This window comes from Camponotus floridanus, unplaced genomic scaffold (assembly GCF_003227725.1).
Source record: "Camponotus floridanus strain SB8 unplaced genomic scaffold, Cflo_v7.5 scaffold20, whole genome shotgun sequence".
In the NCBI taxonomy this organism is placed as follows: domain Eukaryota; kingdom Metazoa; phylum Arthropoda; class Insecta; order Hymenoptera; family Formicidae; genus Camponotus; species Camponotus floridanus.
The window spans coordinates 985,081-1,106,976 of record NW_020229326.1 but is presented as its reverse complement, the minus strand read 5'-3'; the positions used below and the strand labels follow the sequence as shown (position 1 = coordinate 1,106,976).

The 121,896-nt window shown below is 31.7% G+C and overlaps 13 protein-coding genes and 2 long non-coding RNA genes across 22 annotated transcripts in view; 8 read left to right on the top strand and 7 right to left on the bottom strand.

Moving 5' to 3' along the window:
• Nucleotides 1-9,990: 9,990 nt before the first annotated feature.
• LOC105255289 (peptidoglycan-recognition protein SC2) lies at nucleotides 9,991-13,040 on the top strand. Its single transcript, XM_011264485.3, has 3 exons — nucleotides 9,991-10,276; nucleotides 11,913-12,239; nucleotides 12,584-13,040. The coding sequence occupies exons 1-3, from the start codon at nucleotides 10,159-10,161 to the stop codon at nucleotides 12,838-12,840; spliced, it is 702 nt and encodes a 233-aa protein (XP_011262787.1). The 5' UTR covers nucleotides 9,991-10,158; the 3' UTR covers nucleotides 12,841-13,040.
• Nucleotides 13,041-15,846: 2,806 nt separating this feature from the next.
• Nucleotides 15,847-18,488, top strand: LOC105255293 (peptidoglycan-recognition protein SC2). 2 transcript variants are annotated; one of them, XM_011264499.3, is made up of 5 exons: nucleotides 15,847-16,064; nucleotides 16,994-17,149; nucleotides 17,640-17,815; nucleotides 18,047-18,209; nucleotides 18,273-18,488. In XM_011264499.3, the coding sequence occupies exons 1-5, from the start codon at nucleotides 15,977-15,979 to the stop codon at nucleotides 18,458-18,460; spliced, it is 771 nt and encodes a 256-aa protein (XP_011262801.1). In that variant the 5' UTR covers nucleotides 15,847-15,976; the 3' UTR covers nucleotides 18,461-18,488. The 2 variants fall into 2 exon arrangements, with proteins under 2 accessions (XP_011262801.1, XP_011262811.1); XM_011264509.3 differs by lacking the exon at nucleotides 16,994-17,149 and having other exon boundaries at nucleotides 15,857-16,064; nucleotides 18,273-18,484.
• Nucleotides 18,489-18,677: 189 nt separating this feature from the next.
• Nucleotides 18,678-19,929, bottom strand: LOC105255255. The gene is made up of 4 exons (XM_011264431.3): nucleotides 19,605-19,929; nucleotides 19,282-19,424; nucleotides 19,056-19,181; nucleotides 18,678-18,862 (listed from the first exon to the last, which is right to left on the bottom strand). Exons 1-4 carry the CDS (start codon nucleotides 19,654-19,656, stop codon nucleotides 18,731-18,733), a joined length of 453 nt encoding a protein of 150 aa, XP_011262733.1. The 5' UTR covers nucleotides 19,657-19,929; the 3' UTR covers nucleotides 18,678-18,730.
• A 1,638-nt stretch (nucleotides 19,930-21,567) lies between these two features.
• Nucleotides 21,568-38,937, top strand: LOC105255266. 3 transcript variants are annotated; one of them, XM_025408256.1, is made up of 22 exons: nucleotides 21,568-22,104; nucleotides 23,772-23,932; nucleotides 24,082-24,291; nucleotides 24,930-25,131; nucleotides 27,935-28,095; nucleotides 28,235-28,366; nucleotides 28,459-28,638; nucleotides 28,730-28,966; nucleotides 29,217-29,732; nucleotides 30,165-30,377; nucleotides 30,446-30,609; nucleotides 30,939-31,086; nucleotides 31,471-31,585; nucleotides 32,906-34,246; nucleotides 36,554-36,613; nucleotides 36,688-36,809; nucleotides 36,912-37,052; nucleotides 37,186-37,390; nucleotides 37,476-37,624; nucleotides 37,715-37,930; nucleotides 38,147-38,248; nucleotides 38,324-38,937. In XM_025408256.1, exons 2-22 carry the CDS (start codon nucleotides 23,780-23,782, stop codon nucleotides 38,405-38,407), a joined length of 4,851 nt encoding a protein of 1,616 aa, XP_025264041.1. In that variant the 5' UTR covers nucleotides 21,568-22,104; nucleotides 23,772-23,779; the 3' UTR covers nucleotides 38,408-38,937. The 3 variants fall into 3 exon arrangements, with proteins under 3 accessions (XP_025264041.1, XP_025264040.1, XP_019884266.2); XM_025408255.1 differs by lacking the exon at nucleotides 32,906-34,246 and adding an exon at nucleotides 31,912-31,944 and having other exon boundaries at nucleotides 21,574-22,104; nucleotides 29,259-29,732; XM_020028707.2 differs by lacking the exon at nucleotides 32,906-34,246 and having other exon boundaries at nucleotides 21,574-22,104.
• Nucleotides 38,938-38,984: 47 nt separating this feature from the next.
• On the bottom strand, nucleotides 38,985-40,752 carry LOC105255242. The gene is made up of 4 exons (XM_011264411.3): nucleotides 40,333-40,752; nucleotides 39,898-40,260; nucleotides 39,517-39,820; nucleotides 38,985-39,402 (listed from the first exon to the last, which is right to left on the bottom strand). The coding sequence occupies exons 1-4, from the start codon at nucleotides 40,465-40,467 to the stop codon at nucleotides 39,146-39,148; spliced, it is 1,059 nt and encodes a 352-aa protein (XP_011262713.1). The 5' UTR covers nucleotides 40,468-40,752; the 3' UTR covers nucleotides 38,985-39,145.
• Nucleotides 40,753-43,080: 2,328 nt separating this feature from the next.
• On the top strand, nucleotides 43,081-45,142 carry LOC105255234. The gene is made up of 3 exons (XM_011264399.3): nucleotides 43,081-43,423; nucleotides 43,776-44,144; nucleotides 44,482-45,142. Exons 1-3 carry the CDS (start codon nucleotides 43,144-43,146, stop codon nucleotides 45,048-45,050), a joined length of 1,218 nt encoding a protein of 405 aa, XP_011262701.1. The 5' UTR covers nucleotides 43,081-43,143; the 3' UTR covers nucleotides 45,051-45,142.
• Nucleotides 45,143-46,891: 1,749 nt separating this feature from the next.
• Nucleotides 46,892-47,908, top strand: LOC105255226. Its single transcript, XM_011264386.3, has 2 exons — nucleotides 46,892-47,316; nucleotides 47,672-47,908. Exons 1-2 carry the CDS (start codon nucleotides 47,028-47,030, stop codon nucleotides 47,794-47,796), a joined length of 414 nt encoding a protein of 137 aa, XP_011262688.1. The 5' UTR covers nucleotides 46,892-47,027; the 3' UTR covers nucleotides 47,797-47,908.
• A 2,507-nt stretch (nucleotides 47,909-50,415) lies between these two features.
• LOC105255199 (transcription factor CP2-like protein 1) lies at nucleotides 50,416-69,887 on the bottom strand. Of its 4 annotated transcripts, none has more exons than XM_020028686.2 (12): nucleotides 68,949-69,887; nucleotides 68,431-68,659; nucleotides 65,795-65,939; nucleotides 63,148-63,228; nucleotides 61,470-61,673; nucleotides 60,923-61,067; nucleotides 60,109-60,345; nucleotides 59,636-59,884; nucleotides 58,437-58,513; nucleotides 51,553-51,802; nucleotides 50,645-51,095; nucleotides 50,416-50,562 (listed from the first exon to the last, which is right to left on the bottom strand). In XM_020028686.2, exons 1-12 carry the CDS (start codon nucleotides 69,084-69,086, stop codon nucleotides 50,513-50,515), a joined length of 2,256 nt encoding a protein of 751 aa, XP_019884245.2. In that variant the 5' UTR covers nucleotides 69,087-69,887; the 3' UTR covers nucleotides 50,416-50,512. The 4 variants fall into 4 exon arrangements, with proteins under 4 accessions (XP_019884245.2, XP_019884249.2, XP_019884250.2 ...); XM_020028690.2 differs by having other exon boundaries at nucleotides 60,109-60,321; XM_020028691.2 differs by having other exon boundaries at nucleotides 68,988-69,887.
• LOC105255193 lies at nucleotides 63,247-64,537 on the top strand. The gene is made up of 3 exons (XR_889510.3): nucleotides 63,247-63,291; nucleotides 63,638-63,892; nucleotides 64,479-64,537. It is a non-coding gene; the product is annotated as an uncharacterized LOC105255193 (long non-coding RNA).
• On the top strand, nucleotides 68,976-76,425 carry LOC109610285. Its single transcript, XR_003122748.1, has 4 exons — nucleotides 68,976-69,115; nucleotides 74,244-74,295; nucleotides 75,858-76,193; nucleotides 76,268-76,425. It is a non-coding gene; the product is annotated as an uncharacterized LOC109610285 (long non-coding RNA).
• Nucleotides 74,305-80,006, bottom strand: LOC105255222 (probable inactive tRNA-specific adenosine deaminase-like protein 3). The gene is made up of 2 exons (XM_020028698.2): nucleotides 79,757-80,006; nucleotides 74,305-77,059 (listed from the first exon to the last, which is right to left on the bottom strand). Exon 2 carries the CDS (start codon nucleotides 77,052-77,054, stop codon nucleotides 75,798-75,800), a length of 1,257 nt encoding a protein of 418 aa, XP_019884257.1. The 5' UTR covers nucleotides 77,055-77,059; nucleotides 79,757-80,006; the 3' UTR covers nucleotides 74,305-75,797.
• A 2,373-nt stretch (nucleotides 80,007-82,379) lies between these two features.
• On the bottom strand, nucleotides 82,380-94,194 carry LOC105255337 (receptor-type tyrosine-protein phosphatase delta). The gene is made up of 32 exons (XM_025408292.1): nucleotides 93,778-94,194; nucleotides 93,359-93,514; nucleotides 92,980-93,254; nucleotides 92,564-92,756; nucleotides 92,120-92,467; nucleotides 91,846-91,986; nucleotides 91,567-91,722; nucleotides 91,309-91,455; nucleotides 91,088-91,212; nucleotides 90,783-90,960; nucleotides 90,179-90,246; nucleotides 89,896-90,091; nucleotides 89,615-89,730; nucleotides 89,097-89,292; nucleotides 88,345-88,656; nucleotides 88,001-88,266; nucleotides 87,811-87,886; nucleotides 86,949-87,496; nucleotides 86,462-86,718; nucleotides 85,983-86,274; nucleotides 85,671-85,758; nucleotides 85,518-85,594; nucleotides 85,211-85,345; nucleotides 84,869-85,009; nucleotides 84,610-84,807; nucleotides 84,276-84,472; nucleotides 84,084-84,190; nucleotides 83,675-83,889; nucleotides 83,264-83,392; nucleotides 83,033-83,187; nucleotides 82,646-82,781; nucleotides 82,380-82,487 (listed from the first exon to the last, which is right to left on the bottom strand). The coding sequence occupies exons 1-32, from the start codon at nucleotides 94,022-94,024 to the stop codon at nucleotides 82,413-82,415; spliced, it is 5,946 nt and encodes a 1,981-aa protein (XP_025264077.1). The 5' UTR covers nucleotides 94,025-94,194; the 3' UTR covers nucleotides 82,380-82,412.
• Nucleotides 94,195-97,729: 3,535 nt separating this feature from the next.
• Nucleotides 97,730-107,838, bottom strand: LOC112637790. The gene is made up of 21 exons (XM_025408315.1): nucleotides 107,502-107,838; nucleotides 105,553-105,721; nucleotides 105,217-105,372; nucleotides 104,832-105,103; nucleotides 104,432-104,630; nucleotides 103,993-104,337; nucleotides 103,715-103,858; nucleotides 103,353-103,508; nucleotides 103,093-103,242; nucleotides 102,870-102,994; nucleotides 102,553-102,742; nucleotides 102,109-102,176; nucleotides 101,815-102,010; nucleotides 101,549-101,664; nucleotides 101,093-101,288; nucleotides 100,282-100,605; nucleotides 99,952-100,208; nucleotides 99,756-99,831; nucleotides 98,905-99,452; nucleotides 98,415-98,665; nucleotides 97,730-98,198 (listed from the first exon to the last, which is right to left on the bottom strand). Exons 2-21 carry the CDS (start codon nucleotides 105,719-105,721, stop codon nucleotides 97,898-97,900), a joined length of 4,239 nt encoding a protein of 1,412 aa, XP_025264100.1. The 5' UTR covers nucleotides 107,502-107,838; the 3' UTR covers nucleotides 97,730-97,897.
• Nucleotides 107,839-111,738: 3,900 nt separating this feature from the next.
• On the bottom strand, nucleotides 111,739-115,291 carry LOC105255185. Its single transcript, XM_011264316.3, has 6 exons — nucleotides 115,068-115,291; nucleotides 113,833-114,657; nucleotides 113,164-113,409; nucleotides 112,600-112,973; nucleotides 112,373-112,527; nucleotides 111,739-112,180 (listed from the first exon to the last, which is right to left on the bottom strand). Exons 2-6 carry the CDS (start codon nucleotides 114,452-114,454, stop codon nucleotides 111,874-111,876), a joined length of 1,704 nt encoding a protein of 567 aa, XP_011262618.1. The 5' UTR covers nucleotides 114,455-114,657; nucleotides 115,068-115,291; the 3' UTR covers nucleotides 111,739-111,873.
• A 4,845-nt stretch (nucleotides 115,292-120,136) lies between these two features.
• Nucleotides 120,137-121,896, top strand: part of LOC105255174 (hypothetical protein) — a 3,552-nt gene continuing 1,792 nt past the window's right edge. For both annotated transcript variants that reach the window (XM_011264306.3, XM_025408322.1), the window contains exon 1: nucleotides 120,137-120,330. The gene's annotated coding sequence lies outside the window, so the exon portion shown is untranslated. The remainder of the gene's footprint in view (nucleotides 120,331-121,896) is intronic.

Here is a 121,896-nt window from a genome sequence, read left to right as displayed (position 1 = left end):
TAAACACGATTACGATTAGTATCGGAACATAATTTGCTATAAATATTAACAAAATTAATTAAATAAAAATTAATTAACGACATGAAACTGTATCGCAACGATAAATCTTTATCGAATCGTAATCATTCATTATTGTGATTAAGAATTGAAACAGAAAATACATAAAACAGGATAAAAGAATTAATTATGTTATGATATCCATCACTGATGCTTATAATATTTCTTTAACAATACTAGAATTAACTATATTTCGACTAATGCTTTAAATTTTCTCAATCCTTATTAATTAAACATTATACAATTTAATCGAGAATCGAATAAATGATAGGATTCCAAGATATTAAATAATCACTTCGATAATTGCGATTTTTACAGACAATAATTATTATTTTAATACTTAGAGTCACAAATATATTTCATCCGTGTCACTTTATCGTTCTTGACAATCTAAATATAATTTGGATTGTTGAGAGAACACGAAGTAAAACAATCGAATTATACATGCAAATAATTAGCATAACGAAAAGCTCCGTGATAAATTGTTTAATCAATAACGAATTTTAATGAATAAATTAAAATATTTGTATAATTTAATATTCCACGTTAATGTATATTTTATAATATATAAAATATTCAGCAGCGAATTATCGAACACGGCGTTCGACTTTAGCAATATAAATTATAAACAGTAGCGGTCTATACGTTACCGCTTTGTCATTATTCGCACGGTGCCTCTGGAGTAATAAAGTAGTGGTGAGAAACGTTTCATATACTTTAATTTTTTTACTAAACACGATTATGATTAGTATCGGAACATAATTTGTTATAAATATTAACTAAATTAATTAATTAAAAATTAATTAACGACATGAAACTGTATCGCAACAATAAATCTTTATCGAATCGTAATCATTCATTACTGCGATTAAGAATTGAAACAGGGAATACATGAAACAGGATAAAAGAATTAATTATGTTATGATATCCATCACTGATGCTTATAATATTTCTTTAACAATACTAGAATTAATTACTAGAATTATATTTCGACCAATGCTTTAAATTTTCTCAATCCTTATTAACTAAACAATATACAATTTAATCGAAAATCGATTAAATGATAGGAATCCAAGATATTAAATAATCACTTCGATAATTGCGATCTTTACAGACAATAATTATTATTTTAATACTTAGAGTCACAAATATATTTCATCCGTGTCACTTTATCGTTCTTGACAATCTAAATATAATTTTGATTGTTGAGAGAACACGAAGTAAAACAATCGAATTATACATGCAAATAATTAGCATAACAAAAAGCTCCGTGATAAATTGTTTAATCAATAACGAATTTTAATGAATAAATTAAAATATTTGTATAATTTAATATTCCACGTTAATGTATATTTTATAATATATAAAATATTCAGCAGCGAATTATCGAACACGGCATTCGACTTTAGCAATATAAATTATAAACAGTAGCGCTCTATACATTACCGCTTTGTCATTATTCGCACGGTGCCTCTGGAGTAATAAAGTAGTGGTGAGAAACGTTTCATATACTTTAATTTTTTTACTAAACACGATTACGATTAGTATCGGAACATAATTTGCTATAAATATTAACAAAATTAATTAATTAAAAATTAATTAACGACATGAAACTGTATTGCAACAATAAATCTTTATCGAATCGTAATTATTCATTATTGCGATTAAGAATTGAAACAGGGAATACATAAAATAGGATAAAAGAATTAATTATGTTATGATATCCATCACTGATGCTTATAATATTTCTTTAACAATATTAAAATTAACTATATTTCGACCAATACTTTAAAAATTCTCCTTGTTAATTAAATCCTTATTAATTAAACAAGTTATGTATCACAACATGTAATTATTTTAATCTTTTAATCTTACGATACATTAATACGTTTGATATATGAAATACATTAATATGTTAAAATATTTCAACATTGAATTAACAACATTATAGTATCCGATATAAACAGTACCGCCTTAATGATTTTGTTTTATGGTCTTATTATGCAAATTTAAATTTATATACCATATCACAAAATATATATTAAATTATATATATTATATTATATATAAAAGAAGTTATATATAATATAACCCTCCCATGGGGTACACCTTGTCGTGGTGGGAGGGCTTAGTACTTGGATGGTGCCTTGAGATTTGTTTTAAATTTTTCAATTTACGATAAATCTTATGGTGCCTGAAAGGGAAGCTAAGTACCCTTTCGCGTCGTCGGTGCCATCAACGTGCCGCGGACGGCAAGCGTTTCGTTACCGCGTTTTCGCGTTGTAGTATTCTCGCGTCGTCGCGTTTTCGCGGAAATTTTGGACTTTTTCATATAAAATCTCAATTTCATTTATTGTCACGAGTCTCTACTTCCGATGCCAACTAACTGGGATGTTTCGAGTTTGCACACGTTGTTATGCAACGTACACTCGCGCTTCGTGCTTCGTACTTCGTCAAATGATTCGGCCCGAATTAGTTAGAACTCGATCGATTGCACGGAATGGTCGTCAATGGGTCCCTTCTCTTTGCTCGTCTACCTTACAGCCACACGCACTGCGTGTGTTAACCCTGTCGAGGAGTCGAGTGGATTCCCCTAAGCATGATTTTCGCTCGGTAAAAGGGGTTGCCTCCCCATTTTTTAAATTGCTGAATGTTAGCATTTAAAAAATGTGGGTATCCTCTTCTTTTGCCGTCTACCAGCCAGGTGTAGCCATATCCTGCATTGCGGGAAACTTCGTGTTCCGGGCGAAGCACCTGAAATCATGCTTAGCGGGTCCAGGTTCGATACGAGATAGGATAATTATGCGCGAAAAAGAGCTGGTGAACTTTATTTTCCTCTATTCCTCAATCGTTTCGTCTTCTTTCCGGTTCGGGCCTAATCTTTGCTCGTTGTATCTTTGCACTCCCGACCTGTTGGCTCAAAGTTAAGTCTCGTAAATGAAATGAGATTTTCGCTCGTACCGAAACCGGGAGTGTCGTTGAACGTATATATATATTAAATATATACATCGCGCGACCAAATTTTTAATCCGAATACCGAATTAGTGCGGGAGTGCCGTTTAGTATCGCGCGTAAAATAACGAAAATAGCGATATAAAAATATCGCTCGTGAGTGCGGGAGTGCCGTTGAAAGTATCGCGCGTCAACAACATGAGAGGAGGAGGAGGCCTGGGAGAGGCATCTTGCATTGGCGGAGCAACCTGATGGTGAATATTTATTATTTGTATATCAATTGTTATAAATCGTACGCATAATAATTCGATCTTATTATTTAAATGAATTAAAGAGAAAATTAGAGAGAAAGATTTTTATAAAAGTTATATAAAACTTTTTAAAAAACTTTCTTGAAAAACAGTTTTAAAATTTTATAAAATTTTTCCACACGTGTTTATCTCTGCTTATTATTTTACACATCGGATATAAAATTCCGCGCGATAAAAATTTTTTGAAATATTGATTGCATTTTGTGAACATTATTATAAATGAATTATATATTTGTATGTTACAGACAACTAGCTTCGATAACAACAACTCCGCTGTTGCGCATCAGTGTCGGTGAGTGAGAAAAACTTTTATTTAACTTTAAGGTAACGGATTCGTAGAGATTGTAGATGTAGATTGTAGATTGTAGATTGTAGATTGTAGATTGTAGATTGTGAATTGTAGAGTAAGTCCGTTGCCTTAAAATGGATGAGCTAGGATAGATTAAATTAAATCACTTTTAATAAATTCTTTCGAAATGCTTTGCATCTCTTGTGAAAATATATTGAAGTATTAATTTAAAAAAGAGAATCAAGAAAAGAAAATTTTTTTTGTAAAGACTTGACTAGTTCATTAAATCAAGAGCACGCATTAATAATTTTAACAATTTTATCAATTTTTGATACTACTTTATTCTTATAACGCGCACTTATTTTATTCTAATTTCTTATATCATAGCTCATCCATTGTAGAATTTGTTTGTAGATATTGTTTTTAAATTTTACTTTAACTTAAAATAAAGCCAAATGATTAATTAATTAAATAATTTGTAATATCATAAAAGTTATACACACACATGAATTTTATATTTTATTAGAAAATATAGTATATAGAAATTTGTAGTAATTTGGCTTTATTTGAGTTAAAATAAAATTATATTCAAATATTTAACAAACGATCGTAAAATCGAGCGATCGTTACGATGAGCGTGAAATATTTACGCTCATTTGCCGGTAATTAATCGGCAAAAGAAGGAGTGTTTGTCTCCTGTTTCGATCTCTGATTGAGAGATCGAGCGAGAAAGTGGCCAGGATCAACGAAAAGTAAGTTCAACTGGCCTGAAGAAAAGCTTTACGTACAATAGTACGTAATGTCGGACATTTATTCACGCGGTTAGGGCATGCGGTTAGAGAATGTAATTAGGGCACGTAATTAAAATATACGTGATTAGAGATAGGCTTTCCTCGAATAATTTCACTTAATCGAGAAATAGGATTGTTAGGGCTATTTGGTGATCATTAGGTTTTTCCTTTCAAATTCCTTTCTATTATGTCATGCTATTAGGTCATCATTAGGTATTCCTTTCTATTATGCCATGCTATTAGGTGATCATAAGGTTTTTTTCCTTTCAATTTTCCTTTCAAAAAGTAGAGGATTGTTAGTACTATTATGTGATTAATTTAGCTGATTTTATATTATGTATCTTTTAAGGAATCAGGAAATGTAGGTTTAAATAATATTAGGGAAAACAAATTAATAAATATTTCAATAATTATATTATTAATATTAAGAATTTTTAAGGGATCAATATTTTTTGAGTGTTTTTTATAGGCATTTTATTTATATAAGGATGAAAATTAAATTGTTAACACTCAATAATTTGTATAGTAATACGAATTTTTTTGCAAAATTTTACGTACTTATGTAATACGAAATTTATGTACTTTTATGTAATACGAAATTTTATATGAAAAATTTAAAATATAAATTTATATATTAAGCTATTTTTTAGTAATATGAATAATAAATTTCATATATTTATGAATTTATAAGTTATTTTTAAATATAGAAATTGAAAGATTTAAAATAGAATTAAGAATGAGTAGATATTAAAAAATGAATAGAATTTATAGAAAAAGATTTATTATTAAAATTCCAAAAAAAATTTTGATTTAAATAATATTTATAAATAATAACTTTTCGAAAATTTATATATTCATTTATTTATATATTTATGGTTTTAATTTAAATAATAATTTTTACAAAATTTATATATTTATATATTTATATATACATGTAAGGTTTTAGTTTAAATAATAATTTTTATATAAAATTTATATGTTTATTTTCTTATATATAGATGTTTGTGTATTTATGTATTTAAAATTTTAATTTAAATAATAATTTTTATAAAATTTATATATTTATATATATTTTGAGATATATATAATTTCATTAATTGTATTTCATTAATTTTATTTATATAAATTTATCTAAACAGCTTATATTATTAAAGTTTAATATCGAAGATATTAAGAAAATTATTTTTTTCAGATATTTGTGAATATATATTGAATGTATATAATATTGAATATGAATATTATGAACATATAATAGGATAGTAGTTTGTTAGGGTTACTCCATATAATGCTCCTTATGCACATGGTTCCGGGGACTTGCGCGTTGGAAGACTAAGGAAAGGCGCGTGGGGTTTTTAGTTGGTAGTCCCTGCCGTTAAAATGGCGGCGGGGAGAGCCCAACACTACCCCGACGGGACCGCTAAATAGCTAAATAGCGGTCCCGTCGGGGTGTGCATAAGGAGCATTTTCCCCACGTAAAAAAAAAAAAAAAAAATTGTTAAATTATGTTGTATTACATTTCAAATTATATTATATTTTAATAATGAATTTCAACAATGAATAACATAATATCCGACATAAACAATACCGTGCTAATGATTTTGTTTTACGGTCTTGTTATGCAAATTTAAATTTATATACTATATTGCAAAATAAATGCTGCAATTGTATATATTATATTATATATAAAATTATATATAATATAACCCTCCCATGGGGTACACCTTGTCGCGGTGAGAGGGCTTAGTTCTTGGATGGTGTCTTGAGATTTATCTTAAATTTTTTTATTTATGAGAAATCTTAAAGTGCTTGAAAGGGAAGCTAAGTACCCTTTCACGTCGTCGGTGCCGTTAACGTGCCGCGGACGGCTGCGCTTCGTAACCGCGTTTTCGCGTTATCGCGTTTTCGCGTTTTCAAAATCCCAATTTCGTTTTTGTCAACGAGTCTCTCCTTCCGACGCCAACTAACTGGGATGTTTCATCGAGTCGTTGCTTTGCGACGTATTCGCGCCTTGTGCAACGTGGCACTTGGTGATGCCGGCCGCGCAGAACGTATGTCCAGTACAAAATGTACATGGGCGCGCGGGTTCGAGCTTCGCACTCGATCGGCTTAGTGATGAACACGCTCTGCTTCGTCAATTGATTTGGCCCGAATCGGTTAGAACTCGATCGATTGTTCGAAATGGTCGTCAATGGGTCCCTTCTCTTTGCTCGTCTACTCTACAGCCACACGCCTAGCGTGTGTTAACCCTGTCGAGGAGTCGAGTGGATTCCCCTAGGCGCGATTTTCGCTCGGTAAAAGGGGTTGCCTCCCCATTTTCTAAATTGCTGAATGTTAGCTTTTAAAAAATGTGGGTATCCTCTTCTTTTACCGTCTATCAGCCTTGTGTACTGCGCTAGTGATATAGCATCCGTGCGGGTCACTTGAAATCGTGCTTAGAGGGTCCAGGTTCGATACGAGATAGGATAATTATGCGCGAAAAAGAGCTGGTGAACTTTATTTTCCTCTATTCCGTCAATCGTTTCGTCTTCTTTCCGGTTCGGGCCTAATCTTTGCTCGTTGTATCGTTGCATTCTCCACCTGTTGGCTCGAAATTGATTCTCGCGAAATGAAATGGGATTTTCGCTCGTACCGAAACCGGGAGTGTCGGACAAAGTATATATATATTAAATATATACATCGCGCGACAAAATTTTTAATCGTACCAAATTACTCTGAAAGCGATACTCCCTTTGTGGACATTAAAAACGTGGACATGTATTACAAAGCCAAAGTCCACGAATGTTTTCAAAGGGTAACATATCGATTTAGGATATCTGGTTTATACCGATGATAAACTAGTAACCTATTAAACTTTTTAAATTTAAATTTGCTTGAAAATCCTGACATCTAGTAGACAGTTGTACAATTACTGGCATCCACAAATTGCAGGAGGAATATTATGTAATTTTAGAAATTGCACAATAGTGCAGAATTCTATCTCTTTCTTTCTCCTAGTTCTTTTTTCTCTCTCTGTCTCTCTTTCTCCTATAAGAAACAACAAATTTGAGAATATATAGATATTGTTCTATTACAAAAAAGTGAGTATTGCGACTAATATCAAATATTAAATTAATTATCAAATTAATTAAGTAATCAAATGTAATATTATATAGTATATAATGTAATATTTTTAAATTAAAAAAAGTTTAATCTTAAATAGAAGACTGGCGGAAATTTTCTAATTATCAATTATTGTTTACATTGAATTTGTGTTTATCTTTTATTGATCAACAGAAATTTATTCTGTTGCGATAATAATACATTTGCACAATAATGCATTCAAGGTCGACTTATTGTGTTAAATCATCACACGAGTAACCTATTATTTTCCATTATTTTTTTGTAACATAGTGGATTTTATTCATAATTTTTTAGAATAGCGCGCTTATCATTATTTTATATATGTATATAATCTGATAAGTTTCCAAATAATAACTATTATTAATCGCAGAACTTTTTGTTGATTCAATCATTTCTTATAATATTAATTTCCACAATAATTTTGTTGCTTATAATTTATAATTACGAGGAAAAATAATAAATTTTTCAATTTTGTTCCATTTGTATTAAATTAAGTAACATTCCAATTTATTCTATTCAAACTATCGGTTTTATTCATTTTTAGAGTAAGAATAAAAATTATATTTATATTCACCGTTTTTAAAAGGCTTAATACGTATATTGCGACTTGCTAACGTTTATTTCATTAATCGATATTATATCTTATCGTTCAAGCAGTTATTACAATTAATCACAAAAAATAAATTTTTCATAATTGATTTCCAGTAATCAGTTAATGGCAATTGTAAGTTTTCACAGTTCTTTAAATCGTTCGTTACTTTTCATTGATTATGACAGCACTGCCATTGTCCGCGCCTACGTTAATGACTGGCGATTTTATCACATTTATTTAAAACGATTATTTCTACTCCGTTTTTTTCTTTCCCTCTTTTTTCTTCAGTCATTATTGTATTTCGCGTAATCACCTTATGGCCATTTCCGGGATAATTATCATCAAAATCATACGTATGTTTTGTGCATTCGTAAATCCTTATGTGAGCTCTGTAATAATGAATATTAAAATTTAACAGATTTATACGTGATGGGAATTATTGATGTAGGAAGCAGAATCGCTATTTTGATGGAAGCAGCCCATCATGGCATAAAAGATACGCCAATGATGACAGATTACAGGAAATAATTAGTCGATTAATTATGACAGCGCACTATGATGAGCAAATAAAAGTGTTTGTCGCTACTCAGCGATTTTGAATGAGCCCTTATCTTGGAATTTCTGCAAAACGCGAGTATTAATTCACATTCATCCTCGTTATTTATTGACTTTTATTATTCTAAACACAGAAAGAGAACAAAGAATTTTGCAATTTTTAATTCATAATTTTGCTTTGTCATATAGTTTAATGGAATAGCTATCATGCATCAATAGAGAAACGCGATATATTTATTTATTCGTTATTATAATATTTTTATTTTTGCTTTTAATAATTTCGAGTTATATATTTTTATAAAAAATACGTAAAATTTTATATATATAAATACGAATTGTACTGTTCAATGTATCCTCTCTTCAGGAGACATGCATATTATTATTTATTGTATCTTAAATCAACATATACGCACAGCAAACGCGTACATGTCATATAAAAGTAATTATTAATCAATATTATTCACATAACATTTATTTAAAAATAAAATGTAATTATCTTAGTAAATTTCGCTCTTATTAAACATTATTAAAAATTCATCAGAAATTTTTCAATAGCTTATCGAAGCGACAAGAAAATTAATGAAAGACTAATTTGTGATAAATATAATTTTATGTGTAATTATTGTCATCATTGATTTTATGTAATTCTTAGATACTATCGTTTATCAGAAATATCTGTTCTAACTTGATAAGGCGTGTGAATCAAATGTAATAATTCACCTGGAAAACGACGTAATAAATATTACTAATAGAAAAACACATAATTAATAAGATAGATTGAATTGAAACTTTCTTGTAATTTTCTTTTCTCTCATTATGGCATACAAATGATAAATGTGAAATTAATGCGTTTAACATGCGAATAATTACAGGCACAAATCTAAGATAAGTAAAAAACTACTTTGTTATTTTTAGATAACAAATTATTTCTTCTTATTTTATATTTATATTTCTCTTTATTATTTTCCATTTATTTTAAGATATAAAAATTCGTAACAAATATGTTAATCATGTATTTATTTTGTAAATATATATATATATATATATATATATATATATATAAACTCTTATAATTAATATTATTAATATATATAAACTCTTCTTTTAAGTATGCTTATATTTTTTCTAACATAATCATTTTCACAGTCAAATATAATTTATTATCATGTTATGTTATTTATTTCAGTGATCTTATCAATCTCGCTACACCTTATCACGCGTTTGATTTTTTTATCGAACGATTCCGCACCCTTTTGCATTTCAATTGTAATCAGATAAAAATTTTCATCTCTGTCGTAGTCATCGTCAGTTGTTGCGATGAACGCATTTGAAGAGGGGACATGGAGTTAAGGGACTACGAAACGGATTGATTCAACGATTTGTCCGAGGGACTTCCCGGCTGCCGTTCAGTTTTTTGTTTAAAAGCGGACGCAGTTATACGATGCCTACCCAGTTTCACGTTTGACACGCGCTGTAACGGTGTCAATTATCATGAAGTCATCCTCCTACCTTGTCGGATCATTCGTACTATACATCTTGGTGCTCGAACACAAAATCCTTCCTATACCTGCCATTGACATTGACAGCATGAATTTCGTGAATGCAATCGGTAAGTCACTCGAAAAATCGAATATTTTACATAGAAAGATACAGCAAATTTTCTAAATTGTTTTCTTCATTGAATAAAACTGCGTCACTATTATTGATAGTAATTATCTGTGAAAGACCATGATTTACGAGAAATGATATGATATGCATACGAACTTTACTTTATTTTCAGTAAATTATCTCGATTGTAAAAGCTTTTTAATATTGTTACTCTTGATATTTGCTTTTTAAGTATTCAGTAATATTAATAGTTCCAATTGTGCGTTTTTCATTCGCAAATATAAATGTCAACATCTTATTATTTTACATTTCTTTCGGTTTGATAATGAATCTACTGTACTTGCATTTTTTATATAATGTAATAACTTATTATATAAGAAATAATAACTAGTAATAAGTATATAATAAGTATAACTACTAATAAGTATATAATAAGTATATAATAAGTTATTATATAATAATAAGTATAATTAATATATAATAAGTTATTATATAAGTTATTATATTATAAGTTATATAATAATATATAAAATAATATTATAAAATGCTACAAATCACTAAACATCCGTGCCAAATTCTTATTCTGTCATTGGCGAGTTCAAAGAGATTTGTGATCTTTGGAATACTCATTAGTGCGCACGTTAACTATGAATCATTCGCATACAAAATATTTAGTCGCCAAAATAAATACATATTTAAATTCCGTATTTAAATACGAGAGATATAACAAATGTGTGATGTCACAGATTCGCAACTTTTTGTATCTACATTTGCAATTGTTCAACTGATCTCAAGACTAGCGTGTCCAACTTTTTAATCTTTCATTATGGCGATTTAAACAAAATTAAGATAAATCGGTGATTTAAATATAACGCTAACATGAGACGTAATAAATTTATACGATTTCGTAAATATTAATAACATAATAATCGATTATGCTCGAAAATTCGAAAACAATTTCTATGTTAACAGAAAATCGTATATTTTTATGCGCGAACTAAAAAATATATTCTTATTATCTTTTATTTTTATTAATAAATTTATATTTTTGTAAAAATATGTTCTATTGTAAATTATCCACATCATGTCAACAAGTTAATCAAGCATATCGAGAAAAAGTAATACAGTTTGAGGTAAAACGTGCGAGGCATAATAGCGAGCAATTACACGCATTCCTCGTGACAAGCGCAGTTCGATAATTGCTTATGTCCGTATGCTTCCTGCAAAAGTTTCCACACTTGCAGGAATGCAAAGTGCTTGAGCCAAAATTATTTTATGAGTGGAGGATCCGCAAGTCGGCAATCTAACGTTGTATCTTTATGAACAATATTCTGTGCGATGTGGAAGTACATTTGCAATTGCGCAACTAATTGTTGAAAATGTGTTTACTAACTTGTTAACTGACTCATAAGTTTCAATTGAAACATTGAGATCTGCAATGTATTATTATATATTTCATGAAGGCACTTTTTTGAGATTAGCGCGAAGTAATTCTTTGTCACTTATTAGCAGAAATTTATAAATTGCATATCAATTTACACGTAAATTTTCTGATATCACTCTTTTAAACACATTTAATCTCTGAGTAAACTTGGGAATATATTATTGAGAATGATGGATTATTTTTGGCTATTCAGAGTGTCCGAGAATCGTCAGCCGAAGCGAATGGAAGGCCAGGAAGCGCCTCGATTTTCAAATTCTGTCGGTTACACCGACGCCGTATGTGGTGATCCATCATGGCGGTATATCTAAATACTGTCGTGACCAGGAGACATGCTCTGCGATCGTTAGATCTTACCAGGACCTTCACATGGACGATCGAGGCTGGTGGGATATCGGCTATAATTTCCTCATTGGTGAAGATGGCAACGCTTACGAGGGACGTGGTTGGGATTATGTGGGCGCCCATGCACCTGGCTATAATACCCAGAGCATCGGCATATGCATCTTAGGAGACTTCAGCGGTATTTAATACATTGCTGTAATATTATTGAGTTTGTAGAATTATCGAGCATAGAATAATAATTTTTCATCGAGAAAATATTAATGATTATCAGAAAAAATAAATCGATCATTATAATTCAAGTTTCTCTCGTAAAAAACAATTAAATTAAAAAATTATTACATTATATGGATCAAGGATAAATTATTTAGATACGTTTTCAAAATAATTGTCAAAATGTTTTCAAAATAATTTTACCAGAATAATCTTTTCTGTATAAAATCAAGTATGAAATATTATTTCATAAAGAACGCATTTGCGTTGATAAAAATTTAATTTGACGCACATATAAAAATGATTTCGCAGACTTTCTCCCGAATCTGGCCGCCTTGAAGACGCTAAACGAGCTGATAGCTTGCGGGATTTCACTTGGTAAAATAAGCGATAAGTACAATGTGCTTGGTCATCGACAGGCGCGGAACACGGAGTGCCCTGGCCAAAGCCTTTACGAGTACGTAACTACTCTTCCTCGTTGGACCGCGAATCCGATACCCATTCGTTTGGCCATGACATTGCAAAAAAACGACATCGAGAAGAACAGCACATCGAATGAAGAGAACTGAAAAATAAAAACAGCATATCGCTTTATAATGAAATTTCTGGACGTCAAATAGGTCAAAGGTCAAAGGTCGAGATCATACTGAATCCTATAAGCCAATATAAAATGAAGATTTGATGTAATAAGACTATAAATGCAATAGTACAAATTACATCATTTCCATTAAAATAAGGTAAAAATCTTATAATTTATTTTACGTCAATTTTCTATATATTTGTTTTTTTATAAAAATATTAAAAAATGCGACAAATTCTCAGGTAATTATATTGTTAGTAATTTTAATTGTCTATGTTTTAAAGATATGGAGTTGAAAAAAAAAAATTCCAAATTCCGCTCTCTAATGCTTGTTTTTAATGTGACAGCATCTTGACACACTAGATAACCACACTAGATAACCATTGCTACCTCTTTTCCTTGTTATTACTATGAAACATTCTCGATCATTTCGTAAAAAGAACAATTTCTTCGCAAAAAGATTCTCTCAGTGTATAAAGCATTCTTGTGTTACACATTTCCCGTATAATTTATATCTAATAATATTTAAGATCAATGGTATGAGATCAATTTCAAAAGTACAGTGTTTTATATTCATATATATATATATATATATATATATATATATATATATATATATATGTGTGTAAAGAATTTTATTAAATCCGTTATACGCCAGACTTTTCTAAAGAAATTGCAGATATTAATTTATATATACATATATATATATATATATATATATATATATATGCGTGCGTGTATGTGTACAGTTTTAAACATATTATCAAAAATATCAACAAATATCCAGAAATTAAATGGATGATTAATAAAGTAAATATTTTTTACGCAAGTTTGATGAACAAGATCTCTTGCCTCGATTCGCGTGCGAGCCATATCTTTATATTTATTATAATAGTTATTTTCCCTAAAGTCATGGCCTTCGGAAATTTAATTAACGACGATGTTAATTTGAATATTATAGCACTACACACGCGCGCGCGCGATTGTCTATGAGGAAACTAATTTCGTACACGTTACTCAAATAAAATTTTTTCATACATCTGGGCTATAATAAAAACGGCATGTAAATTTGATGGACATTGATTAAATCTATATTATGTTGCAATATAAATAACAGAATATATATTATCGGTATGTATTCTGTCATTTATATTTTGATATGATATAGATAAAGATAAAAATTTTTCGATTTATATAATAACAAAAATTACACCAAAAATTGCATTTTTCAAAAACTATATTCAATTACATACACACACACACATATACATAATACATATATATATATATATATATATATATATATATATAAAACTTATTGCGGTCTTATTTGCGGTCTTATTTGCGGTCTCTTTCGGTCACTTTAGTGCAAGAAAAACGAGCGATTTACATATCCTCGAGTAAATCTAATTTATTAATAAATCATTAAAATAAATTATTCCCCGAGAATGCTCATTATAAGAACATCGTTTTATTCTTTGAATACGTGAAATCGATAAGATAATCGTATTGCGTATATCGCAGCTGTATATTACTATACAGTATTTTTCGTGTAAAGTTCAGAGAGATCAGAGGAGATAATGGTTAGTTTGGTAAATTTTTAAGCGCGTTTTATCGTATTTTATTTTGTTGTGTTGATCAGAACTTTGATTAAAATAAAAGCAAATCAAAACGTTATTACATTTGTCGATATTGATTTTGTATTCTTATTATAGTAATAGATCAGTATTAGTGCGACTGGATCATTAATGTTTCTTAGAAAAGTCTGTTCCTCTTAAAAAATACAAGTAAATAGGTAGACATTTTGTTCCTTATATTTCCACATTTTATAAGTATGTAATTTTCACATTTATTTACGCATAAATGTGAAAATATAATAAATATAATTTTAATTTAAGTCTTTAATATTTTAAAATATATAACTTTAATATGTAAGTCATCAATATATCAATAAGTCATTAATATATCAATAAGTCATATTGTCTCTCTTATATTTAAAAAAATAGAGAAGAATAAAAATATTTTTTCTACTTTATATGTTTGCGCTTGTATGTTAGTGATTTATTTTATCTACATTATTTGTATAAACAATGAAATAAATATATATATATATATATATATATTTTACAAATTATTTCCACTTATAATAATAAGTTAAATACTTTAAATAATTATATATACATCTATAACTACTTATACTTTAAATAATTATATCATACATCTATATAGATACATATCATAATTAAATTTTTTGCAATCAATCTTGATCATATTTATTGTTAAGTGCATTTAGAATTATAAATATTATAATAAAAATATAAAATATCGTATTTTTTCTTCTCTTCTGCCAATATGCAAATTTATAGAATTATACAATATTATAGAATTTACAATTTTACAATATTATAGAATTTTCTTAACACTGATTGCCATGCGAATTATGAAGAAAACTTCGTCAGGACATGTACGCAGTTACGTGAAGCATCTAACAAGAATGAAATAAGACTCACGTGTGATATCGGATCTTTTGCTGACCTGATATCGCTTCTGCTAATAGAAGTATGTAAATATCACATATCGAAATGATGAGGGACAGTCAGTCAGAAATCAGTAGTCGAGAACGAAGGATCTAAAAAAAACAGTTAGAGATTATATTTATATAATCTCTAAAATAACTTATATCTACATATTAATTTTAATATTATTTAAAAAAATATACTCGCACAGTAGTAATCAGTACTATAATTGTTAAAATTACTATTGATTATTATTTCAAATATCTTAGATAATTTGTAGTTAGGTATATACCTATATAGTTAGGTATATACCTATAACTGTCATTCTTATACGGGTGACGTGGCCTATTGACAACTTTTCGTGTCACTCGAATTCGGCTGACGTGACAATCAAAGTGTATCTTCTTTGTAACTCGTCGAATGAATCATTAGTTTGAAAAAACCGGTTGATAAAATATGATTAATGTGCATTTACATATATATATACATATGTATATATGTATTTATCAATTACACAGTCAGAGATCAGAGTGCTAGAAAATAATATTTTTAATTAAGAAGATATATGAAACTATCATATCTGTGACAGTTTCATTTGTTCTGTTCATCATGTCGCAAGTTAAAATGTACATCGTGACGACGACAACGTTGATTTTCACGATCTACTTAACAATCGTCGCTCAGGAAACTACCACTGGTAATTCTCATTCAATATATTATTTATGCGAGCCGTAAATCCTGCTTTATATTCAAAAAAACATTGAAATTTTTAGAGACATCTTTCGCATTTCACATATAAAAAATTCAACATATAAAAAATTGTCGTTGAAAGAGAATATTTTGCATGGATATGATAGAATTTTTATTTTCCATTTTAACGACAATTAATATAAAATCTTATATGTTAGTTCAAATGTAATTTTTCGAGATATCGAGCTAACGCGTCATAAATCTCTGAGATATTTTCGATGTACAAGGTTATCATAATAATGTTGTGCAGTATTGATAAATGAGTTTTTTTCCATTTTAACTTGTCATTTTCTTCATCGATTAAACTATCATTATTTCTCATGGGCACCACGCTAATTGTTGTTGACTGATTGATTAATAATGTAATAGCTATGATAAATGTTATGTTAAATCTATTTGCATGAAATAGAATAGAAATGTGTTAATCGATAAGAATTAATGGGAAGTTATTATAAAAATGTAAGCATCTTGCGCAACTAGAAAAATAATGACAAAAAATAATGCTTGCGTGAGTGAAATGATTATTTGCACTTTACATAAATTCTTCTTCAAGCCACATAATTACAAAAGAAAATAATTCGTAATAAATGTTTTACTCCTCTCTATTTTTGTAAAATTTTCTTATATTCACATATTTTTTCTTATCTTATTTCTTATATCTATATATTACATATGAGTCATATATTTCTTAATTATCTTACAATTACATATGAATCATATATTCTAATAATTATGAGGGTAGATTGAAATATTTCTGACCTGACCAAGAAAGATCAAGATTTCAACTAAATTTCAATACTTGTCCAATAGATGGTAGTGGAAGAAACACAGAGTTAAGCTTGATATTATTCTAGTGATTGGCTTGTTTGTTGACAGTTAAAAGTGACAATTTATCAATGGAGAATTTGGAGTATCGGGCAGTGACAAAATTTCTTCATTTGAAAGGGAAAACTCCTGCGGAAATCCAAGCTGAATTAAAATCAGTGTATGGAGATGCTGCTCCTTCATTTACAATCGTGAAAGCTTGGGTTGGTAAGTTCAAATGGGTAGAACGAACATTTTCGACGAGGAACGCTCTGGACGATCAAAAACCACAACAACGGATAAAATAATCGATTATGTTCAAATCGTGATAGACAATTTTTCTTGTTTCCAAATTTAAAAAAAATGCTATCTGGGAAAAAATTTCCGTCGAATGCTGAAGTGATAAGTGCAGTTTAGTGTCTATTTTTAGACAAAAGTTATTATATTGAGGGAATGAAAGGTCTAGAAAAATATTGGACCAAATGTATTGAATTGAAGGGAGATTATATTGAGAAATAAATTTCATTTTAATGATAAAATATTTTTTTCTTCGTCAGATCGGGAATTTTTCAATCTACCTTCGTATTAGTATCAATTCTAACAAATAAGCTAGACAAGTTGCTAACCGAATAATATAATGTATTTTTTGTATATTGTAAGGTACAATCTTTAATTTTCATTAGCAATTTACTAATATTTAATATTGTTTTCTTTTCAGATAGTTTTGTAGATGATCTACATATTATTACTAGGGAGGAATGGGGCGCCAGAGCACCGAAATCACCAGCTGACAATCTCTCAATAAAACCCGCGCCTTACGTGATCATTCATCATTCGACTGGTTCTAGTTGCAATACCAAAGTTGCGTGCCAGTTGAAAATGAAAGGAATACAGGTAATTAATTTCAGAGAAAAAAGAACCATTTCTAAATAGCAAGTCTTTTAATCTTTAATTTTTCACTATATATAATTGATTAGACTTAATACAATTGAGCAATAATTTAGATCAAGACTAATGTATCTTCTGTTAATAGGACAAATCTTATATCTTGTCTTTTTATTTCGCATATTTTAATAAATAATAAATCTGATGTACTTCCTAGTAATTCGAATCTTTCGTTTCAAGAACTATCATATGGACAATAAAAATTGGTTCGATATTGGCTATAATTTCATGGTCGGAGAAGACGGAAACATTTACGAAGGCCGCGGCTGGGGCAAAAAGGGTGCTCATTCTATACCTTTCAACAACAAGAGCATTGGAATATGTATCATTGGAGACTACCGCTGTAAGTGATATTGGAGAACTTGTTATTTTAATGTATAATATATGTACTATTTTTATTTGTTAGCTCGAACACCACACGTAGCTGCGGTAGAAGCAATAAGTAAACTGATCGCTTATGGAGTGGATAATAATGAAATAAAAAGTGATTACAAGCTTCTTGGACATCGACAAACCTGGTCAACTAACTGTCCTGGAGATGATCTTTACGCAATGATACAATCATGGCCTCATTGGACAAAAAAGGCCAAATAAATAACAATTAATAAAATAAATAAATTACAATTTCGTGATTTGTTAGGATAGATATATAATTTAGACTTTCTGTCTAATATTTATAATATTCCGATTCGTTAGCGTTAGATTTTAATATTATAATATTAAATGTAATATTATAATATATAATATTATTTCGCTAGTTAAAATATGATTTAATTCAATGCAGAGAAAAAGCACATATTCTATTATAAAATAATTTAATAATAATTAGATTAATAAAGATATATAATTTTAGTCCATTGATTATTATACATAAACAGAAACGACATCATTGACATAAGTATCATAAGTATCTTCTTCAGTCCTGACACAAATTTCCAATCTCGAGAAATCATTTGCAATGTCAATATTGTCTTCAGAATCAACTTGATCTCTTATCTGCAAGACACACATATAGAATAAATATAGAATAAATAAATAAATTTTTGTAAACTTTTAAATATGTGTAAATTAACAAAAATAAAAAAAAATAAATAACATTAAATTAAGTAACATTAAATTAAATAAAAATCTCGTCGAGAATTTAAAATTCTTTTGTTAAAAATGTAACAAATATAATAATTTTACATACCTGTAAGGAAATTTGTTTCCCGAAACGTTCGTTCAGCTTTTCTATACATATTTTTGTTCCATATGGAATACCGGATTTCAAATTACCAGCGACAGTGACATAACGAGTGCGGCCATCAAGGTAATCCTAAAACGAATTTGCATTAATATATAATACGTATAACACTAATGAATATTTAACAAATTTTTTTATATATAACACGCTATGTCTATCGCAAATCACAAACCTGAAGAGTCTTCAACATTTTTCCTCGATCATCCAGATGATTGCGCTTGTCATTCGTTCCGAACACGGGGTAATATGCGGAAAGAGACACGTTATGGAAAGCATGTCCTACACATTTCAAGTCTGTCCTGTTCAAGTTCCTGTCTAAAGTGTCAAATGATTAAACATTAATTAATTTCATCAAAGTTAGAATTTTAAAATGATTTAGAAATTTTAATTAAAATTTTAAAATTATTTTAAATTATTTTAATAAAAAATAGGTTAAAAAAGAGTTTTTTAACAATATAATAAATCATTAAAAGTAAACCTATTGTACACTCTTACCGGTAGCTAAAACCATGGAGAATAGAAAAAGCGTGAAAATCGGCGCGAACATTTTTAATCTTTGCGATTTTGAAACAAGCAAATGGTACAACTCGCGACAACTTTATGACAATGATTGTTGAACGGTCAGTTGCTCTTTTTAAAGCTGAGCTACTCTTGCACAATGACAATCGGAATTTGCTAACGTTAAAAATTTACTCGATCCCACCTGAATATCCTCAAGTAAATAAAAGTAATCAAAACCATCATATGCAGCAAATTATATGTGTCCTATTAAATTGATCGTTGCGCGTGATCGATCACATATGTAGAAAAAAATTGCTATCATTATAAAGTTTCTTTACGCAAAGCATTATGTAATATGGACATAGATCTGTCCTAAATTTCAGCGAAATCGATTATTTAACGATAATATTTGCGCTACATATAGATTACCATTACATTCGAAATCGTAAAATTATTCAACCTATAATACCTATTATTTTATTGAATCTTTTATGAATTTTTTAAATGTTTCATAAAATTATAATTATACAGATCGATGTTTCTGTTTATTCGCGAAAATATCCGGAACAATAATTATTCAATTATATCTCCAAAAATCAATCATTAACAAGTTTTTGATTATCATTTCCACATGGCGGCATTATGGCGCTAAAGCTGCACACTTTCCAACTATATCTCTCATAAATAATATAGAACTTGGGTGAATAGGACACGTGGAAAACTATACATCGTCAGTCTTACGAAGTTGTTCATACCTTTCAAACGTTCGTTCCTATTCCAAATAGAAAAACGGTTTAATACGATGAATCAGGACAACACTTCCGATGCAGTAGCGAATCAGATAAAGTATCATTGATTGTCAACAAATCGAAAGAATCAACATGGGAATTTTTATTAAATGAGTTGACATATTTACCTACACGATAAAAACGATTTTAATAATATCTTATAAAAATTCTTCATTAAACCCGTGGAGCTACGCTCAAAAAGGTGATTATCATAGTTTTAAGTTGCACATAGATATACAAGTAATATTTGCTTTATTTTCGCAACTTTAAAAATTAAATTAATTATTCACAGATTTTTTATTTTAAAATTTATTCAATATAAATTTAGAAACTGTATATATAGTTCACTAATTCATTTTAATAAATAAACTTTATCTTGTTTTGCTACAAAAATCTTGGTTGAAGAGCATATTTCAAGATAATATACAAATACTCATAAATTGCATGGTCGATATGTCATTGCACTGTACCCACTAACATCGATTTAAAGCATTATGATGCGAGTAAATAAATAAGAGAAACAAAGAAAAAAAAATGAGAAGACTAGGAAACATTGCAAATTAAAGGGATAAAATAAATGTATGATAATCGATAATCAGTTTCTTAGTCACGTTCTTATATCGAGGTTAGCGCTGATTAAAGAGAGATAAGAATTATCCATTGAAAAGTTTCCCTTCGGCAGAATATTCGAGATTATTTTAACTGAATGATTTATTCGATTAATAAAAAGCATGTATTTTAATTCGATAAATTCATTCCCTTGTTATCAAATACAATTAATTACTGAATTAATAAATAATAAACAATATGTAACACACAATATCTAAATATGAACAATATATATAAATAAACAACGTTTTTATAATATAAATTATTTAGCTGTACATAATTACATATTGACACGCATTTCCACGAAAAAAATATTTCAATTTTCATTTACTCTTGACCTTGTTGTTCACTTTAATAATGCCAGCGTATGTCATTTATATAATGAAATCGCTTTACTTGATGAGTTTATCGCGTAAGGTGTGCGCCTATAATGTATCAACCATTCTTTTCTAATAGCAGTAACTATTTATTTATTTTTATATGAATTTTTTAGACAATATAATTTTTACATTTAATTAATTTAGAAAAAATGCAATAATAAATTGATTTTCGAAAAACAAAAAAAAAAGAGAGGTCATTGAAAGGCTTCATTTCGTCAGATAAATAACTAATAACTTTCTAGTTACACCTATCTCGGGTCTAATTTACCATAACAACTATGACACACGGTTATTGACACAGCCAAGGAGAGAAACACGCAGCGTGCATTGTTTATTCTACTTTATAAGTCGATCGAACGCAACGCTATATCCGCATAAAAGAATGAAATTCTGTCGGAAGAAATTACTCTGAGCTGCAAACATGAATTCTTGATCGATCCTAATTTCTTATTTATTCTAGACGTAACTCCCACATAAGGAATTTTCTTTCGCGGGAATCGTCCCGGGGAACCGGCCGGTGTTTGTGGCGTCGCGACGCCAAACGTCGGCTTCATTCGACGCGCGACGCTTTCTCGTGTCGCACGTGCGTCGCGAAGCCCCTTTCTGTGTGCGTGTGTGTGTGTGTGCCATATTCGTAGGTGTGTATTGCTTGATTCACGGACTGATTAATCGATATACAAAATGATGGTAGAGGCAGAGCGAGTCAGAGCCAATCAGGTACTATTCTTTCATCCTTCAAGATTTATACGCACACTTTTCCGCTCCACTTTTTAATCTTCATTCGCTCAGGAATGAGAGATGTGTCTCCATTTTTTACATGTAAATGTCAGAAAGTTTCAACATTGTTGAGAATCTAATACGTCGAACTTCTCTTTTGTCTCAATTGCTCACATTCTGTTTCAATCAAACATAACGATTTTTTGGTTGGAGAAAGCTGGCTTTTTTTATTGCTCGCTTAAAATAGTGATAGTAGATTTTGTATAAAATTATATATATATATATATATATATATATATATATATATATATAATTGTACATACATATATATAATTGTACATACATATATATAATTGTAAAATCTCGCATTAAGACTGCTTTCGTAACGTTTGCAATTTAAATCTGAATAATGACATATTGACAACTTTTCTCTACTTATGTATCCGTTTAAATTTAAAAAGTAAATGCAGATAGTTCAAGGAGGCAATCTTGTCATATGTAAAATTATTTTCTTATGTAAATATCTGACATTCATATCGTTGAAAGTTACGTATGAAATCTACAAAGTGTGAAACACATTATTTATCTATATATTTTATTAATATAAAATTTGTAATTGTAATACGTTTTCGATAATATAATAAAAATATAAATATGCATAATGTATTAATATGTATGTGTGTGTATGATGCAACTAGAATAATACAGAAAATGTTAAGAGAAATGAAAATTTTTACTTATAATGTATTTATCAGAATACGTATTCATCTTTATGGAGTAACAATTTTTTATAAAGATATATATTAAGATAATTATTAAAGTAAAGTATTTAATTAAAGGATATTCAATAATAGATAATAAATGTACGCGTCTGTGCATAAATCACATAAATCATGTTATTACATATATTTGCATTCTCTTGAATTCCACACACGTAATAGAGAAGCAGGGAATTCACCGATCGTAAGAGGAAAAATCAGAGTGTTCCATTACTTACATTCGCATCGTTTAAGTAAATAGCAAAACATTAATGAGATAGAGATGTAATACCAATTAAAATCTACATAATCGTCATTAGTCAGCACAAATGATTAAATGGTCATTTAATATATAAAGTCCTGTAATAGACTGTGGCGTCTTTTTATCACTACTGCAACATAATTCTTGAAACCACATCATAATGTGGCTAATATGTTTATCGTGAAATGTAATTCGCATAATTAAATTTCAATAATCGAGAAACCTGATTGAAAATTTTTTGAAACTACATATATTAATATCTTCTAACCGCAATATCGGAATATCTCTCTATGTGAGCTTCCGACAAATATTAAGTTTCGCGTGTCATGAATATCGTTATTACATTCTGAGCCGACAATCATCCGTAACATTATGGATATGCGATCGAAAATACCATTTGAAAATGCCGTCAGAACATGCGAATCAATAACAAAGAGGAACCGGTAATTGTCTGTAAAATCTACCTATGGATGCATATTGAAGAAATTCTTATGTAATTTTCATTATCAATAGCGAATGCAATCACGCGTTCCGTAAACAGAATAAATTGTCTCGAAGAAAAATTGCTTATATTTTTACAAATTGTGATTACACATTACGATTAACATATATTCGGTTTAAAAATTTTGATATCGTTTTCATTGCAGAGGCTCAAATGAATTCTTCGGCCATAAAAAATTGGTTGCAGCGGGGCGAACTTGAAAAAGTGGAAAATATCGTATTGGAGGGTCGAGGCACGCGTTTATTAGGTGAACATTCACCGGATCTTAAAACTCGTGTCTTCCTGAAGGGACTCCCGAACTATTTGGTAAGCAAATTACAGAGGCTATAAAAAATTCTGCCTGTCTAAGAAATCATTTTCAATTTGACAAGGTTTTCTTTTAACCGAACCTCCTCTTTTAACGAATATCACCGATAAAAATTAATGCTTAACATTTATGTTTCGATTTATTCTAGACGAAGATCTATCAAATACACGATACCGTCGCACGCGGCTCGTTAGCTGAAACGCAGAAGATCATATCCGAAGAGCCAAAGAAGAAACTGGCGATTGCCAAGGATTCTTGCGGCACGCCCTTGATACACAAAGCAGTCTATCACGATCAACCCGACATCGTTGCCTGGCTCGTAGAAAATTATCCTATTACGCCGCAGCAGAGAGATAGAGTACGTCTCTTTCTTTTAAAATCGCTATTTGTTGAAGAATATACATATTGCGAGAAATTTAATCGTCACACCCTAGGGACGAACAATTGCGAAGTTGATGTCGAAGTACCTTCGACATTTACTTCGAGGTATTAAATGATGGAAAACTATTTTACGTAGCGATACGATTAGTTGACCTTTCTCAGTTTGCTCTTTATTTAAAAAATAATGTCTTTCTAATTATTTTTTTTACATAGATCTTAATGAGCATGAGTTTCGATCGACTATCCTTTATAATTCACGACACCTCGCGAGGCCCATTTTCGCGACGGAATTGTGCCACAAAGTAAACGTTTGTCGATTTTCTCGAAAAGAAAGCCCCTGAATAATCGACTAGTTTCCTTCTAGTTTGCTTTTAGCGTTTATTATGACCCCGCATCGCGTGACACGGGTAATAACGAAGTGTAAACCACCTGTTCTTCCCTCGCAATCCTCAGTCTTATGCTGGAAAATATACCCGGGACAAAAAGCGCGATTCTAAGCCTGCATATTAACCCCAATACTTTTGCTCTTTGTACTCATCACATAAATATTGCATAATTTAAATTCAATTATAATTAAACAGTCATATCCTATGCATATTTTTTACTATATACTAGGAAGGAAAAACAGCTTTACACTATTGCTGCGCGTGTAAAGATCCCGATTCGATCTGGGATCTTCTTATAGAAGGTGGATGCGACGCTAGCATTTGCGACAAGAAAGGAAACCCAGCCGCTTATTACTTGAAACATCCCACGGAGATTGAATTGCCCGAAGTGGAAGTAATGTCACGACGAAGAAAAAGTAGCGGAAGGGATTGTGAGTATAAATATCCGCTTTTTAAAAGATAATAATATGAGAAACCTGTCAGCACATTATTTGTAAAAAAAATTTATTAATAATTATATTTTTTTCCGTGATCTGTATGATATGCATCATCTTTTCTCTTTTCTGAAAAAGAAACGGAGTGTACTTTTTTCAAAGTAGCTTGTATTGTTTGGTTTTTATATTGCACATCCATTTATGTTTTTTATATTAAACATTGTGTAGATATAATTAGTATTAAAAAATGTCTAAATATTACATATCTTGCTCTGACTTGCAAGTGAGTCATTAAAACAATTTCGAGAAAATATCAGATAATCTTAAGACGAAGTACTATACATGTAGCGATTTCGTCTGTTTCCTATATTCACGAGTATATTCTTCGCCTTAGATACCTCACGTATTCATTTCTAATGACCGCGAAAAATCGATAGTATATAAATTCGTAAGGCAAGGCTAACTGCGACGTTCGATACGACGACACGATCGAAACGGGGATTACCGCGTGCGCGTCCATCCAGTAAATTACATAGCGCACTTAAACGTGAAAGAGGAAAGTGTATCATGTCGCAAACAAAAATATGCGAAATATTTTATATACTCGTTCGTAATGGCTCTTTTAAATATTAATAATTGGGACACTTGTTCTAAGAAATAAAATAAATTATAATAAATTGCAAAAAGAAGAGATAGTTACGTGAAAAGAAATGAGAACTTTTTCTTCTTCGCGCACGTAAATAGGTCGAGAATCGACTCATCGTCAATGAGTAAGAAAGGCCGATTTTAAAAAATGATAAGAACTCGTCCTCATTCTTCGACATGCTAGCTTAAAGCTTGTAGCAAAATCAATTTCCAATAAACATTCCAATAGTCTATTCCTCGTATATTTTATTCGATTACAGAAAGAAGAAATTTACTAAATTGTTCGCGCTATTGAATAGATTATTTAATCATCAGTTAATGTTTTACTCGTATATAATATATAATTTAATAAACATTATATTATCCTTCTTTTTGTTTGTTTTAGAATAAACATCGTATTAAAATTACTTGCATTAAATAATGATACCTGAATAATGAATTTTTCCGAAGAATTAATCCGAAAAATGAATTTTTATTGTATTTTTGTACAGTTGCTCGTTAAATCTTTGACAAAATCTCGCGTGATCGTAGCATCTATGCGAACGCGATCGTGGCCATAATTTATTGGAAACATCGCTGCTACGTGGCAGGTAAAGAGTTGTAAACAATATTGGCCGCGTATCACAGGTTTTCTTTACCAAGTAACACAATGTCTATATGCCAATATCTATATACCTTGTAGACAATTCGCAACTCGATATCAGTAATATGACACATAGACCTCACTCCTTCGCTTTGTCTTTTAGAAAATTTATCAATTTGGATTGCGCACGCTATCCGTGCGTGTATTCTAGACGATATAAAATATTAAGTAAAACATGTGCATGTGACACTATTATTGAAGACGTACACATCGAACATATGAATTGAATGCGGTGAAATTTATTTTTAACGATGAGAATCCTTGACACAGCTGTTCAGATTCTACATTTACAATGCAGTATTTAATAAATTTTTTCGCACTTATAAATTATGTAAAATATTTTTAATATGTATAAGAGAGATATCTATATTCAGATTTTGTTAAAAAATTCTCTGAAAATTTCTTAATTCAAGTAGTTTTATTTATAATTTTAGATAAAAAAATATTTTAAAGATTTGATGAATTTTCTAAAATGAGATTTTTTATTATATGCATTTTTTAATGCTTTTTATTCATACAAATGTAAAGCTATTTAATTTAAAGTTTCTGGATTTGCAAACTGAATAAAAACTGAATAACTTTCGTAAACTAAATATTTTTTACTTGCATAACATTTTTATCTTTTTACCACTAAAAATTATAATAAAGAATATATATATATATATATATATATATATATATATATACATATTTCATATATTCAATATATTTTAAATACATATAATGTAATAATTCACATTGATTTATCAGTTGATTGTCGATTGCTTACAATTTAAGAGCAAAATTATCAAAGAGAGAATTTTTTAAGATATTTTCTAAATAATCCTAATAAATTTCCATAAAAATTCTCTGATTTTTCTTGGTACAATAAAATTCTTATATGAAGTCATAGATATCATAAATATTTTGAGATTTTCATGTTATATTTATAATAAATAAATCTGTTGAGAATGTTGAGTCTTTAAAAAGATTTTTATATTCCTATATATTTTGACGGAATTTCTTTGTTATAAAAATATATATAGCGCTCTCTAACAAAATTGTGCTAACATTTATTGAACTATAGACTTCTCATGTCGAGTATTTTAAATATTTAATATCTTTAATAACAGCGATTCAAGGATTCGTGCTTATAAGTACATACTTAGTGAGTGTGTCAATGTTTAAATGATAATCGTAAAAAAACGATTGAATCACATTCTATATACTATTATGTTTTGCAACAATTATACGATAAACAAAAACCAATTTACGATTTATTTGTGAAATTATTCCCAAAAATTGTCAAAAAAGAGCAATAAATCAATTATATGCAATTGTCTAATATTTTATTATTTTATAATATTTAATTATTTCATTATCTCTCTTTCGAAAGATATTTTTAATAGTATCAGTTTTATTAACATAACAAAAATAAATTTTGTCACGTATAAATTTTTTAACACGAAAAAAATTATGTTTTAAAATATTGTTTGAATATTCGTTCGACGTATAACGTTTTTCGTGCTCCAGGTCTGGATTTCAAGCCTTCCAATATCAGGATATGGATACACAATAGAGACATCGGAAAATTGCAGCAAATGCTATGGGAGGGACATGGATCCAAACTTCGATGCGAAACCAGCAACAATCCTCGGATAAGAAAATTTCTAGAGGCCACACCCTTTATCATGGTATATTATCAGAATTAGTATGACAAAAAATTATTTCTCGCTTGTATACTTAGTTATTTATAAAACTATAAAGATATCAATATATACCTGTTATCTGATTCAAGAATTATCGAATAAAATTTCTGCAACTTCCTTATAGGGCACAATAAAAGATATCCATACAACAGTCGTTAACAATGATTTGGAAGGTTTTAAGCAAAAATTGGAAGAACCTGTTTCACCTATTGTTTTGTGCGGCAAGGATAGCAACGGTTTAAATGTCCTACATAAGGTATAAATCTGAAGACAACTGCTCGATAAATCTTTTTTTAACTTATTAAAAAGCAAAAGTGATTCAAATCGTTCTTGTTTTTTTTTCGAAAGGCCGCTGGTTTGGGATACACGGATATTGCGCGTGAAATTCTCGAGAGAAATCGTGAAACGGTAGCCGCTCAGGATAACGAGGGAAAAACAGCATTGCATTATGCAGCTGCACTTAAAGACGATGGCGCCATGTACGATCTTCTGACCGAACATGGAGCTGACGAGAGTAAATTAGATAACGTGAGTGATTATCTACAAATAAAAAAAAAATAATCGTCAACAAAATCAAATCTTGATATAATTATATTTTATCCATTTTGTTATAAATCAGAGACAAAAGGCGCCTGCATTCTACAAAAATCGCCCTTCAGACGTAGACTTGTCAAATTTATCGGTGATACCAGATGCACCTCGAGTCTCTGCTACTTATCCGAAAAGTTGGGATTGGAAAATCCTGGAGTTAGGACGGGCCGCTATGCGGGGAATGAAAAAGGTAGTTAGCAGTAATGACGTTGACAGTGCTTTCGGTAGCGCTGAATCCACAACGAAGGATGGCTCGAGTGAGGAGGTATATTTGCTATTAATTTTTTTTAATTACACAATTTTTTTTAATCGCACAATATTCTGCTTGTTTAAGCTTGCTGACAATATCGATTTTTTGTATGATATATGTTTCTATTGATTAGTAATTACTTAGTGCACTCGCGTAGCCGGACATAGAAATCCCGGTCAAAATGTAGCATTGCATCCGGAATGAGTAGAATGGTAGAGATTTTTTTTCTTGGTTAGAAGGGGGGAGTCCCAATTCGCAATTTCAGATCTACGATATGAAGGATTATATGGGAGATTTGGTGGAACAGATTAAGAGAGCCGATGACGAGCAGCAGGAGGAGGAGGTCGAGGCCGAGACTCCGAATGGAGACGAGGAAGAAGCGCAGAATGAAAATGAGGCGAATGAAGAAGAGGAAGCTGCGAATGAGGATGAGGAAGCCGCGAATGAGGATGAGGAAGCCGCGAATGAGGATGAGGAAGCCGCGAATGAGGATGAGGAAGCCGCGAATGAGGATGAGGAAGAAGCGAACGAAGAAGAGCAACAGAATACGGAAGAGGAAACAAAAGACGAAGAGAAGGCATCTTCGGACGATGACGTAGTAATCGGACCTGTCGCGGAATCAAAAAACGAGGAGGACGGGCCTGAGGCCGCCGTTAATGAGGACGGGATCGACGAGGAATCCCCGAAGATCGAAGAAATCGCCGTCAGCGAAGAAACCATGGTTGAGCATGAAGATAGAAACGAACCCAGCACCGGCGATTCCGGCGTCGATGAAGAGCAGGTATTGTCTTAATCGTTTTGTCATAATCACCGCACTGTTCCTTGTATAATACAAAGAAGAAGCCGGGATTTCTCCATCTATGTCCGCTTGAAATTGTTATGTATTAACTCTGTATACAAGTAATACATTTTTTGAACTGCACATAATAATAATATACATATCCTTTAAATTAAAAAAAAATATACTTCTTAATAAACTGGGAAAAACATATTTAACAGTTCTTTAGATAGAAATCAATTCGGCTCGTTATCAAACAGACCTTTTTTTTCTTCTTTATGGATATTCGATATGCATACATAACGTACGCGTAGGCGCGGCACGAGACAGACAATCGATTTGCATGTAAAATTCCCACATGCGATTAATATCTCCTATTGATCCACCAGCCTACGAACTTAGTCGCGCGCATGATTGTGTACCTAAATATGACAGCAGGTCATTGTTGGTGAACACGAGGAGGCTGCCGAGGTAGAGCTAAATGAGGGTAGCATGGCCCACGATTTGGAAGTGGACAACCTGATGGGGGACGGTAACATGGAACAATTGGCGGCTTTGGTTCTTAACGGCGAAGGCCGACGATTGGTTGGACGGCAGTCCGGAAATCCGGAACTCCAGGCATTCATTGACAACGTGCCAGCTTACATGGTACGTTATCCTTATAGATTAAGAAAAAATATGTATAATGTATAACATATGTCATTCCTTAATATTAGGGAAAAATTCATGCCGTACACATGGCAGCGCGAGAGGGAAATCTTCGTGATTTGCAAAGCGCGCTGGATCGGCGCAAATTCGCGGTGGCGCGAAACGAATCGTCACCTCACGGTGCAACGCCATTGCACGCTGCAGTTGTATTTGGCAATACTGCTGTCATCAGGTACCTGACATATTTTTATATACAATATATTTAATTCATATATTTAACATATTTTTTCTATTCACGCCACGTTTCTCCATTCTCTCGTTTTCTTACGACACTTTGAAGAATTAATTTCATCAGTTCAATAAAACAAAGCGAGAATTTAAGTCCTTATATATAATATACCGACCATTTAATTATTACCAACCAATCGCCAATCGTCAATGTCAGTTCACTATTCATCCCGACTCATGCCATGATAGTTTCTTATTATGAATGATAAGCTATAAACCTTGCAGTCTCTCAATCCACGTCACATTAGATTGAATATTTTATACCTGATTCAGATACCTGGCGGGAAGGTTTCCAGAAACCGCCAATGCAATCGATCTCGACGGACGTACTCCGTTGCATTACGCCGCGACGCTTGCGGATAACGGCCATTACTACAATCTCTTGCTTCATCTGGGCGCCAATCCTTTAATAGAAGACAACGTGAGTTCTTATTATTAGTTCTTATTAGACGATTTTCATTATTATTTCGCATGATTTTCGTTAAGTAAGTAAATTTTTCAACAAGAGAAAAATTTCGAATCTTATAGTTAAGATAGCAAATTAATTTTTCTGTGAGAAAAAATTTCTAATTTTAACGAAAAAATAGTTATTTTTATCCTAATGAGGAATTATACTAAAATTATTTAATAATAATTTTAATATTAAAAAAATTATGTTAAAATTATTTAATAATAATTTTAATATTAAAGAGAATTATAAATACATATTATATTTTAATAAATAATAGTGAATTATTAGATTTTAATAAATACTCACAAATCTATTATTGCAAGCGAAATAAAACATTATTTTTTTATCGTGTAGTTCGGACATAAAGCGGATTATTACAAGCAAAATCAAAGCGACCTATCGCACAAACAACTTCTTCGCGATTTCGGGGCCAGCGAAAGGCTCGCCGACGAAATGTTGACGGATAAAGGTATTTGTTTAATCGAGGTATTTTAATAGTGAGTACTAATTGGTAACAGTTGTAAAAATAGTCGCGCGCGGCAAACTATCCGGGCACTTCTCCTCGCGACGTCATCCTTCGTGTATTGTGATTGAGAATCGTTCCGATTTAAGTCGGAATCTTTGTAAAAATCTCTGACAACGTCGCACTTATTGTTAGCACAAGAGTACGTTATGTGTCGCGATTTCGTGAAGTATCCATTGATTGTCTCTCCTCCGCACACGAAACTTTAATTCTCGATTATCTTAATAATGTCCAGTTTCGTTCATGATAGATATACTTATACTTTTTTTTAGATAAGCGCAATCAAAACGTCTCTCAAATATCGCGTAAGAATCAAATCGAAATACTTGAGCGCACAAGTGTTTCTTCTTTTACTGACTTTCTGATTTTGTGGAATGATTTTATTTGCTTCGATTATTTTTATAATCGCACGTAATCAATTCGACACTTAACATTTCAGCGAGTTGATCGAGCTAATACTATCAATTCATTAATCGAGCTAATACTATCATTCATTAATTATCCATTATTTTTTTATTGATTAATATTTTTTATATTTAAGTTCTATATATACATATAATTAATGTATTTATTGGTAAAAAGTTTTATGATTTTTTATGATAAAACATCGATTATAAGTCAGTTTTAAATTGCATCGCATATTAATCTCATAAAGTTCTCGAGATTAAAAAATATTTATTCTTCACAAAACTAAATATTTTTCAGTAGATACACGCAAAGGATTACTACATTATTTATAAGATATATAATAGGATAGATCAAGAAATAAAGGATATTACATCTTTTATTTATCACTCATGCACAAATTGAACTTATTGTGTTAAAACAAAAGCTAATGATTACTTTTTAATATAATTTTCGAAAGTGCCGGATTTTTTTATCGAAAGGAAAAAAACTTGTATCAAGGTGAAGCAAGTGCATTAATATTCTCGAAAATTACATTGAAAAATAGTTATTAGCTTCTATTTTAACACAATAAGTCCAATTTATGCATAAGTTATAAATAAAAATCACAATAAAAGCAGGGAACTTCCCTTATTTTTTGGGCCATCCTAAAACAGCAAAGCAGTTTTATAGCTCTGAGTCAGTTTTATACCCGTCTTTAAGCGGAATATTTCATCTAAAATTCGACTTTTCGATAATCATCATTAATCATTGAACCGTGAAATTTGCTTACTCGCTCTTTCGCGTCAATCCACATCCTCAACGTCGCGATCCGGCTGTTCTTTCAATTACCACTGCTGCCGATTCGGTCGAGATCTACAGTTCCCGGAGGTGATATCTACTCAGCCCGACGTGACGTGAGCGAGCCCGAGATCCTGACTACCCTAGAGCGATGTTTCCGATTGTTGGCGGGCAACCGGCGATCGTCGATACCGAAGACGTCGTCGACACCATCGAACGCCGGTACACTAGTCGCTCGTTGCTTGAAACGGCCCGTATTCGATTTGATCAAGCACCGTGTGACTCGCATGGACCACAATCTCTTTGACGTGATCTGGCCCGCCCTGAAAAGGTACGGTACCGTCACGGGCAATGACAGTAAGACCAACAGCGCCCGCTCCAATCTCAGCAATGCTGCGGATGAGGATGCAGGTTACGGTGTTGTGGCACCCGACTTCGAGAGTTACGTCGTCTTCACGGAGTTCTTCGATCCCTTCATCCGGGAGTTGCACTGCGTCACCGCGAGCGGCGATCTACTCGATCATCCGTCACCGCGTTTCTTCAACACCGAGGACGAGGGAAGCGTGGAGATCCTGCCAGATGAATCGATCGTCACTGCTATTACACAGTACGATCTAGATCCAACTTGTAAATTCATCCAAGCCGGTATTTTAGAGTGCACCCGAAATCTGGCCGACTACAGTTTGCCATTGACATTAACAGTCAATCAACTGGAAGAGGTTGAGAGGGAGATCACTAATCAGCTGATGAGCCCGGAGATCACCGATCTGATGGCGGAAGGCAGCAGCGAGGACGAGGCCGGCACATATTTCACACTCAACGAGATTCTTGATCAGCCTAGTCGAATACGAACACAGTTGGCGGCAGCTGGTTTGCTGTTACCAATTACGGAGTACGAGCTGAACGACGACCGGCGTCTTCATGGCAAGCATTGGCCCTACGGACGTGGCGTGTATGTCACCACAGCTGGCGATCTCGCCGCGTGGGTGAATGTTCAGGATCATCTGAGGATCGTCTGTCGCACCAGTGAGAACCGACCAGGCCTGGTAGGCCGCGCTTATGTCAGAGTGGCTAAGCTGATGATGATATTCGACCAGAGACTAAACTTCAAGCGAGATCAGAAGCTTGGTTTCCTGACTGCGCGTCCGCACGCTCTCGGCAATACTCTTAGGTTCTGCCTGATCGTCCGGCTCCCAGAACTCTCGAAGACGTCCGACAATCTGCGGCACTTATGCGTGGTGCGCGGTCTATGTGTACGCGACACCATAAAGAGAGATATGGTGAGGATGAGCAATCAACAGTCGCTGGCGATCACTGAGCTGCAGACCCTTCAAGACTTCTCCAGAGCGGTGCATAATATCATCACGTTGGAAAAAGAATTGTCGATGAACAACTCGATGAAGATCGCCAATCTCATCACTGGCATATTCCGCAAGCGAGCAAACGCGTCGAGGAATGTCAAAACAAATCGACAATAGAGAAATCAATAACGATTACGAGAGACAATAAAACATTAGATTTTAAATTCTTGAAGACGATCCGGAATTACATTATTCTTTTTTCCATATTTCGCAAACGAAGACAAACTGAAAAAAAAAAGAAAATAAAATGAGAATTATCAGCAATGACAATTACGCATTTTCTATGTGTATGTAAAATGCGGAATGTATTTTAAATGATTCAGATTAAAAAATCATCAATCTATCCTGGGAAATTTTATATCCTGGGAAGAACTCTGTTTGCATATTTGCAGATATTTAAAACAAGCAAAATAACCAATCATCATTTATCGAAGATTTTTATTTTACGCGCACAACCTGATTCTTATATTTAAACAGTAATTTCTCTTGTCGATTGTCTTCAAGAAACTGTCCTTTCTTTTCTCTTAAGTCTTTTTATAAATAGCATTTACGCTTATTCATGGAAATTTCCTGTGATAATTAGCCAACATTTGACAGTCAATTACTCTTCATAGACTGAAATTTTTAAATAATTTAGGCTATAATGAGCGAGAGGGAGAGAGAGAAAGAGAAAGAGAGAAATGCATTGGAAAGATATGTGAACATTATTTTGTTTTCTCTCGTGCAAACTCAGCGTCTCTCTTATGAATTACGCTAAATCATATTCGTAGTCGCTCTATTAATCGGATTAACTGGCGACGAGAATACAGGATTGCTGATTAGGTTAGTAGACAATCAGCATTATTGGTATATACACGACATCATTGTCGCACAAAATCTCACAATTGTGCATTGTTTTTGTTTAAAAATTCGGCAAATTATTTAAAATTATATTTGTAATATGATATCTATATTTTTATAAATAACGATTTTACATGAATTTTTTTCGAGGTAAAATATAACAAAATAAAATACAACATACAAATAAAAAATGTTATCTATGAACACACATATACATATACATATACACATACAAAGGATTCCCATATATTTTAAGAAATCGTAAGCATATTTTACAATTATTAAGAGTTATCAGAATTTATTAAGAATTAGAAACTATATTTTATTTTATTTTTTATATTTATAAATATGTTTTTTATTATATAAATATATTTATGTATTCTAAGCATGTACGTGCTATTTTCATGTAAAATCGAAAACATTGGAATTTTTCGATGCGATACTGATGGCACAACAAGCTTCAAAAATATTGAAGTTTTTTCAAAAGCTTTTCTTATATGTAATGCACGAGTCGATGTTTACACAAAACAAAAATGATGAAGCACATGTCTTTCCAATGTTACTATTCGTTTTAAAATAAAACTCGTTTATCCGTCTTTTATCCCTTACTTATTGCATTTTATTGTAGGTTCTCAATGTGAACTTGTTAATTCAAAAAATGAATCAAGAGGCGTCTAAGTGTCATTATATTTTATATATATATATATGTAAATAAAGCTATATATTTTTGTAAATAATATATTCTCTACTGTATAATATTATAATATAATATTAATAAAAGAATATTTATAAATATTTATAAAATATTTATAAAATACAAAAACTTAATTCAACGGTAAAAAAAGATTTTTAACGATTTACATTCATAAGAATTGACATTTAAACGTCTGTTGCGTGACAATCGTAATTATTTATCATGTTACATAGATAATCACATAAATAATGCACTTTTTTCAGACAATCAATCGTGTTTGTTGTTCAATTATGTCTGTCTCTGCTTGTTTATTTTAAATTTTGAACTTGTATAATAAGCAAAGCTAAATTGCGTGTTCTGTCACGTGTTGTTGAGTGATTATGCACAAGCGTTTCTTGAGACACTTTTTGCAAGACTGAAAAGCATTATTGCACACAAATAATTCTTAGATCATAGAAGATGTTTAAAATAGAAAAGAATACATACATATACATATATATATATGTATGTATGTAAGAAACTTTACTTAAAATTTTATTAAAATTTAATTGAAATTTTCAAAAAAATTAAAATTTAAATAAAATAAAATAAAGTAAAATTTGATTAAAATTTACAAAAATCTCGTGTTGTCTACACAAAGTAGCAATAATTATTTTCAGTTAATAGTTTGCGGTTGTTAACATTGAAAATAATGTGCATGCTATAAATTTACATAATAAAATTATTTTGTGAACATTTTTATTATTAACTGAAATGTTTAATTCTTAAGATAAAATTATGCGCAATAATGCTTTCATTATTAATCCACAATAATTTAAAGGATTTATTTTGCAGATGATAATGAAGCCGAAATTCCGATATTTCGGACAGAAGAAGGACGTTATCTAGCATCATGTAAGTATGGCAAATTGTGTTGTATTTATCATATTATTATAGAATTCGTTGTAACGAAATCAATTATTCTCCAGCATTGGGTGATCCATTAATTAAAGGATTAACGGAAGTTGCTAACGCGCGCCCAAAAGACCCGGTCACATATCTTGCGACTTACTTGTACAACTTTGCTAGCAAGAACAAAACCAACGAACAGGTATATGTCTGATTGAAACAATAGACAAATTGAATACTAAAATACTAAAATATAGCTCTAGAGAAGAGTTTTATTTATTATTTTTTATTATTCTGACTTTAGGAATCCGATGTTCTCATTATACCTGATCGTGAAGAAGAAAATTTGGAAAATATTGAGAATGAAAATTTTGATGAAGACGCCGGTTATCCCCGAAGTCCAGCTTCAGACATACCCGAGTCCACGTTCAGCAATCCTAACAGAGTACGTGAATAAAAATATACATTTTAACATGAATATTTCTTAGACAAAAACTTACGATTTAATTTTTGCTGAGTTCTTGCAACAAGTACAATTACTTCGCATAAGAAATAAAAGTGAAAACAATATTTTTCAGGATGAACATGGACAAAGCATGATTCATTTCGCAGCGATTCGTTCCTATTCAAAGGACGGTCTATATCACCTACTACTGGAAACGCAAGTTAACATTGGTTTTAGAGACGAACTATATCGGACAGCTAGAGATATTGCTGAACAGGCAAACATTCGAGAGAACGTTGAAGAGATTGATCACTACGTTGTTTATCTAGCGGCGAGAGGTAAAAAAAATTCAAAATGTACTAACGATAAGCTATCTTCAAGTAGAAAATAATAGGAGAATCACAAACTATATTTGATACGCAGGTGAAACTGAAAAATTGGTTGAACTTTTACTGGAGGGCTACGATCATATTTTGGATGCAGAGGATGAAGAAGTAAACATTATCGACGTTGCTGCACAAAGAGAACACGAAGCTACGGTGCAGTTTTTACAATCGATTCCTAATTACGTGGTAAGTTAGCGCGAATAAATCTATAAGATGAACTATTATTTGCTTTTTTTTTAATTACGGCTTAACTGTAATATCTCATGTGTTTGACAGAACCAACGTGAGGAGGTACATGCTGCAATTCGAGCCAACGATGTGGATCGTGTGAAAGAGCTTTTGAACAAAAATAACGGAGGTGGAAAATTGTTGGCTGTCGGAAAGAATTCGTTCGGTCGATGTGCACTCCATATCGCTGTACTTTGGGAAAATGAAGAGATCGTTAAATTTATCGCAAGAACGTATCCGGAAACATTACGTATTGGCGATAATGTATGAATCGTTTAAAAGGATGTATATGAATTAGGATGATAAAATAAAATTAGTTTAATTCCGTGAGTTATGATAAAAAAAAAGTTAAGAAAATGAATCATTTAATCATAAGATATAGATTATTTAAAAGTGATTAACGAAATACTTTAAGATTAAAAAAAAGAAAAAATCCACTGCACTTTAGTAACGCATAAAAAAATATCTTTTTTTTTTCAGTTGGAAAGAACAGCTCTTCATTACGCAATGGGAGTACCATCCGTGGAAGTCTTGAGTAATATATTAATTACGGCTGGCGCGAAACGCACCGTCAAAGATTTGGTAAGTCATTTTTACCGAACATGCTTTCCACACACATACACAAAAGATACAGAGCTAATTTTTTTTAACTTTTAGAAATCTCGACAACCTTCGTATTACTTCATGAATAAATCTGATATCGAACGACTTCAAGAAGAAGAAAAATCTATGATCATGTAAATCGTACGATGCTGAATACCTGCACAGATTTCGCAATTATACGATTACACTTTAATACATTCACGCATTCCATTGTGAATATTGAATGTTGAGAAACTAGAGCCGATGAGAGACAAATTCGCAAAAAAATCCGAAATCTCTCTTTATGTTGCGTATATTTTTATCTATAACAATATTATTATGTCGATTGTTTTTGATGGATTATAAAATAAGTATACAAATGTGTCAAAGAATCTTAAAGCTCTTTATGTTCTTTTAGGATAGATATTTAATGTTTTATTTTTGTATATAGTATACTAGACAAGAGAAATATTTTACGAAAATATTTTGTCATTCAATTAACTCTTATCGGCTCTGAGAAAAGTTTGTATTTTCGCATGTTATATTGTATCATTGAAAGTATATCGAATCATAAATTATGTCAAATGTTGAGACAGTTTAGTGCCTTATAAATAAATGTAATGAGACTGCAATGTATGTAACATCATTATTTCATTGAATTACAGCAGAATATAATGTATTGACATGTACATCGTAGAAAAAAATATAAATAAATAATAACCTTAGTGGAAATTTTACAAATTCAGAATTTAAAAACAATATCTAATGCTTTTGAAAGGAAAATCCAGGATTGTTGGCCATTCTGCTATTTATTATAGTTTAATTCAATGCTTAATAATCTTAAATTAAATTGTGCTTGTTCGACATACCTAAGATAAATTGAGATCAAAAAAAAATTTAACGTTCCGATATGAAATTCCTAGCGTTGGTCTCAGTGGCATTATTTTGCCGCGTGATCATAAGGTACTCCTCGGTGATTTCTTCGGGTTGAATCTTATTAAAATACGTCTCCCGATCCTTGTATACATAATACGTATCATCAAAGTTAAAATGCAATCCCAACGCTATATTTAATGCAGAAGTGTCGTACGCGTGACAGCCAGAGTATCGATACTGCGGCTTTTTATTGAATCTACAACCCGCCGATTGTGCACCTACAAAAATTCAGTTAAGAAATTTAACATTCAGAGAATCAATTAAAAAATTGATAATCTGAGAAATATAGAAATTATAGAATTATTATAAATGCATAAATAAAAAATATTTACCAATAGGGGAAATACAATCTCTCGTCAATGCACACTGGACCCAAGGCAGCATTACACTTTCCCTAATGTCTTTAAAATTACTAATTACTAAGTATGATGCTCTAATCAATGGGAGAAAGAAAAAACTCTCAGCAGAAGCATGAAAGTATTCATACATCTTTGGATGCGTTAGGGAACTAATGGCATGCCTTGTAGGCCAAGTTAAGATTCCAGATTTTGGACAAAGATATTTTGAAATGTCTGAAGAATTCAGACGCACATTTGAGTCCATATAGATTATACTACCTAGCGTATTTAAAGCTGTCTGTGATACAAAAACATGATTTAATCAATATGACTTTTTTGATAAACTATAAGGGTGTTATAGAGGTTATTACTCACTTGAATAACTAAAGGTCTATAAACATGCAGTGTGTCATCTTCGACATGAGCAGGAAATGGGCTTAGATCAAAGTGAATCACATTACATCTCGTAGAGTTACAAGCAAGTCTAATACTTTGTAAGGATTCTTCATTCAAACCAACACTATAAATCACAATACTATTATTTGGCAAAAAATGGCTGATGTTTCTAACAAAGCCATGAATATATTGCTCGTTTCCAGGCCTTACGAGTGACACAACAGTCACATTCTGAGGCTTGAGACTGATTGGTGTAGTGCTTGTCTGACCATCCAGACCAAGCAACGCAAGATACTTGGAATCTGTCACCAGACGTTTTTCTTCAACGTCTTTCAAATTTTCCTTAAAAATGATATCTTGTAATTAATACGATGAAAATAGATAAATGGTTTCTCTGTCAAACAATATATTTACCTGGAAGTTCCGCAATTGTTTGTGAGTCTCCGTCACTAGAGTCTGAATGGAAGGTCGTTGATTGCTGAAAGCAATGAAAACGATGCTGCTTCCTGCTATGCAGATCAGCAACAGTAGCAGGCCTTTGATACGCATCGCTCATCGTTTAACGAGATTTGTGGGCAATCGGAGACAATAATACCGATTACGTTATGTCAAGAACGTCCTCTTTTAGGTTAGACTTTTCTCGCACCGTCATAATATGTCACGTTGCAAGACTGTGAAAACTCATATCTGATGCATTAACTAATGCGTTCTATCAGCTTAATGTTTACAGAAGTAAAGATTAGATCAATGCGCTTGATAATTACTTTCCGTGACTTTGGCAAACGTTCTTTCCCTCAGAGAGAAGAATGAAAAATGATGAAAGCAGAGAGAAGACTGAGAGATGTCATGGCTCGTTTTCAGCTGATCCCTGGAAGCAATGCTCCCTCTGTGGACATTAAAAACATGAACATGAACTACAAAGCCAAGTCTACGAATGTTCTCAGAGGGTAACATATATGTCTCTCTGATAATATAAATAATATAAATAAAAATATAAATAATTTAATTAATAATAATTTATTATAAAAAGACATTAGTATGTTCTCTCTTTTCACACTATTATTTATTTATTTATTTATCTTCTTTTTCTTTTCAACATCATTTATTTATTTATTTATTTAGCTCGCTATAAGTCAATCTTTTAAAATGCAAAACTAAATATTATAGAATTTGACTTCGGAAAGGCGCGGTAAAAGAATCGAATAAATTCAAATAATTAGCTCCGTGATAAATTGTTTAATAAATAATCAATTTTAATCAATAAATTAAAATACTTCCATTACTTAATATTTCATGTTAATGTATATTTTATAACTCATACAGCACAGATAGATCCTGAGTATGTACTCAGTATATCGCAAACGTAGATAAACGTAGATTGTATATATGGAACATTCCATCGGTGGATGGAATCATAATGTATACAGGGTATTCGTCAATTTTCGACCTTAACAAAATAAAGAAGTAGACTGGCTCAAATTAAGAAGGAATGACCTGTATTGTTTTGGGATTGTCGCAATAATTAACGAAATAATAAAGAAGATCGGCCAATCTGCGTAAGTAGCGCGCGGATGGTGGTTTGCGATATATCGCAATACCGCGCCGAAAAATGACCCGTCCTTTTAGTGGCGAGAAAATGATGCGCTATCATTTCCACACCACCTTGCGGTAGATAGCATGGTGCGCATTTTTTATAGTGGTTTCCCCCATAGGTCTATTCCACTCTCAATTTGAAAATTATTCAAAATGCCATTACTATACGCTGAATATATCGTAAATGTAAAAAATTAATGGTGACAGTACCTTTACAAAAATTGATCCGTGATTGAAAATCCCTCGATAAAATGTATTGCACACGTTGATAATGATAAGATGATAAAATGCTTCAAGAATCCTTTCTTCATCTCGTACACGAAGGCGCACTGCTGGATCGGTTATCCCGATATTATGCACGATACCCAGTTTCACATAATTATTGCACAACACGTAAAATTGTACGGCCACTTGGTTTTCGTGCACGCCCGAGAAATAATTTCATGTAAATTGCGGCCGCACGATATGTATTTTCTCCCGCTAGTTCGTATGCCACAATCATATTTGTATATTCCTGCAAAGTACACTTCATTTTCTCTGTTAATTTACTACGCAAACACAAGATTTTTATTAAAACATATTAGCTCTCACACGCTGTTACCAGACTGCATACGTCAGCAGCACGCAATTACAGCTGAGCGGACATGTGTTTATATATATAAATATTTGACGAATTAATCGAACGAATGCATTCCGATTTATCTTTTCGTTTGGTATATATAAATATTTAATTCACTATTCGACTGATTCCATTTCGACTCGCATTTTATTCGATATATATAAATATTTAATTAATTAATCGAACGATTGCATTCCGATTCATCTTTTCGTTCGATATATATAAGTATTTAATCAATTAATCGAACGATTACATTCTGGTTCATTTTTTCGTTCAGTATATATAAATATTTGACGAATTAATCGAACGATTGCATTCGGCTTGCCATTTTACTCGCCGCGTTACAGTGAATATCGCGCGAGAGAGGCAGGCAACATGCGTGGCGTCGTGCACGATTTCGACTGTCCGCGCGCAGACGAAAAACGGCCAATTTATATCTCGACTTCCGGACGCAATAGCGACTTCGTTCTTTTTGCATAAAATTCAACACCATTTCGCGGCTCTACCGTTTAAATTTCGTCCCGATCGCCCGAGGAGCGGCTGACTTATAGTGAATATCCGAAATCTACTTTTTGGACTCACAGTTAAGTGTAATATTTATATATATCGAATAAAAAAGCGAGTCGGAACGAAATCAATCGAATAGTGAATTAAATATTTATATATACCAAACGAAAAGATGAATCGAAATGCATTCGTTCGATTAATATTTATATATATAATATTTAGATATATAAATATTTAACGAATAAATATTAGTAAAGTAAAGACATTTCTTAAATATCAATATATTTAAAGTATGATCTTAGATTTTATTTTTTAAAATATATATTATGTTTTATCTTGAATATACACACATATATCGTTGATTCATATCGTTGTTATACACTTTTTTTTGCAAGTTGCGCATTTGCCGCGAATTTGGAGAAGACATTATAGTAGACTTTGTATACATACAAGTGTGAAAAGTGAGGGAAAGACTGAGGGAAAGATTTCCGAAAGGTTACTCATTCATGTTTACGCTTAAACACCGACTGGATCTCCAATTCTACGCACTTATTGGAGATAGTATTAAGTGTGAAAAATATAAATTTCAAACGACGAGAGCGAATAACAATATGTCTAGTTCATCTGATCGAGAATATCATACTGTTACCAGAGATGGTATATTCGCAAGTACGCCAATCGATGATGTACCCGCAAGAAATTATACTATATCTTTATCTCAAATCGGCACGGCTTCTTCCTTAAGCGGAGACAGGATCGAAGACGGATTACAGTCGCAGAGAGCAAGTAAGGATTTATTACGTAGGCGTAATTATATTTTTATAAATTCTTCTCATTATGAACAAATTCTATTTTTCCATAAAAAATTAACGAAATCTTTAATTGATTGAACTTTTTAATATTACTGTTATAATGACAAATTATATAGTCAGAAATATGATTTATATCTTTGTTGAAATTAGAAAAAATGTAATATATAATTAAAATAATAATGTAATATAAATAAAAATGAAAAAAATAAAAATGTAATATATAAAGTTAGTTCATAAAAATATAAAATTCGCGAATCATATTAAAGTAAAAATTATATTAGGAAATATTTATAAGTCGCATAACTAACTTAATTTTAATGTGACAGGGAAAAGAATAAAAAAAAGAAAGAAAAATAAGGGAATACCAAACAAAAGAAGGCCTATTCAATTAAATGACACTGAACAAATAACGACTACCGAATGGAGTACTCAATCGGAAGAGGAAGTTTCAAGAGAAGACATCCTGGAGGAAGAGGACGATGCTTGTATAAATTTATTTGATGATCCGTGTACGCCGGAGAAAATTCGGGATGCACCAATCATGTGTCAATCTCCTTTGCGCTACTCATCGATTTTACGTTCGAGTAGAAGATTTCTCTATGACATCGAACAACATGATAAATTGCTACCGGCAAATATATCATCCAAAATACCAGAGGATCCAGAGGAAATGAACAAAAATGAAATAAAACTCAGTATATATTTTGAATAAAGTATAAGATTTCTTAGAATATAATTGAATATAATTGAATAGAATATAATTGAATATAATAACTGAGATTTTTTAATAATCATATTCAATAAGTATTTTTTCTCAAATTTTAATTTGATGTTTTCTCGATAACGCCTCTTATTCAATATTCTTATTTTAATTTTTTCGTTGCTCAGATTATTTGTTTTACTTTTATGTGATATGTTTTACGAACGTATTTTACTTATAATCAATTAATAATTAGGTTAAATGTAATTATATCTTTCTTTTGTGATAACATTTTTTGCAAATTTATTCATTGAGATATATTACAATTTTAGATCGTCTGAACAACGCGAAAACATATAAAAGTCCTAAGGAAAAACAATCGCAAAATTTATTAGGAATTTATTGGAATGCTACATATTCTCCACCTTGCTTCTCAATGAGTGATTTGCTTTGGCAGGAGTTTGTCAACAAAAATCACAAAGAAATGCCTGAATATTTAGCATCGTGCTCCGCACAAGTAATATACAAACAGTCGGATTTTCTGCACAAACATCCTGATATTCCTCCAAAGTTTGAAAGCCCTCCACATTTACCAGGATCGGTTTGCATTCGAGGATACTCGACCAGAGAAACAAAAAAATGGATAACAAATGTAACATATTATCCGAAAGAAGAAACTAAAGTACGTCAAACGAAGACTCGCAAGAGAAATAAGAAAAAACAGAAAAAAAGAACAGTAACGTTGAAATCTATGAATACACTAAATGAAACAACAACCGTCTACGACGTAGATGATGAGATGGATGTCGAATTCGAAACTGGCGGTCGAGATGGTAAACGAATGTCCTTTTCTGAATTTTGTCAGAAACGCAAACTCGACAATGTTAGAGATAGTTTTTGAAAAATTGTCTTCTGTATCTTGTTATTCGTAAACATAGTGAGAATATTTTCATATATATAATGAAATAAAACACGCAAACGCATCGTTTACATGTAGCCTCGCTACATTTATATATTTGGTATTTATTTAGAATGTATATTTAAATTTTTTTTGTATAAATCTATAATTAAACATTATTAGTATTTCCCAATTATGTTAAAGATTTATTTGATAAATCTAATAAAACTTTTTTCCATGCATATTTTTATGCATGTCAGATGCAATCAAATTTTGTTGATATGCCAATATATTCATAATATAAAGATACATTTAATTATATACTTTGACATGTAATAATTCACTTCTTCGTACCAGTTTATAAAAAATATATTATTACATAATTACTATGTGATATATTACTAATTATTATTTATTGTAATTAATTATTTTTGTATATATTTCTACATGTAATATTAATATTAATTGAGCAATATTATTTAAGATGATCACACAAAATCCTTTTGATTCTGTATTTAAATGAATATAATTTACGATACAAAATATGTAAACAACAAATTATATGACTGCGAAAGAAGTATAAGTATAAAGAAGTTATATTATCCTTTGATTTTGGTTTAATACATTTTTCTTTTAAGCACACAGTCAACATCATAAAATTGTATTGATTTTAATTTCCTTGCAATATTAACATACATATATATTCTAATTATCTTCTAGTTATCTTTCAAATCTCAAAATCTTCTAAAATATTCTATAAAATCTTTTTTGAGGACCACTTCGCTAATGTGTGTATATATACAGAAAATTTCTAATATTTTTATTTTTAAAATGAAAGTTTATTTTTGCTAATTATATATTACATTATCTTCACATAGGTAAGAAATTAATCTTTATGAAAATGATGAAAATGAACGATTTAAAAATATTAATGCATTTTAAAATATTGATTGAATTAATATTTTAAAAATATATTGTAAAAGAAAAAGATATTTTATATAAAATATATTTGTTACATATTTAATCACTTTTTAGCACACGAAAAGTACTAATTAAAACAAAATTCTTATCTAAAATTATAATTTATTATAAAATTAATATTTAGCATTACAATAAATTATTTGTTATATTTGTATTATTTTAAATACTTTATTCTACATAAAAACTTTTTTTCTGACTGTTGCGAAAATATTTAAATTAAAACATTAATAAGTATATATTGATAAACTTACAAAATTTATAATTTATTTAGCTGGAGCGAACTTATTCTCTTTCTCTTTTTTTATTATTTCTGTATTTTTTATACTGTTTTAAAAATTCTTTCAATAAATATCAAAATTCTTTAAAATATTAATTTAAATATTATGAAATTGCTTGTTATTATATCGCGCGACAAGTAAAATTTTGATACATTTTGACATGTTGATCATATAATTAAATAAATTCGCAAGAAATGGTATTAAATTTGGTAAAGTTATATTTAACCACTCATTTAACCAAGAGCATACTGTTTGTTCAGTTTCTCCAATACAATCGCGGCGCCAGGAGGAGATTGCTCTTTCGATTCGCCAAGCGTAATTGCCTGTCGAAAAGATGGTATTATTTTTGCCGATTTACATTTGCACTCCTGTTCGGTAAATATTGAATTAATAACAATTACCATGTCCTTGATAGCTCACTTTTATACAGATCGGCATTCAATGTTAATCAATCTGACGACGCTGATGATACAAAAAGTACAATATCGTTTTGTAAATTTGAAAGGCAATAATATTTTTTTTCTGTCGAGTGGGCACAAACGATGATTCGCTAAGCGAGATCGCTCCATCAATAGAACTCGCATCATACCTCGCCATAGATACGTTATCTAATCGAGTCCACTCGACCGTTGAATCTGATCCTTATTCCATCAGTCTAACTTTGCACTTGTACGGGCTTTATTCTTTAGTATTGGAATTTTCTCGTTTCGTTGCATCCAATATGGAAGATATGGAAGAAGCCGGTATGGAAGAAGTACATATACAGTTCAAGGATGACACCATACGGGAGAACGTGCAAAAGAAGTTATTGAACTTAATCAACAAGTACAAAGAGCTGAACGACGAGGATAAGGAGAAGTTCCAAAAGCAGGCCGTTGACACGTTGACGAAGACGCTGCAAAAAGTACCTGAAACAATACCTCAGAAAGCGATTTCTCCCTCATGGCTCGTGTTATGTCAAGCTTACTTTCCATTCATTTTGGCGACATCGTGCGTGACATTTCTGCTCGGTACGATATCTTCTGGAAATGACTTTATAAATATTTAATAATAATGCGATATTTATGACGTTATATTAATAATAGATATACATATAACTTTTTTCTAGTAATATAACATACCGAGAATATAAAATAAAATCTATCACACTATCGACTGCATAATTATATTATATATACATAATTATATTATATTCAATATCTTTTCGGATTATTGTCCCATCTTCTACTGACTCTTCGGAAAAATTTTTCCATAATAGAAATTTTATTAGACATTATTTATTTTTTTTTCAAATGCTTATTTTTCTTGCAATGATTTAATTGTAATGTAATTATAATTTAATTGTAATTATTTCCTGTTTCATAGTTATGGGTGTCCGCGGAGTGTATCGCTGTATATGGAAACAAAAACAGCGTTATATACAGAAGAAAAAACTCAAACAACAAAAAGCGGAAGCGAAATTACAAAGTGCGAAGAAAAAGGAGGAGTAGACAATATAAGATACAATTAATCTTATATTTTGGAGAAGAAATTTGTTGACGAAATTGAAGCAGGTTCTTAATGAATTCAAGATGCATATAATGTTCATCATACACATATTTAATATATGTGTTGTAATATTCTATATATATATATATATTTTTTTTTTTATTAAATATTATAGTATATCATTAAATGTTCATATTTCAGCATATAATAATACATAAAAATAAGATATATATTGCAATGTATATATATAAAAATTATATATATATTATAAAATGTACGATTTATATATGATATATATCCATTATACATCATTCCATTATACACATTCCATAATTTTATTTTATAATAGTACTGATTGATAAAGAGATCCAAATACTTTTTTTATAGCTTATTTTAATTCTTAATTATGTATCGTAAATTTTTTGATATGATAGTAAATTAATCGTAATTAAAGTAACATGGAACATAGTGCAAAAAATATTAAGGATTGCCATCAAAAAACATTTATTACATCAAAACATTAATGATAACAGATTCGAAATTTTAAATTTAATATATAAAAAATGGCATTATAAGTAATTAAATATTTACTTATATATAATAAACAATTGCGTATCAACAACAACATTCGTAGTATCCCCCATGTTTAAACCCATTTTTTATATATTTAATTTATCACATCATTTCTCGTTGACTTATGAAGTATACAACAATTAACATATTGGAGAGAGAGAAAAAGATATATTTCTGTTTCTCAGAATATCAACACGTAAATATTACAAACTATAATAGAAAAAATAAACATATGTAATCAAATAATACAGATAACTTTTTATTCTTAATTATATTTATGGTACAATATAATTAAATTTTTCATAATTGACATACATATTAACTTAACCTAACATATTAAACGATTAGATTTGTAGTGAGCATTCCTAACGATTACAAGTGCAATTCTTAGCAGTAAAAATTATATTACTTGTTAGATAACTTTAATAATTATTTAATCTACTTTTCATCAAGTATTTTTCATACTTGTGTAAATACATGTAAATTATGTTATTATTCCATTTTCTATATGAAAATATATAATTACCTTTCCCAATACATTCTTAATGCATTATTTAACAGGCAACAACAATTCTATAATAAATTGCATTGATATTTGCATATAAAATTAATTATTGCAAAATATAGTAATTACTTTAAACATCATATATTTTATAAAATTTTCAAAAATGTCATATAATCTCACAAATATTAATATAAAAGAATCATCTTTTCCCTTACTGTAATATTCGCATTATATAAGAAAATATGAGAAAATATTTTTCTTTCACTATAATTCTCTATATCTATTTGTTATTGTAAACACTTATTGAATAAATACGTGTTTATCGGCACATTAATTAAGGCACTGGAAAATTGTTTCTCTTAAGCATATTTTATAATATAAATCATTTTTCTTTGATGGTTATTATTAATTTTTTATAATAATATATAACATTATTTTCTTCTATGTTAATAACAATCTTAGAACAATTTATAGAAACAACAAAATTACTACAAATATCTATACTTAAAAACAAATTATTAAATCAATGAATATATAATCGTAGTATAATAACTATATACAATATTAAGATTTTACATTTATTTTTAGTATATCGAATATTTTCATAAATTGTATTAAGAATAATGATACACACAATCTTTCGTATTTTTAATCTTTCTTTGTCCTTTCGTTTCTTACTCAATTCTGGTAGATATATGCATATAAGTATGTGCATTAAATACTTTTTTCAACTTGACCGTCAATCCTATGTGGCCTAGAAATCGAAATCAATGCTCGACGTCTTTGCATTCGTCCGAAAGATATAATTTATGTACTCATAATAATTATAATCTCAGAATATTCAGTACAACCTACGATTGCACAAAGTCTTCATACTTATGTCTACCTCTCGCTATCGTTGAAGTAATACGCGTCTAAGATATGTAATTATATAATAAATGAAATAATACATCATTCTTTAAAGAAAAAAATTCATAATTTCTTAAAGAAAGTATAAAGTACGATATCTTATAATTTTCTTTTTTATTTAAAAATTTGAAATTAAGAGTTACCCAAAATTATCGAATATATTTGAATTCAGCACGATTCATGTATAATCATCGTGATCGAACACCCGAAAGATCGAGTACACTGCATTTTAAATATATAACAGCAATATTACAATAGCAGTAATCATTATTAATACATGTTTACTTAAAAAGAGGGATTAGAATAAATTTTCATATATGTCTCAATTATGTTATAAATATAGCTTGATATTCAAATAGACATCAAAATAATTAATAAAATCGAGATAAAATACATATAATATCATAATCATTGATAAAATTTGTACACACTTTAAAATACAAATAATTTCAAAATACAATTTTCCAAATATATAAGTTACATCCTTTTTTGTAATATTTTAGTTTATATTCTTTTTCGATTATTTGTATTATAAATATACAATATGTACATTACAGAATTTATTTTATATTATATTAGAATTTTAAAACTTCCAAATCTATTATATTCAAATATATTAGATTTTTATCTTTTTACAAGTTATATTTATTTTTTTGCATATGTTTGTCAAATAATATATTTATCTTATTAAAAAGTTTTTACTTATATCTTTATAAAATTTCAAAAATTGTTCAAATAGTTTTCGACTTTATCAGTAATTTATAACGCTCGCTGGCCGGATCTAAAAGAAGCATATATTGTATTAATTCAAAAAATATATTAATTTCAATTGTCAAAATCGTAAATATAAAGTGAGCAGTTACCTTTGATCATTTCGACGAGATACATACTCTCATCCTTCATATTCGCTACCAACTCGTCGGTGACCATCACATGTATACCCTGTGGTCCTAGGAACAATATCGAGTGTAGTCGATCGTGCGATAAGTTTAGAGTGTTGAGCAGTTTATTCGTTAACGCGACGCTCGTGAGATTGTCGAGATAGGTGACTCTCCAGAGCGAGCCATTGCCCTCCAACGAGAAATAGAGGGTGAGCTTCGGAGCTGGCGCTTTGGAGTGCAGCGTGTTGAACAATCGAATACCATCTGCTACTCCGCAGATCTGGATGAGATCTTCCCGGGACAGACGCAGAATGTCAGATGCGGAAAAGCTTGCGAATGTCGACTCGAACGCATTGAATCGACTCGCACGAAGCCAAGCAGTTGTCTGCGTGGCGTTGGCATCCGGTGGTAACTCGGTAAAACACGGGGTGCTCTGTAAGATTTAAGATAAAATGATTACATAATATATAAAGTTAAAGTGACGTGAATAATTTTATTCGATTGTTTTTTCAGCTTCAGATTATGGGAAAATTCAATTGGACAAAATGAAATAAATAAAAAAAATCTCATAAAATATTAAACAATTATACATCAAATAAAATAATAAAATAAATAAATCTACGTGTAATTGTATGATAAATCAATACAAAAAGAAATGGCTTATTTGGGATCAAGAAAATTGCAGATGATATTGCGTGTTTTACCAAATTTTCTTGGTTCCAAACAAGCCTCCCCTTTTTGCATTGATTTCTCATAAAATATTTTCCGTTTCTTTGATTTTTCTTAAATCGCGGCATGAAAACTTAAGAAATAAAACACATGGATTTTCAGCATATTTTGCAGAAGGATCAGCTTATTTTAGAACAATATTTTATAATAAAGATCTTTACTGTTCTCATAGACTCGATTAATTGTTGCGGAGAAGTAGCTTTGTGTGCAGTCAAATTAACATCGGCTTCAATACAAGTTTGATCCGGCAATATGGCCGCAGGCGATGGCAAGGCTGGCGCCGTTCCCACGTTTTCCTTCACGGCATCCGAAGCGGGAACCAACGGTACGATACCGGAATTAGAAACTGAAAGTGCCAATGGTGCCACTACCGGGGAGGAATTGGTGATGGTCGAACGTGTTTGCGGCGAACTTGAAAAAAGAAACAACGTACATTAATATATATTAACATATACATTATTATCTATGATCTATTAATTTATATAATATATAAATATATATATAATTAATCTATTAATTATTATCTATTAATAAATGTCTTAAAAATCTGAAAATATAAAAATTTTGTTATACAAATGTAGACATAAATTCGTCGCGTTCGTTATTTGCGCTGATTAATAATTGTATAATTGTAATTATTTTTTTTCACGTTGATTCTTGGCAAATGACAATTTTTCCCGCACACATAAAAATACATTAGACTCTGTCGCGCGTGAATTCGTTTACTATGGTGTGTTGCAAAATGTTGGCGAGTTGTTAGCTGATTATCTGCCTTATTAATCGTAAAGACGAGACATAAATCGTCGACGGCTGACAGTTATACGTTTAGCTGAATATTTTTATGAAAAAAATACGCAGTACGAGTCGCATCAGACGCGTGTCCCGCAACACATTCAATTTCACTTATAATGAATTCGAAATTGATCTGAAAAATAAAATACAAAAAAATGCTCGAAAAAGAATAAATATTCGACACATTAAGTCTTAAGTTGATGGAAACAATGTGTGGATGGATAATCAATGAACACAACGTGTCCAATATAATGTATACTTATTGCATTTATACTTATTACATTTTAAAACAAGAATGATTCCTGATGATCATTTAAAACGAAGAAATTTACAATCTCGCGATCAAATTTTTATATCTATGCACATGTTAAATATTGCAAATATTTGATATTATCGAACTCGAATAACTTTGATAATTATGACGCGTAATTCTATAAACTTCATATTAGAAAGCACAAATTCTATATAATTTAAAAATTGCAGCAATCATATAAACGTAATTTAAGTGGAATTTTATCAACTTATGAGATAAAGATACAAAATGGTAAATATTGAGAAATTCGTGAAATTTGAAATAAAATTCAATTAATATTTCACGTGTAATATCCTTTTAAAAATCAATATCTTTCTAGCATTTACAAAATTTAAATCCATCAATCAAAATTTCTACTCTTTCGATCGCAACTAAGAGAAATTATTAATATCCTTTTGAAAGAAATCATTACAAAGTGTTCTTACACAGAATGCCCCTTCAAACGAACTACGAGCTTAACTTTCCCGCAGTCGTTGATCCTCTTCACGTCGCGACGTTTCCTTATCTGCAGACTGACTAATCCTCCTCGCATAATATATCCTCTCTTCATCCGCGCATTCAACAGAGCATGGACGAACTTGGCCACGACCTGGACGTGAGGCGGACCACCACTAATGATCACTTCGTGCTCCAGAAACCACATGACGAATTGATCGAGTGGATAGCACGGTCGTCTGATGGACCAGCAACTTCTCAGATCCCAATAATTCCTCGACATGTCGAATGAGTTCGCTTGTTACGATCGAAAGGAATCCTCTATAGCGAGTTCGTTTTCTCCTTGAAAAGATTTGACCTTCTTCCGACTCTTCACGCGCTCATTCATAAACGTACACCTGCACGCTCGAACCTCCGATTGTTCCCCAAGCGTCTTTCCATCCATTCGTGCTCAATGTTATCGAGATGCTCTTCCCGAATCCGTTTGATCGGTTCGATCTATGTGAACTAATCGTCTCGATAACCATCTGTCTTCATCGCGCATGTATTCGAAATTGTGCGAAGTCAGATTATCGTATCTTCGGTAATGCATGCGGTGTTCGCCATTCAATAACTGAACGCCACGCTCGATGATTTTAGGTAATAGAGAGTAGCTCTGGTTCGACCGGCAGATAGGATCAGTTCGAGTCAGTCGGATTGCATCGGTCTGCTGCGAACCGGATACGGCTAGTTGCCTGCGACATTCGTCTGTCGGCGAGCATTCTCGAAATTATGACCTTTGCAAGCGATAAGTCTTTCCTTCTTCAGAATTGAAATCTCAAGAAGTGATCGTTATGTCGCAACTTTTCTTTCTTTCCTCTTCAAAATCGAAATCAAGTGCGATCGAACAAACGCTCGATAATCACTCGCGACCCAATCTCGCGATCAGGAGAATGAAATATCGTCTTGCGTGTATTCAAAGTCCAAAAAACTGATTAATCATTTGCACTTCTTTCTTCGCTGTTGGAAATTGCGTCTTTCGCTTGCTTGTTCGATGCACCTCTATAAAGGAGTGAACTTTGTATCGACGAGTCTACGATGTTTATCCTCTTGAGACGCGTCGGATCTAATTGCAATGCCACATGTGTATCATAAACGTGCACTCTTCTGTCGCCTCGTTCTTGCTGATGCGTAAGATATATCCACTATATTTCTCTATTTCCAGGAAATTCTCTTCTTCGAAATTATAAATCTCTTCCATCCATCGTTACAACGTGAAGACGCGCGTAGAATGTTTCGAGTGTAAAATGAATCCAGTCCTAGAATCAATTTATTTACTCCAGTGCCAGACTTGCACAATTAGTTTCATTGGCCTTCTTCGTGCAATAAGTGATTGTTACAATCAGCTGTAATTTTTCTTCTCAAGGTTAATTCGTGGACTTCACGAATCTAATTAAACTTCAAGCACGAAGCTCAACTTATACTTTTTCTCCAAGAAAATCTCTATTCTATCTAAATCTCTTCTGAACTTCCCTTGTACTTTCTTTCTCAAAATAACATATTGAAGTTGTTTCAATACCTTCCAGTAGTCGGGGAGAGCAGGACATGTCCTGATTACGAGACTCAATTTAACCGCCCTGTCAGCTTTTCGGCGGCAGGGCTGCTCGTCATCTGAGAAAATGATCCTGCCGCGATAGGAGCACGTAAATGGCCAGGATATCACGCGTTATCACGGCGCATAGATCAATCAATGCAATTGAAAGTGCGTGTGACACTTGAATACACTCTGTCAAAAGTAGACTGGCTGCTACGACGGACGAGGGCATTCCTGGTGTTCGGTGCTTGCTCACGATATATTGATCACGTTGTTTAAGAGTCTTCGCGAAGAGCACTATCGTTCGAAGAAGTTCGCTTCGTGCATCACACGTGGTTCTTGTTAAAGTCGCGACCGCGAACTGTCATAAGCTATCTGTTATAAATGACTCCGTCAACGGTTTTATTGCATGATTAATGAATTGATTGCGTTTTTAAATTTTTCTCTCAGTAGGAAGTAGTTATTTGTTTAAGAGGCAGCGCAATATCAGGTCGCCCTCGATGTAATTCGGAGTCGGATACATCAACAGCGCGAGATATAACTGACTCAGACTCAAGAATCAAGCCGACGCGCTGTTCCCCCGATTGATCCGTTTCCTGTCGAAACTCACCTCGCACCGGAATGTACTCGTCGCGTACCGGAATATACCGGACTAAGATTAATTCAGTTATCTTGAATAATAACTCTGGCGTACTCTCTTCCTCTCAGCTGAGTGCACGTTACGCAAATTGTGTTTCAAGATACGAATGCAAGAGTCACGATATATGAAAATCTAGATTTTTCCACTAGGAGCGAGTTCTATTCATTTTTTTCAGCTTTAATTAATCGTCACGAATGTCTTATCTAAGATAAGTAGTTGCTTCTGTAGATTGGAGCACTTTGAAAATATCGCAGACAGAGCAGTAAAAATAATTCGCGAGTAGAACAAGATGACTGAAGAAACCGATCAATAGTTTCTTTGATAGCTTTGCATCTTGCTCCGAAATGTTTCGAGAAGTTGAAGATTACCGGTTCGAAATAATATATCGGATATATCGGTTTTCTTGCCCCCCTTGCAACTGTAAGCTTCAGCTCTTTCTTCCTGAATGATGCTTGGCTTGTTCGCTTCAAGATTGCACGCTTTCACCGAAATATCGATCGGATTTCGATTAATTGCGTGTAACAAATTTTCAACGCCAATCGATAAATGTCGCAAACGGATTACGCGAATAGAATGCCGGTCACCGGTTTACTCATAAAACACACGCGTACGTGTTCAACGGTGGATCGCGTTAGCAGCGGTTGTCATTCGAGAAGACGTTCAACAATGCGACACACTTATATTGGATATCTCAGGACGTGGGTGTGTCCCAATAGATTCACCGGGATAATGAATCGAGACGGGAGCAACGCGGCTACACGCAATGTACGACGTTCTGAATTTATTCGCATGTACCATGCCGCTCTTTCACCATGTCTCTCTCTCTCTAATATTTTCTTTCTCCTTCTCACTTCATGTTAGTTCACCCAACTTCCCCTCCATCGAGAGGTTGATCATCGGGGACGCCGGCTCGCGCCAGTTCGAGCCAGTTTGTCGGCGGCGATGCCCGGCATCTACCTCCGCACCCCTCGCTTCTCCTTTGCCACCACCGACGAGTAAACTCTTACCGAAGTCTAACTACCACTTCCATCATCCTTCACTAGAATGAACCCCACCAGTATCATGCAGAGTGTCTGACAACATCGCAGTTTCTGGTACACCTGTACTAAGAGTACATGTCCTTCTTTTCCCTTTTCCTTTTTTTAGAGTTTCTCTTTTAGATATTTCTTGCTTTAATGAAACGAAAGATAATAAATAATAATAGAAAAACAGATAAGTTTATTATTGTAGATCTTCATTTTTTATAATTACGAGTAAAAACGCAGGAAACAAAAAGAAACTTCGCTATCATAGCTTTTCAATATGTTTTTGCTCTTTCAATTTTCGGTCTTGTAACGAGATAAAGAATCGAAATAAGAAAAGGGGTAGATATATTTCTCTCGATCGACAATTATTCACTCTCCTTATTTGTTTAACTAATATTTTTTCATTTGATATTTTTCAAACATATATTACCAGACAAATAAAAAAATAATAAAAAAATTCGTAATACAAATTTATTTTTATTCATCTCGAAGGCAATAAGTAGAAGAAGAATCGATTTCTCTTTGATTCAAGCAACTTCACGGGACCTGCATTTACATCCAAGTGCGTCGCAATAATCCAAGGTCGTGGCGATTGCTTGGTAGATCGCTCGGTTGCAACAAGCGTGCACATAAATAGTTCGCAAAGGCAAAAACATTTATCAGAAGATACCGACGAATCAAGTATGTCGGAAATGTGTTTTGCTATTTATGTCCTGCAACAGGTATTCGAATACCATGACGCAAGGACTTGTACGATTGCTTATTATGGCGCGAATCGAAAATCGAAATCGAGATAAAAATTAAAAAAGTTACATGGATTGAACTATTGGCAACATCGTGAAATGAGTTATCACCGGAGTAAAAACGAAAAAAGTCAATTGCTCCCGTTTAATTTTGTAATCATACGGTCAGTTACAATTTGTTTTGCACGTCGTTATTTTTGGAGTCTGTCAATCGAGTGACCACGAGTTGTTCACAAAAACGAATGGATTCATACATATTGAATAGGCATCTAGAACTTCCTGTATCCAATATTGTAAATTATTACGAACAAGATTAAATTTCCTCTAATTTAAATTTTGTCTAATTATTATTTGTTTGAAATAAATTGATAAATAATACGGCTCTGTATGTATTTAACAACATGATAATTAAGAAACGAGCAATAAGAGCCTAAAAAACGCGGATGGCAATGCGTAAATTTTTTTTCGAACATTAATTGTTCGCGAAAAAATTTTTTATTTTTTGTTATTATTTATTTTTGGTTTTATTATTTGTTTATTTTTTATTATTTGTTTGGTTCCGCGTCACGTACGGAAGCGAAGTATTAAACCATAGCAATGAAACTGGCGATACAGCAATCTTTTATAAACATTCTTAATTGTTGGGTAAACGATTGTGAATTTTGTAAGTTTTATGACGCACGAATTTCGCGGTGATTAATCTTTTCTTTTTACAAACACCGTTTTATCATACGTTAAATATTTTTATGAAGCAATACTGTCTTTATCTTATACGGAAAATCTCGGGTTAATACGTTATCGTATTATATCTCTCAATTGTAAGTTCCTGATATTAGCAATAATGGAGAAAAAAATAACAAGCTAAAAATAGATATCAATGTTTTGCAAACCCAATACAGGAGACAGGGGCTGTGGAATAGTAATGTAAAAAACAAAAGAATTAAAGAGTGACGTAAAAGCTGTTGACGTAAAAAATGTAATTTTGTGTTAAACTAAAAAAACTAATTATAACAGCAGTACGATTTTCTAATTATCATACCTTTTCAACAATGCCCATATTTAACTCTAGACATTCCACGAATTGTGTATTTTATCATGTATTTTATGCATTCAGCATTTACATCTGCTACACGTCAAACTGTGAATCTTTTATTCATTCATTAAAAATATCTACTTTTAAAAAAATGAAGCACGATTATTGCGTTTATATCCAAATAAAGTAAAATTAATTTGCATGAATCAATAAATTTGTTAAAATCGAACATAATACGATGGAAACGAATATTATTGCGCAAGATGTTATTTTAATATTGCATCTCTGTTCAATCATAATATTAAGTAATTTATAGGCACCGCATCATTTAAAATTTAAAACTACTTTTACGTATGCGGTTTTTTTCCGAGTGTCACAATTTTTCATACCATGTGACATGTGGCATCGATCTTTTTATCTTTTATCTTCGGAATGCAACGACGATTAAAAAAAAAGTATTAGCAAAAGAATGACTGTAATAATCGACTTACATTGCATCTGTGGAGGCGTATGGACTTCCATCGTTTTGCGCCGGCAAGCTAGAGGATGATAAAGACTCCAGAGGGATCTGTAATAAAAAAGAAAAAGTTAAAATTACAAGTTTTTTTCTCAGCTCGTCGAAAACTTCAACAAATTAAGACAAAAATAAAAGGCATACGAGCAATCACGAGATGTTAGGTGTGTTAATGTAAATTTAATATTTATTTATGTGAACGTTTCGGTTCTTTCTTTGAACCATCTTCAACACAATATAAAATTTAAAAATTCTAACTAATGCATCTATTATCGGTCGGTCATTACAGAATTATAAAAACAGTCAAAAAACTCAGTAAAAGCAATAAGTCCATTGCATGGCATTGTTTCAGAAATGTTACATATTAAAAAACAAGATACTACAATTTGCAGACGGATGCTGAGAATTTAAACGAAATATACGTTACAGCTATAGACAAGTTATCAAAAAAACACAATAATAAATAACATACGTTTCTGTGTATATAAGACAATAGCTCGACCTATGCGAAATTAATGTTTGTCAGCCTCGATACTTAAGAACTTTGTTGTAATAAATGTGTCAGTGTTTGCGTTTTTGGTACGTTAAAATTATATATTTTATTTTTTATTTTTTATTATTTTACTGTATCTGTGCTCGATTGATCGAATGTAGTGCTCTATTTAACAATTACTATCAAGGATCTGGACATCATTAACTTTCCTTGCTAAATAACGAGGGACAAGTTTGAAGATGAAGCAACAAACCAAGACCGTAATTAGTTTGAAACTCGAGCTTTGAAGTTATATACACGCATTAGGTTTTTGTAATATTTCAAAAATTGCCATGCAATGGACTTATTGCTTTTACTAAGTTTTTTGACTGTTCTTATAATTCTGTAATGACCGACCGATAATAGATGTATTAGTTAGAATTTTTAAATTTTATATTGTGTTGAAGATGGTGTTCAAAGAAAGAACCGAAACGTTCACATAAATAAATATTAAATTTACATTAACACACCTAACATCTCGTGATTGCTCGTAAATGCCTTTTATTCTTGTCTTAATTTGTAAAAGTTAAAATCTTTCTATAAAAAAACAAAGAGAAAGAGAGAGAGAGTTCTAAGATATATTTCTACAGTGTTTCGGTATTTTTCTATTTGTTCTGAAAAACACGTTCTTCGATAAAACTTACATCGGAGAGGACGGTGCAGTCGTAGCTGGGCTGATATTTGTCCTGTTCGTGAAGAGGACGTCTCAATATCTTGTCCCGATCCTGCTTGTGTTTGCGATCCGCTCCTTTCAATTTAAAGACCTTTACCTGGCACGAGGCGGCATGTAGACGCGGTCCCCTTGGCAACCTGGTCTCCACTTGAATCCGAAAGGGAACGCCTTTTTCCCCACCGTGCTTCTTCGGTGTAAATTCAGTGCTTATACAATTAACCTATGCGCGAATAATCTTCTTTAAATTATCATCATACATTCTGGAGACGAATTCATGAAATAAATTTATTGAATTAAATTTAGAATTTCATTATAATTTTTTTTTAGAATTTCTTTCATTGAATTATATAAGATACATATAATTGTTGTAAAACAAGAAAAATCAATTACGCGTGTTGATGCGAATTATTAAGAATTAAAAAAGGTCTAATTAGATCAGTGTACTTTAATATAAACGCCAACTTCTTTCGTGGGATCCCACATAAATTCTACGCTGTTGTTAGACGGCGACGGTTGACAGACGTCCACCATCCCGTAGCTAAGAGGAACATCCACTTCTAGCAATCTTTCCCCCGGTCTAGCGCGTTGCCAGGCCAGCATCTGTTCCCGTTCTGTATATTGCAGTCGACGCTCGTGGAAGCAGATCCGTATCGTCGACTGGAACAGAAAGGTCGGATATCCCTACAGAGACGTTGTAGCACCGTTTGGGCGACTCACATCTTTCGAACGTCGAGGATACGCCGTGATCTCATGCCGATCGTGTCAGATTATACAACATTTTAATTACCATAATTGTGCGGGTCAGTTTTTTACTTCATTCTCCCAGGAAAGAGTTAGAACTTTTTTTATTTGCATAATTATCAGCAGAATCAAGCATTAACTGGTCGTAATTGGATTCATCTGGTTACTATGTTGTATGATTTATCAGCGTTTCGATGTCAACGAGAGTCAAGCGGTAATTATATCAATGCTTGTAAAAAGTTATATAATAGCTTCCAAAAAAATATTATATAATTATTCTAAATTAATATATTTTTAATGACTAATTTTATAATTCGATCACCAATTGAGATGTATGAATATTATTTCGTCATCTTTTTTCGAAGGAATCAATGAAATTCACCGGATCGACATCAGCATGAGCTCACTCGTTTACCTCATGGGTGGAGGAGTACCAAAGCGTTTTTTAAGATGCCGCTACCCAAACATTAGAAGCGTCCGAATGAGCGTTCCGTATTTTAAATACGTGACCAAATACCTTCAAAATCTTTCCGCGATAAGCAGACAAATCACCCAATTTTTTCAGTTTGATCTCATACGATTGTCCTTGGTTCAGATACGTCAGCGTTTCTTCATTAACTTTAGTGGCGATGCTGGTAGCGGCTGCTAAGACGTACTGGAAACTGAAGGAAAACTTTGCGATATACAACTCCATTTCAATATAATTCATTATATAAAAATCGAACAGTGGTATATTTTCTCTTGCTGTATTGCATGTGGAGAAATTAATAATATGACTATATATTAAAATAATATCACAGACAGATTTTTTTCTTAAACTGAATTTAAGTGGAAGCCTCAAAAGCTCTACTAGCTGCCTCTGTCAAGGATTAAAAGCTACATATATAGTAAAAATTATACATAATTACTTATATAATTATATTATATAATATTATTATTAATTATATTATATAATATTATAATTATAGTATATTATATTATATTAATTATATTAATATTATTGATGAGTTAGAGTTTTGCTACATATTGTTGCTTATCTAATAAATTAACGTTTAAAAGCTCACCGGCAATCCTCATTCAATTCATTTCCCTGCTGGGAAGAAGAAACGTGATTGGTGGTTGAGGTTGGCGGGTACTCCTCGTTGGAAGAGTATAAGAGTTGATGAAGACTGGTTTGGCCATTGTTGTTGCTGTCAGCTTCGACAGAACCGACGTTTCCATTGTTGGGCGGCGCTGTAGTGATCGTTCTTTGCGATACGTGATTTAAACTGTAATAAAATTATAAAGTATGTAAATATTTTGAATCAAAACTATATTGATATCGTATTGAGATCGATCGTCTCCTGTACTAGAAAGGAATATGGAATGTTCCATGGTCAATACTAAAACCACTCACTACAAGTTAAAGAAAAGTGACGGTGAGACATTCAAATCCGCGGGCGTTCTCATTCTGATATTCTCGCTCGTATTCTGATGAAATTTTCGTTTGAATCCCAAATAGGAGTCTACGCGAGCAGTTTTCACTTATCACTTATATATCCCGCGCATGTTACGTAAATCGCTTTGCCACGATCTCAACGTTGCACTCGCAGGAGCGCGATAAATAAAGAATCACCATGACGCGTGTCTATGAGTTCATCTATAATCAGCTATTTTCGATTGTACATTTCCAGAGAGCCTCCAGATATATTTTTTAATTTATTTATATCCGAAGAATAACGAGATCACTGGATCGACCTTTCGATTTCATCGTTCTACATCGATAAATTGCACGCGATTTATACAACGCTGATTCGGCGAGTCTCCCCGCTTTTTCGTTTATTCGAATCGATCTTCCTGTTAGATAGTGATTTTAATTTGGACAATAATATCCCACATGAATCATCGAACAGAATAATGATTCAGATTTATGAGAAATAGTTTTCTTTTTCTTTTTAGAAAAGAAAAAAAATATTTCGTACAAACTTAATGTGTGAAAATCCATTGATTTCAACTGGATACTATTCCGGGATAAAAATTTAAAGTTTAAAAATTGATACACACGTAGAACTAATTTTTTTTTCTTCTTTTCACTTGTGGAACTGTATCACATTATTCCGCCGTTTAATTTTTTTTATGCTTTATAGTGAATCCCAGTTAATCCTGGAAGGGAGATGTCGCACACATAGAACAGGCTATCAATTCTTGATTCACATTTTCGATTGACATATCACGCACGCTGATCGGTTGCTACTTTACGGAGTAAGTACGCGCGCCGCGTGATAAATACTCGTAATAAAGTAAGAAGTTTTACCCAAGTGCGCGAAGGCGACTTATTCTCTCGATAAGCGGGGGCGCAACTATATAGCTTTATCTTTGTAGCAATGTCTTTGCAGGGGAGCCGTTGGCAAATTCCGTTCGGAATATTTTTTATCCCCGTTACCCCTGAGTCACCCCGAGAGATATAAACATTATTATCTTCATATTGTAGTCTATATTATTCTAGCAATATCGTTGAGTTACTGTCATCAAAATAATCGCATTCGCGGACGCTATTCGCACCAATTATTACAAAACAAGCGGTGTGCGCGAGATGTAAAAATGCGTGAAAATTAGGAAATTAATAAAGCGAAAAAAAATTGTAATTATATTGAATTGCGATAATATCGGACATTCCAAATTTTGAATAATTATAATTAATTTCTGCACAGTATCAATAAAGCTCTAAAAGAATGATTTTAATAATCTAAATTTCTGACTTACTTGGTATTATTTTGTTGATTTTCAGGCGATGGCGCCTCCTGCTTAAAGACTGTCAGCGATGGTAAATTGAGGAAGGCATCGCTGAAAGAAGATAATAATTTTTCGATTGTATTAATTTTCCTTTAATCTTATTCGACATAGTAGGTATGAATTATATGCCGTTGTTTAAAAATTATTCGTCAGGAATAATTTCATACATCTATTGTACAAGTTATAACGATCGTTAAGTCGTTCATAAGCGAAATTTGAAAATAATCTTAAAATGGTACTTTTCATGATTATTTAGAATTTCAAGTATCTTAAGAAAATTTCAAAAAATTTAAAGAGATTTTATTTATTTTTTCTTTTCTTTTAAAATTTATTAAATTTATAATATATGATTCTTTTGCGTATAATTCTGTTAAAAAATAGCATATAAAATAAAAACATATTATTTATTAGTTTTTATTTATCTTTTGGTAATAATATAAAGATTAGCAATTAATATCAGCTTAAGTCGCAATACGTCGAATAAAATGGATAAGGAGATACGGAAAAAATAATTTGAGAACCACTACACGGCTGTGAGTCAATAAGGTCAGCAGAAACTGGAATGAACTAGTTTGATATGCAACGAATTTAATCGGTGTGAAAAAAATGCGATAATGTGATGTCAAGAATACCATCAAAATTTATTTACAATTCACTGATATTCACGTGACTGGAGCAGCTGATCGCATAAATTTCGCAAAAGTTCGCAACGCAAGTAAGTACTTTTGATCAACTCTTTGCTTATTAATTTTTCTTATCGTGTGAACGAATTAAATTTTGTTTTTTATTTAACCAAAGAGAAAGAATAAATTAAAAATAATGGAATTTCTGTAAATGCATTACTTACCCACATTTTACATATTGGTGCATTCCTTTATCTATGATTAAAAGATCACTTTGTTTACAAGGGAAGATAAAGTATATATATGGGAAGATAAAGGGAAGATAAAGTATATATATGTACATCCAAATTTAATCACTGATATTTCTTCACTTCCTTAAATATATGATAGTGATGTATGTACAAGAGTTTATCGCTATTTTTATGATTCTCTGTTGAAATGATACTAAAAATGATATGCATTAAAAATTTCCAATTATAATTTGAAAGAGAGAGAGAGAACTACACTAGTTAAATAATTACATATTATATTTCCTTTGAACCTTTGAGTATTATTTCCGACAATTCCATTCGTATATCGATTCGTATGATATTTAACGCCTAGTTCCAAATAATAAGATGATTGATACTGTTACTGACAACTTAATGAACAATACGGCGAATTCTGCGACGATTGTAGGTAATGCGGCTAAAATTCTTAGGAAAAACCGACGTATCGCCCAGAATAAACCGGTTTTGTGTACACATATGAATTGATGCGTCACCTGGTGCTGGTTTCTTACCGGATCGAACAACGCGAAATATGCATCTTCATTCATAGACGGATGTGCACGCCTCTCTTTTTTCGCATGTCGTATTATAAACTTTTGTCATTGTATTATAGATACGATCAGCTAATGCACGCGACTCGACGAGTCAGTTATCTGATCAAGAATTGTAATCGTTATGAATCGCAAAATTTTGTATATCGCATAAATAATAAAGATATTTAACTGCATAAGCTGCAGAATTATTGATGCAAAATATTAATAAGTTCTTGATTATTTGCATCGTGTTAAAGGCGACTTTATCTCGTGTTAGAAAATTTTAATTTTAATTTTCTTATTTATCTTTAAAAAGAACACGTAAGCAGATGGACTTTTGACATTCTTCGTAATATGAATTTATCATACGCATATATATTACTGTGATAAGGTATACGCATGCATGCTCATTTTTGATCGCGTGTCTAATCGTTCTAAAATTATTTGTATAAATATGATATTGATTATAATCGCAATTTTGCTATTTTAAAGTAAAAATAAATAAATATAATTATTTAATCAAAAGTTAATTTATAATTTATACGTTGGATTTATGTGTATACGTGTGTATATGCATCTAAAAATTATTTCTTATTTAATATTTATATTATAAATATTTACTGAAATATTTGCAAAAATTATAAATAATATTTATCAAAATTATTTAGAAAAAAATGAAAGAGTACGAAAAATTTACGAAATTCACCGACTGCGCTCCTTTTTCGTTCACGTTAAAGTGCTTCGCGTATACTTGCGCACGTGCGTATACAGCGATACTCGTGGTCGGGGTAGACCGGTTTGATTTTCTCGTGCGTGTCGCCGGTGAGACGTAATGCCAACAACTGTGGCCAGTTTTAACCGGATTTCTAAATCGACTCACGTTGCTGTTCCGCATACATTTTAATCTCGCTCGTGACAGAAGCCTACGCTACCGACCACAAGCTCAACAAACGTGCGCTATCGGCGGAGAATTAAGTTGATTATGCCGCCGAGGCACCATAAGACAGGTCACCTAGCATCTTGCTATAGATTTCTACTATTTTTTTTACATTTACCTATGATGCATTCTTCGAATAATTATGACTTTTTTCTCGTGCAAGATTGCAATTTTGATCAAAATCAATTGTAATTTTGATCATTTTTATATAAAAGTCGATGACATGTATTTTTCCGGAAATTTTAAACATCTTACCTCACATTAGTATAAGCGACGGCTGTTGCGAGATCAGAAGCTGCGAGAGCGGATAAGGATCCATCGAAATCAGCGGCGAGATGCTCCGCGAGTTCCTCCACTTGCGTAGACCAACCTTGACCAGAACTATTGCTTCCGATAGATCCTGAAAATCGAGTGAACGCAATAAGTTTATTTTTTTCAAAATGTTTTCAAGTTTCTTGTTTCCTTTATTTTAGTGTCGTATGAAAAATAATAAACTGTTATGGAAAAATTTTAGATATTACATGTATTACAATTGTTACTTCTTATTTCCCTTTGTGACTTGTACAAGTATTATAATATCAATAGGCATTTTTATGTATATAATATCGGCTTATATTTAAGAAAAAAAATTTGCAAAAGAGAATAAAATATATACAATTAGCAAAATAAAATATACACAAAGTTTTAGATCGATAGATAAGAAAGAAGTTTTAAATCGTGTGTTGTCTCAGAGCGTACAGAGGATTAATGATCTATTTTTTCCTCATCGTATCGCTTTTTTTCAAGCAACTATACGTGGCTATCAGCGTAAATAACGTGAGACTCTTTTCGCGAGACATCGTACCGCCTTGAATACCGTTGTAACCGATATGAAGCTGATGATGCATCGTGATCGGTCTTATATCTTTCGTTTCTTGAGCGATGTGACGACGCCGATTCTTGGTAGAGACAAGGGGATAACGTCGACTTTGCAACAGCGACACCATGGATCTATCGACATCACACCACTTCATCCTATTTCAGCCGTCGTGAGGATCACACTCGTGCAGGATTACACCACCGAAAACTCTTTGTGTATGCTCCTTCACGAAGTATCGCGAGTATGACGAACTGGTATCAGGCTTCTCTCTCTCTTTCTCCCTTTTTTTTAGAGCAAGCTAATCTGCATGATACATTACGTGTATATTATATGTATATACATATATGTGTGTGTATGTGCGTATTCGAGTTATCAGCCACGTGGGTGAAAAGGCGTCGGATGTAAGAAGATAGAGCGTAGAAGTTTGCCGATCAGTCTTGAGGAGATCTTCAGAGCGACGTCACTCGAAATTGCACGTCGCACCATCGTTGATCTTGAGCGTTAATCAAGGCAAGTACAATGATATCAAACTTTGCGAATATTGTTTTAGCCGGTTTACAGCGTCCTGTATTCTTAAAATGCGAATTTTCCTAAATAATCAAAATTTTGCGCTAATAAAATGGTTATTATTATAAGTTATTATTATAAGTCACAAATACTTGAAAACCGTTATCGCATGAATTGTATAGATCAATTAATATTATGCTTATATTTATAATTTATGCCAGGTAATGGATTTATCTTAAAAATAATTTAATCCCTTAAAAAAATTGAAACTGACTGGAAATATATGTGTAGATGATATACACGTTTTTTATGAGAGATAAAATTTATAACGCATTAGACAATAAAATGAAACTACTCGTGGCTACGACAGTGTATAAGAGGTCGTTTGGTCACGACCTTTAAAAAGATATATCTACGTTAATAGCTACACAATAATGATGATTTTGCGCCATTGCACATTTACAAGCAACATATTTTTACAATATATTTCAATGGAAAATATTTTTTGGGAAGTGAGATTTAAGATTAAATCTAATATCTCCAAATCTATTTTTGTTAAATATTAAAAAAAATATAGTTTTATACTTTTTGCTATCATTATATTAATTTGAAAAATTTTTATAATAAATTTATTTAATTTTATATAATAGATGTAAAATAAATGTAAGATTTAAAAAAAAATTTCTAATCTAAAAAAATTGTATAAAATTATATGAATTTCATTGAATTAATTATCGATTGAAAAAATTTATAATAATTGAATTTGTAATTAGTGATTTATCATAGTTACCGATTTACGTAAAACAATCTTTTGTAGATTTGCTTTTTTTTGAGATATTTTCACTTTTTAAAAACAAGATATTTAGAGACTGCATTTTTCAAGCTCTCTTATTTATTTTTTCTTGTTGACATGTTATAATTATCAAGTCCCGTTAGTTCCCACGAGCAGTTTTTATTTTATAATGGAAACAAAGTATATATATGCGCAAACATTACATCGGCAAATGTGCACAGTTGCCTTAAATTTACATCGTATCGATAAGAATTATTAATTTAAGATGAAATAATTAATTACACGTGAATTATACTGCATGATCCATTTTTTTACTACAATAATATTTGAAAAAATACATCGAGAAAAGTCGTTTGATTGTACTAACAAGATGTATCTGATAGAAGACATTTTGGTTAAACCAAGCAGAATTTCTAGTTATCATGATAAGACTCGATTTTTTATAACTAAAACGTTTAATAGAATTTACTACAAAGATTTGGTTAGTATTTTCTAATTGGATTTATAAAACTTTTTGTTATATTAACTAAACATGGACACAGTGATGCCATTTTTTTGTAAATTTAGTATTATTACCCAGAAAATTTGATAAATTTAACAGGAAGAAAATAATTATATTCATCCTAAAGGAATTCTGATTCGTCCATTTTCCAACATACTGGTTGAATCTACCAGATTTCTAATTAATGCAATCAGATTTTTTCTCAGTTTAGTAACGTGAGAAATACCAACCATCTCTTCTGATATGTTTCTTCTCGAGTTCCACAATACGTTGCAAGGGTTCCGTGGAACAACGTTTCAGATTGTTCTGTTCACAATTCGGAGATGATCCGGTAGACGAGAGTTGTTGCGGCGAACCATCATTCAAATGTATCTGATCATTGCCAGTCGGTGAATTTTTCGGCGAGTTATGTTTATCTTGCCATAGAGAATTTTCCGGACTATGATACCCCATTATAGTCTGTAACACATCATTGGTTCACAATTATATTTTTGAAATCATGCAAAGTAAATCTAAAGCTGATGAAAAAAATTTATTTTTACAGAAACTGAAATTTTATTTTTCGGGAAAATAATTAAAAAGATTAAAAAAATAAAAGAACTTTGATATAAAATTAAAAAGTATGTAAAACAAAATAAATGTTTGAGATATAATTTCAAATATATATGGTATATATGTGAAAAGAAAAAATTTCTAATTTATTGGAATATAATTGATTCATATTTGTTTACAATGACGAGCCACGCACCTGTTGAGAGGCTACGACATCGCACCTGTTTGGACGTACCGGCGACAGTTGGTCGTACGACGGAGACGATGCGTTGGCGAACCACATCGCTCCGTTCAGAGTTTCCGCACCACCGTCCATCATAAGTTGCAGCTCCATTCAACAGCTCTTGTTCTCAGAGCACACGTGTAATTATAGTTAGATTATTCGCCGATTGACGAATCGAAGTATTACCTAGCCTATATTACTGCGGCACTAATAAAGGGCTCGCTTGCGATGAGATTCCCGGGCGAGACGAATATCTACATTAATCTTAGATCTCAGACCTACGAAGAGTATCTTCGAACGCCCTTAAAGAGACTCCGTCGGCGAGAAGCAATTCTTTAGCGAACAAAATTTCTCTCTCGATAAATGAAGGAACGTCACTTCTTAACTTACACTAAAACTTATTACTTTATACGCTTTATATGCGAAAAAAAATTTTACGATTATGTGTGTTTCTCGGCGACGAGTCCATAAGAGGCGAAACGAGTCCACGTCGATCTCAGATCTCAGATCGACGGGCTTCGTCCCGGGATCAGATCGTTTCTCTGGCCGCGAGAAGTATTCATTCCACCGCGATTTGCCCTTCGTTGTAGATCGTCCACCTTGTCAGCACCCTCCCTCGGCCTAGATCTTCGATCTAGCTTGGAAAAACACGATGCATCCGCCGACTGACGGTGGTGCTCAGGGCTTAGATCACCCTCTCTTAGAACATGACGAAGAAGCTGTTGTACAATTTCTTGATGCCGGTGGTCTCGCGCTGCCGGTGCGTTTCCAAGAGTGCGCAGCCTCGCGATCTCAGTGACAAAAAACGCGAAAAGACGACGAACGCGTCCTCGAATATCATCGCCACACCTTGGCTGCAACGCATCTTGTCCTTAGTTGTGTCCTACTGCCGTTCCGCCGGAGAACTGCCTCCTGCGAATATCAAATACTCAATTTCGAGATAAAAGTGATAGTTAATCGATGCTCTGATTATCTTTGCCCCTTTTTCGCGTTTCAAGTGATACGCTAAGATAGTGATTCTCGTATTGCGTTCTGATGAAATTTTAATAGGGATTATTTAATGCATCAACTGCTGTATACGAATCAAATTTAATTATATAAAAATTGTAAAGTACATTAAAACATGTACAATTATTATGAATATATGCAATTATATTAAAAATGTATTTAATCATCTAACAAAAATTAAATATAATAATAAAAAATACTGTCAATCATTAAAAAAATTTTACATAAAAGATTGCAAATATCTAAACAGACGTGTAAAATTCATTTCTTAAAATCACTATCTTGTGCATTTAATTCATTGCATATTATAATCTATGCATTAGTCATTAGATGTTTACTCTTGTTGGACATAATTTTTATATTCTATGCTTAATATCGCTTGAGGTTTTCATAAAAAACTGTTTGTGTAAATGTTTCCAAGAATATTTTAATTCTAAATAATATCTTACATATTGACATCAATTGAATCATTAATAATTATAACCGAAAGGAAAGTATAAGTCTCCGTGATAATCAAATATTTTTGTACAATTTTGCTTTATTATTCATTTCGCGTTCTTAAAAGTTAATGTAAATTACTTAAATAGCTTAAATTTATTAACCAGTCGATATTAATAATCGCATTGATTGTGAATTTCGCGAACTCTCTTCCAAGAATTCTATATATTATATATAAATATTTATATTATATTATACTAACCTTCTTCCACGTTTTGCCGATCGATGCTTTCTCCCTGGTGTCTTCTCACATAAGAACTAAGAAAGGTAAGCTCGAGAGAGGTACCGTCTTCGTCGTTGCGAAGGATGGAAAAAAAGAATGTTAATTCCACAGGTCCAGAAACACTCCTCGGAATACAGACGATGTCTCGATTATCTTTAAGATGCAATTGTGGAAGAAGGAAAGAAATTGTCGAAACTTGGTGTTTCGAAATTTGCACTTTTTCCAATCTTGAAGCCTAGTTAAGAACTGCAAGACTACTAGACTGCAATTAATTTCAAAGTTTTATTCACTGCAAAACGGAGACTTGCAGATGAGAATAATAATTCTTCCGAAGGAGAGATGTCGAAAGATTCCAATCAGGGTCTCCGAAATGCCTGGTTCGATTTGGCGTCACGTATATCTCTTTCTAACGACTATGGCTCACACACTGGATAGTGTCTTGGGTAGCAAAGGCCTTCGCCTGACCGTTATCACCACATTTTCAGAATCCTTCGCTCCATGGTGCCGTCTAAAAAAAGAACCTGATCCAAGAAGAGGTAAATGAGGCCTCTCGGATGACGTCAATGGAGTCTCGAATTCGTCTGCTACGTTTTACAAAATCTTCAGAGCGGTGAAAAGAAATTTGGTTCCTTTCGCAAGGCGAAGGCTCTATTGGCGGGGCAAAAGAGTATTTAATCCTTTCCACGATACTTGCGTTCTTCTCTTTCTCTCTTTTGAATCGTGCCTCCGCCGTTACTATACGAAAAGACACTAGAGTCTTTCGAAGAGCAATAGCCAATAAAAACGAGCCATTCAGTCGTCGAGAGTGTTGGATGTTATCAAAATATTTCTTGCGCAATCTTCAAAGTGATACTGATAACGGGAAAGCACTGTAATCTTCTTACGTTAATGTATGTTAATTTCGTTGTAACTTTGCACTATTGCGAAGATAATTTGTTGATTTTACTGCTTCGGCATCAGATATTTCTTTTCAAGATACGTTTTCCGAATAAATCGATTGATTATTCTCTGATGAGTATTCACTGAAAATCTATTGGCAAGTAATTCTTCGTATTCTGAAGCTTTCGTCAATGATCTTAGCAAAAAGTAAGAGTATTTTCAGGAAGAGAAGAAAGTCTGGTTGACAAGACAGTAGTCGGCGGATTACTTGATGGTTCAGACGTGAATGTTGTAATGTCGGCGGGTGATCCAATCCAATCGTGCATCAAGAAATTAACAGCTTGACCAATGGGCTCCGTTCTCTAGGGTCGACACTCAATTGAAACCACTCAGTGCTGATCAACGCGATTCTTTTATCCTCGAGCTTTTGTGTTGTTGTTTTGCGAGAATCTGTAATCGTCACCTGAGGATCTTAATGTACTAAAGATCCTTCTCGTTGAATCACGAAACAATTAAATGTCTGACTTTATTAACTGCACTTTTGCGCTAGTTGTAATAGCCTCCCAATTTATCTCACAAAGATATTCTCTGTCTCTAATCTCTTATCTTCTGGTCGAAGACCTTGCAAATTTGAGAGGAGCAAATTCAAGTATCTTATTTGTGATGGTTATCAGTTACGACGTCACGTTGATAATCAAAGATGCATGCTTGTCTTAACGTTACTACGACTGATGAGTATTGTACGAATCGCGTACCTCGCTGCGGAGGATGTAAATAAGTCGTCTAGCCACCTATGGAGATCAGAATCTACTTTAGAACGAAACTATTAAACGACGCGGTGCAACGTCAGCTGCAATAATTTGCAAATTGACGTAGTTCGCGGCTGACAACCGACGATGATGACTGCCTGCGTTCTCCCGACACTATCGCGAGAGCGACGAGTCTGTTTGTCGCGCGGATTAATTAGTTTCGAAACTTTATTATCTTTGATATCGTATGGCTTTTCGCGCACCGTGACCTCGAGAGCTCCTCCTTCCACGCGCTCGTATATAAGAAAGAGGATTTCGTTTCTTTTGTAAACGTGTTTCTGCTAATAAACGTCAGCGATGCGATGCTGATGTGTCTATCGTCACCGAAGCCACGTGCCGACTTTTCAAAAATGCCTTTCGGGGACGTTATTTCTCAATTAGAGCTTCTGTTTGGACGCGACCTGTTTATCGAAGAAATTAGGCGTTGTTTGCTGCGCGCATTCTCTCTTGATTTTTTTTTGATTCGCGAGTATTTTCGATTAGCAAATTCTTTTCTGCACCTTGGAAGAAAGTCTGAAACAAACAAAAACGACAGCGATATTCAATGATCACACTATTGAAAATAATAAAGATTGAATAAAAGTATTATTTATTAAGTTTTGTGTACATCAAACTATAAATATATTTGTGTCATAATTCAAGACTTCATTGTTTAAAGTTTTCGTTGTAAGATTATGGTTTATCGTTTCAACGAATGAATCTTCTTCATCAACTATTGGATCAACGAATTATCGTCTTCCTCGTCTCGCAATTTACGGTTCGCGATTTCTCCACCTATCTCACTCTATCCTCGTCTCTTTTCATGAACAATAGAGCAACTCTTCTGCAGGATGGATCAACTGTAGTGTCGCTGATCGATGTCAATCCGCAGGGTCACTGTTGCGTACTTGCTATTCGCTTCGTAGCGAATCGAGTGATTCCTAGAACGCGAATGTACTTCCATATTGACAAAAAAAAACCTTGATCTTATGAGTGTTTTTATGGGAAATGATGAATTCCTTCATCAGGCGAATTATATCGTTCTCACGTATTTTTCACAAAATATTGTCATAAATATTTGTCTTATTTCTATAACTTTATATAAAAATACAATAATGTATTTTTATTTCCCAAATTGATGTCATATTTGAGCATTGTTATAAATTGAGTCACTGCAGCATTTCTTTAAGCTTTGCATTTTACATTTACTTATGGACTTCTTCGAAATCAATGATCTCGATTATCGTTTTGTTCACCCGGATGTGTCCCGAGGAAAACGATGATTTCATAATTGTAATAAACAAGGTTACATATGCAAAGCTTAGTTATTAACATGCAAAAATCCCTGGAAATAATTTATTTAAGTTGATGGATTTGAGTTGTGTGTAACTTTAAAAACTACAAGAAATTGAAAAATTAGCATGAAATTATATCCAGCAAAAACAGCTACAATCTGTTATTCCCCGGTGGAATATTTAGTATAATTTATTATTGTAATATTTTATCACATTATCGTAGTATATTGATCATTGTAATTTTTTATTACTAGTAGTATAAAGAAAATTATTTACTATTTTTACTAAATAATTTTAAAAATTAATTTGCGTTTTTACATAAAAGTGTATCAATAGATATAAATTTGATTGATAAAACTTTAGATGTTGGAAATTAACTAGTATTCATGTTGATTTATGCAAACAGCAAATATATAAAATTAGCATAATCTATACGAACTATTTTTACAAACGCGTCGATAATTTGAAACGCATAATACTATCTATTTGCAAGAATGCGCATACAATGCATTCTGTAATGCTGACGTAATAAGGTCAAACAAATGCTTTCTTAATTAATTATTGTCACTTTTTTTAGAAACCTTTCACAAATGCCGTGTGCTCTCAGATGTCATTAAACCATATTATCGGTACGTATTAAATCGCGCAATATTCCTAAGATAATCGCCGAATTTTATCTCAGCATAAAGTGTATACATTTTATATTAAAGCATTATATTAAATATCTCTTGTAATACGATAGATATTATATGTGTCAAGCGTTTTGACAATATCATCGTCGATCTTCTGGATACCAGCATTTCGATGAGAAATAATTGCAACGAGCGTGTCTAAAAAATTCGTGGCAGAAAAAAAATAATCGGTAAATCAAATTATATATTATTGTCGCAAAAGGACACGATTATTTGCCATTAAATTAAAGAACGCAAAGTGTGAATTAAATTGTATAAAAATCATATTGATGATTTATGATACACGTGGAATCAATTATGCTTTATCGAATAATGAGTCCGACATGTAACATTTTCGGATTCGTTTTGCAATGTGCAAATTTTTTGCGGAAAATAAAATTAAATTTTCTACGAAAGGACAATCCTTATGCAAATCAGTGTGCTGATATTTTAGCCTAAATTAGCTCAATTAATTGATTGGATTTAAAATTATAATATCAAATATTTTCTTTCGCATTATAAACTTTCTTTAGAGAGCTTTGCCGATATAGAATAAAATGAAATAAGAAAACCTCGATCATAGGGCTCAACTCAAGCTCACTTTGAAAACGGAGCATCCGTTTTTGCACGGCAAGATAATAGACTCCGCTATTGCAGGAAAGAGAAACAAAGAAATATATAGAAATGATTTTAACAATCTTTGGAGAATGATGGCACGTCACATTGTATGCTAACAAAATACAAGTGTTAATTCGCCGTGCACATCAAGAAGCGGCAGCAGATGCGGATGCATACGTGCAACGTTAAGACGTCAAGGTCACGTATACGTCTTGAATCGTTATGGTCGAATGCACGTCCGTATACCACGTGTTAAGTCTTTTGCGTCGTCCTGCTTTCGATTGAAATTATAAAACCGGTTGCAACGTGCATGGGTCTCTAAACCACAATCGCGCGACCGATGAATCGAATAGATAATCTTATGCAGATGAATCTCTGAGATAATCTGTTTGTCTAGGAAATGTTTGATCAAAAACATCAAGAGATGATTAAATAACAAACACAACTATCTTTTTGGAATAATTATGGGAATATATTGACAGAGTATTGAATCAGTCAAATCGATAGGTGACAATTGCGCTTACTCTGATTGAAATTGAATTAATTTTTTTATGACTATGAATATATACGCATAATGTGTTACGCAAGGGATAACGCATAATAAAAGTCATTATAATGTCATTTAAATGCAATGGTAAACAATAATTCGTGCGACAAATCGTTAACAAGAACAAGGAATATGCTTGCATGCTTCGCTTCTATTTGTTTTCATTTTTGTTCGGCCTTGCGGCATCAGTATCTTTCAGTTATTTCCGGAGACACTGCCGTGACCAATTGTCCGTGCGACTACACTTAGTACATTATTGTCTTCCACAATAGATTTACATCTAAGTCGTCATCTGTCATTTAAGACTTTTGCGAGCATTGATTTCTTCCACCATTTGCCGGCATTCTCGTTCCAGGATTCCGCTCCAGACTCGGTATCGATGATTCAGACCCGGCACCGTATGCAAAACCGCTCTTGAGCCCAAGACGCCGAGGTTCTGATTGACAGCACCGTAGAAGATCATCGCGACTCTGGAATGCAGCAAAGCCATGGCGCACATGGGGCACGGTTCCATCAGCAGGAATACCCAATAACCCGTGCAGAGATACGGCCCGCACTTCTCTACGTTTCTTCCATATTCTTCTTGCTGCGGATCCTCGACTCTGTCACCGTCGCTCCTCCTTCCCTTTCGTCCGACTTGCGTTTCGAGTGGCATTTGAACCGGGAACGTGAGCGAGGATAGAGATGTCGGGTAACAAAGTGGCGTTTCTTCCTCGTACTTTCTCTTGATCTTTCTTAAGCGATCTTTAAAATTCAAATTTTCAGTCTCGACGTCCGAGTCTACCCTCTCGTCGAGTGTTCCTTCGTCCATTCGCCTCTTCGTGAGATCCTCATCGTTCAAACGCCACGCACCGCCATCGTGAAGTCTGGCAACGAGATCCACCGCCAACATGGCGGCATGCCACATGGGATGCTGATCGACCCTCGCGGCGGATATCGCCAGGATTCTCCCGTCTTCGGGATCGACGACCGCCGCGGCGCCGGTGCAACGCACGTCGCCGACCGCCTCCAGCCTAGCGGCCTCTATTACCAGTGACATGATCCGTTCGATCGCGTGCAGGCAATCGTCGTCGAAGATTGAGCCGTCAATCAGCCTCTCGATAGTCTGGTCGGGATGGAAATTCACCGGCCAGATTTTCGAGGCCTCGCCAGCTTGCAATTTCGTTCTCGGTGCCTTGGCAGGCACCTTCGTCACCTGGAACTTGTCCTCGAAGAGAGAGAGATCGAATCCTCGTTCCTTGAGCTGGTTCTTGAGCTCATCTTCACCGAGAGTAATGTCCTCTTCGCCGTTCGCTCGCGATAATTCGTTCGAGCGAAGCGGGGCTAAAAGCAACTTGCCGTTCGAACAGCGCTTCAGATGAGCGAATCCTGGCAAGACGGCGGATATACTCTGGATTGCGGCGGATGTGTCCTTCCGCTGCTTCAAGATACCCACGTAGACCTCATGCAAAGGAAGCACTTCCGTAAAATCCGAGCCTAGAATCGGTTTCGCTGTCCAGCTTCTAGTCGTGGTTTCCATCTTGCTCGTCTTGACACTCTTCAACGATGCCATTCTTCCTGAAAAGATGCTGTCTTCACTTATCTTTAGAAGATTCCTCAACGATAATGTTTGCGACATTATTTTATTTCACTTATTATTATTTAATTAATATTTATTTTGAAGAAATTTTCTCCCAATATTCTTTTTGTCTAATTGTTTGTAAGTTCATTATTCAAGCTTAGCAAATAATTTCTAATTTAGGTGTCGCACTGATTCTTTTACCTAAATATAAATTAGTCTTATTTATATTATTATTTTTACATTTGGATTATTATTACATTTTGGCAAAATCGATTATATTACAAAATAAAATTTATTTCACGGGAATATAACTTTATGTGAGATTATCAATGTATAGTCATTTTATTTAAAGTCATATTTTATATTCAAGTATAATGGATTTCCTGTCTGAGTAGAATAATGGCAGAGTGGACACAAACATCTCTTGAGCATCTACAATTCATAATAATTAGAATTGCTACATAGCTATAAAATTCTCTCATAGTATTTCTAATGGAAAGAAACAGATTTCATTACAAATCATGACAAGAACAAGGTCGATGATGGGCATTGAAATGCTTCGAAACGTCGAACGATTGCGAGAGCGTTTTAAGGACACTTTCTCATGTCACGGTCGTAAATGTTGGTGAGATTTTAGCAAAGAAAAAGGAAAGATGATCCTCTCGTCGGATAAATCTTAATCGTAATCGAAACCATACTCCGAGACGCATCTTCTACGAGGAGTAAAAGCGATTTTAAATTGCTGTCAACTTGGGCCACGGTCGGATCGATTGTCGGAGTTAGGCGCAATTGTATGATATCGTCGTTCATATGCGAGGACAACACGTTAAGAAGTTCGAAGTTCGAACCAAAGCTTCCTTTCGTTTCGATGCGCAAAGAAAAAATACAAGCATGGAATTTATAATTTCAGCGTTGTTATTTATTGTTATTTATTGATACATGGAATGCATTTTCGTCAATAAAATTTTTTTAATCCTGACAAAAATGCACATCTCGAATTCTAGCAAATATATATTCTATAAAAATGTACGAAATATGATAAATACAATTAAAAGAGATGCAAATATTTCCGAATAAATATCGAGAATCTGCAGTGTTTGCAGTGAATCTCGATATTATTAATATAATTATAAAATTAGAAATTATTATCGACAGAAATAAATCATTTAAATTAATAAGCTTATTATGACATACCATAGAGAAATTATTACGTAAATGTCTTTCGATTGTATAATAACTCCCTATTCCCGTGTGCAGTTCATAGATTGCAGTTGAAAGCCGGTTGAATGCGTCGTGTCACGCGATCATAAATAATATATGACAAATTCTTACGCAAAATCTCAATTTTCCAGGAAAAATGTATACGCGTAAATAATATGTACGTTGCTGAAAGACCTACTTTGCGCGATATATTAGCCGTCTGATAGCTGATATCACGATCATAATGATATATGTATGTATACAAGTTAGGAAATTGTAAAATTTTCCACCGCTGAAATCCGGCAAAAAGTTGCACGGAAAGGAACGTATTTAGTGTCGTTAAACGTGTTAGGATGCGCATTTTTTACTTTTGTTAAAATTTTAATTGAATTAATCTGTTATTTGATAAATCAATATTTATATATTATGTGAAGGGATAAAAAGGAATGTCGCAATGTTTATATTCATCAATGTAAGAAAAGAATGTGATGTTTATCAACAACGTGTATTTTTAAAATGTTTTTTGTTTTTGCATATGAAGAATACTGGAATCTGTTTTAATAAATCTTTACACGACACAACGCGCGCAATACATACAATCGTCTCGTCGCCGGTTTATAATCTAATCTATTCAATGTCTACAAGCATTTCTCGATTATACGGTGTGTTTTCTTACCGTCATATAATGTATATTCAATTAATTTGACATAACGATTAGTATGTTTAAGTCATTTTACAAAATAAAATGCTGACGCACACACGAAAGAGGCATGCGGAAACAATTATTGTTTTTTTTCCGTGATAATTAAAACGCGATAATCGAATCGCAAAAGTTTCATAATTTCTCCACAATTACAGTAAAATGAAACAAAATTAACGGGCACGAGTATTTGATTAAGTTAAAAAAGAGATTATTAGATTATTAGAATGTTAGATTTCGTATTTTCGACATTTTTTTTCTCATAATATTTGAATTGAAACGGCGTCGCGTCGATTCGCAAAATTTTTGCAGATACAGCACGTTCAAATTTGTCTCACCGCGCATCACGTCAGTCAAGATGGCGCCCAATTGCACATTCACGGAGCGTGCTTCTTATATAACACGGAGAGCGAGTAACACAAGCGAACGACGAGGAAAGCATACTCGATGTCTCGGTCGCGTCATCGGACGCGTCGATCATTTGCGCGTCATTCCGACGATCTCTCATATTTTTGTCCCTTTCCCGCGTGAAATCGTCGATCAGTCGAAGCTGGTTCGAACGCGAGCGGGAAATCGCGCGCAGCGACTTCGAGGGATCGAGCGTTACAACATGTCCTCCGCGACCTTGAGTCGCGACGTGTCGCTCGTAACTTGATTTTATTGTCAGCTGGCTGTCAAAGTCGACGATGCCGTCGAACGATGGGAAACGTCCGTCCATCGCGTCCGTGACACGCCGTCGCGACGCCACGTGTTCGCCATGCGCGCGCATGCACTTTATTCATGAAATTCTTACCTGCTGTTGCTGCTCCCGCGGCTGCGACACGAAATCCGTTCTATTTTCTTCCTATTTTTCCTCGGCCCCGATTGTCGAGCGCTCGTTACGAGATGTATCGGAAATCGAATTCTTCGAACGCGTCGGCTTCTCGTTGACAGCAGTAACGTAATGCGCGAATGCACGTGAGAAATGCGCACCGGAGTAATCTGTTTGCGTCGTCGGCGGCTCGCGTCTCTTTGTGGTATGTAGCCTGAGCTGTTTATCAGCGAGGTCCACGATGGCGGCGCCTTCTGCCGGCAAGATGAAAGACTTTGCGAGAGGCAGGGATACCCGATCTCATTGTCGGGTTTGTAAATTTTCGTCTATAAGCGTTTGCGCGCGAACGAGGGAATCCGAACTGATTGTGAGTCGGTCATGGTCATTAAATAAAAAAAATTCGAAGGAGAACCTTAATCGATATGAATATACGAATTTTAACGGGATATCTTTGCAGAAAGAGATAGTACTAGTTTTTAATTTCTTTTTTACTCCCGACTGCTGTCAACTGTAGTTAGATTATTATTATTAATTTTTTAATACACTTGAATAATAATATTCATAGATGTTAATAATAGGTGACAAAACTTTTGATTTGATAATTAAATTTTGTTTAAATTGTAATTTTATATCTATTATAATGATACATATATATAGCTAATATTCTATTATCTATATATGTATGATAAATTTTTGCGAATTTGGAGGATTTTGCACAAATTTTTTATTCTAATAAATATGACAATTTTTTTATGATAGCGGTGCCATATTTTGTTATTATTATTCAAATTGTAAAATTCTGAAATAATTAAATGATAATTAAAAATTTTTACTATAATAATAAGATTTACTTATAATGATAAAATTGATTATTTCGTGAAAGAATGTTTAGAGGACAAAGCTTAATAGAAAAATTTTAATATACATGTTAAAATAAATAAATTTTTTCTTAAATTTATAAATATACCTTGCTCTACTATGAATTTAAAATATTTTTGTTTCTATCTTTATTATAACTTACTTCTACTATTTTCTGTGTATAGTGGGACTTTTGAATGCGTTTGATGATGTTCTAACTTGTGGATCCATATCAAAGTGCTACCATCATTCTCTGAAAGACAAATAAATTTTCTATACCCAGTCGAATTTACTGGTCCAATCAATGTAAATACATGTCTACAAACTTGTAACACTTGATTCACGAGCAAAAACAATATGCTCAGCATTGCTTTCTTCAATAATTAGTAAATGTGTAAGCACTATTTGTAATTCCAATGATCATTAAAAATGAAGTAGACAAAATAATTTAACAGAATATATATATATATATATATATATATATATATATATATATATATACAACTTATTTTATATGATCTTAATAATACGGTTTTTTGCTCCAAGATACTGCGTGATACAAACAGTCCTACGTATGAATTAGATCTGAACAGAGCACCTTTGAACGAATTCGAATATTTTTCTTTGAAGAAGACAGCTTTTATACGTTTATATTTTGCCTTTATACTTTTTGAAAGAGGCAACCCACAAGGCAATCTTTTTTGTTAGAATTTATCTGAGAGGAATCAGAAGGATCTTTCTCTAAAAGGACAAAAGATTTCTAGTGATTTAAAACGTGCATTATATTGAGGTTTTTGATATTACGAAAAAGAAAGGCTTCTTTAAAAACAATTAATATTTTCATTGAAATCTAAATATATTATGATAAAGTATATGTTTCATATTATAAATATTTGTTTAAAAGAATTTTTTAAATCTATCATTGTTTTAATAAAATTAGCTCAGGAAAATAAAAATCCGTCTTATTCATGAAAGTTTTATACTTGCATAGAAGCATTTAGAAAAAAAACATGTGCCTCTTTGTCTTAAGTTACAATATATCTGAAGTTTTTTCAAAATTAGAGTGGGAGTTTCTTTTCTTTGTTAAGTATATAAATGCACAGACACACACACAAACACGTGCGCACGCATATGTGTCTGTAGACTACATAATGATAACTATATTGAAATTTTATTAGATTTATTTTATTAAATATTGTCTATATATTGTTAAATATTACCTAGATTATGGATCAATGCTTCAAACAATAGTTTATAGATTATAATTCTGTTTAATTCAGTGATAGATTTTATAGCATTTGCTAAATTGCGATTAAAATTTGAAGAAATAAGTGTTTCTGTCTATATTAATTTTTACATTGCAATGAACAATGAGCAATGCTAATGCATTTTACAGTATAAAATTAATATATAACAGAAGTAGACAAACAAAAACTAATGAGAATTTACGTATGACATAGCTTATGAGATATTTTTATTTGCACTTGTATGTAATAGTTTTCATTAATAATAAAAGGATATATACGTGATTATAAATAACGCATGCGCAGATAGAAACTTTACGTGTATTATAAATCTATTTTTTTATAATATTTTTTTATTATTTTCTTTATACAGTTACTAACCATCCCTTTTTACAATAGTATTTTATAAATATTTTTAATTACAAAAGTGAATTAATTATTTTCTACATTTGTATGTTTTACATTATAATGTTATATTATTATATATTATAATTTAATACTATTTCATTATTTCACATTGATGATTTATTTCTGTTTTATGAAAAATTCGCGTAAGTTTCGAAATATTCTAAATATGTCACTGCGGCATCGTATAGAAATTCCAGTTGTTCCTAAAAATTAGATTAGAATTGCCGATTTGTTATATGTACCTATATTTTAAAATTTGCTAAAATTTATATATTAAATATATATATGATGAAGGTGACTAATAATACTGTATCGAATAAGTCGTTAATATTTTCCATTTGTTAAGAAATTAATACATTACCAAAGATCGAACAAAGTCTGGTCTCGATCGTCTAACCGCTCGTACCGCCAAACAAACGTCGCATTCCCTTTCAACGGCCATTCGTTCCAGAAGAAAACTTAACGCTAAATAAAGACCGCATCCAGTTACTCCGTCACTGAAAGATTATTATTTTATTTAATAGACGTTTTCTGAAATATTGAAACAAATAAATTTTATATATCATTTAGAAAAATTTTTTACAACTTATCAGTTATTATTGAAACAATTTATTTTTCGAAAATATAAAAGAAAATAATATATGAATAAGAAAAGATATTTTTCATTTTTTAAAGAAAACATGAAACTCTTTGTTGATAATTAATGATGATTTTTTCAAATTATTAATAATAATATTTTAATCTTTACTGGCAAAGCGTGACAGTCGGTCCATCGCCTCTAGCGATTCTTTCCGCAGCTTGCCAAAGTGTCACCATCGTCATTACTGGTGGTGGTGGTTGATCCCTCCCAGATTTCCATTCCGTTAAACATAATATAGTCACATATTGTTCTCTCGAGGGTTTCTATTACAAATTGTCATCACAGTAAATAGATAATGGCCAATGAAAAGCGCTAAGTAAGCTCGTCAAATTGAGTTACCTCCGAATTGTCAACGAGTAGTAATTTCTGTGACGTATAATACTCAAATTCTATGACTTCTTTCGCTGTAATGTTCAAGTATGGCGTTGGTTTAAACTCGCCACTCGCAGGAGCGATCACACAGCATGTCTGAAAATGCAAAAATAGATAATTATATTAATTTATTTTAATTATATTTATGTAGTCATTTATTAATTTATTAATTATTATGATATTATCTTCATATGATTATATTTCAGATAGACTGTCTCAGTTAATTGAGATTTCTATGTAATTAAATAATATAACGAGATTAAAATAAAAAAAATAAATAATAAACGTTGTTAGGACATCTTATAAGATAGATGTACAGTTTATATTTTGCAAATGTATGTCCATTTAATGCATAAAGAGGAGTAATATAATTCGTACAGGATCCTGAAGATCAGGTGGTTGTAACATGAGAATGAGTTCCACTTTAAACTCCGCAATCATTCGCCAGAAATCATTAACCGTCGATGGCATCGGAAGCTGTGTGGCTAGATACTGATTCTGAAGTTTTACTCCGTCTACGTAAACAGCAGATAGATAATCGCTATCTTCGTCTGATGCCGGATATCTTTTCAAATATATTCTGCTGACTTTGTCTGCAAAATAAATATTTTCTTCACAATGTTGGCATTTATAGTTATAAATAGTGTTAATTTATTTAGTTATAATTAGACAAAATCTCATATTGTGTTTCCACGAAGTATTTTAAACTGAATTTACTTATTTAAATTTCAAAAGAGATTCGCGTAAAAATAATTCTTCGCATACTCTATTGGATATGCAAACGAACCTGAAATAAGTTCTGGAAATCTGTTTTTCGCACGGTTTTTCTCTGATAAGGATGGTGGAGAAGTAAATTGTCGCAGAGCTTCGTCCTGCCACGCAATGTTCTGCAACCTGAAAATGATCGAATTTCAAGTTTTAATAATACATTATTAATCAAACAATCCCAATATTAAAGTCGAATCATTAAGAAATGTACCTCTGCTGTTGAACTATTAGTTGTTTCTTCAACTCCTTGATTCGTGCCGGTAACAGATCGTTACATGGTAACGTGGTCGGAATGGAAAGCAAACATTCCACTAATGCCAAATGTGCTAACAGATATTGCTGCTTATTATCCACCATATTAGCTCTTTCACTTCTGATGGATGCCGTTTCAGCAAATACGTCGACCAGCTGGACAATTTCGTTTTCATCGAATTACGATCTTTCGTATAGTTCGCGTATTTAAAGGAACTTTAAACTCGGATTTTATCGATGCAAACAATTATCGAATTAAAATTTCGAGAATATTATCTTTATATTATCTTTACCCCTTCGGCCGCTGCTCGATGGAGACAAATGTCGCATAGAATGATGGTACCGGTTCTTCCAACGCCGGCGCTGCAATGGACCACCACGGATCCATTTCCGGGTGGTGTCGCCAATAATTTCTTCAGATACGTAACTATAGAATGTGTGTACAATGGCACACCGTGATCCGGCCAGGCCGTATAATGTAGGTGTTCTATCTGTTGTTAATATACTTATGTATTTAGTAGAAGTTAATAAAAATTAGAAATAAGAGGATACCTTCCGAGTTTCTTCTCCACAGGTGACTTGAAAAGTTCTGAAGCAATAATCAGCAAAGACATTGTGCTTTGCGTTCAACACAATAACGTCTCCATATTTCTTTTTCTTGCCAATGTCTGGCCAATATTGCTCGCATTTTTTCTGGAAAATTCATGAAAGATAGATTGTTTAATTTAAAAAAACTAGGTAAAATTAAATATTAATTTTTGCTAGTTTTCAGTTTTTCTCAATAGCATATTCACGATATTTATAAGTCTCGTAAATTTTATTTTTAAAGTTTTCGTGTTGTTCAAATTGTATGATAATTTATAACAACTTACAGAATGAATAAAAAGGGCTTACCTTTCCATTTTCGATCACGTTTGCCAACATGCAAATAATAAGAACATTTTCTTGCCAAATCATGCGCCAAAAATCAATAACTGTACTGGGTTTGGGTCCTTGCGTTGCTATATAATGTTTCTTCTGCTTGTAGCCCTATTTTTTGAAGGGAATAGAATAATTATAATTAATAAAATTTTTCTTAATGTTAATAATTAATATTAATATTATATTCTATTTAATAATAAATTAATATTAAAAATACACATACAAATCTAATCTCACAATCTATATCTCCAAGTTAAATATTTACGATTATACGACTTACAGTGATGTAATTAGCATTGATGTAATCAGAGTAATCATCATCTGGAAGTTTCTTCAATATCACCCGCGTTTCGTCATCTGTGAAGCCAGCGCAACGTTTAACTTGTTATCACACAAAAGCAATGCGTACAAAAAGTTGCAATTTTTTACTTACATGCTATAAGATTACCATATCGATTTTTAGATTTATTTTGCGGCAATTTTCCGTAATCCCACGGTCGAGTTTGCCCTCTTGGAAATGTCTTGAAAAAAAAGTACAAAAATTACATATTACGTATATATAAATAAATACTAAGTATATACGAATTCAACGTAGTTATGCGAAATATAAATTTCTATTCCGTAAAATTTTTTGCATTATAAATAATTTGTACCGAATAATACAGATTTAATATCCAAATGTCAAATTCTCAAAGAATGTCCATATTATTTTTATATTAAATTAAAAATAAGAGTGAAAGCTCACCTCGTATTGTTTGTCCAGCAATCCTGACTGTATCGCCTCTCTAACGTAATCCTCGAAATCTTTCACCTTCGTCAATGATGTCGTTTCCTTTTTCATCTCCTCGTCTTTCTTCTCGACAATTAGTGGTATTTCCGGAGTGCTTGGTTGTGATAAGGATTGCCTGCTGGAAGGAGTTGAGAGCTCTTGCTTTGAATTTGATATCACGGACTTGGTTTCGTGTTCATAGTTTTCGACATTCTGCGACAAGATCATTTCGTCTTGTATAGGACGTTTAGTCAATTTCTGCTTCTTCCTAACAAAATTACGTAATTAAAATGTAATAGACATGAAGAAAATCAATTACAAATCGAAATTTGACATGTGAATGTCAGCTACATATATATTCGAAACTTATATTTATCAAAGTTTTTGATAGACATAAATAAATACGTGGCAATTAATATTATTGTTATTATAATGTAAGATAAAATATATACTACCTTTGATATAAATAAAAAGCCGCGCCTACTATGACAAGCAATAATATAATTGGAATGATCCACGCTTCGTGATGCTTCGATGGAATCTCACCAATACGGATCGATTTCGCAAGCATGATAGGCTCTTTAGACGAATTCTTTTCTATTACAATAATCACTATTTCGTATGATTCTTCAGATTTCAATGGACAGTTTCTAGCTCCCCCGTAAATCCGATTGTCACCGACCGTGAATAGTTTTCCAGCGAAATCACTAGTCTAGCACAATTGAAAACAAACATCAAAGATATTGATTCGACTCCAAAGAAACGTAAAACAATAACATTCTAATATTATAATTATGATATATGATAAAAAATTATAAAAAATTGTTCTTAATAGCTGGATTAGATCATTCAATTATCATTTAATTATTATTACATAATTTTTGTATACTTAAACTTTTCATGGGTATAAACTTAATAAATATTATGAATGTGTATACATACAGAAACCTCAGCAGCTTGCCAAGCGATATCATACATTTTTATGTTCGCTCGAGAACGCAAATTCTCAGGTACTTCTGAATGCTGCTCGCAGACATAGGGACCCTTTACTATGATGTGCATCTTACTATCGTGTGTATCATTTCGAACAGGCGGTATGTTTAACGAGATCATGGAATGTAACTTATCGATTATGACATCCAGATTACCGTCGAAACTTATTGTAGAAGGTGTATGCACTTCTTTGTATTTGTCCTTGCTGGTCACATTTGCAACTGTCACAGCTTTAATGTGAATCCGGTATTGCGTTGACGGAAACAAATATAATCGCATACTATAATTACGCATATAATGTGCCACTGGATATTCGTATAAATTGCTATGTAGCGATCGTGTTGCTAGTCTCTCCCTTCTTAGATTGGAGAAAATTTCTTCTATATAAATATAAAAAGTTTGCAGATGACCACCTGTTCTCCAAGGATGATGCCACTTTAGCTCAATTACACTATTATTGTTGATTGTAAAAGTAAAATTTTCAGGTGCGTCTGGTACTGAAAAATATATTAGATAGTAATCCTTCTTGTTAAATTAGAATTTAATTTACAGTATATTCTAATAGAGTTTTAAAAAAATGTCAAACTGTTACTCATTACGTAACACAAGTTGAACAATAAAGAAAATATTAATTTTTTATTAACGCTGTACGATGACTAAACAATTTAATTGTCATTCATAACAAAAATATGATAATTATAATAAGAAAAATTTAGTAATGTTTAATAGTAGAAATTATATAAATTAATTAGTATTAAAATACAAAAGAATTTATAATGCGCACAGATGCTTGTTTTTCCTAAAATCTTACTTGCATTATTGAGCATTTTATTAGTTACGGAAACTGGAGGACTGGGATCAGTAACATTCATATTGTACGCCAGAACCTATAAAAATAAAAATTATTACATATATTATCTCTTATGTCCACTTTTTTATTTTTTTTTCGTTTCTATGAATAAATTATGTTTTCTAAATTTATTAAGCGAAAGATTTCCTACTTGAATTAGTGTCCTACTTGGATTATTTGTAAAAGGTTTTGGTATCATTTGACATATGTAATCGTCCCACAAGTCACAAAATTGATTCAATTGGACTTTCGTAATAGGACAATATTTATTGTTATATTGGTCGCATGATTGAATGCCATAATAATGCAATTTTCCGTTGAGAGGAGGACGTGGTCTCTGCCATCTTAAATGTATCATTGCAGGTGTTTGGCGTGTATCAATCTCGATAACCTCCAGATTAATTACACTAGGCGGAGCTGTTATTTCGATCATGTTGTAATTGTGTAGAGATACATTATCTAATAGTGAGTAAATTGTGTAATATAAAATTTTACCTGTTGGTGGAGTTTCGAATTCATATTCTTGGTAAGCGGAAGCATTTTCCTGGCCCGCATAATCTCTTATTACGTAAATTTGTGCAAGATATCGTTCAGCACCGTGTAATTTTGGTTTTATATTATCTAAATAGAACTTATAATATAAAGTATTCTTAGGTGTATAGATCATATCTTTAACAGCGTCGCTAATTCCGTGTATTTTTATTCTAGCCTTAATTGGTCCAGAAATCATGGTGCAATCTTCAGGTGGACGCCACGATAGTATCCAGTCTTCCACATTTAGCTGACTAAACACTTCCGTTGGTATCTCTGTAAAGTGTTTGACAGTTTATTATTTGTTATCACCTTATACGTACGTATATACTATTCATCTAATACGTAAAATTGAAATTAATAAAAGACATATATAATATTGAAATTAGAAGAGAAGTAGTACATAGAATTCTTACTAAATCTGAAAAACATGCTTTCTATTCTATAATATCTGTTTAATATTTAAAAATAAGAATGTGCGAAAAAATGAACTTGAAAAGTTCAATCTAACAATTAATTATTATTTATTTAATTTATTTAAGGGAAAAAATTTGTAATTGTTGTGCCATTGTCGCTAAATATTTCTAAATTGGAAATTTACCAATCTTATGAGAAAGAGAAACATTATTGGAATAATAAGTAATTGATTAATTATCTCATAGTATTCTATCTTTAATTTTAAAACTGCGATAAAGAATAGTAATGTTCATATACACCAGAAATCTTTGTGTCAAAGCTTTTTTCGGCAGCCATGCTGTTATATCGTGAATTATGAGCTGTGACCTGTACGCTATAAGATGCGTACGAATGTAAATTCGAAATTATAATTGTTGTGTTTTTTGTGATTTTAGTAATTATGTGATTATCTGGTGTAGGTAATTGTAAGTCCTTACAGCCATAATATTCCTTAATCTGTGAACAATAGAAAGTATAATATAAAAATAAATAATACAAAAATGGAAGATAAATAATCAAAAATTGTTAAAAGTCTAATATTACAGTTAAAAAATTGAGATTAAATATGTATATATATATATATATATATATATATTACTTTGATTATTTCAATTTTATTAATTATATTAATTTTATGAGGTTTAAAAAAAAATATTATGCTTTAATGAAGTATAAAATTATTTTAGTTAATATTCGCGCTTTACTATTTTATACAAATATCTTATAAATAAACTTATATATATATATATATATATATATATATATACTTAAATTTTACCTTTAAAGTTACTTCATATTGCACTATTTTTCCATTAGGTTGATCTGGAGGTCTCCAAATCAGATTAAGTGTGTTGGATGAAATCATTATTTTCAGATCTAACACACTAGATGGAACTGTCAATATTTTTAAAAGTTATTTATGTAAATAATGATATTAATTTATTTATTTAAATGCTATTTTGCATAAAACGCAAATATAAATATTGTAGAAATATATTTATATACAAACATACAAAAAATTTCTAACAGTACATTCTTAAAAATCAAACTTATACTCACCCCCTTCAAGTGTGCGAATTTGTTTGGAAAATAGCTCGTTATTTTTATGAAGTATAGTTACATTGAAAAGAGTGTACGATGTCAATTGTGTTAAGTTATAAGAAGAATACTTAAATGATTCATTAAGAATTTGTTCATCAGTATCTATATTTCGGACTATCAAATGATACCAATTAGCCGGACAGGGATATAATTGCTGACATGAAAAAATAGAAAAATTATATTCTTTTCAAAATATACAGTATAAGTTGTAGCAATTTTCAATTGTAAAATATTTACATACGTCAGCATTAATTTGCCAATCAATTATTATGCTGGTTTCTCCGGGTTTCACATCAAAGCTTTTAACCGCTAAACCAATGTAAAACAAAATATTATAGAAGATATACAAGATGAGTAAAAATTTATAAAAAAGTAAAATAATATTTTTATTAAATAAAAACATAAGAAAAATTAACCCTTTAGCATGTATAAATATTCAAAAAACATATACTTATAAACATTTTGACGTTTCTCATAAATTGTTTCTTTATATCAATATATATAAAATTTATCTAGCTCAAATTCAGTAGAATAATATTAATATAATATCTATAAAAATAATAACTTTGATGGTAGCAAATTTAAATTATACTGTATATAACAAAATAAAATATTCTATGAATAATAAAACAAATATTGAAAGAGCTTAAATTAGATAACAATATAAGAAATATAATAATTTTGTTATTAATAAGTTTTAAATATAAATGTAAATATAAATAAATAAGTATGTATATATATATATATATATATATATATATATATATATATATGCGTGTGTGTATAATATGAAAATAGATTGAATATACAATCTAAATAAAAACATCAAATCATATAATACTTACGATTGCAATTTGTCTCAACATTTTGCCAATCACTGTATACAACAGATCCCGCAACATTTAAACAGCAATTAATTTTATAAATAGTACCGGGTACTAAATTTTCAAAATATCCTATTAAATGTGTCGTATTCGGAAATACATTCTCCCATGGTATGAAAACGTAATGTTTCATTTGTCCCTATAAAAGAGATTTTACATTTTAAAAAATTTTTAACAGAAATAAATTTTATTTCACTAAGAACAAACTAAAAAGCGCATCTAACATTTCAACGAATATCGGCGGAATAATATTGAATGATACTTACTTGAAGAGTGCAAGAATATAAAATTGCTATTTTTTCATACTCCTTTTTCCACGTTATAGGAATCATAGTTTGAATACTCGTAGTGCTTGTAGAAGTAACCTCAGGTGCATTTAGCTTGTCTATTTCTGAAGAAATAAAATTACTATTATTGTTATTTTGCAATTAAATAATGATATTAGTTGGATTAATGTAATAAAACAATAGCTTAACAAGATGATTACTTTGTTGACATAAAGGAGGTATGTACAAATTTTTGCATCCATTAAGACACTTTCCAGTTATTGCATTACAAGAAGCTCGTGCGTTGATTTCATTACATGCGCCACATTCTTTCTTGCAGCCATAACCATATGTGTGCGATTCACAAGCTAAAAAATATAATTTATTACGAATTTGTGCAAAAATGTTACAAAAAGTGTAAAACAAAAGTGTAGAAAAAATAAATAGCTTCTTTCGTTAATATGGCAAGGTACACTTACACGTAGAACACCTGCTTCCTAAAAATCCCGGAGGGCATGTGCAACCATCTTTATAACAAATTGCAGTCTCTTTGCAGTTATCGTAATTTTCTAAATCAAGCCCGCAATTAATTAAACATTGTGGTCCAATTTTTCCTTCAGGGCAATCTACATGATCTAAATAGAATATTTCCTTTCTTAAAGTAATTTTTCTAAATATGCCAGTTTAGAGAATTTAATAAAAGAATGTGATATTATTAATTCAAGTTACAGAATATATAATCAACTTTTTTAAATTACCAAATTTTATGTCTGGCTTAGCGTTTGATATAGGTTTTATGACGATATGATCATCATAAAATAATTTTTGACATGTTATATTCGCCCAAAATGTTTCAGGATTTTCGTTTTTATTATATATATTACTCCATCTCAAAGAGTCTAAACACAATTTAATGAATTATATATAGAAAATAATCAATAAAGATTCTTAAAGATATTCATAATTGTTCTACAAATGTGCAAATAAAATATTTAGCGTTAATAGCTTTTAACAAATTTTATAAGAGTTCACCATTTGTGGGGCATCGACGAACATTCGCTATCGCCCATAACGGATTAGAAGTAGGTGTGCTGAGTTTAGAAATCACTTCGAATATTACGTTTTTATAATTGATCGTTGCAAGATTTTTCTGGATTTGAACAAATTGCCACATGGGCAAGCCATGAATTGCCGCCTTTGATGAACCTTTTATAACCATTTTTTCTAACACGGAGTAATTTATGGACTCCCGTAACACTACATGTGCATCGCATTCTGTACATAAACCAATTAACATTTGCACACATATCATTTGATTATCGAGTTGGATGATGGGGCTTGTTAGAATTGCATTTTCTATAGTCGTGTGCAAAAAGTTATCTGAAACACATGTTCACGGATAAATTCTTTTTCTCAATTCTTATTCTATTTGAAATGATTATGATTGATTGAAAAATCTTCAAACTTTGTACCTACATATATGAAATCGAAACAGTATACGTTCATTGCTTCTGATGAACAAGTGATATGTGATATTGGAAAGTTTAGGTTCTTCCTCGTCCTTATACGTCATAATGATATTATCAGTGTTATAAACGGATATATTTCTAGTTATAGAATTCCATGTAATGATAAACGATCGCCATTCAGTTGCCGACAACGGCATATGCTACGCATTGATCATAAATTAGTTTCAAATTAAGATTTTAGTGCAAAACTTTGCAAATTCAAATTGTTCTTAAAATCGTAATATATTGTAAATAAGATGATAATAATAATAAATTTAATTCTTTCTTCAATTTGTTTATTTTAAGAAATAATTTTAATTATGTAATGAGAGAGAAAGTGGCTTTAAGCAATGAAATTATGTATCTCCTGAAATTATGTATCACCTGGAAGGAAACTTGTGTTTTCTTGCAGCTTGGATCTTCGGGCCAGTTGCCAATTAGAGGCACTCCCATCGCGCATTTTCGTATGACGGACCACGTATTGTTCCAACCACCTATTATGATCCAGTAACACAAATCATTATAATAATTCTTACTGTTGCAAAGCAATATATGTGCGTCACTAGATCCACGAATCGAAATAGAAATCTTTGTTGCGATAGTATCTTCAAAATCTATAAATTCATATCTATCTTCCTGGCTTACATATTCTTGAAATTCTGAAAATTTTAAATGCATCTTTCTTAAGTGATCTTAAAACTGCATTCAATATTGTAATACATTCTATAGATATCATAATTATGATTTGTCACATCACTTTTACCTTCCCATCGCTGATCAAATACCGGACCCATAGGTGTTTTGACAGAATTCGTGAAACTCCAATCTTGTTGAGTCCATGATTTTAAACAGTCTTCGTCTGCATTCATTTTGCAATTTATCTCACAATATGGAATCCCTCCATTTAGATTGGAAAATCCTGAAATAGTGTGATTATAATTAGTGCATTGTGCAAATAGTGGAATAAGGCAAAATATTTGCAAGTAAGTATTTTATAAACAAAATATAATAAATAAATATTTCAGTAAGGATGTTAAAATAAATATAATTAAATATAATTTTTTTGCATAATATGAAACAGTAATCCCCGATTTCACCAATCGCGTTTAACTTTAATCTTAGTTTAACTCATTCTTTGTCTCAAAATAAGTACTTATTTTAATTACTTATTTAATAACTTACTACTACGCATATATATATTGTTGTGATATTCCCAGTTTAAATTGCCATTCCACACCAGAGCGCTGCCATCATCTTCTGAGATGCATATTAATTTTCTGAGGGATGAATAAGTTTGAAAATTTTTTTTCGACGATCCGCGAAATACAGTCATTGTTCCGGAAATGTGTAATATTTGATTTGTGAAGAGAAAGAACATTAACGCGTCCATTAACACTTTTCTCATTGTCAACAAATACATAATTATCATTTTTACATCTAATGATCATTAGATGATACACTGTGACAGAGAAATATTATGACAATACGATCATTTTTTTTCATATCTTCATTTTAAGGCCTTTCAATCAAATTATTGCATGTGTGTGAAGCATATTATTCTCGTATTGAGTACATTTGAACGAAATGCCTATAAACAAATTATGATTTTTTATTTGAAAGATGCAAATTGAACTTTAATAATTTGACTTAAATAAACAATTAAATAATAACAAAAATAAATTTCTCTCGAAGCAATTAGTATCTTTTACTGTTCAGACTGCTGAACAACAATGGTTTCAGACGGTGACTGATCGAGGGAACTTGACTTCCTTCTAATGAATCCGCGATAACAAATTCCGTATCTGTTAAATACGGAACGACTGACGCATCAGGAAGTGACGATTTTACAGAATGCCTCTATCATTTTCTGTACAAGATTGAATAAAACATTATTTCATATGAAAATATGAAAAAACGATTAGTAAAATGGGCAAGGTTTACACATAAATATATAATATAATAGCACATGTATGTATATACAAAGTATATTTCCACACTATTTTACAAAACTTTTTGTAAAACAATTTTTACTTTATAAAAATATGTAGCTATATTATCAATCCAAAATCTTAGTACGATTTCAATGTATTAATAATATCAAAACAGCTCAAAAATAACTTTGCAAATAACTTAGTAAGGTTTGTAAATTTTACTTAAATGTAAATATTTAAATTTACATAAAAATTAATGTGAAAACGGTGGTAACTCTTTTACATAAACAACGATAAATAAAATACATATTTCAAATAAGCTAAAACCTCGTATATTCGATCAATTGAAGCGTTAGTATTTGATAGTTTAAGAAAGAGAAGATTAAAAAAAATAATTTATCTTTGGTAAAAATTTTTAATCCTCGAAAGTTTTCACTTTCGTCATGTCTTTCTCCATCTCTTCTTCTCGACAATGAGTGGTGACATTTCCGCAGTACTTGCTTGCGATAAGGATTGCCTGTCGGATGCAGTTGAGAGTTCCCGCTTCGAATTTAATCACGGACTTGGCGTTGTGTTCATAATTTTCGTTATTCTGCAACAAGACTATCTCATCGTGCATAGGCTGTTTAATCGATTTCTATCTCTTCCTGATAAAATTGTATAATCATAATGTAATAAAACGTAATAAACGTAATAACATATTTGTATACTTACATACATATAAATGTACACACATACATATATATATATATATATATATATATATATATATATGTATATATATATATATATGTAATTATTACGAAAACATATATATTAATTTCTATTTACGAATACGTAAATAAAATTATTAAGAATGATTAAGAATCAATATTTCATTGATCACCAGTAAACACTTATTTTTTGTTATCTTTATCTCTTACATAATTAATGATAATTTATATTTTAAATAACCTCAGATTTCGTTGCAAATATTCGATCAATTGATAAGCTAATATTTGACGATTCAAGGAAGGAAAGATTAAAAAAAGTTTCTTTTTGATGTAAATTAAAATTTAATTCTCGAAAGATTTCATTTTTCTTAACGTTGTCGGTTTCTTATCCATTTCTTCGTCTTTCTTTTCATGACAATAAATAGTTGCATTTCCGAAATGTTTGCTTGCGATAAAGATTGTCTGTTGGAAAGAATTGAGAGAACTTGCTTAGAACTTTTATCACGAACTGATAGATTTGATTAGTTTTATTCATAGTACTCGATATTCTATGACAAGACTATTTCATCATGCTAGGCTGTTTAACTGATTTCTGCCTCTTCTTGATAAAATTGAATAATCATAATGTAATAGACGTGAAAAAAATTCTGTACGTACACATGAAAATTTTATTTGTCATCTATATATTTGAAACTTACATTTATCAATTTTTGATAGATTGAGTAAACATGCGATAGCCAGTGACATTAGAATGTATAAGATATACCTTCTATACCCTATATATCTTTTATAAAATATAAATATATACCTTCGATACAAATAACAATCTGTTCCTGTCACGATGACGAATAATATAATTGATATCCACACTTCGTGATCCATACTTCCGTTCAGGTTTCAATGGAAATCTTGCTAAGAACATTTCTCTAATGTACCCGTTCGGAATCGACATTAAACTATAGGTCCCATGTGTGTGTGATAATCTGCACATCATAGGTATATGAAAGAGAGAAATTATCATGTTTGAAATCGAACAAAAAAAATAAGATAAAAACTGAAAATAGGTAGTACTAGATTTTGTTTAATCATTTTGTCTAAAACAGACGTTACTCCATTGACAGCTAGCTTGAAGTAACCCAGGTCCAAGATACCATCATTTAGTATTATAGAATGCTTGTTTGAAATCGAACAAAGAATTGAGGATATATTATATCCTTATGCTGCCAAATTATAGTTGATACAAGTTCTCAACTAATAATTGGATCAAAATCAAATGTTATTATTAATTATTGTAATTTTTTTAATAATCTATTATATTCTCTGAATTATACTATATAATAATATAGTATAAAATTATGTGTTGTTATATAATATAACTAAGCATTATTATATATAATGCCATAAACTGGTAATAAAGTGTTAACAATCAGCAGAGTTTCATCAAATAGATGTATAATAATCAGGGGTCATGGGTAAAGAAAGTGGAAGGAGAAAGGGGAAGATTGAGACGGCTATATCGTAGAACTAAATTTCTGCCTCAGTGGAACTTGAATCAGAGACCCTTCATATGGCAGACAAGTACCCTGCCGCCTCAGTCAAATGCCGCTCCAATGAAACTGTTAATAGATTTACTAAAGAGATCGGCATGAGCGCCTTCATCACTATGCAATATATCATCTCTGAGCGTGCAAATTTTAAATTATTTGATTCGCCTATTGTACAAATATCTTCCATTTGAAAAGTACTATAGTTTTGACTAAGGGTGATTTTAGACTAATTAAGGGAATAGAACTCGATTTCCTTCTAATGTGAATCCGCGATGATAAATTCACAGATAAATATTTATTAAATACAGCTGATGCATCAATAAGTGACGATTTTATAAAATGTCTCTATCATTTTTTGTACTTGATTGAATAAAATAATATTATCAAATGTGAAAAAGAGTATATAAAAATAGATAAATACATACATAATAAAATAGATAATAAAATAGATAAATACATACATAATAGCATATGTATGATACTGTTAAAATGATGTAGTACACTTCCATACAATTTTTTCAAAACTTTTTGTAGAACAATCTTTATTTTATAAAAATGTGTCGCTATATTGTTAATTTAAAATCTTTATATGATTGCAAGACATTATTCATACATCTCAAAAATTGTTTTACATATAGTATAATAATCTTATAAAATTACATTTTATTTATATATAAATATGATAGCTCTGTTAAACTATTCTTATTCAATGTAGGATATATGCACTTGTATCCTTAATTCTTATGTATCCTTAATTCTTTGTATCCTTAATTCTATGTACGTTAGATGGAACATATATTTAAAAATGAGGTAATATTAGAATATGTATTTAAGAAAGATATATGTGTGTGTGTGTGTGTGTGTGTGTGTGTGTGTGTGTGTGTGTGTGTGTGTAATACATGTAAAAATTTATGAGATAAGGATTTGTAAGTTTTATTTAAATGTAAATCTTTGAATTTAAACGGAAGTAATGTGAAAACGGTAGAAATTCTCTTACATAAACAACGATAATTTACATTTCAAATAAACTGAGATCTCGTTGCGTATATTCGATAAATTGAAGAATTAGTATATGATAGTTCAAAGAAGAAAGATTTAAAAAAAAGTTAATTTATTTTTGATAAAAATTAAAATTTATTCCTAGAAAGATTTCACTTTCCTCAACGATATTGTGTTCTCCTCCCTCTCCTCGTCTTCTTTCTCGAAAACGTGGTAGTACTTCCGCAGTGGTTGATTGCGATAAGGATTGCCTATCCGAAGAAGTTGAGGGCTCTTCCTTCGAATTTGATATTACGAATTTGGTTTTGTTTTCATAATTCTCTAAATTATCTTGATATTCTGCGACATCTGCGATATAATGCGACAAAACTATCTCATCGTATATAGACTGTTCATTCGATTTCTGCCTCTTCCTAAAAATTGCATAAGGCAATAAATATAAAGAAAATCTATATTATTATAAATCAAAATTTGATTTGTGTCAACTATTATATATATTGAATTTGATTTGTGGCGTCAACTATTATATATATTTGACACTTATATTATCAGCATTTTTGAGGACGTGAATAAATATATGGCAGCTAGTATTGTTGCCATTAGAAGAGGTAAGATAAAATATATACTACCTTTGATACAAATAAAAAGCTGCTACGATGAGCAATAATATAATTGGAATGATCCACGTTTCGTGATGCTTCGGTGGAACTTCACCAATACGGATCGATTTTGTAAACATGATAGATTCTTTGGACGAATTCTGTTCTGTTAGGATAATCACTATTTCGTACGACTCTTCAAGTTTCAATGGACAGTTTCTAGCAGCGCCGTAAGTCCGATTATCGCCGAGTGTAAATGTCTTACCAGCGAAATCACTAGTCTATCATAATTGAAAGTACACATCAAAAATGTTCGATTGGAAAGAAATGTAAAATTATAACATAATAATATTACATTTATATATAGGTTAATGTAATATCGATAATAAATTATGAAAAATTTTCGTGTTTTCAAACAGCTGGCCTTATTTAATTATGTTTAATTATTTTTTTTATATTTAAATTTTTCACAAGTATAAACTTAATAAACTTAATAAATATTATAAGTGTGTGCACATACCGAAATTTCAGCAGCTTGCCAAGCGATATCGTACATCTTTACGTTCACATGAGAACGCAAATTCTCAGGTACTTCTGAATGCTGCTCGCAGACATAGGGACCCTTTACTATGATGTGCATCTTACTGTCGTGTGTATCATTTCGAACAGACGGTATATTTAACGAGATCATGGAATGTAACTTATCGATTATGACATCCAGATTACCGTCGAAACTTATTGTAGAAGGTGTATGCACTTCTATGTATTCGTCCTTGCTGGTCACATTTGCAACTGTCACAGCTTTAATGTGAATCCGGTATTGCGTTGACGGAAACAAATATAATCGCATACTATAATTACGCATATAATGTGCCACTGGATATTCGTATAAATTGCTATGTAGCGATCGTGTTGCTAGTCTCTGCCTTCTTAGATTGGAGGAAATTTCTTCTATATAAATATAAAAAGTTTGCAGATGACCACCTGTTCTCCAAGGATGATGCCACTTTAGCTCAATTACACTATTATTGTTGATTGTAAAAGTAATATTTTCAGGTGCGTCTGGCTCTGAAAGGTACATTGATAGTCCTTTTTGTTAAATTAGAATTTAATTTACAGTATATTTTATTAGAATTTAAGAAAAATGTCAAACTATTACTCATTACGTAACACAAGTTGAACAATAAAGAAAATATTAAATTTTCGTTAACGACGACTAAACAATGTAATTGCTATTCATAACAAAAATATGATAATTATAATAAGAAAAATTTAGTAATGTTTAATAGTAGAAATTATATAAATTAATTAGTATTAAAATACAAAAGAATTTATAATGCGCACAGATGCTTGTTTTTCCTAAAATCTTACTTGTATTACTAAGCATTTGATTAGTTACGGAAATTGGAGGGCTCGGTTCAGTAACATTCATATTGTACGCCACAACCTATAAAAATACAAATTATTGTATATGTATATCATTTCTTACATGTCCATTTTTTAATTTTCTTTTCGTTTCTATGAATAAATTATGTTTTCTAAATTTATTAAGCAAAAGATTTCTTACTTGAATGTTTGAATTATTTGTAAAAGGTTTTTGTATCATTTGACATATGTAATCGTCCCACAAGTCACAAAATTTATTCAATTGGACTTTCGTAATAGGACAATATTTATTGTTATATTGGTCGCATAATTGAATACCATAATAATGCAATTTTCCGTTGAGAGGAGGACGTGGTCTCTGCCATCTTAAATGTATCATTGCAGGTGTTTGGCGTGTATCAATCTCGATAACCTCCAGATTAATTACACTAGGCGGAGCTGTTATTTCGATCATGTTGTAATTGTGTAGAGATAAATTATCTAATAATAAATAAATTGTGCAATATTTTACCTATTGGTGGAGTTTCGAATTCATATTCTTGATGAGGGGAGTCATTTTCTTGATAAATGAATTTATTGCTCATATTATCTCTTATTACATAAATTTTTACTATATATCGTTCAGCACCGTGTAATTTTGGTTCTATTTGATATAAATCAAAAGAATAATATGAAGTCTCGGTTTTATAGATCATATCTTTAACAGAGTCGCTAATTCCGCGTACTATTATGCTAGCTTTAATTGGTCCTGAAATCGCGGTACAGTCTTTAGGTGGACCCCACATTAGTTTCCAGTCTTGTACCTCTAGGTGGCTAAATACTTCCGTTGGTGTCTCTAAAAAGTAATTGACAGTTTGTTATTTATTGTTATTAATTTATACGTATTAATTTATAAATGTACACTATTTATCTAATACATAATATTGAAATTAATAGAAGACATAATATGTGTATACTGAGTATAATATGTGTATACTAGTAGAGATAACATATAATTCTTAGAATTAGTAATTTGAGAAACATATTTTTTATTCTATGATTTGTTTAACAATTAAATATAAGAATTTGCGTTCTGGAAAGACGAACTGTTAGGAAAGTTCAGTCTAATAATTAATTATTACTTTATTCCATTTATTTAAAAGAAAGAGCTTGTAATTGTTGTGTCATTGCCGCTAAAGATTTCTAAATTGAAAGTTTACCAATCTTATGAGAAAGAAAAAAATGATTGGATCAAAATAATAAATAATTATTAGATTAGATTAACACATGGTATTTTAGCTTTAATTTGAAAACTGCGATAAAAAGTAGTAATGTTCATGTACCAGAACTCTTTGTGTCAAAGCTATTTTCGGCAGCCATGCTGTTATATCGTGAATTATGAGCTGTGACCTGCACGCTATAAGATGCGTACGAATGTAAATCCGGAATTGTAATTGTTGTGTTTTTTGTGATTTTAGTAATTATGTGATTATCTGGCGTAGGTAATTGTAAGTCTTTACAGCCGTAATATTCCTTAATCTGTGAATAATAGAAAGTATAATACAAAAATGAAACATTAAATAATCGAATATTAAAAACTTAATATTACAGTTAGAAAGTTGAGACTAAACATATATGTTACTTTGACAACTTCAACTTTATTAATGTGGTTCTAAAAAACATAATGTGCTCTACTTTAAAGTATAAAATTGCTTTAGTTAATAATAGCCTGTCTAATTAGATAAATATCTTATATGTCAATTTATATGTGTACGTATGTATGTATATTTAATTTTTACCTTTAACTTTATTTCATATCGCACTATTTCTCCATTAGGTTGATCTGGAGATCTCCAATTTAGATTAAGTGTGTTGGATGAAATCATTACTTTGAGATCTAACACACTAGATGGAACTGTGAATATTTTTATAAAGGTTGTTTATATAAATAATGATATTAATTTATAGTGTCATTTCGCATAGTTCGTTAGTATATAGAAGTATATTTGTATACGAATATACGAATTTCTAATTGTACACGTTATTAAAATTGAATCAAACTCACCACTCTCGAGTGTACGAGTTTCCTGAGAAAATACCTTGTCAGTTTTATAAAGTATAGTTACATTGAAAAGAGTGTACGGTGTCAGTTGTGACAAATTATAGGGAAAATATATAACTGATTCGTTAACAATTTGTTCATCAGTGTTTAGATTTCGGACTATCAAGTGATACCAATTAGCTGGACATGGATATAATAGCTAGCATAAAAAAAATAAAAAGATTACATTCTTTTCAAAATATTGTACAATATTTACGGGCAATAATTTATTTTCTGTAGAGTAAAATATTTACGTACGTTAATGTTACTTTGCCAATCGATTATCATGTTGGTTTCTCCAGGCTTCATATCAAAATTTTCAACCGCTAAAAATTGTAACCAATAAAAAGAAATATTATAGATAATATACAATACAAATAAATTTTTACAAAAAACTATAATAATTTTATTAAATAAATACGTGAATAATAAAGGCCTAAAAAATCTAATTCTTTAGCATCAGTGTAATATAAAATTTTACATTTATTTTATATTTAATTATTTATATTTTGATGTTTTTATAAGTCATTTTGTATTAATATATATATAAAATTTATATATATAGACATACATACAAGTATATATGTATTTATATACGTATCCTATGTAATAGAATAAATATTCTATTACATAGGATTCTGTATAAATAACGAAAAAATGTTGAATTTTGTACAATCTAAGGAAACATTAAATGGTACTTACGATTGCAATCCGTCTCAACATTTTGCCAACCACTGAATACAACAGATCCCGCAACATTTAAACAGCAACTAATTTTATAAATAGTACCGGGTGCTAAATTTTCAAAATATCCTATTAAATGTGTCGTATTTGGAAATACCTTCTTCCATGGTTGTTTCCATGGTTTGTGAACGTGATGTTCCATTTGTCTCTATAAAAGAGATTTTACTTTATAAAATATTTTTAATAGAAATAAATTTTATCTCACTAAGAATAGATTAAAAAGCACATCTAACATTTGAACGAATATCGGAGGGATAATATTGAATGATACTTACTTGAAGAGTGCAAGAATATAAAATTGTTATTTTTTCATATTCCTTTTTCCACGTTATAGGAATCATAGTTTGAATACTCGTAGTGCTTGTAGAAGTAACCTCAGGTGCATTTAGCTTGTCTATTTCTGAAGAAATAAAATTACTATTATTGTGTTATTTTGCAATTAAATAATTATATTAGTTGGATTAATGTAATAAAATAATAGCTTAACAAGATGATTACTTTGTTGACATAAAGGCGGTATGTACAAATTTTTGCATCCATTAAGACACATTCCGGTTATTGCATGACATGAAGCTCGTGCGTTGATTGTGTCATTACATGCACCACATTCTTTCTTGCAGCCATAACCATATGTGTGCGATTCACAAGCTAAAAATACAATTTATTATGAATTTGCGTAAGAATGTTGCAAAAAGTGTAAAACAAAAGTGTAGAAAAAGTAAATAGCTTCTTTCGTTAATATGACAAGGTACACTTACACGTAGAACACTTGCTTCCTAAAAATCCTGAAGGACACGTGCAGCCATCTTTATAACAAATTACAGTTTCTTTGCAGTTATTATAGCTTTCTAAATCAAGCCCGCAATTGATCAAACATTGCGGCCCAATTTTTCCTAAAGGACAATCTTCATGATCTAAAAAGAATATTTTCTTCTTTAAAATAATTTTTCTATATACGCCATTTTAAAGAATTTAACAAAAGAATGTGATATTATTAATTCCAATTACAGAATATAAGAATATAATATAATTACAGAATATATAATATAATTTATATAATATATAATATAATTATAATATAATATAATTACAGAATATAATAACTTTTTTAAATAATTACCAAATTTCGTGTCCGGCTTAGAGTTTAATTTAGGTTTTATTACGGTATGATCATCATAAAATAATTTTTGACATGTTATATTCGCCCAAAATGTTTTAGGATTTCCGTCTTTATAATTATGTATATTACTCCATCTCAAAGAATCTAAATGCGAGAATTTAACGAATTATATACAGAAAATAATCAATAAAGATCCTTAAAGATTTTCATAATTGTTCTACAAATGTGCAAATAAAATATTTAGTTAATAGCTTTTAACAAATTTTATAAGAGTTCACCATTTCTGGGGCATCGACGAACATTCGCTATCGCCCATACTGGATTAGAAAAAGGCGTGCTGAGTTTAGGAATCACTTGAAGTATCACGTTTTTACAATTGATCGTTGATAGATTGCTCTGGATTTGAATAAATTGCCACATGGGCAAGCCAAGAATTGCGGCCTTTGAACCTTTTAAAACCACTGTTTCTAGTACTTCGTTACTTGTGGAATCACGTAACAGTATATGTGCATCGCATTCTGTACACAAACCAATCATCATTTGCACACACATCGTTTCATTATCGAGTTGAATGATGGGACTCGTTAGAATTGCATTTTTTATAGTCGTGTGCAAAAAGTTATCTGAAATACATATATTCGCGGATGAATTCCTTTTCTTAATTCTTACTCTATTTGAAATAATTCTGATTGAAAAATCTTTAAACTTTGAACCTACATATATGAAGTCGAAACAGTATATGTTCATTGCTTCTGATGAACAAGTGATAAGTGATGTTGGGAAGTTTAGGTTCTTCCTCGTCTTCATATGTCATTACGTAGATTTGATTATCAATGTCATAAACAGATATACTCCGTCTTACAGAATTCCATTTAATGATAAACGATTGCCACTCAGTCCCTGACAATGGTCTATCCTGCGCATTGATTATCAATTAATTTCAGATTGAGGTACAAATCTTCACAAATTCATGTTCTTTTTAAAATAGTTATACATTGTAAATGTAATGACAATAATCATATATTTAATTCTTATTCGATTTGTGTGTCTTAAGAAGTAATTTTAGTTATGTAATAAAAGAGAAAATGACTTGAAGTGATGAAATTACATATTGTACCTTGTAAAACATTTCTACTGTTTTGCAGTTTAAATCTGTGGCAGGTATATCGCTTACAGGTACTATTGTCGCGCATTTTCGTATGAAATATACCGCGTTCGACCAACCAATTATAATCAAATAGCAGGAATCATAGTAATAATTCTTACTGTCGCAAAGCAATATATGCGCGTCATTAGATGCACGAATCGAAATGGAAAGCTTTGCTGCTGTAATGTTTTCAAGATCTATATAATCATATCTATCTTGAAGGCTTGTAAATTCCCGAAATTCTGAAAATTTTACATGCATCTCTTTTAAAGTGATTTTAAAACTACACTCTCAATATCATATTTCATTCTTTATATCAGAATTATGTATTTGCCAGACTGTTTTGCAGTTTTACCTTCCCAACGCTGATCAAAAACCGGACCCATGGGTGTTTTGACAGAGTTCGTGAGACTCCAATCCTGTTGAATCCATGATTTTAAACAGTCTTCGTCTGCATTCATTTTGCAATTTATCTTGCAATTTGGAATGCCTCCATTTAGAGTAGAAAATTCTTAAATGGGAATATAATTAGTGCATTGTCGTAAATAGTAAAAAGTAAAATGTTTGCAAGTAAGTTTTTTCAAACTAAAAATATAATAAGTATTTCTGTACGCATGTCAAAATGAATAAATTTTTTTGTAGAACATATATAAAACAAAAAAAGATTCATATTTTTATTTTAATAACTTACGCTTATTTTGATGTGTTTGGTTGTAATATTTAAATTGCCATCTTAAATTGTCATTCCATACTAGAGCTCCGCCATCATCTTCTGAGATGCATATTAATTTTTCGGTGTATGGTTGAGAAGTTAATCTTGATCCACGTAATACAGTCATTGTTCCACAAATATGTAGCATCTGATTCGTGAAGAGAAAAAATATCAACGCGTTTATTATGGTTTTTCTCATGGTCAACAAACACATATATATCATTTTTACAGCAACGATCATTAGATAAGACACTGTAGTAAAGAAATATTATGATAATACGATAATTTTTTTTTCATATCTCCATTTTAAAGCTTTACAACCAAATTATTGCGTGCGAATCAAGTTTTGTATATTGAGTATATTTAAGCGAAATGCTTATATAAACTAATCATGAATTTTATTTAAAGAATGCAGATTGTACGTTAACAACTTCACTCAAATAAACAATAAAATAATAACAAAAATAAATTTTTGTCGAAGAAATTTTTATCTTGCACTTTTTAGACAACTAGACAGCGGTAGTTGCAGACGGTAACTGATAGAAAAAAACTCGACTTCTTTCTAATAAACCTGAGATAACAAATTTTGTACCTGTTATATGTCTGTAATATGTCTGGAAGTGATAATTTTACATATATAGCATATCTATATCATTCTCTATATTAGAATTATTAATAAAATATTATGAAATATAATCAAGAATGTCTAATAAAAATAGATAAGGATTTAATAGCACATGATAATATACTAATGATGTAGTATATTTTTGTACAGTTTTTATTTTTTGTAGATAAATTTTTATTCTATAAAATATGTAGTCATATTCCCAATTTAAAATTTTTATATGATTTCAAGACATTATTCGTACAAAAATTGCTTTGAATATAGTATAATAATATGTATAATAGTATGTTAATAAGATTACATTTCATTTATTTTAAAAACATGATATCTCTCATAAACAATTCTTATTCAATGTAAGAACATTTGTGTCATTAATCGTTATATATGTTAGATAAAATAATATATATATATATATATATATATATATATTTTTTTTTAATAAAATATTTAATAAAAGGCGTAATTAAAAACGACCATACTGGCAAATTTTATTAAAGTGAAAAATCACGACGTTTCGACCATGGGTTTTGGTCCTTTTCGAGTGAAAATAATTTAGTTAACTATTCTATCGTGAGAAATAAGGAAATCACCTCATCAAGATTATCATGTCAACGTTTCCATCCACACACTTCGTGGAGTAAATATGTGATAACCAATGATATTCACATTAGAACGTAGAAGATAAAATATATATTACTTTCGATACAAATAGCAAGCCCTGCTACAATGACGAATAATATAATTGGTATGATCACATTTCGTGATTCTTCCGCGAAACCTCAATATGGATCGATTTTGCAAATATGATAGATTCTTTGGACGAACTCTGTTTCTCGACGATTTATTACTATTTCGTATGATTCTTCAGGTTTCAATGGACAGTTTCTAGCACTGCCTACTAATATATACTATGCTTATATTATATAAATTATATATATTATATATATATATATATATATATATACATATATATTATATATATACTATGCTTATATAATATATATTATATTATTATATTATATTTGTTTATTTTTTGATAGAAAAAAGATTTAATTCACTATTAAACTATAATTTTTTAAATTTCTATAGTATAATTAAGAGAATATAATAGATTATTAAAAAAATTTATAGTTTTGTGGTGAATTAAATATTTTTTCTATCGAAAAATAAACAAATATAGTATATATTGTTATATAATATAAGCATTAGTGTAATATAAGCATAGTATATATTAGTATATAATATAATTAAATAATATAATTAATAAGATAAGTATGAGATAGTAGAATAAATATACACTTACGGAGGATTGAGGTAGCTGTATCGTAGAAATTTTCTGCCTTCAGACGAACCCGGGACCTTTCATATGGCAGCAAAGTACCACGCCGTCCCAATGAAACTGTTAATAGATTTATTAAAGAGATAGGCATGAGCGCCTTTATCGCACATAAATAAATAAAATAATGCCGATTAATTAACCACTTGCCCTATAATTTAAGTTTCGACAGCGCGTGCCACAATTAACAGCAAGGTCGGTCACGCGTCGAGCCATTTAATGATTCGGCCGAGCGCTCGAAGTTGCCAATCGCACACATTTCTTCTAATATTTTTAAGAAAATATATTTGAACGTGCGAATGTGGCCAAGAATAACACGTAACTGAGACAGAAGACATCGACAATTAATCACAAGCCTGATTCGTGTTGTTTACGTTTAATCCGACCTACAAATCACGAGCCTGACACGTGTTGATTACGTTTGGCTTGATCGACGTACTACGTTTCTCACCCGTGGTTCTTATATTTGGCCCGATTTCCTTACTACGAGTATCACACGATATTGTAGGCGAAGGAATTAAATAATACTTTTGAAATTATCTATTATAAAGTTAATGTTGCATGATTTTCTAACTAGTCGATATAAACAATGTCAGCGACGGATTAAACATTTTGGCGCCCCTAGGCAGCGTACATTTTGCCGCCCCTAATCCAAGGTATAGTCGCAGTGTCAGATGTAGAACCGGAAAGCAAAAAAAAAAAAAAAAGTACAAAATATGTATCAATTTTCTGTTACCCCTGCATTAGCTGGTGAAAACATAATATATTTTTTAATATTTTCACGACCCCAGACAGAGGCGGCGAAAATTTTCTGTCTTTGAAAATTTGCCGCCCCCTCAAATTTGCCGCCCTAGGCAAATGCCTAGGTTTGCCTCTAGTGTTAATCCGTCGCTGAACAATGTATTCTTTCTTTAATGAAAGACCTGCTTTTTATTATTAATTCTTAATGTATGTAAATAAACGTTTTTAACTAACGGATATATAAGCATGCAAAATATGATACATTTAAATTAAAGTGGTGGAAGTCTATCAGGGTTCTTCGAATATTCGCACGTTCTCTCGCTGTTGAAACATTATTCAGCGTAAAGGCATACGCGATCATGTATATATATTGTTACGCCCGCGGCGAGGACTTCGATTAATATCGAAGACGCGCGCGGAGAGATCGGCCACTCGCGAGTCGCGCGAAATGAATAGACACTTCTAAAAGGAACTCGGAACTCTTTAATGCAAAACACCACAACACAGAATACTACAACGTAATCACAGAACGCTTTAACACAATAACAGCAATCGGCTCGGCTCGATACACAAACGCGTCCGCGCAGCTTGACAGCTGGAACCGAACTCAGATGACAGGCGCTGCTGTCAACAACCTCTTGACAACGCGCTTCTTCTCGTAAATTGGCGCCGTCCCGATGAACACGGACATCAGGGTCGTAACAATATATATAACTATCGAATATTGATACAATAATAAAAGAAGAACCAGTGAGCGACAACACTTTATTTTTCTGTGATCTATCCGATTATAAAATAAAAGGAAGTTCTGTGTATCCGTACAAGGTGTCGAAATAAAGTCGTCGTCTAAATTTTTACGAATTGAAACTTCAATGATATCACGATACACGAGAAATGAACGATTAAGAGTCACTGCGGATGGTAGTGCGTAAATTTTTCTTAAAGATTAATTATTCGCGAAAATTAAAATGTGCACAAGGTATATGCATATGTTTTACATTACATTTTTTTTACATTACATTTTTATTATACATTGTGACAATGGCCTTGTACGACATACGTTTTTCTCTGTCTTACTTTACGTTCACGACTACAACAGACGTAAGCATTCACGTTTAGTTCTCTGCCATCAGCCTAACTCTCTTATAGTATCAACTATAATTTACATTTCAAAGCTCAGATCTAATTGCATATATTCGATCAATTGAAGAACTAGTATGTGACAGTTCAAGGAAGAAAAGTTAGTTTAAAAAAAAAAGTAACTTCTTTTTGATAAAAGTTAGAATTTAATTTTTGAAAGATTTAATTTTTCACGACGATGTCATTTTCTTCATCATCTTTTCGACTTCTTTCTCGACAGTGAATGGGAGCATTTTCGAAGTGTTTGTTTGCTCTAAGGATTGCTTGTCACAAGGAGTTGAGAGCTCCTACTTAGAATTTAATATCACAGGTTTCGTTCAGAGTATTCATTGATATTCAACAGGACTATCTTGACGTATATAGATTGTTTAGTCGATTTCTGCCTCTTCCTGATAAAGTTGAATAATCATAATGTAATAGACGTGAAAAAATTCTGTACTTATACATGAAAATTTTTGATTTACCAGCTATATATTTGAAACTTACATTTATCAATGTTTTTAACGGACTGAGTAATAAACATATCATAACGGACTGACTGAAATAGACATGTGATAATGACATAGATATTAGAATGACATTGATTTTAGAACGTAGAAGATAAAATATATTACTTTCGATACAAATAACAAGCCGCTCCTGCCACGATAACCTAATTGATATGATCCATTTCGTAATACTTCCGTGAAACCTCAATCTTAATCAAAACGTATATTTTTATTTATTAGTTAAAGAATAGATAAAAAAGAATATTTTTGAAAAAGGGCTCTTTGTTTTTTCGCAACGTTCGCTTTTCTTCCTCTTGATTTTATCTACATTTAAACGTTAACATAAATATCGCGAGATCATCAAAACATCTAGTTGTAATTATTTTTTCACGTATTAGCAGAACTATAGGTATAATGAATTTTTGAGTTACCTACAATCAGTTTTATTTTGGGTGCTAAGGCATTCGATCTTATTGGTAAAAATTACGTCATTCGAGTGCTGCTATAGGTAAATTATTTAAATATATATAAGAGAAGTTTATGTACATTGTGTATATTTAATTCTACATAAGACCCAGTTAATTCTACATGCATAAGTGGATTTTTTGGACATAACATAATATGGAATCGATTGGACCTTTATTGGATGTTATTACACCGAATTTGATATGGAGAATGACCGAGTGGAATTTGCTTTGGCGAAAAATTCATCACAAAACATGGAAATTCTCACACTTTATCGTGTTTATCCATGTTCTAAATTTGTATTGTTTTAGATAAGAAAAAAAATTAATATTTATTGTGAAAGCATCTTATATAAGCTTATTGCTAATTAGAATACTAATTTTTGCAATCATTTGCTTTGGCAAAATAAATATTAATTATTTTTTATTAATCTAAATTATTTAAATGTGATAAGAGGAGTGAGCGTATACAACTTTTCGATCTATATATTCGATCAATCGGCCTGGTTTATTTCAAGTTAGCTGTCAACTTCTGTCTTAGACGATATGGTTAAATAAGGCCTCATATCACCAATTTTCAGTTTTTATCTCATTCTTTTTGTTCGATTTTGAACATGGTAATCTCTCTCTTTCATATACCTGTGCATCAGATTATTACACGTATATGGGACCTAGTTTAATGCCGAACGGGTATATTAAAGAGATGTCCTTGGCAAGATTTCTCGATTTGCATTGCCTTCCGAGAGAGAAGCGAGCATATACAATTTTTCAATTCAATCGGGAATCGAATCCAGGGCATTTGGCTTTGTAGACTAGTGGTCTGTCTACTATGTCACACTTCGCTTATTAATTATATTTATATTTTAAATATGACAACTCTCTTAACTTCTTGTTTGATGGAAGAGTACACTTGCGTCGTTAGCTTTTATGTATTAAATAAAATATATTTAATAAAATTAGCTAAAATATTAGAATTAAAAAAACATATATATATATATGTATTAAATAAGGATTTGTAAGTTTTATTTAAATGTAAACCTTAGAATTTAAACAGAAGTCATATTATTTTAATAAGCAATAGTGCTCTCTTATATAAGCGATGATAATTTACATTTTGAATAAGTTCAGATCAATATATTCGATCAATTAAAGAACTGATATTTGACCTTTCAGAGAAGGAAAGAGTAAAAAAAAACAATAATTTATCTTTGATAAAAATCTATAAGAAAATATCATCTTTATATTCGCAGCAATTTTTGCAATTCCTCTTTGAGTATTTTACATATAAATACTTTGTTAGAATCATTTTTTTTTCTTACAAAAATCGATTTTGTTCAATTTAGTATTTATAATACAATTTATAACATGGAATATTACTTCTCAAATATTTTTCACGAGTATTTCTTGGATTTTTTATTTTACGTAATTATATTTTTAAATATCCTTCTAATGAAAGGACAATAATTCTAAGATGAATAAATTATGATAAAAATCATCGACGGTAAGCTAAGGTGAAAATCGTGGTATCCAAGAATGCACTCGTCTGTGACGTCCGAAACTGCATCTCGGCTTCAAAAGAGCCAACAGGGCAAGGCCAGCGCCTAAAACTGACACGCCGCATAAAGCGCCGGCTGTGATGTCGTGGAGTGGTGTGCCGTCCTTCGGAGATTTAGCTGCTAGTAGCAGAAGACCGGCACAGCTTAGTGCCGCCAGCCCAGCTAGACCAAGTCCTGTCCAAGTCTTTCGTAAACTCCTGCATGCACCCGCTAAAGCGCAGCAGGCACCGCAGCCGACTGCGCTATCAAAGTAGTATCTAAAATCAGAGAATGTGATATTTTATTAAATATAAAACTTATGAAACTTATAATACTATTGAAAATATTTATATATTCATAAGTAATGCATTCTTTGAATTGTTCAAGCAAGTTGAGTTTGTTTACGTTGACGCAAGAATTTTACAATTTTTTGTTTGGAGAAATTCTTCCTTTAAAAAATGAAGTCCTACCTTCTTCCTTGCGACGAGGATAGGTAGAGAGCGAGACCACAGGTCAGAAAACCGACTAGTATGAGTAGAATCGGCGCGCTTTTTCTCTCGCCTTTCTCCATACCACTCGCCAAAGTAGTATTCACGTCGCTGTTTGGCGGAGATAACGGTGGTACCTGGAAAAATTACGTTTTTGTTAGACGTTAGAGTGATTTTTCTGTGTCATTATCTGCATCATCATCACTTACAACGGCGGTGCGCGCCATAAACGCGCTCTCAACGCTTTGATAGTTTTTCTGGTCGGCGGGCATCACATGATATCTGGGCGAACCGGACATCATCGGCATGGACTCCAGGCCGTTTTCCGCATAAACGTAGCGAGGCGGCGGTTCATTGTGACTCAGGTTCATTAAATCAACCGGTGCGGTACCCACGTAACGAAGCCGGCCGCAATTATTGGCTGGACAAACATCCTGCTGACGGGATGAGTTCTCCAACAGAGGAAGGCATCTGCGAGCTGACGATTCCTTGTTGGGCGTCGACGTCTGGGGTCCTGTGAGTGAGAAGCCTCGACTCTGAGGCGTACCTTGAGGAGTTGTGCGCGTTGGACTGAAGGTGCGACCTGAAAGAAGCGAAAAAGAGGATGAAAAATAATAATCATAATGTGTAGAAAGATGATAAATAATATCTTTATTATTTATCCAAGTTAGTTTTTTGGTGCACACACATATATATTAATTAATATTTAATTTATGAAATTTTATTTATATTATTGCACGTGCAATTAAAGGGACCAATAATAAATTTCGAACCATTCGGAGATTCGCCAGGTGTGAGTGCCCTTCTCTGCGGCGTGCTGGTTTGATTAAAAGACTGTTGTCTCTTCGGCGACAGTGTCCTCTCTTCGGATCTTGATCTCGGTTTCCTGGGCGTCGATAATATTTCATGCAATTTCTGCGTAGCTAAGTTATTTTTTGGCGACATCGAGAGTTCTTGCATGTTTCTCTCGGGAAGTGCCGGAGGAATTTCTTCTTGCACAGGCACTCTAGTGTAACGACCTGTATAATTATAAATTACAATTAAACATTTCAAGAGATATTTATATATTTATACGTATGCAATTATTTATATTTTCCTTTTCATTCAAGAATATGGATCAATTTTGATTTATATGTATGTATCATTCTTATTCAATATTCTTATATTATTCAATCTTTTATTAAAGAATCGATGAGAAAGGTAAGAAAAGAAAAATTATTTTATTTCTAAAAAACGATAAAATAAAATATATATTTATACGTATATCAATTATTTATATTTTCCTGTTCACTCAAGAATCTGGATCGATTTTGATTTATATGTATGCATCATTCTTATTCAATATTCTTATATTATTCAATTTTATTAAAGAATCGATGAGAAAGGTGGGAAAAGAAAAATTATTTTATTCCTAAAAAACGATAAAATAAAAGAAAAATCACCCTGCGGGGTGTTGATGTGTCGCGATGCCGATTTGACGTTGCCGCTCCATTGCGGATCGTCATGATAATCCTGGTAGTCCTGGTCACCCGGTATAATGGCATATCTACCGGCATTTCCACGGCACGTCCGCGTCTGCGACCCTCCTCGATCGTCTTGGTTGGCCGCCGGTGCGGAACGTTGTTGCACCTGCTGCTGCGGAATGAACTCGTACCTCGAGGAGGCAACCTCGCGCGGCAACCGGTCTCTCTCGTCCTGCTGCGTGTATTCATATCGCGAGGACTGGCTATAAGTCACGCGAGGCTCTTCCACCGGAAGACTGGCGTATCTCCTGTGAGCGGAAGGGACGCGATTATTTTCCAGATAACAATATCGGCCCCGCAATCCGTCGTCTAACGTCGTCTCCGGCGGTGCCTGGAAAGCCGGATTGCTCTGACCCGCGGCGGGCAATTGCAATTGCTGCGGCGGCGGAGGCGGCGGCAAATCATCGCCTCCTTGAAACTGCTGCGGTGGCGGCGGCAGGTCGTTGACATGATCGTCCGGGATGTACTCCGATTGACGACAGAACGATGGATTGGTGTAGCAATGCACCGGCGCTGGTTCGGATGCTTGCGCCATGATCATAGCTCGTGACTATCTCATCGAGCTCTCGATGAAAAAAGCGGATTCGCGATGTAATCTTCGACGATGAGCGTCGTGAAACTCAGATGCAGATCGGTTGGTTGAGGAAAGAATTAAGCTGATAAGTTTAAGTCTGATTCGAGCAAATGAATCTGGCATTGACTCGCGAAGAAATAAATTGAGACTTAACCGATTAAGTGGAGTATCTGGGAAGTTATTAAGCAAATGAGCATAATAAAGTTTGAAGGACTTCCTTTACGAACTTTTAGATGTGTGTAGCTTCTGTCCAGAATAAAATTCTCTTTCAATTCATGTAAAATGATGTAAAATGAAAATTAATAAATAGTATTTTATTTAAGAATTTATCAGTAAAAATTCACTTGAACCTTTCGCGAATGCAATTTTAGCAAAAGTTCAACAAAAATTAATCACATTTTTTTTTATCAGCCACAAATACATGCATAAAAATTTCCAGCAAATTTCTCAGATTAATACATTAACAATATATCGTGGTATAGTTGCAAAAAATTATCAGGAATTAAGATCGATTAATAAGAATCACTATCATGTTACTAACGTAAACAGGAGATTGCCAAGTTTCCAATGCAAAGCTTACTATTTGTATCGGTGTTGAGGCAATTTCGTGTGTCAGTCTGCAAAGTTTCTTACACATCTTTCGTACACAAATTTCGGACAACGTCCGATACGTCGAAATTCTTTGTAAAACTGTCTTTTTCAACAATAAAATTGCATTATTTCACGTAGAGTGATTTTCTATCGATCACGCAATTTTTTTCGGAAAAGCACAACTATGAAATAATAAAAAATATTTTAAGTGCTTAGATACACTTGTATAAACATTAAAAATTTATGCAATCAATATAATTTTCGAATTCAAGTTGAATCTCAAAATTGTTAAATAATATAATGTCAATTTTATCTCATGATAGAATAGATGACGTTCCAAGAATATCCATTAAGAACACACTTTCGTTAACCATGCGATGTGCTCACGACGGTTGCCTTCGACAAACTGCCTCTCTCTTCCCTTAACAGCAGATGCGCAAAGGGCGTTTCTCCATGCGTTTCTCCATGCGTTCCCTCGCGTATCTGTGTATGCGCGTTCGCTCATGGGGTTGTCATGGGGTTTCACGTAATACGGGCCCAATGTCCCTTCGCGCGAGGTGGGGGCCCTTGAACTATAGTACATTTCGTCTAGAATTTTGACCGTTGCTTATATGTCACGAAGTTTTTTCGACCGAGTAATTTAAACTTTAAATGCCTGAAGGATACGCCTGTCATCGAAATAAACTGTTTGAGATTTTTGTGTTTCAAAATATAAAGAAACTTTTATTTTTTTATGTAGAATCTATATTCGCAAATATTTAAATGTTGAATAATTTGTTTGCCTCTCTTAAGAAGATATTTCAAAAAATTATTATATAATTATATAAAGCAGAGAGAGAAACAATAAATAATTTTCTTGTTAGAAAATTCTTTTAAAAGGGTATATTATTGAAGATAAATATTGTATAATTATGCTGCATCTGTCAGAATTTTTTACATTATTTGCAAGGACTTAATTTTATCATTAAAACATTTGAAATTATTTTACTTCAATTTCTATTCTCAGCACAAGATTTTATTTTGTAATAAATTCCAAATTATATAATTTCGTGTATTAAAGAAAAATAAAAATTGTTCTTTAATCAGATAAACATAAAGAACTTAGAATGAGGCTACTGTAGTCAATTTTCTGGACAGCTGCCGCGACCGTTGAGACGCGTGCCCCGATAGTAACAGCTGCTCCAACACGAATGCATTTCGGTCATTATCTCGCTCTCTCTTTCTCGTTCTCGTTGAGCACTGGATATATTCCTCTTGCGCTTTCGCGAGTATCGGCACGTTAACGGCCGAAAAGTCACTTTAAAAATGAAAGGACCCGAAACGGCGCGCGTGGCTCGCACGACGAGAACGCGTAAACGCGCGTTTTTCGAGGCCTTTTTACTAGTCGACACTCGCGTGAAAGTGTACAAGAAAGAGCGACGATATTATAAGAAACATGGAATAATAAGAAACCAGATCCCTCTGATCGATATATTTTTATGTTCCAGCTATTGATCCCGATGTGCGTAATTTCCGTTCGGCGACTTTTCACTCCTTTCAAAGAACATTCTGTTCTTTTGGAAAACTTTCCAAATTTCTTTTTATTTATTTATTTTTACAGTGATTTTTTCCTTCTCCTATTTTAAATAATACATGATAAACGAGAAAAAAATAATATTATTTTAAATAATAGTTAATAATATTAGTAATCTAACATAAATTTTGCATCTATAAATAGGTCTACAAATACATATATAAATATGTATAGTACATACATAAGTATATATATATATATATATATATATATATATATATATATTTAATATTTAGATATACGCTATCAAATTTAAATATAAATAATATAATTAATAATATTATTATTACTTTAATTATAATATTTATATCTACATATAATATAATATATATTAATATAACATTTTATCTTTATATAATATTACGTATTGCGATATCTTTAAATTTTATTCATCATTCATCTTGTACTTTGAAGCAAAATGCGATGCTACAATAAATATTATAGTGATTACTCTGATTAGTATTATCAGATACACGCAAAAGCGTGCATCCACGTGCAACTGTCGCTGGATGCACGCATGTTTTCCCACACGCAATCGTACAGATTGCGGTTATCCCGTCGTGCGGAGTCATGCTTACAATTAGTGTAAGATTTGATTTCTCCTCAATGTCTCTCTGTAAACCGCGATCGATTATCCGCTCGAACGAGTATGCGGTCCGGACGATCTTGCCGGAAGTTCGATGTCTCCAACGATAATATGCGTTCCTCTGGAAAGCGGTGTCATAATTTCCGCATGAACGATTTATCGAGATGGCAGAGCAAATTTGCTGCAACCTCCCTCGTGAAAGTCCTCTTTCTTTCTTGGATTTTTTGCAACGCATCGAAAGATGCATGCGCCGTTACAGCACATAATGTCGCTGCTATTGGACGTTACATGTCTTTCTAATTTCAAAACTAAATTGCAGGTACTAATAATGATACTTCTGTTAGCATTCCGCGATCCTTTTACGATCGTGAGGAAATTATTTGAAAGAGACACGATAATCACGCGTGATTTTACTCTCTCATTCTTGCACGAACACAGTTTAGCCCATTTGTAACAATTTAAAACTAATTAGTTTAGTGATGCTTTTCAGTATCTCAATCTATAAATTATGCTGTTACGAAATAATTACGCGGAGATATTTTTAAAATGTTGATACCAATAGTGTTGCAACAGTTTGTCTCGAAGCAAAATTAAAATTGCTCTTCTATGAAATTATTGTCCGCACTAATTGCGTTATTAATTTTCTGAAAAAATCTTAAATTTATCTGTATGGAAATATTAAATGTATAGAAATTTAAGACTTTTTATCTTAAAAAGTCTTAAATTTCTATACATTTTTATAGAAAAGCTTTGGAGCTTTTCTAGCTTATTTTATATAAGCTTATTTTATATAATAGATCAATATTAAAAAATATAATATTGTAATTTGAAACAGATCGACAATAAGTTTTACTATAAAGTATAAGATTAAAAGTAGTAAAAGTATAAGATTAAATGGATTAAATTAAGATTTCTCCGCGATTGAAAGCGGCAGGTGCTTGTCCAAATATGCGCTTTCCACTTAAGATCATTAGATTATCAATAACCATTGATGATCACTTTGACTAGACATTATAAACGATGATTTCGATACTTAAAGAGACTTTTAATGAAAATATTTCTTGCTTCATCTCTCAACTCATTAAATTAGACGACGATATTTGAAAATAATGCGTAATGCTACCAAGAGATACTGTTAAGATGGCCAGCCATAAATTTTATAAAATAATATAAATTAAATTTTCGTCACGATCAAGTGAACTCGATACATTATATTATTTATATTGTATTATTTTACCAAAAATCCATTTGCATTATTTTTATTATAGTTATACTAAAATTAATTATAAAAATATAAAAATAAAATAAATATAAATATAAAAATAAATTAAAAATAATTAAAAAGATTAAAATAATGAATTTAATAAAAATAAAAAATTTCTTATATATTTTCTAAGAATCAACGACAAGTGACAAAGTGATTGCCTGTCTCATAATTCTTGAGAAAGCTTTAGCGAATTTTTCTAACTATGCGAATATTTATAAGATAGGCAGTATCTTTAACAGTACTTCGTTAATGATAACGCTAAATAATTTTTACCTATTATAATCTAGTTGAAATCTGATATCAAAATCGAGATACTTCATATTCTTTCCTTATTTTATTTACATTTCTTGATGGGAAGAAACGTAATCTGTGAATGATTTCTTACCAATGATCGAACGAAAAGGTCATATGCCGAACCCACACGTCGTGTTCTGCAGTCAACAATAAAGATTAGCTCATGCACAATCCTCGACGAAGATCCTGGGATATGTTTGCTCTTACCTTCGATTATAACGGGACTTTCATAATAAGAAGAAGGGTCATGTTTTCGTTTAAGTGAAGTCAATTGATTACTATTCTGAAAAAATCAGCTAATTCAAGCACAGAATTTCACAGAATTTTATTTCAAAAATATCAACTTATTCGCTCGATCAAAATGTAAAAATAATCGAGAAAATTTACTTAGTTTTTGAAGAATACTCTGATATTTTTTCCATTCTCCTTCTTTATACACTACTTTCTATTATTTTTTCTTGCACAGTTTATATATATGACAACTCAGAGATGTTACTTAAAATAGATACATTTAAAATGGAAATACAATATACAAAATGTAAAGTGCCTATTTTCAAAACCAAAAATTTGCATTTAAAATATATTTTTCAAAAACTCTTTTTAATATTTAAATAGCTTCCATTACTTCATTACATTTTCTATTTCAAATGCATTTTTCTTGTAAACTTAAAAAATTAATCGAGATATCGATAATAGTTTTAAATCTCATTAAATCAAAACATTTGTGTAACATTGTAGTGAACTTGTTCATTAGTAGAATGAATTCTAGTTTGTAATAATTTAATCACATACATTATAAGAAATGGTAATCAAGATAAGGTTATATAGAGACTGGCTTTTACTTTAGTATGCGTAATCAACCTATTGTTACAAAGACTTGTTCATGGCAATGTATACAGCATGCAGTAAGAAATAAAAATAAAATAGAAATAAAAATAAAATAATTTTAATTTAAAAAATTACTTTAGAAATGTACTATTTTTTATTTTCTACTTTACGGATCTTTGAAAAATTATTTCGCATTTTTAATGGAAAGATTCTAACAATTTTGTATTTTCTATTTAAAATAGAATCGGATATCCATTTTAAATTTCTGGCAACAAATGAGAGAAATAATCAAAAGAAAATGTAAGATGACATTTGCCTTTTGATCGTTAAGATCGTTTCGCGTATAAGCATAAGTCGTCAATGATGTGAACAAGACTTAATGCGAAGGTATACGTTCATCCAACGTTACTCTGCGTTGTCCCTTTCACTAGGAGTCGGCTGCGTGGGAGGGTCGTTTGGGAATCCGTAGTAATTTCAACGAGAACTAGTCTTCGTAGTCCAGTCGCCACTCAAATGTCGCGCGCGAGAGATCGCTTATTAAACTACGAGATGTAATTGTTGCATGTCAAAATTGTTTGTTCTCTCGAGAAACAATTTCTAACGTGACGAAGGATATCAAATGTGATTGATTTGACATTGTCAGTGAAAATTCTAGAAAGATTCGCCAATTAGATAAAGTTTGTAAGATTTCATTATATGCACATGTAAGTTTCCTTTATAATATATAATATTTATCGCCAGAGATTTTTATTTTCGAAATTATCACAACATGTCAAGTTACATAAATTGATTTACTATCTTCTTTATGATGTTGGATTTAATTTTTAGAATTTCTAAGAAAATATGGATATCGTAAATTATAAAATAAATAGTTAAATATTTTAAAAGGATTGGTCTTGTGTTCAGAACTTTAATTTTCTCAATTTCAATGTTGTCATTATCAATGTTGTCATTTTCAATGTTGTAATTATTCTTCACACTTTGCAACTGTTAGATTTTGAAAAATAAATTAAATTCATATACATTAATTAATTAAATACATGATATTATTTGTGTTAAATAATATTTAATAAAAGAATAAATTAGATAATATTTTTCACTTTACAAAAGTTTAATATTTGTTTAAAATAAATTTAATGTATAATTTAAATATATAATAAATTAAATTAAATTATTGTATATTTTGAAGTATAAATTTACTGGAAATTTCAAGCATTTTTCAGCAAGCAATATAGAGGTCAGTGAATCATTTCATCTTTGTTTACATTTGGCAATCAACAAGGATGATGTGATCCTGTTGCATGCTGAAAAACGCCCAAAGATTCACACGGTTTAACGTGCTAATCCGTCTATGAAAACAAAAACGCCTGAGGAAAGACAAGCGCGCTCGTAATATAATCGTGATATATCGTAATCAATTGCATAATGTTAGCATGAGAAAGAAGAACAAAAGATCAAGCTGCAGATAACAACGTGTTTCTAGTCGTTAAGTCAATTGAACCAGTCACAAAGTATATATATAAAATGTTATAATCTCCTTTTATATTATCTCCTTTATATTATCTCCTTTAATATATATCTATATAAATGTTATAATCTCCTTTTTTTCTCAAGAGATAAAAGTGTTCATTTTGCATTTATTACGACTCTGAATTAAAGATTTTTTACTTCATTATGACAATATTTTCCTATTTTATAAAATTGATCTCTTTTATATACATAACTATACATAATTTCCTTTTAATCTCATTCATTCTATAGTGCCCCAGTAAAATTTATTCCGGAACTCCCTGCATAATCGTATTCCATTTTTATGCTACTTATGACAGTAATGTAGATTACAATACAATGTCGTTTGCGTGTGAACGCCGTTCTGCGTTGTGTCGAGATTTGCTTGCTGGATTCTGTCACGAGCGAGCGATTGTTATCCGCGGGTTGCGCAACGCAAGTCTATCCCGCAGAAAGTCACGCAGAATGAAATCCGCGCGCAGGCGGAATCCCCGACGGGGATTTCAATTAAGTCGAACGAGAAGCGGTTGCGATAATTGCTCGACCGCTGCGGAAGTCGGCTTCGGTTTCTTCTGCTACGCCATCAAACGTCGGCGAATTCGCGTTGTTAAGCGTTCGTCGGGCTCGATATTGCCTACGAGCACGATTACGGCTTGCATATCCGGTATAATTGAATGCGGAAGGAGAGAGCGGTTGTGCAAAAAGCATCGCGATCACTCATCGTGACTCCTTTGATTTTCCACGGTCGATCGCGCACTTTT

Bases quoted from the DNA above. Each gene is read 5' to 3' on its own strand.
- LOC105255289 (XM_011264485.3), top strand. From the start codon at position 10,159: ATGAAGTCATCCTCCTACCTTGTCGGATCATTCGTACTATACATCTTG. The intron at 10,277-11,912 runs GTAAGTCACTCG...TTGGCTATTCAG, and splicing joins GAATTTCGTGAATGCAATCG to AGTGTCCGAGAATCGTCAGC. The intron at 12,240-12,583 runs GTATTTAATACA...ATGATTTCGCAG, and splicing joins CATCTTAGGAGACTTCAGCG to ACTTTCTCCCGAATCTGGCC.
- LOC105255293 (XM_011264499.3), top strand. From the start codon at position 15,977: ATGTCGCAAGTTAAAATGTACATCGTGACGACGACAACGTTGATTTTC. The intron at 16,065-16,993 runs GTAATTCTCATT...GTTTGTTGACAG, and splicing joins CGCTCAGGAAACTACCACTG to TTAAAAGTGACAATTTATCA. The intron at 17,816-18,046 runs GTAATTAATTTC...TTTCGTTTCAAG, and splicing joins TGAAAATGAAAGGAATACAG to AACTATCATATGGACAATAA.
- LOC105255255 (XM_011264431.3), bottom strand. From the start codon at position 19,656: ATGTTCGCGCCGATTTTCACGCTTTTTCTATTCTCCATGGTTTTAGCT. The intron at 19,425-19,604 runs GTAAGAGTGTAC...TTGACACTTTAG, and splicing joins CTCCATGGTTTTAGCTACCG to ACAGGAACTTGAACAGGACA. The intron at 19,182-19,281 runs GTTTGTGATTTG...AATTCGTTTTAG, and splicing joins AAATGTTGAAGACTCTTCAG to GATTACCTTGATGGCCGCAC.
- LOC105255266 (XM_025408256.1), top strand. From the start codon at position 23,780: ATGAATTCTTCGGCCATAAAAAATTGGTTGCAGCGGGGCGAACTTGAA. The intron at 24,292-24,929 runs GTACGTCTCTTT...ACTATATACTAG, and splicing joins CGCCGCAGCAGAGAGATAGA to GAAGGAAAAACAGCTTTACA. The intron at 37,391-37,475 runs GTAAAAAAAATT...TTTGATACGCAG, and splicing joins TGTTTATCTAGCGGCGAGAG to GTGAAACTGAAAAATTGGTT.
- LOC105255242 (XM_011264411.3), bottom strand. From the start codon at position 40,467: ATGCGTATCAAAGGCCTGCTACTGTTGCTGATCTGCATAGCAGGAAGC. The intron at 40,261-40,332 runs GTAAATATATTG...ATCATTTTTAAG, and splicing joins AACAATTGCGGAACTTCCAG to GAAAATTTGAAAGACGTTGA. The intron at 39,821-39,897 runs GTGAGTAATAAC...TTTGTATCACAG, and splicing joins ATAGACCTTTAGTTATTCAA to ACAGCTTTAAATACGCTAGG.
- LOC105255234 (XM_011264399.3), top strand. From the start codon at position 43,144: ATGTTTACGCTTAAACACCGACTGGATCTCCAATTCTACGCACTTATT. The intron at 43,424-43,775 runs GTAAGGATTTAT...TTAATGTGACAG, and splicing joins ATTACAGTCGCAGAGAGCAA to GGAAAAGAATAAAAAAAAGA. The intron at 44,145-44,481 runs GTATATATTTTG...TTACAATTTTAG, and splicing joins CAAAAATGAAATAAAACTCA to ATCGTCTGAACAACGCGAAA.
- LOC105255226 (XM_011264386.3), top strand. From the start codon at position 47,028: ATGGAAGATATGGAAGAAGCCGGTATGGAAGAAGTACATATACAGTTC. The intron at 47,317-47,671 runs GTACGATATCTT...CCTGTTTCATAG, and splicing joins GTGCGTGACATTTCTGCTCG to TTATGGGTGTCCGCGGAGTG.
- LOC105255199 (XM_020028686.2), bottom strand. From the start codon at position 69,086: ATGGAGCTGCAACTTATGATGGACGGTGGTGCGGAAACTCTGAACGGA. The intron at 51,096-51,552 runs GTAAAGATCTTT...TAAATCTTACAG, and splicing joins TAATCGAGTCTATGAGAACA to AGCACCCCGTGTTTTACCGA. The intron at 50,563-50,644 runs GTAACTGCTCAC...TGCTTCTTTTAG, and splicing joins TCTCGTCGAAATGATCAAAG to ATCCGGCCAGCGAGCGTTAT.
- LOC105255222 (XM_020028698.2), bottom strand. From the start codon at position 77,054: ATGGCATCGTTGAAGAGTGTCAAGACGAGCAAGATGGAAACCACGACT.
- LOC105255337 (XM_025408292.1), bottom strand. From the start codon at position 94,024: ATGATAATTATGTATTTGTTGACAATGAGAAAAGTGTTAATGGACGCG. The intron at 91,987-92,119 runs GTGAACTCTTAT...AATTGTGTTTAG, and splicing joins TCGTCGATGCCCCACAAATG to ACTCTTTGAGATGGAGTAAT. The intron at 88,657-89,096 runs GTGTATATGAAC...AACACTTTACAG, and splicing joins CTTTGACACAAAGATTTCTG to AGATACCAACGGAAGTGTTT.
- LOC112637790 (XM_025408315.1), bottom strand. From the start codon at position 105,721: ATGCTACATATTTGTGGAACAATGACTGTATTACGTGGATCAAGATTA. The intron at 100,606-101,092 runs GTACATGAACAT...ATTACTTTTTAG, and splicing joins CTTTGACACAAAGAGTTCTG to AGACACCAACGGAAGTATTT. The intron at 98,199-98,414 runs GTAGTATATATT...TGCAATTTTTAG, and splicing joins GCTTTTTATTTGTATCAAAG to GAAGAGGCAGAAATCGAATG.
- LOC105255185 (XM_011264316.3), bottom strand. From the start codon at position 114,454: ATGATCATGGCGCAAGCATCCGAACCAGCGCCGGTGCATTGCTACACC. The intron at 112,974-113,163 runs GTTCGAAATTTA...CGCTTCTTTCAG, and splicing joins ACCTGGCGAATCTCCGAATG to GTCGCACCTTCAGTCCAACG. The intron at 112,181-112,372 runs GTAGGACTTCAT...CTCTGATTTTAG, and splicing joins TCCTCGTCGCAAGGAAGAAG to ATACTACTTTGATAGCGCAG.